This window comes from Brienomyrus brachyistius, chromosome 6 (assembly GCF_023856365.1).
Source record: "Brienomyrus brachyistius isolate T26 chromosome 6, BBRACH_0.4, whole genome shotgun sequence".
In the NCBI taxonomy this organism is placed as follows: domain Eukaryota; kingdom Metazoa; phylum Chordata; class Actinopteri; order Osteoglossiformes; family Mormyridae; genus Brienomyrus; species Brienomyrus brachyistius.
This window is the reverse complement of record NC_064538.1, coordinates 6,112,461-6,249,434: the sequence shown is the minus strand read 5'-3', so window position 1 is coordinate 6,249,434 and position 136,974 is coordinate 6,112,461. Positions and strand designations below refer to the sequence as shown.

The 136,974-nt window shown below is 45.2% G+C and overlaps 5 protein-coding genes and 1 long non-coding RNA gene across 13 annotated transcripts; 4 read left to right on the top strand and 2 right to left on the bottom strand.

Annotated features, from left to right (window-relative positions):
- The first annotated feature begins 15,670 nt into the window (after positions 1–15,670).
- Positions 15,671–51,662, top strand: LOC125745404 (membrane-associated guanylate kinase, WW and PDZ domain-containing protein 3-like). Of its 2 annotated transcripts, XM_049018244.1 has the most exons (20): positions 15,671–15,691; positions 19,769–19,888; positions 26,733–26,939; positions 28,699–28,870; positions 30,321–30,400; positions 30,945–31,002; positions 32,534–32,640; positions 35,879–36,067; positions 37,367–37,897; positions 39,648–39,679; positions 40,272–40,446; positions 40,646–40,740; positions 40,974–41,166; positions 42,665–42,859; positions 43,403–43,588; positions 44,232–44,328; positions 44,931–45,036; positions 45,167–45,304; positions 45,919–46,057; positions 48,248–51,662. In XM_049018244.1, the coding sequence occupies exons 3-20, from the start codon at positions 26,864–26,866 to the stop codon at positions 49,294–49,296; spliced, it is 3,618 nt and encodes a 1,205-aa protein (XP_048874201.1). In that variant the 5' UTR covers positions 15,671–15,691; positions 19,769–19,888; positions 26,733–26,863; the 3' UTR covers positions 49,297–51,662. The 2 variants fall into 2 exon arrangements, with proteins under 2 accessions (XP_048874201.1, XP_048874202.1); XM_049018245.1 differs by lacking the exons at positions 15,671–15,691; positions 19,769–19,888 and adding an exon at positions 46,370–46,463 and having other exon boundaries at positions 26,738–26,939; positions 48,248–48,384.
- Positions 51,663–55,053: 3,391 nt separating this feature from the next.
- Positions 55,054–69,551, top strand: LOC125745407 (lysine-specific demethylase 9). The gene is made up of 7 exons (XM_049018248.1): positions 55,054–55,806; positions 56,549–57,189; positions 60,836–60,973; positions 62,842–62,984; positions 63,788–63,955; positions 64,051–64,159; positions 64,903–69,551. Exons 1-7 carry the CDS (start codon positions 55,227–55,229, stop codon positions 65,371–65,373), a joined length of 2,250 nt encoding a protein of 749 aa, XP_048874205.1. The 5' UTR covers positions 55,054–55,226; the 3' UTR covers positions 65,374–69,551.
- A 1,037-nt stretch (positions 69,552–70,588) lies between these two features.
- Positions 70,589–90,230, bottom strand: ptpn22 (protein tyrosine phosphatase non-receptor type 22). 2 transcript variants are annotated; one of them, XM_049018246.1, is made up of 27 exons: positions 89,776–90,230; positions 85,726–85,834; positions 85,330–85,406; positions 84,632–84,727; positions 84,456–84,494; positions 83,792–83,860; positions 82,474–82,533; positions 81,502–81,644; positions 80,487–80,553; positions 80,310–80,387; positions 78,900–78,986; positions 78,279–78,451; positions 77,489–77,997; positions 76,972–77,079; positions 76,715–76,786; positions 76,551–76,622; positions 76,109–76,242; positions 75,429–75,456; positions 75,018–75,122; positions 74,730–74,801; positions 74,189–74,313; positions 73,769–73,796; positions 73,138–73,188; positions 72,715–72,830; positions 72,494–72,524; positions 71,552–71,629; positions 70,589–71,129 (listed from the first exon to the last, which is right to left on the bottom strand). In XM_049018246.1, exons 1-27 carry the CDS (start codon positions 89,872–89,874, stop codon positions 71,068–71,070), a joined length of 2,688 nt encoding a protein of 895 aa, XP_048874203.1. In that variant the 5' UTR covers positions 89,875–90,230; the 3' UTR covers positions 70,589–71,067. The 2 variants fall into 2 exon arrangements, with proteins under 2 accessions (XP_048874203.1, XP_048874204.1); XM_049018247.1 differs by having other exon boundaries at positions 77,489–77,991.
- A 3,537-nt stretch (positions 90,231–93,767) lies between these two features.
- Positions 93,768–97,073, top strand: LOC125745516 (uncharacterized). 4 transcript variants are annotated; one of them, XM_049018462.1, is made up of 4 exons: positions 93,768–93,852; positions 94,321–95,082; positions 95,452–95,572; positions 96,239–97,073. In XM_049018462.1, the coding sequence occupies exons 1-4, from the start codon at positions 93,816–93,818 to the stop codon at positions 96,411–96,413; spliced, it is 1,095 nt and encodes a 364-aa protein (XP_048874419.1). In that variant the 5' UTR covers positions 93,768–93,815; the 3' UTR covers positions 96,414–97,073. The 4 variants fall into 4 exon arrangements, with proteins under 4 accessions (XP_048874419.1, XP_048874422.1, XP_048874420.1 ...); XM_049018465.1 differs by lacking the exon at positions 93,768–93,852 and having other exon boundaries at positions 94,194–94,653; positions 94,774–95,082; XM_049018463.1 differs by lacking the exon at positions 93,768–93,852 and having other exon boundaries at positions 94,194–94,653; positions 94,771–95,082.
- A 4,023-nt stretch (positions 97,074–101,096) lies between these two features.
- On the top strand, positions 101,097–113,694 carry LOC125744476 (membrane cofactor protein-like). Of its 3 annotated transcripts, XM_049016325.1 has the most exons (11): positions 101,097–101,245; positions 106,096–106,248; positions 106,744–106,929; positions 107,104–107,203; positions 107,689–107,765; positions 107,945–108,121; positions 109,993–110,169; positions 110,620–110,685; positions 111,498–111,569; positions 112,149–112,184; positions 113,196–113,694. In XM_049016325.1, exons 2-11 carry the CDS (start codon positions 106,182–106,184, stop codon positions 113,249–113,251), a joined length of 1,014 nt encoding a protein of 337 aa, XP_048872282.1. In that variant the 5' UTR covers positions 101,097–101,245; positions 106,096–106,181; the 3' UTR covers positions 113,252–113,694. The 3 variants fall into 3 exon arrangements, with proteins under 3 accessions (XP_048872282.1, XP_048872283.1, XP_048872284.1); XM_049016326.1 differs by lacking the exon at positions 111,498–111,569; XM_049016327.1 differs by lacking the exon at positions 106,096–106,248 and having other exon boundaries at positions 101,147–101,245.
- A 473-nt stretch (positions 113,695–114,167) lies between these two features.
- LOC125744477 (uncharacterized) lies at positions 114,168–122,970 on the bottom strand. Its single transcript, XR_007398396.1, has 2 exons — positions 122,340–122,970; positions 114,168–120,037 (listed from the first exon to the last, which is right to left on the bottom strand). It is a non-coding gene; the product is annotated as an uncharacterized LOC125744477 (long non-coding RNA).
- Between the last annotated feature and the right edge of the window lie 14,004 nt (positions 122,971–136,974).

Genomic DNA, 136,974 nt, shown 5'->3' with positions numbered 1-136,974 from the left:
GGATGACGCTCTAGCGGCACTTAATCACAGGAATGTTTGTCCCATCAACCAGGGAAAGGGACTTTGCCAGCACTGTCAATCCCTGCTGGGGCGTAGACAGAGCATTGCAGCATCCTGATTGGCAGCCACTGCTTAGCTTGCCGATTTTTTGCCTGTGCATGTGAGCAGTGACGAGTGAGATCATGGAGAGTGGCAGTCCTGGGATGAAGCTGGATTCTCAAAGCTTCATTACACAAACCAGTGCCCTTGTGAGGCTGATTGGTTTTAAAGGAACCTTGTGAAGAGGTAAATACTACATAAACAGTATTTGTCAATGGAGGAAGAGAGTTTCTTGTTGATTTCCCTGGTAAACTGTTAGCTAATTGCATGCCAGATAAGTTGGTTTAAGGCTACTTGGTGAACTTACTATATCTAAAATCGAAGAGGTTGTTTGGTTGATCTGTGTAACTGCTATTAGCTCTTGGGTGGATTTTGTGTCTCCTTTATATGCCACTGGGCGTTCTTGTTGAAAGTTTGTATTCTGTTGATTATATGGTTTGTGGGACACCGATGTGGGCAACCTTGTTACATGGGCATTCTGGGGGAGCTCTTCCCAGCGACAAAACAAACGGCACATTTCCACATTACTCTGCACATTACTCTGTCAGTCTGCGTACTCTTTTTAATTGAGCTATGCTGAACCATCTGCCTTTTTTTTTTATTTGGTATCCATCCACCGTTGTAATTTGAAATGAATCACTCTGCGCTTTTTGCAAATGATAATTGCTGTGTTCACTGTCACTGTAACCATATGACCCAGGCTGCCTGTAGACGGATACAATACAATAGCTTCCACAATAGTTTCCTTGGCGCTTTTCACACCAGTCACCCAGCGGCAGTGAGATTCGGGTATAAATTACGTCGTGGTTTGCGCTGCGGTGGTGGGGGCCTTGCGTGGGGGGGGATGCAGGGGTGGGTGGCCAAGACCCTTTGCGTGTATGAACGGCGTGTCTCTGTAGAGAACCCAAATCCCTCCTGAAAGCCTCCTTAAAGGCTGAAGGGCTTCAAAGCCCAGGTCCCCATATTGGCTGACCTTGCGGAGCTAAGCGTTTTCGATGGCGCGGCACCTCTTCTCCCAGGGGGATTAATAAGGCTCTACTGCAAAGGTGCTCAGGATATCGTACATCCTCACGCTCCTGCTCTCTGCCTGCGCATCGCATTTTTCCCTTGCCAAGCAGGTGCACTTATTCAGAGAGATGTGGATTTACCTTTTTGCTCAGCTGCCTGTTTACCAACAAAAGGGAAAGTTAGAAAACAAAACCAGGTTAAGCAGCTCACTGCAGTATTCAGGAGGATTGCCTTTTGATCTGAAGCTAAGCTGATGAAACAAGTGCGGTACGCTATCCGGCCTATTTAGAGGTCAGAGCAAGAGCCAAAAATCTGGGTACCAACTTCGCCATCCTGTACAGTGGATTGATCTCTATGATCTGACCCTATAATACCAGTGATCCAGCAATATTTTTATATTAATATCTATAAATCACTGAGCAGTGACACTTGCAGGTGATGAGCTGATTTCAGAGTCATGATCGGCTAACACATTTAGCCACTTGCAGGTAGAAACCTAGGATGTGAAATTGGTGCTTGTGGTGTTTGCATGTTTCCCCTTCGTGTGTCTGACTGAAAACATAAGGTTCAGCAAGTGCTCCTACTCCCCAGCCAGAGTGTGTTTCAGAGAGACCTTCTCTGTCTCTCTCTCTTCCCCCCAAAACCACAGAGACCTCTAGCTCACTACCAGCACTAATCCTGTTTTGAAACATTTCAGGAAAGAGGATTATCGCACGGAGCCGTATGAATTCCGGAACCGTACACTCACACTTAATTAAATTTATAATTGTCTTCCGAATCCTCGCGTTTTTCCCCCTCGGATATTTCCTCCCATAAATAAAAATCTGGGTTGCGTAATTAAGCTTAATTGATTTTCCTCACCTGGATATTTTCCTTTTCCTTCATCACCTTCGCAGACTGGGGAGTCTTTGTGCTTTGAAATGCGTGTCATTAATTCCCACGTGTACATCTGCGTTCCTAGAATAGTCATGGAAAAACTCATTATGGAATTTGACTTGTGAGTAAAAAATTGGCCCAGAGTCTTCCAGCAAATATCAGTATAAAGAGGCAATAATCTTTTAATTAAAACGTCTGCCAAAGAAGTAAATAATAGCACCTATCGCCCTCTGCAGGATGTACTTTGCCAGGGAAGGTAAGTTTTAAGGGTGCATTGGCAGGGATGGGACGGTGCGGTTTGCTGCTATGTTGGGGGAAATGTGGGAGTGGGATGGTCTCATCTACTGGTTATTTGTGGCTGTGAAGACCAGGCTGTGCGATACAAGCCTGCTGAGGGTATTTACACAGCATTGGCACGATGGGGCCTGTGGCTTAAGGCCCCCTCTCAGCACAACTGTTTGTTTATTATGCAGATATGCTCGTCGTCACACATGAGGCTCACTAAGTCTCGCCAATCATTTCGATAATTCCTCAGGAATATCAGCCAGACGTCGGGTGCTGTCTTCTCCGAGTGCCTCTACTGGACTTTTGTGAGGTCTGTAGACCCATGGACCGTGGAATCAGTGGAGGCCACCAGAACCTGTGACTTTGGGAGCGTCTTTAGGAACGCAGGGAACAATCATGGAAAAAAAATACCTACACATAACAATGCAAACCTACAAATCTTGTACTAACCTGAATTATATGTGTAATAGCATAAGTGGCAAATATCTGAGTTTTGTATATGCAAACAGACAAGTGGACATGATTTTAGCTCCCCTCATCCCCCCCCCCCCTTTGTTCAAATGCGTTATGTGGTCCAAAAAAAGACCACTTTACCACTCTGGCTATGGAGGTTTCCAGGAGATCAGCAAGCTGTGTGTCCAGTACACTAAAACAATCGAGGGAACCTTTTTGGATCGGCGTGCAGGTCCTGCGTAATGCATCTTTAATGTGAAGCTCAATTCCACCGCTCACTGCGCTCTGTCTTATAGTCTTTACCGCCTTTTCCTTACCTGCCGCATGGATGCGGTTATCTAGGGCAGGCTGCACTGTTTACAACATCGCATCTGCTCTTTCTCTTACTCATGCGGCTGCTCTGGCCCCATTGCCCTTTCTGTCTGTGGCAGTGTGTTGCAGACCTCCTTGCTACAGTGCAGTGTTGAACGCTGTGGGTTTTGCTTGACGTCTTGCCAGTCCTGTGCGGGTGAGGCCTGCAGTTTCCTCTGATCGCCCTGTGCCTGATGTGACGCTACAAATTGCCTCTAAGGACATCAAGCATCTCATGGGCGCTGTGCCAGGGCTGAACCTACCTACTTGCTTCTGTTCAAACTCTAAAGACATCCAGTCCCCAATTCGTCACCTGTCGCCTTTTCCGCTGCAAGCCACATGTTGCTGGGTTGTGATTTTATTTTATTTTTTTAATGTTTATGGGAGCTAGATGTGTGGATTAACAGTGTCGTTGTTTGAACACAAGGCTTAGCTCCTACACGAACATCTGCTTGTAAGCACACATCGACATTCACCGCTAAACAGCTGATAAAGCATTCAGCGGCTCATGCAGGGTATTATTTTAAATGGAGGAGGCGATTCTAGTGGCTTGAAAAGATCCATTATTCGTCATCAGTGATTGTCTCACTGTGCTTCCCAGATTCTGTGTTTGTCTGCATATCGCCCGTTATTGCGTCTGTGTACGAATGTGTTCATTGCCAGAAGCAGTTCTCATTCATGTCTGCGCAGGACATGTGTCTACTAGTGAAAGATGTTCCATTCCTGTCTAGCAGGGTGCCGATGGTAGAACAGTTGAAGATTGGTGTGGGTGGGACTCGCAAACATACATTATTGCCAGGTCCCAGTCGTCTGTGGCGGGGATGGAGAATCGATTGCATCTCGTTGCACCCTGGCACCTTGTACCCTTGTTGACATTCCCGGGATTCGCTGACTTTGGGCTCACAGGGGGTGCATGGATCTGCAGAACAGTCCTTTAAAGATGCATTACGTGTAGCTGCTGAATTAATGGGGGAGGATGTTTTAGTTACAGGAAAGCAGCAGATTCCCGTGTATGTTAATCCTGCCCCCCCCCCTCCCCCCAGTAAGGTATTACCTTTCAGCGTTGCCTTTTATGCGGAGCTTGAACCAGCTCTGTAAGCGTCTGAGACCTGATTTAGCTCACATACGTGCTTAGTTGGTGGTGTCGTCCCCCCCCTTCCCCTGCCGGACACAAAGCGATTCACAGTGGCAGCATCCCGCATCTGTTCATCGGGACGTGTAAATCAGGCTTGTATTTAAATTCTGGGGGAGAGTCACAGATGGAGAGTCTCAGCATGTCTCATGTAAATCAAGCCTGGCACGCTGGGCTGTGGATTGGAGGGGCGGGGCCTGAGGGACTGATGTGGAGGTGTGGCGAGATGGCCAATCCCGTGTGTGTGTAAGTTTAAAGATGACCCCTGATTGGCTAAATGATGCACAGCAAGGGCATAATGGTTCATAAACATGGGGTGGGGCGAGTCGGTGTCTCTAAATGGCCCATAGTGTGAGATTAGGTGCCTTGCAATGGACTGGCGTCCCAGTTTTCTGGGATAGGCTCCAGCCTCGGCACGACTCCGTAATGCATAAGCGATTATGGAAGATGGATGGAAGTTTTTATTCCTGAGCAAATCTTGTTTAGTGTTCTAACTTTAATAGAAGAAAGTCCATTGTTCTCATGTTTAGTTCACAAATACTATAGTCTCTTGTGCAGCGGGTCCCATACTGGGAAACTTTCCAGGCTCCTGTTTGTGGGTTTACCTCATCGCTGACAGTTCTGCTTCAGGAGGAGACTGCAACTACACTAAAGAAATCGGGCCCTCGGTTCACGATTCCCGTTCGACCAACCATACAGGTGATACCATGCAGATATCCCGTTTCAAAGCTATTGTTGATACGCTCCCGAGATCACCTAACACTTTCTCAACCTTTGTCTCTGACGGTCCAGATGTGGTGTAGGATGTCCGTAAGGAAACATCACTGCAACCTTTTCCATTACCCCATTCACAAGAGATTGAGGTTCCCATTTTAGCTTTTATATTGTGATTACAATGATGTGTTGAACACTGTTGCATTCATTCTCCTCACTGAAATGGTGAATTTAAAAAAAAATAAAAAATTTAACCTATTTCCTGAGGTCAGATATTTAGTTGCCAGTCAGAACAAGAGGGGGAAAAAAACTATTACCAGAATGTTCTTATTGTTGCACTTTCTCGTTATGGAACAGTAGTCTTAAGAGGTTCTAGCTTTGTTTGGAAAGATCTGCAGCTCTTACTCCAATACTGCTTACTCCTGTACCTGGCCATGCATTGGAAGCTCAGCCTAGCTGCACTTATGCCTATAGCATGTATATGTGTAATGGAATTTGTTGATTTGGACAAAAGTATCTATGAAAAATATGTAAATGTAAAATGAACGGCAAACTAAATGTGAAAGCACTGTCTGCTAGACCTTTCCGTTCCTGCATGTTAGACTACACTGTGCTGAAAGCTTCTCATACACCTTAAGCAAGCAGTTTATCCATGGGAGCCAGTGTGGTGGTGACTGTCCTGCTAACTTGTGGCTTCATGTGGTTGTGGCCACAGCCACGATGGATGATCAGGAGGTCTAACATGCCAGGGGTGAAATGCGGGGCCTCCGATTATTCCTGAGGAGATGACGGGAGGAGGAGAAAACATTTCAGTGTATATGGGGTACAGATTGGTAGCTGTGGTGGCTGGAAACTACTGTAACCGTAATATTTTTGTTTGTTTTTTTGTTAATCGAGCAACAGAACGTGGTCTGTTAGGTCAGTGGGATCAGGTCAACACCTCAGTCTTGCCTGAGGATGGTGGCTTTTAATACGCTGTGTACCTAAATCCACAGTGGACTGCGAAATGCTGTTATGCTGTATAACTTTCTCATTGGCTTTAGAAAAATCTAGGATTTGCAATATTGAGAAATATTGAGTTTTAGGTTGAAAGTAATTACCTCTGGGCTTCTTGCATTCCATCAATCCATTTTCCAACCGCTAATCCTGGACAGGGTTATGAAGGTAATATATATGAGGTTAATGTATTGCACTGAGATCAGGCAGCATACATCATGATGTAATTTGGGAGTTTTTTTTTTTTTTTTGTTTTCTTGACTTTTAAATTTACACACGCACACAAACAGACACACACGCATACAGACATATACGCAGATACACACAGCCAGCCATTCATTTCGATGGACCAAACCCTAATCCCATCAATGACAACCTTAACCCCTACCCAACTCCAAAAGTTACCAAACAAAAGACTGACATCTTTAGTCTTTTGGTTGCATTCACTGATTTTCATAAAATTAACTTTCCCCTTGTGAGGACCAAGAAATGGTCCCCACAATGTCAAAATGACGTGGGGACATTTGATCCTCACAATGTAAGTAAAATATACAATTAATATATATATATATATATATATATATATATATATATATATATACACACACACACACACAACACGCATGAGCACACGCATGAGCACACACACACACACACACACACACACACACACACACACACATTCTGTTCATAGTTTTTATGGACAGAATTTCTAGGCGCAGCCAGGGCGTTGAGGATGTCCGGTTTGGTGACCTCAGGATTAGGTCTCCGCTTTTTGCAGATGATGTGGTTCTGTTGGCCTCATCGGACCGTGACCTTCGGCTCTCACTGGAGCAGTTCGCAGCCGAGTGTGAAGCGGCTGGGATGAGAATCAGCACTTCCAAATCCGAGACCATGGTTCTCAGCTGGAAAAGGCTCTCTCCGGGTTGGGGATGGGGTCCTCTCCCAAGTCTTACTGAGGGGAGGCCCCGGGGAAGACCCAGGACACGCTGGAGGGACTATGTCTTACGGCTGGCCTGGGAACACCTCGGGATCCCCCCAGAGGAGCTGGTTGAAGTGGCCAGGGAGAGGGAAGTCTGGGCCTTCCTGCTGAGACTGATGTCCCCGCGACCTGATCTTGGATTAAGGCGGGAGATGATGGATGGTTGGATGGATATATACACATGCACACCCCCCACTAAATGTTCAGCCTGTCCATCCATCCATCCATCCATCCATCCATCACACCATTCTTCCATCTTCCATAGCCACTTAACCAGTACTGTGTCATAGCGAGTTTGAAGCCTATCCTAGGAAATGTAGGGCGCAAATTAAAGCTATACCCTGGCCGGGATGCCTGTCCATCACAAGGCACATACACATGCATGCTCATACAAGTAGTTTTCATTGCGAAGACAAGGTACGCACAATCTCACAACAAAACACAGCAGTAAATGTTGGCCTTATGTATTATTTACCCCATTGCTGTGGTTTACATGAGCACACTGTTTAGTACCAAATTTATTTCACAACTGCAATGAGTGCGAACCGCAACAGCTTCATGAATCTTAAGCACAGTTTAATTGAATTTTGTACTCTGTATATCCGTATGGGTTAATCTGTGTTAGGGGTTCACTGGAAAGGAATACTGCAGGTATGAAATAGCAGACTGCCTGGAAAGGGCAGTTAGTTCTGCTTGAGGAGGCAGGGTGGGGAAGTAGTACCCTAGGGAAGGGGCAAGGTATAGGAATTTTACCCTTGAGATATATTGGGTGTCAATAGCACCCTAGGGTTTGGGCAGGATGAGGAAGTAGTACCCTTGAGAGAGGGGCAGGTAGAGATGAAGCACAATTGAGGGGGATGGTTAGGGATGTAGCACCCTAGGATGGGGGCACGGTATGGGAGGTCTTGGTGGGGAAGTAGTACCCTTAGGATGGGCAGGGTAGGCAAGTAGAACCCTTGACTTATTGGTTAAGCTCTGCTGTGTTATGAGTAATAGGGATTTATTGATCATTTTCTACTCTGTATGATTCAGTTTATGAGAGTTCTTCTGTGGGGCACTAATCTGTAAGACTCCTCACAGTAATGTTTATATGATTCCCTAAGGCCTGTATATTTACATTTATTTATTTAGCAGCGCATTGTTCCAAAGCAACATATAAGTGAAGAAGGCGTGGGGTGAAATCCCACTCGGCACAGGGTTAGCTAGTTTCCAACACCCCTGGAGCAGCGGGAGTTGCTTAAAACGCTCAAATTATTCCGGCTTACCAATCTCGGGATAATGATTATGTCTTGCATTATACATTATACCTTTTATTTTTAATTTGGCTGGACTGCCATTCTGTAATGTTACGAGGTAATGGTTGTCACACTTGTTATGCTCGATATGATAGATTAATTCCCAGATAAATGATACCGTCGATGACGTAAACATTGACGTAAGTAATGAAGTAAGCAGTCCTCGCCACCCCTTTTGTAGTGTACATCCTATTTGATGGCACCCCTGCCCCCCCCAACAGCGAGCATGATGTAAAAATAGATGAGCTTGTTTAGCATCAGGGACTCATCCCAGATAATGGCAAGGGAGTAATTGGCTGTTCCTATCTGAGGTGCTTCGGAAGTGGTAAAGGCTCCACTTTCAAAGCCCAGCTGGGTGGCCAGGCTTTTCATGAAATAGAGGATGGTGTGGGGAATGGCTGCTGCCTCATGTGAGAGACAATGAGGTTGAATGAGACAGAAGCCGCATCGTAGGACCCAAAAAGTCCCCCCCGGTCACCGTTGTGGGCACCATAAATTATAGAATGGAAACCTGAGGAAGGTACAGGGAGTAGCGTTCTCTCACATGGCTCTTCTCCTTGTGGGGTGGCCCCGCCTCCCTTCCTCAGTGCTGTCGTGATGTCGGCGGGACCTCGCGTTGGCGCCATACCGCAACATACCCAGTGTGGTCTGCCGTTGACCTGATTTCTAAAGGAAATGCCACATCCCACTGCCCTTTGGGTGTTAATGTTGTTCTTGTTCAGCTTGCTTATTCTCCTTTGTTTTGATCTGCACGGTAGGCACACCCTTCCCCCAAGTGACTCTTGATCTTTGTCCCATTTCTCTGGAGCTACTGTGGGCCTATGTGATATGAAGCTTGGATCAGAAGCGATGCTTCTCTCTCTGCTCCTGTATGTTCTGTTGAGTCACTGGTCTAACCTCCCGTCGTTACGGAACTACCTATTGAAAAACACCTGTAATTAACTGCAGTCATTGAAACTTGGCAGACTAGAAGCCCTCCAGTGCAGGGCAGGGCAGAGGTGGCTAGCGGATGTGGGTTTAAGTACAGTGGTTCCTTGGGGAGGTCAGTGTAGATGGGGAGGGATTCCCACTGGAAGTAACTACAAAGAAATGAAGAAGCAGATGCTTTGAAATTGAGCTCCCAGGGTTGTTTCTAAGATTTGACCATTTAATGATGAGACGATGATCTCAAGATGCAAGTCAGTAGGTTCCACCATGATTAAGGAACTGATCTTGAGAACAAAGGGTTCCAGTCCCTCTGTTATTGTCCTTCTGTCCTTGAGCAAGGTACTGAAATGAATTAATTCTGCGAATATTTAACCACTAAAACTGCACTGAAGCTTTTTCTTTTTTCAAGGGCATGCTCCGTTTATCACATGGACTGATGGTGGTGTCAGAGTAGCTTGTGTTGGTGTGTTTGGTCTCCATTTTCATTGGTTGCATACACCAGGAAGGGTTTGCATGAAAACCACATTCAATACGCATGTGTTCCCCAGGGGAACCAACAGAGATACATGATCTGGTCTTCGTGCCGAGGAAGCCATTTATCCTGCCTGCTGATTGCCCCTGTCGTTCATCCCATGATCTGTGGGTAGCCCCAAGTCTGCAGGAAAGAGCTGTCCTTTATGATTATGGAATCTATGATTGCTTAATGGATCCAGAGTGAGAGTGGGATCCATCTCTTGGCCTTCCAGCGTCGAGCCATCTGTGATGATCTCTATCGACCCTTTGCATCTCAGTACGGCGTGACTGGCTTCCTGCAGGCAGCCTGAGCATAATGAGCTTTTCTCGGATTACAATGTGCTGTAAATTCAGGTGCTGGGGGATTTCTTCCACACTCGTGTCCAGTTCTGGTGATTTCAGGTGTAGCACAGTGGATTAGAAATCTGTGCCTGTTTTTGGAAGGTTGTGAGTTCCAGTCGGAGTAATCATTTTACCATTGGGCCGTTAACCCCAGATTCTTCCGGGGTGCTGGGGAATGATTAAATGATACGAGTCCAGGTACATTGGAATGCTTATCTTTGCCTACCCTACCGTGCTATCCATAGCTTGCGGGTTACAGCACAGGGTCAACCAACATCCCGTGCCCATGGAGCTGTGGGTTAAGGACCTTGCTCAAGGGTCCATAGACATGTGATTGTTCTGCCAAGGCCAGGGCTTGAACTGGTGACCTTCTGATCACAGGCAGAGAGACTGAGCCACTCACCGAGATTGGGTATGTGAAAACTACCCAGTTTCCCCACAGGCATGAATAAAGTACATCTATTATAGTCTATTCCATTAAGTGCCCTGTGTTGGGGGCATGTAATATATTTGATTCAATCCAACGTGAGGGGGGCTTTCTTAAAAAAAAAAAAAAAAGGGATGAGACGGGCCCCACCCGAGGGCATTGAAGCACCCCTGCAATCGGTTAATGAGCTCTCCAGATATCCTGCAGGAGAAGCAAGCGCCTGCTCTCATTGACTCGCCTCATTACAGCCCTGTTACCGGCTCCGTGGTGACATTTCTGCGTTTTTCCCTTCTGGCTGCCGAGAGAACAAACGGTGCCGGTGACAGTGACCAGCTCGTGGCGAGCTGGAGTGATGGAGGCCGGTGGCCGGCGGAGCTCAGCGGTCAGCCTTTCAGTATGTGACAGGATGGTAAGAAGTGTATGGAGGGGAGAGCTGAAGGTGCACTGTAGGGACTTACTGACCCTTCCATAAGTCAGTCATGTCGCATAAGTCTGGAAGGTCTCCGTTCACTTCAGAGAAGTTTTCAGGAGGAGCTCCACTGTATGGGGCGATACAATTCAGATCATGTAAAGTGTAGAGGGAATGCAGGGGTAAAATGTCCTGTAGTTTTGTACTCAACTATTCCTTGTGTTGCTGTCTCAGCTCGCAGACAGCATGTGGTAATGGTGTCTACACCAATGATGATGGTGTCTCTTATCAGCTTGCCACGTCTTGCAGTTTAGGGTAGAAGCACATGGTAATTACTGTAAATGCCGGTGCACTGCAGAAGGTTGTGCTTCAGTGAATGGGGCTGGACAGCTACTTCTTGATACCAGGAAGGCATTGGCTGTGCCCCTCCAGCTCCTTGATGGAATGAGAGCTTCAGTCAGAAACACATGTTGGTGTTCATAGTCAGAGCCCACTGGACCCCAGGCAGTGCTTTTTTGCTCCTCTGGGAGAATGAGGGGGGGTCGTGAAGGAGGTTTGTCCAATAGCTATAGATGGAAGGGTTAGCAGTAGAGTCCAGAGAAGGTTTTGCTTAGAGAAGGCCTGGGGAGCAGATAGCATAGCAAAAATACATTACAAAATCTTTTGAAATATGGCTCTCTAGGCCCCAGCCAGCCGGAGCCGAATGAAGTATGATGAAAGGATGTACCTCATATTTCACTTGTCTTTTTCCTGCAGTCTAGCTGACTGAAACATTTCAGCGATGACGAATTTCTTAGTCATGGACACGCATCTCATTAATATAGTAATATAATATAGATGTACACCCAAAAGAGTAGCTAAGTGCAAAATTCCAGCTCTTGCCTTCCTTGAATCTTGCCATTATATCTGGCTCTTAGTAAGATCATTGCGGAAGCCATGACAGTCTTTAACTGTTTTCTTTTAGGTTGCGCTGGCGGATCGTATTGCATTTCCAGAAACTTCTGAATGTTTCTTGATTTGAAGTCGGCAGGTGGACTCATGGCTAAGAACACGCAACGCTAGGGTGAATGTCCTTAAAAGTTTTTCTTCACCAAAAGTGGATCATTAGTGGCGCTCAGCAGCACGCCGTTCATGGTGAAACTTATAACACTAGTATGGATATAGGCGTCCACTGTGTGCCTAAATGAAAATGTTGAGATGCTATTTATGAGGAGCTGTGATTCTGTGATAACAGCTTAAGATAATCCTCCTCAGCACTGAGACCTGGCTGCTGTTTGCTATGCTCAATTAATGTTGGATTTATGCCCTGACAAGTGTATTGTACGTGAAGCTTAAAATCTGAATTTCACTTTATCCTTTTACTAATGATGTGTGCAAATTACATAATGTCATGTACTATAGATGTACATTTACATAGAGTGCACCGACGGAGAGAAATAATTCATTGGTCATGAATGATTTAACTGTCTTGCAACCGTGTCGTCATCGCAACCTTGTATGTTCTGTAGGATGGTTTCTGAGAAACTCGAGCTCTTTGTGAGTTCTGGGATTTCCACGTCTTTCCTCTGGAGCAGTTACATGCAGGAATTCTGGGAAACTGAACTTGCCAACAGATGGCGCCCATACTCCCCCGTGCGGTCTGCTGGCTTCAGCCAGCTGGGTTCCATGTTTCTGTTGGAGGGGGAGACAAACATCCTGGTCATTTCTCCAAAAAAACGGAAAAAATCCCCAGCTGGGACACATAATCTGTCCGATCTTAGGGCCAGATGGCACTGCTGCTTCTACTGGGGATAGTGGCTGGTGCTGAGAGCCTCTTTGTAAACGTGTTGGCTCAGTGAAGGGGTGCGCTCCTCTCCTGCCGAGTTTGCCGCAGAAGCCATTGGTATGCATCTCAGGCGTCCCGGTGGAGGGAGGCCAATCTCGCGTCGCAGTGGGCAGCCTGTTTAATTTCCCGGGAAGACAAATCAGAGCTGTCAAACGCGTCCCGTCCCGACCACATTACCGGCCGTCCAGGTGGGCGAGAGCTGCCGTTGGTGTTTGCCCTTTTAGAGCAGCACCCTAATTTCTCAAGGGCTTTTGCTAAAAACGGATGCTCAACTCGAAACGAAAATCAGTGTTCGGTTACGCTGCCCTTTACAGTCCTTGTTATAGAACATTAAGAAAATGTTCTATGATGTTCTTAAGAAAATACATAAATATTAACAGAGTAGGTAGCTAATGGTTTACTGTGTCAGTCCTCGTGGTGCCATCCCTCTGTATCCCAGATGACCTGTCTGATAGGAGATACTCCATATTATTATTATCTATCACGGAACATTGATGCGTTTAGATGAAACGAACCTAAAGACGTCAGGCCAATGAGTCGAAGCGGCTTTTGGCGCTAACCTTGCATGTAGCGTCTTTTACAAAGCACGCTCTCTATGGAAATGGGGTGTCATCTCGGGCAATGTTAGCAGCTGGAGATGGAGGAGGGTCATGTTACGAGTTACGATGTAAGTTTTTAATGCGCTCATTCACCTGTTTCCCCTCCCCCCCCCCCCGTGTGCAAACTCCTGCTACTTTTGGGCTCCTTTTAAGTCCAAGTTTGAGGTGAGAGGCTGCCACCTTCTATTAAGCCTCCAGATGAAAGTTTGTGTTGCCCGTCAGCTTCCTGTCACTGCTGCATGTGAAGCGAGTGGAATGGAAGGAGAATGTGGGACCCCCACTAGATTTAAGAGTCTGGGATGAGGCCATGTGCTCCCAGCTGTCTGTTGGAGAGAGAAGGTCTGCTATTAGGACAGTCGTGTTTGTCAGCCAGACTGGAAGAAGTAAAGGGATAAAGGAAACATTCATGAGATGTGGCAGCGGTCAGATCTTTATCCATCGGTCTGATTTGTTTCACCATGGTGCTGGAACTTGATCAGTGGTTGCCAAGGGAACAGGACAGTAAAATGTTTTGGGTGGTTTGAGAGGAACCAAAGCTTCAGTAACTTTGTAGTGATGGCTGTGTGCTTGTTTCTGTCTGATTTCAGGCAAAGTGCTCAATACGGACCTTCGCCATTACCTCAGCCTGCAGTTCCAGAAGGGCTCTCTGGACCATAAACTCCAGCAGATCATCCGGGATAACCTCTACCTGCGTACTATACCATGTAAGTAGTAAATTCTGTTCACCCCAATGTCATCCATTTATGGGGGAGGGGGGGGGTGGCTCAGTGGGTTAGGATGCTGTACCTGTGAGTAGAAGTTTGCCGGTTCATTGGCAGTCGTTGAGCCTTTGAGTAAGACCCTGAACCCCCTAGTTGCTCCAGGACGAATCCTACTTTCTCAAACATGAGGCGCTTTGGGTAACAGCATCTTTGGGTGTCACACTCTGCCCTGAAACAAGTACATGGATTCCTGTGAGTGTGCTGCTGGTTAGGGATCAGTGCCCCCATCAAGAAGGTCATGGATTCAAATCCTACTGCTGGCAGAGCAATCAAATCGCCGTCGGGCTCTCGAGCAAGGTCCTCGATCCCGCTTGCTTCAGGGACGCTGGCTGACCCTGTGTTCTGACCTCTAGCTATCCTCACTTGTACATCACTATGTACATCACGTGTCGGCTAAATAAATGCAATAATGTAATCTCCAATGCCTCCTTGTTCTTGGAGCTAATTACCCTCTTCGCCTGCCCTAATTCAAGCTCTGCACTCCACCCATTCATAATGGGTAACAAAAGTGACACATGACTATGAATCATACCTCCAGATACCGCACCTACCTCTGAATGCCACGGAACATCATTAGCTTTCATTGAATGGGCCTGAGACACACCAAAAATGCTCCGCGCTGTCGCTATGTCCGGGGGGCACTCAGTGGATGCATTTTTCAACAGACGTGTTATGATGCCAAGATTCGTAACATGTCTGCTGTTGTCTTCTTTTATGAACAAACGAACCTGTTGACTTGAACGAGTCATATGATTCAAATAACACTGAAGCGGACGGAGTGCTTTGAAACTGTTATTTCTTTGAGGTGGCATGCAGGACACCCTACCCCAGGTCAGAGGGTCACCTGTTCCAATCCTAGCATCGGCAGACTGATGCCGCCGTTAGACCCTTAAACAAGACCCTTATCCCTTAATTGTTCAGTTTCTGCCGGCTGACTGAACCTTTGCTGTGACACCCAAGCCTGCTCTCACCTGTCTGTGTGTGTCTCATGGAGAGCGACATGGGATATGCCAGAAGAGAATGTCCTCATGGGGATGTATATCACTGTTGTGTTCTGTAACTGGCAAATCTCACACTCTGTGTGTGGTTGTTTCCTGAATGCTTTGGCCAGTTCCTGTCCTGTAATTTCGGACACTATAACTACCCCTCACAGCACTCAAAGCTCATTTCCGGCTATCTCTGCAAAAGGCAGAACAGTAGCAAAAAGCTTGTGTGCAAGACGGCTTTCAAATGCTGGTCATTATCTGCTGGCTTCAAAGCAAGGCGTGTGCCTGTTCTGCCATTGTGTTAGGGCGAAACTGTGCTTCATCACCTCAGTGCTGTTGTTTTTCTTATTATTTGGTAAAATACTGAATAACTGGCGTTGAAAACAAATTAATCATAAGGCTCACGTTTGATTTACCACTCTGTGTATCAGCAGAAAAAAGTAATATGGCTTAATTACTGCACACATGAGTCATGTTGTTAATTGTGCCATATTTTCTGTTTCTGCAGCTTGACATGCTTGCAGCCAAACTTTTTTTTTTTTCTCTGCAGCATATTTATACCACCTGAATATTTATAACTTCTTTCTCCCTGAGATTTCCCAGCAGTACGCTGGTGAGAGCGCAGTGTGCTAGATGGTTGCACGACTGGCTGCTTCTTCCTGTTCGTGGCTCTTTGGTGATGTCTGCCATTGGCTTGGTATCCACAGGGCTGTGAGTACGATCGAGCCGGTCTCGCTCTCCTTTATGTACGATTCCTTGCGTGACAAAACCCGCAGACTGAAGAGATACAGGGTGCTGTGTTAGTCTTCATCTCTCCCCAGTGTGCTTGGGCATCATGCTCGAGGGGAAGAATTATGGTGACATTAAGTGGCTGCTGCAGACAGGGAGGAAATTATTTTCTTCATATACTCATATTTGTTTTCTTGATTTTGGTGCTTGTATGTTCTATGCACAGGGATCTCAATGATTTTTTTTCCCCCCACTGTATGACAATTACTGGTTTCATTAATCAATAACAATTCTTGTGTATAGTATTTTTTAATTGTATAATAATTCAGCATTAACTAATAAACTATTTATTTTACTGTTTAGATTTTTGAAATTTTAAATATTTTTTTTGCGGATAATTCTGTCCTCTGGGGTGTGGGGGTGTTATTTTGTTGCTCCCACCTATGTGGACGTCTTCAGAAAGCCTCTCACAGCAGTCTATAGGGGGCGCCACGGCCAAACTTGAATGATCCTCGAGTGACCGCATCTACCTAATTCCGTACCGTTGACCAAGAAGCACAGGAGTGCGTCGTTCTGTTTCATTGCTGGCGGTCTGGAGGCTGATTGATAGGGGCGGCTGCCTGAACGCTGCCTCACCATGAGCCCAGGGCGTTCCTGTTCCTCGTGGGAGTGTCCATCACGCTAGGGGTCCGTGGTGTGGTTATCCGTCCTTCATCCGGCCATCGCAGTCATTATGGAAATTCCATTTTCTCACACGTCTGATGTGCACAGGAGTGAAACCCCTTTCCTAGGAAATGTCTGTGTGTGATGAAGCCGGCCTGCGCCGTGGCTGTATATTCCTGCCCCCCCAGCAGGGGGCACCGCGGCTGTATATTCCTGCCCCCCCCCAGCAGGGGGCAACGCGGCTGTATATTCCTGCCCCCCCCAGCAGGGGGCAACGCGGCTGTATATTCCTGCCCCCCCAGCAGGGTGCAATGCGGCTGTATATTCCTGCCCCCCCAGCAGGGGGCACTGCGGCACTGTGTGCTGCACCGTAAGAAGATTAAGCAGCTGCTGGCGTCTCGCATGACGATGGTGTAAACTGCTCTGCTAATTGTTTTTTTTTCCCCCCTAATTTCTTTTGTAATATTTTTCTATATAACCCCCCCCCATGAAAAACCACCCAGATTTGTACCTTAAACCTCCTAGCCTGCTACTGCCCTCCTTCCATGTGAGAAAGTCACGCTGGACTGACGATGCAGGGGAAGGTTCTCATGAGCTGCTGAGATCTAATCACTGAGGACGAGGTTTAACGACCTGGGGAGGCTTTTCCCTTTTGCCAAGGTCTAATTTGCGGCGTTGCGGCGCGGACTGGTATGTGACTGGGGGGGGGGGGGGCATTGGAGGTCAGCTGTGCTTTGGGTTTCATGTCCCTTTGGGGACTGGGATTGTCATCGACTTTTTGCCGCTGTGGCCTTCTGTGGGTTTTGTCCTTGGCGTGCTGCTGTTTATCTAGAGAAGGCCCTTGGTCACCAGGGTGGGGGGGTTAGAGGGAGCAGACATGCAGACAGGCACCTGGACATGATGTTATTGCCAGCTGGACCCACCCGCCCTCCAACTGGTAGCGATTCAGATTTATTGCATGTTGTGGTGGCAGCGCACACCAACGCATGGAGCCCACAGAGCCGCCTGCATGCGCCCCGCGAGTCCTGCAGCGGGTGACTCGGTCGGCTGCCGAGGGACTCCGGTTGTAACAGCTCAGCTGTTAAAAGCAGGGGCTGCTCATTCACACACACATGGCCTGAGCGCTGCCCTCCATCTTCAAGGCAATCCTCATTATAGCCGTTCCTGCTGTAGTTTTATATGACAGGCTTATTGCAAACACTGCATTCATGCCAGATTGGAAAACCGGCTTTTATAACCATTTTGTAGGAAAAGTTATTGCAGCCAACCTGTATATATAAACTAGAAGGCTTTGAGAAGGAATGGTTGGTGACTTGTGCACTGAGCCCCAGTGCCTGTAATTTGCTTTCATGGCTGCCGGGTCCCCTAGGAATTTCGGTAACCTCACCGCCTGTCTCTTGCATCCCATGAAGGAGAGGCTAGCTGTGGATGGTTGGGTTTCAGGTGGAGTTGCCTCAGATTGATGTGCTAATGCCGGGGACTAGAAGTGATGTTTTGCTTTATCCCATTGTTAATATTAATCTGGAATTTGTGCATTTAAATATCAGGTTCAGTTGTCTTACAAAATAAGTGACTAGCGTTTTGGCTAGTACTTCGGTTTTCCGTTAGATCGGCTTTATCCCTTGTTATACTGATCCTAGTTCACTTTTCTCCTGCTCGCTCACAGCAGAAGACGTGATTAATATCCACTTGTGCATGAATGAAGACACAGCGGAGCAGTGCGAATATCTTCCCACCAATTTGCAGGTTCTGCTCTGCAGTTAACGAACCTACTCCAAACAAAAGCAAATCGAACAGTTTGTTATAAAAACCAATTAAAGATCCTTATTATTGAAACGTCGCTGTCTGTTATTTTTTAAAAATTTCATGAGCAGGCTCTCTGACGAGATCGTACAGGATATTTTTACTGAAGCTTGTCTAGGTTTATCAACAAAAGCCAATGTAAAGCACATGATTTATAATCTTATAACGGTTAGGTAATCTCTTTATTGCTGTATGTTTTTTTTACATGGGCAGTGGTGGCTTAATGGTCAGGGAAGCGCATTTGTAATTGAAAGATTGCAGGTTCAAATCCCTGACCAGCAAGGTACCGCCCCCAAGCTATGCTCCCCAGGTGCTGAATTAGCTGCCCCCCTACTATGTAATGATTACACATATGGGTTAAATGCACAGAACGCGTTTCGTTGTTGAGCGCTGTGTGCTGTGGTGTGTCAACAATGACCACTGATCACCAAATTCTATGTTGTCAGGTTGTGTATCCATCCAGTAATTATTAACCTTTGTATATATAACCTAGCTTTTCCATGAATAGAGCCCAATCTATGAAATAACCTAGACTGAGAATGAAACGGCATCTTTAGATGAAGAGAGTCTGATGCAGAGTGTTATGTTAGCTTGCCTGAAACCGCGTCAGTGACATGGTCTTCACATGGGTAACCTATTAGTAAGCTCCCTCTAACCAAAGCATACAAATTAAATTTCCCAGATTTTTTTTTTTTTTCTGGGTCCGTTTAGAGACAACAGGTTAAAAGGTGGAGTTAATAGTTTGGTGTTGATTTATAGCACTGCTAATGAATACATTGGTTGAATTTGCTTGAAGGCATGAAGAGGCAGAGAGGCAGAGAGAGAGAGAGAGAGAGAACAAGGGAGGGATGAAGGCGGTGGAATGTACAAGGATGAGTTGAACTGCGGCCAGAAGTTCAGTGTAGCTGAAAAACAAACCATGAAGAGATTGGACCTTGAACCCAGACACACCCGTATCCCAAGCCAATCACTGGGCACTGACGTACTGCCTCCCTGCTGCTAGAGTGCTGCAGAAACACTGCAGAAATTCCACACTTTGCATCTTTGAAATGGAGAGACTTTTATTTTCGAAGGTACATCAGGGTTCTTCTTCCATGTATCCCATCATGTTCTCCTACGAGAGAGATGGGTCAGAGCACAGGGTCAGCCAGTTACTCAGCACCCCTGGAATAGTTCTTGGGGTGAAAGGGCCTTGCTCCAGGGCCTTACAACAACATGACTGCTCTGCTAACCGCAGGATTTCAGTGTCCGGTTGCTGGTTCCTAACCCACACAGCCACACATGAAGGTAAACGATTCACCCTGCTGACTCAAATACTGGCACGCAAATGCAGGTCAATAGTGAGATCTCCTCCCACGATGTGTGGTTACTCAGGAATTAATGACTGCTCTCGTGCCGTGGGACGGCTTCCGTTCCTTTGCATAGAGTGAAGCTCTTGCCCCTTTAGGCTCTGCTCTGGTGCATGCAGATTGGAGGATTCACAGTTTCTCCCCCCGGAGACCTGGAGGGCTGCTCCTTAAGGCATTTCCTGTCTTTGTTAGGCTTAAGTTTTACTTGCATGTTACTAAGTCAGTATTGTTTTTTTTTGGTCAGGCACCACGAGACAACCCCGGGAGGGGGAGGTTCCTGGGGTGGACTACAACTTCATCAGCGTGGCGGACTTTCGCGTCCTGGAGGACAGCGGCCTTCTGCTGGAGAGTGGAACCTATGACGGTACGTGGAGCGGCCTGGAAGATTCAGGGCCCCGTGTGAGCCCAGGCAATTGGCTCAGTAGCAGATTTTCACAACCGTTACAAAATTTGGGGAGAATTACCAGTCTTGTTACATGACAATACGGTGTGACATTTTGTTCATGCATACATATTGGGAAAATATGCTTTTAAGTTATGTGCTCTGTGTAGAGATACGAGTCCTTTGACAAAATATAGCTCTGGGCTATCGCGCACTTAAAGAAACTGGGAGCAGTGTTTTTTAAAAAAATAGCTCATAGGAGTTTAACTTGGAAAAATGTGTTCTGAGGGTAGAACAGAAATGATCGGTTATCTTTCTGAACCAATCAGATCTTGATCAGATGTCAGACCAACCAATAAGATGTCGTGGTCCCATCTCCTCTAGTTGCTCGACCTGCCCCCTCTACAGTCTGATTGGATACCTCTCTGAACCATTCATTTCTTTTATTCTGCCCTTAGCACATTTTTGTGTGAGTAAAACTCCCACGAGCCATTTGCATATAAACAAGGCACACCTTGAGTCAATACTGTTAAAATTAAATTAACCCTGTGACCTTTCTTCTGGAATTAGCGGCCTTGTGACGACATTGCCGGAGTCCTCGGTCTCATCTGAGTCTGCATCCTGTATCCCAAGTGAATTATTCACTCTCAGCATCCATCTGCTGGGCACGAAGACAGGATGCCTTTAGTTCGGGCCCTGAGTTAATTGCTGATGGAGGCGCAATCACATATACCATCTACGACCAGTTTTCCTACCTTTGGCCTGCAGCCAATGACACGCTGCATTAAATAATGCATCAGCACGCCCCCCACACTACCCTTGCCATAGCACAGAGCGGCTTGATACGCTGTTGACCCATCAGTGTACAACACACAGTTCACCTCTTAAAGTAGCGCACTTCTGACCTCTCACATAGTTAGTCCCAAAGCCAAATCCTCGAAAGCACAGTGGGGCTTGTTGGACCCACTTCTGAAACGTGAACTTCTCAGATGTGGCGGTCTCACTCTGTAATGATCTCCATCTCGACTTATCGGGTGAGTTGATGGTGGTTTTTGGTCGCTGGAACGGAGGCCAAATTCAATCTGGTTGAAAGCGATTTCACAGCTTCTGACTTTTATGGACTGACGCGTCACCATGACTAACGATCGTCAATTCCTGGACAAGTGGGAGGCGGGGGATTTTTATTTATTAACTTTTTTTTTGGATGACGGGAGGAGTAAACGACTCGGCCCGTTATGATGACCATAATGGCTGGACGGAATTGCTCTGAGGCACTGACAGCCCGCTAATGACCTTTGGTGACTATTAGGGTTTTCCGATCCAGATGTGTCTGTTCCAGAGTGGCTGACAGGGTGTGGGATTAGCATATGCTGTGAAAAGCTGCTCTACCAAACCAAGTGAGATTCTATTCGGAACCAGGAAGAAAAAATAGGATAGTCATACTTCATTCCTCCCCGTGGGGAAATATCTCCTGGGGGGGAAACAAAGGACAATATTAGTATCAGGCACGGAGGATATTTAGTACATTCCCCCTGGAATTTTGTGATATAACAATATGACCCAAAGCATCTGGCTAAATATCTCCTATCCAACAGCTCGCTGGAGGAAATGACTCGTTAGTTCAGCTCTGAGTCCGTTGCAGCAATTCGCCCCAGACTGGATCATGGTCCTTCAAGGGTCCTGGGCTCGTGAAATTTGGAGACCCCGCTATTAGATGCACGAAGGGGCGTGCACTATAGGCATTAGGGGTGGGATGATGACAACATCATTTTATCAGTTTTATCGGTATGATATTGATATTCCGATGGCTAGTACTGATATTTCCAGTGCTGTTTTACCTCTAGCACAAACGCCGGAGTCAGACGCAAGTTCCTTTAACACCTTTAAACATGTTGCTTTACTTGTAATGAAAATGACATGTACATTGTGTTTTTATACAGAGATGCAAATCAGCATCGTCGGACATGAATCTACTAATGCAGCAGCTATGTCCCAAATCACATTTTCAATTCTTTAGTATTTTCTTCTCACACAACTAACTGGAAGTGCCTGCATCTTTTCATTGTGCCTGATGGACAGCGAAGTGTGCTGAGTACGACTTTAATCTACATCCGGCCCTATAAGGAGATCCTTCAACTTACAGGGAATGACTTGGGGGTTGTTGTCAGGATTGGCAGGATTTTAGTCACTGGAAAAAAACCTCACACTGGTCCATTTGGACTGGTGTGGTGCTGAGGGGTCACCCGCCACATGACTGTACTCAGATAAGTAAACGGTATCGTACAATGAAATGCAGTTTGACATCTAATCCGAAAAGTGCAAAGTCCATCATGTAAGTGAAGCACATAAAGTCCAGTATGGATGAAATAATTTAATGATAAATTGTAGGTTAGTAAATGGATGATGATGCTCCCTGTACTTTTGATGTCTTACTGCAATAAAATTAACGTTAGGTAGCTAGGTGGTTTTTTAGCTACTGTGCACCTTGGTGAAAGCTGTGCTGAGCATCGCTTAAACTTTTTTTTTCTGATCTAGGTTACTATCTACGCATTTGTTTTACCTCCTTAAAACATGAGCTACTAAATCATCTGATTCAAATATGTCACATCTGCTCAATATGATATGCAGATGTATATGAAAATATCTGTAAAATTAACAAAATACATTGTATTATTCTTTCATTGGTTTAAATGTAATTATTTTTCTGTCCGTCTGTGGGATGTAGCCTTTGGCCTCAGGGTGGGGGCATAGATCAGGTTTTTGAAAGCATGGAAAACTGGTGGCTTGCTGTAGCACCATTTTTGGGAGAGCGTAGAGGTATGTACCATCAGGGGAGTGCAAGAACAGGCGGAGTGGTTACTGACTGGCTGTTCAGTTGAGTTAGCTGCCACCGTTACATTTTTACAGTATGAAAACCCAGCCCATAAAATCTTGTACACAACCGAATTACTATTTAACATATAACACCACAACAGAAAAAATAAAGAGCTGAAGAGGTGCAGTCACTTTAAAAGTATTTGGCCTGTGGGAAAAATACCAGATGATTTGGAAGTGCAGCTGAGGAACAAAGGTGTTTCAGCACACATCAGCTAAATTGGCAGGCTTGCATCAAACTGTGCTGATTTGTGTCATCGTAGGACAAATAACCGTATATATTAAGGTAGTCAACTCGCGCTGTATATGCTGGGAGCCCTGGTGGTCAGATGTGCTGTATATACTGGGGGCCCCAGGGGGCTCTCAACTCTCTCTGCATATGCAGAAGGAATCGGGGGCCCTGGGGGCCATATCGCTGAATATGAAATCGGCACTCATGTTTGTTTGTGGCTTGTGGTGCGTCGATGTGCTGAAATTGTGCTCAGGGTGAACCTGAGGGGGTCCCAGCGGCTGGGGGTGCCAAGCAACGCCACAGGCGAGAGTCACCATTGTGGTGTCCCCCCGGCCCTACACCCTACTGTGCCAGACTGCCGAGCCCAGACGGGCGACCCCGGGGCAGACAGGCTCGAGTCATGGTGGTAAGGGAGACGAAGTAACGGTCGGATGCTAACGAGCCTGTTAGCGATCAGGGTTACAGTGCTGACTGTCATTGGTGATGAATATGGCCGCCTGCTGGAATATGAAGCTACGTGGGTGACACTGTCCCCTAAGGCGGTCGCTGTGCACGTTGGTGACGCCCCCACCCCCACACAGGCAGCCCACCTCTGTTGCGTTTCTTCCATTCATCGCTTGCTGACAGGGAAGATCCAAGCATTATTTAATGCAAGCTGATAAAGCCCAATTCAAAGAAAAAAGTAAAAAAAAAAAAAAAAAATTCTTCTGTTGTCATACATCCATAATATGTGCCTTTCAAAGCACATGACCCCCAACCTCCCAATCCCAATTCAAATGTGTTCCATGACCCAGACCCAAATTCCACATGCTCCATGGTTGCTGGTTTTGCTCAGTAATGAAGCAACACATCTCAGAACCGAACCCAAACGTGCAACGCGGTAACATTAGTGATTCAGTGGAGCAGAGCAGTGGCACAGGACCCCTGTTCTGTTTTTAGAGACCCGTGACCCGGTTTGGGCCACAGATGGCTCTTTGCACACATTAGTTGATGATGCGTGACTGGACCGGATTCGCCTCTGGGGGAGCTGAGCACCCGCTGGATCCGCAGGGACACTGCGGCCCCTTGCTGCAGGGTATGCGGCGAGCGGCCTATTAAGAAGAGGAGGCTTTTAAATCTTGTGCTAATGGCACCTCTGTGTTTTAATGAAAGTCTGATGGTGGATAAAATAGTATCCCTTGCCCTTTGCCGAGGGCCAGTCAATTTGCCGTACAGTTAATTTTGCCCTTGGATTCCATCCAGCGCCTCCCTTTTCTACTAAACACAAAAGAAACTACTTGTGGCAGAGGGGATGGATTGTGGAAGGAGTGTGGACCAACCTGTGCGGTGAGGCCGGAGAGGATGGTTTTAACTCTGGGCAGAGTTTTTATTGTCCATTCCTCTGAGCCCAGAAAGACATGTGCATGAGAATTTACCCACTTGCCCTCCAGCTCGCGTTTAAATATATTCCGAAAACGTTAAATCTGCTTTGGGGTTTTGTTTTATCACCATTTGGATCTCCTGAATGACGCCTGATGCGACAAATGTGCCCGTGCGCGCTCCGTACGTCATTAATCAAGGGCTGCGAGACTGGCTGCTCGCGAGCAATTAATCGGGCGGCCAAGACTCATGACGAATGACTCCTGCGGCCGGAGACTGGCGTCGACGGGGGGAGAAGCTCCTGTCTGTTATCTTTATCGCTGCGCCATGCAGCTTAATGAAGCCCTTCTTGAAAGGGAGAGTGAGAGAGAAAGAGAAAAGAGAGGAAGAAAAACAAATATAGCTGGTGTGGCTCACCGGGGATGCTGGGTCTGCACTGCTGTGGTGAAGCTTTGATCGCGGACGGCGGCCTCCCTCTACGTGAGATATCAGTACGCATACGTTAGGCCGCTTTTCCCGATCACTGGCAACTGGGGACCAGTCGGCCTCTCAGACACTCCTGCTCACAGTCAGAGAGACTCGCTAAGCTGTGAGTCGCATGCAGGGGCTCCCCATTTACTCTACATCAGTGTTTCTCAACCCCCAGACTCCCCAGACACAGTGCACGTTTTTGCTCCCTCCCTGCTCCCAACACAACTGTACAAGGTATTTCGCTTTTGTGATTGGCTGGGACCTGGGAGGGAGTAAAAATGTGGACTGGCTGGAATTCCCCAAGGACCGGGTTGAAAAACACTGGCCTTCATTACGCCAGTGGTCCTATAAGATTAGCTGCTGCAAAATACTGAAGCATCCATGCCCTCACTCAGCCTTTGTTCAGTTGATGGAAATTGAGCTAAACTCCAACTGATCTTTAAATTGCAAGTTGTGGATCCTTAGGTGACATTTACCCTGAGAAAAAAGATGCAAGGACATTCAGTCACTCAGCTCTCCTACCCTCTTCTTTTTTTTGTTTTCCTGTTATGTTCATTAAATTCTGAAACCTTTGCAGCGCTGATTGGTGACATTTACCGTACAGACAGGATTTTTTATTCTGTATACAATTCATTTGAACAAAATAAAATTATCCTGCCCTTTATTGTTAAATGTACGCACAATGTTTTTAAAAAATGCGTGTAGACTGGGTCTCGCATGATTAATTTTAAATCATACGTCATTATGATTTAAAACTGCATTACGTATTTACAACATTAACATAGGTACACGCTGTGCATAAGGATCAAAACAAATTACTCTCCTCTTTGCCACGTACAATCGACACAGTGGGCCCACTTTAAATCTTCAGTCTGTTTTGGGGATTTATCTGTTTGTTTATTGTCTCTGAACAATGAATCAAGCTGCACTCCAAAGCAGAAAACCGCTGCAATTAAACTATAAATATACATTTAATGGAGTCTGCAGCCCCCCCATGGAAATATATATTAAAACAAAGGTAGGGTTTAGAGGGTAATTAATTGGTTTAAAAAGATGAATCCCCTTTTGGCATCTTTTCCCATTCTTCAATTAAGCTCTATATAAATTATCTACTTAATGAAGGGTGTAATTAATTCAAATTAATAGTTTTCAGTATGAATAAATTTAATGTGTATTCTGTAGCGTCAGTTTAAGAACAACGTTGATGTTTTTGTTCATCAACCACTGACTGCTGCATCCAGGAACAAATGAGTAAATAAATAATTTTACATAATTAAGTCTTTTTAATGTGGCATTTTAATGTTTTAAATGTTTTAAAGTTGCTGAGATGTTGCACACCGAAGGTAATTTTCATTAATTATTTAGAAATTAGTTAAAGTTGAATCTATGCTCTACAGTTTCTAATGGAGACCCATCGTATGCAAATCAATGTTCATGTTGTCAGCTTGTGTGACTTTTTTTTTTTTTTTTTTTTTTTTTTATTGAGAAATGACAAAATGGGTCATTTGTGATTGGAGGGTTAAGTATATATACATAATATAGATAAAAAGAATATAGACATGCAGCTTGAGCCACTTTATGAAGATGTGCGGTTATTGCTTTGGGTGCTTCTGGGACACAGAACAATAAAGCGATGTTGATAGATCTCTTAAAGGCACGCACACACACTCACCGAGACCATTGCCTGCAAACATGAAGCTCATTCCCCAATGCGCGGCTGCCCTGTTCCCAAGGCAGGTCTGCAGATTGGCCAATTCAAGGTCCAAATTATGAACTCCTGGTGATTGATGGGAATTCATCAAAAAAAAAAAAAAAGCCTGTCAGCATCACCCCCTAGCTGTGGTTCTCCTGCAGGTGACGGACTGGCATGTTGTCCTCTCGCCGTTCCAGGTAACTACTACGGAACCCCCAAGCCACCCTCGGAGCCCAGCCCCGTGCAACCTGACCTCGTGGATCAGGTTCTGTTCGACGAGGAGTTCGACAATGAGCTGCAGCGAAAGCGGACCCCGTCTGTCAGCAAGATGGAGAGGAAGGACAGCGCCGCCCCTGAGGAGGAGGAAGATGAGGAGAGGACCCCACCTATCAATGGGCTGACAGGTCAGGTGAACCTCTAGCATTCCATGGTGGTGGGATTTATTCATGCTGTACATTTTACTGCTTGATCTTTTCTAAACCCCTCTGAAGAGAGCTGTTAATCTAAAATCTGAGTCTGTTTAATAATTGTCACCTGTTGTGTCTTGTCCGTAAAGTCTTTAATATGGATATAATATTTAGCCAAGCTACCGCTCTTCACGGCATCATGCGTCCCCTCCAAACAGTCTGCATCAAGGGCACTTTGAATCAAAATTATCCAAAGACACATTATGTCAGGGATCAATTAGGAGAGAAATGCGATCACTCGGGGCAAAGAATTTGCCCTTGCTTTGCTGATGGATATCCCAGCATTGCCGGCAAGCGGTGGAAAATTCCGGAATGTCGGCTTAATTAATCACAACTGCGGATGCTCGTTTTCGAAAGTCGCTTGATTGAAGTGCGGAAACGGGGCTTTAGAGTGTCACGGAGCCGCATTCTGTTCTAAGAATGCGGGGGTGCATTCCGTGATCAGGCGGCCTTCAGCGACGTGAGCAAGGAAGGCCTGGCTCAACTGCGCTTCGCCTGCCGTGCATCTCACCGTCGTGCCTGTCTGGCTATTTCAATGGACAGGCCAGCTCTCACTTGCTCGACCAGCGGCTCACCACATTAACGGACCTTGTGCATTCAAGGAACAGGGACAGAGAGCCCATGGCATGCTAGCCTGAAGGTACATAAAGTCACCTGCAGTCACGGTCTTGATGGTCTTTGAGGGCCATTGAGACTTGTTTGTAGGTAATCTTGCTCCCCATTTTCTGGTACATCCTGTAATATAATAGATGGTTGGTGATGTAACCTCCAAGCATTACTGCTTGACGATGCTGTGATTAAATCCCTCTGAAGTACAGTAATACTACAATTTATTATATGCTTTTATCCAAAGCAATGTGCAGTTCAAAGAACGGCAGTATCTGGAGTAAATGGGGATTAAAGGCCTTGCTCAGGGGCCCTAAGGTGAAACCGCTCTGCTGACCACAGGATTTGAACTGTAGACCTTCTGATGATGTGCACAGCGTCCTAACCTGCACAGCCGCATCCTGCCCCAGTATTAAAGTCGGAAAGGTTGAGTCAGTTTGCCGGCTTTGTCTGGAAGCTTTGTGAAAATGGATGCTTTTGATGAGCAAAGGGTTGTGGTTGGAGTTTTGTCTGCATGTCATCTTTCATGCCATATTGTTGACACACAGAGCATCTAAAATACAGTGACATGACTCGCGTCACTCCCGGCTCGCATTACGGTCATATGATTCGCCACAGACTCGTGGGTGGGGCATTCTCAGCCCACACGCCTTTTCCTTTTGTTGTTGTTGTTGTAATCAGTGTCTAACCTTGATTCTGCTGACCTTTTATGCTGGTGAAAGGACAGAATGCATATCATACGCGAGTCAGAAATCCAGGTTCTGCGCCATGCGGCTCGTCCTGTTCGGTCTTCAGGACGGGACGTTAGGAATGTTCTGCAAGGAGAGCTCACAGAAGCCGAGCCCATGGCTGTGAGTGAGGCTGCAGCTGTCGGAGCGGCGACTGTTCAGGGCCTGCAAATAAGCATGCAAATTAGCATGCACCCATGCAAGCTGCGCCGCTCCCCCTAAAGCGGAAGGATGAGCTGGTCTAGTCCAGTTTTGCCTCATGCCGCCCCCTCCGTCACGTCACAACTGGTAAATCCTGTGGCCGTGGGACATGGGGAGGGTCTGTAGCCACTCATCTACGCCCTCTCCCTCCCGGATCACAGAACATCAGGATGAAGGCTCACAGTGGAGGAAGAGTGTGCCCAGCTACAGCCAGTCCAACAATACCATGGACTTCCGCACGTGGGGCTCTCTGCCCCGGGACGAAGGCCAGGAGCCGCTTCCCAAGAACTGGGAGATGGCCTACACGGAAACCGGCATGGTCTACTTCATCGAGTGAGTACCCCTGCTGAGAGACACCATCGGCCACACGTGCCTATGGGGAGTACAGCTAACTGCAAGGTGTTTGGGGGAGGGGGGCTGTTTATCCATGGTTATGCCTCTTCATTTTCTGGTGTACTGGAGTCTAAGACCTGTCAGATCTAGTGATGAAATGTCACTTGCGGTTGTCCGATCAGAAAAGCAAGCGATGTATAATTGCAGCTGGTCTTTGTTAAGCGCAAACAGATACTCATCAGCTTCTGTACGTATATGTCTGGGTATGCATTCAGAAATAAATGTATACATATTATGTATTACATTACACACACCCGGGGTTTAGCTGTATGACCTGATTCCACAGACATTGTTCTATAGTTTAACACATAGATTACCTTTGTTTACTGGGTGTCTTACATAGGAAAAAGACATGCAACTGTATAGCTCAGCGATATGTGTTCTCACACACACACACACACACACACACACACACACACACACACACACACACACACACACACACACGCAGACAACCCGCAATAAATAATGATGTAAGCCTTGTTATCTGTGACGTCAACACCAACCCAGTGGCGTCTCTGAAAGGAGAGAGAGTGAGAAAAGGGGAGGGAAGAGGAAGGAAAAATCAATATTTCTCTTGCAGAGGTTGAAGGACAATTGAGTAAATAGCTTTTCCCGGAGGCCTGCTTGTTTTATAAAGATATCTGCCTTAGACTGGCAAATATTTGTGTCTGAGGCTCTTCAGCATTTCAAGGCAGCCAGGAGGCCTCCTCCTAATCAGGCCGTTAATCTGAGGAGGCACGGCTCTTTATGTTGCTGGTTTGTTAAAGCTGCTCGGTTCAGCTCCTCAGGTATGATAATCACCTTGTATTTTAACCATGTTCTTTGTCTTATTTTGTGTCTATTTAGCCTTCAGGTGTTAGCTTGGGTGATGGCAGGAAAGGATAGGAATGGCATGATGCTGGTGCTGCTGTCTGACTTTCAACGTTTCACTCATTGATGGACTCTGGCTTTGTCCATGGCCACAGCTTACCCCTTGCTTTTATTAAAGGGGGCTAATTTTTCCCATTTTCTATAATGTTATCATGCTTGGGGGGTTGGACCCCCAAGTTTTTTCTTCCTCCTTGTTGGGAGTTTTTGATTCCCCTGTGCCATTGGCTTCTGACTTTAATTCTTTCTATCTTACCTTTTTCGGTCTTTCGTGTATTATCACTATGACAACTTACTTTCCCTCTGGGGATTGATAAAGTTGTCTGTCTGTATGTATAAATGATGTAGTAAAATAATGCTATTTATATATTACTGCACGTCAATTTCAAACACCCTGTCTTGTGAAAGGCGCTATATAAACCGAATTGCAGCATTGTGTTGTTGGTGTGTTCGGCACGGAGAGTGACGGTTATTCTGGACTATGAATGACTGATGGGCCCCGTGACTCTCTGCTCGCCAGTCACAACACCAAGACCACCACCTGGCTGGACCCCCGACTTGCTAAGAAGGCCAAACCCCCCGAGAAGTGCGAGGATGGAGGTGAGACCGCAAGCTGGCTCTTAGCTGTTTCCCTGCCCTTGGCGCACACAGAGAGCTGCCAGCCTTCATCCTGCGTGCCCCAGTATCACTTGTGGGTGCTGAGATGTCTGCGGAGCTAAGCAAACAGCCAAGTGCAGCCAGGGGGGCGAGTGGTGGGGGGGTGGACTGTTTGATGCCAGTTTCTAATACATTCTAAAAGGCGTGCAGAGAGCTCATCAGTGCACTACCTCAGGAAGGCAATTTCGGAGCCTCCTCTTGCATGAAGGGCTCTCTCCACCCTGCTTGCTCATCACACAATGATAGTCAGAATGGGGGGGTAGTGGGGCCTCCGGCAAAGCCGTCCACCCGGCCCCCTCCCCGACAGTGCAGCCCCCTTGGACACTTAAAGGGCATTCATCTATGAGGACGAGCACTATTCAAACGGCAGTGACTTGAGCGTGTCTTGGCCCTGACAGCTGTCGGGACCGGCCGGGGGGTTGTAGGCGGGTCAGTGCATTGCCTCCCGTCTCACCCGAGTGTTAATCTCTGAATTGTTTATCCGCAGAGCTGCCTTATGGCTGGGAGAAGATCGAGGACCCCCAGTACGGAACCTATTATGTGGAGTGAGTGCACCCCACTTGTTTATTTTCTTCATTTTCCTGTGCGTGTCTGCCTGGAGGCGCGGGCCTGTCTGCAGGTGATCCTGGCGGCGTCCGCCAGCGCAGCGGGTTAGCATGGTAATCGTGGCGTTCGGCTGACGGGTCACAAAGCCGCGACCGCTGGGAGCGGCGCCGTGGATCTAGCAGAGCGCCGCCAGGGTGTTGTTGCCGCGAGCGACCTGAATGCTGCCCCCTGTGGGAATTCCGGAGCCCAAGGTGGTCTGAGGTCATTCTTAATGTGGCTCCTGCTGAAAAGTGGCACTGTGGTTGCGGTGGGGTATGGCGTGCCTGATGGGGGTAGGCGGGTAACTTTTCTCGTCCCTTTAGAAGAAAGTTTATTCTCCTTAAACCAGTGGGATGGAAGACAAGGGAAGGATTCTTTCCCCAAAGAATGAGGAGATGGCTTCTGGAGTGGGCCCTCCACCGCTGGGGAAATAATCAGGCCTGTTTATGCAAAGGGGTCGCTGAGACGAGCGCGGGATCCTTCAGAGGGTAGCGCTTTGTTTTGCGTGAATACAGCACGACACAATAAGTCATTATGCCCCAACGACGGGCTGTTTACATCACAATGAGTCGGCCGTGGCTATCAAGGGAGACCGTGAGGCGGAATCCGTCCCTGCGTATTGCTCTCCCATAATACCTCCCCTTTTCATTGGCAGGACCCTCGCATGTTTAAGTGGCTCCTGAGTCATCGTCATTCAGTCCCCAGACAGCCAGCATGCCAAGATGACGTCACGCAGATGTCATTTTCATTACTTAGTAACACACAATCCGGCGTTATTAATCTCTGGGAATGGCATGGCTGCAAATGAGTGTGCACTCTGTGGAAGTCTTCCTGCATCCTGATAAATATTATCGCACCATTAACTGACAGGATGAGCATCAGGTGTGACTGAACGGCGCATATCATCCCTGCCCCCCCTTCATACGCCTCATGTGACAGAACAGTGCTGTGGATTCTACTGTGTCAATATTATGACAGCGCGGTGTTCCTGGTCCTGCGGTTTCGACAAACGCAGGCCTGACCTTGCGTCGCACTGCAGGCTGCGCATGCAAAGCAGAGGCGTTTGTATGAGTGGAAAGCGAGGAGGGTTTCGGCCTCCAGGAGCCTGCATGGGCCCTGCGGGTGGCACCAACACACCCCGTCAGATACAGGCACTTCACCACAAACACCTGAGCTATTATGGTCTTGCACTGTGTAATGTGCTCTCAGATGGGGATGTCAGTGTGGACGAGGCTCCTGAAAACATTGAGCCATTTTTTTTTTTTAGGTTAAATTCCATTTTATTGTGACATCTCTGGAATCCATGGTGATATCAGATGGGAACGGAAGGATGATGCACTTGGGGTGTCAGGGTGTCCGCTAATAAGGATAAGCTATGGAAAAAGAGACAGTAATTAGACTTCCTCCCAAGCAGGTTGTGTGTGTGTGTGTGTGTGTGTGTGTGTTTGTTTGTCCTGATACTCCAAAGTCAGTTTTACTGTTGTTTTGCAGCCATATCAACCAGAAGACCCAGTTTGAAAACCCAGTACTGGAAGCCAAGAAGAAGCTGAACCAGGAGGCATCCACTGTCAGCCAGCAGGGGGGCGCTCTTCCCACAGGTAACCTGATCCCCCTGCCTAAGTATTACTTACCACCGTGGGTTCATTATGTATGAACAAAGGGGTGCAGTCTGAGTTGAATTTCTTCAGTACAGGGGTGGGGCTAAAGGGGCTTTGACTCCAGCTGAAGGCTGACTGGCCGACAGAGTGTCCACGCCCCTTCTCACTCACCCAATTAAAACATTTCATTGGCTCAAGAGAAGGTTGGCTCCACTGTGTTAATAATCGCCCCTCTTATACCCTCCACCTATAAAAGAAATCCTGGAGCCATCCATGCTTTAATAAATATTATGATTCATAAGAGGAGAAAAGGCTGGCTTCCGAGTATTTTAAGTCTAGCAAAGTGGATTTACTAGGAAATGCATAGCAGGTAGTGATTCACAGGCACTGGTCAGAGCTGTAGCTCGGCATCGTCTCTTTGATGCCCCCGTTGCCATAGCAGCTGATGGCAGACAGCCTGGACTGCACCGAGCCTAGGCTGCAGTACTGATGCTTAAATGTGCACGCCTGCCTCTCGCGTCAGTGTTATTCACACAGGGACTGGAATCCCCATAACTTACTGCTGAATACGTTTTTATGAGCCCGGCATGCATGAGGGTTATCTGGCCACTGTTTCAAAGGTCTTCACCCGTTCACCTTCACCTTCGTCAAATGGCTTAATTGGGTAGCTGTCAGCTCTGCTTTCCCCTCTTTTTTTATATGCCCCACTCCCCCACCTTCCTGTCCAATCATCTCTTTGCTTTAATAGCCAGTTTGGTTGGGAAAGCACCAATCAGATGTCAGTTTCCTTTAGATGTCAGCGATTTGGACAGTTCGCCTGTAAAGACGTGTCCAGTTATTGCCCTTTCTGAGAGTGCGGACGTATTAGGCCAAATTTTTATGCCAGAGGTGGGGCAGTGTCACGTCTCTATCCAGTCAGGAGTAAACAGAGCAATTCTCAAACTGGAGTTTGCAGCCCCCAGTTTAACCGGGACCCGTCCCTCTGGAGGGCCGGCATGACTGCTCTCTAAAGTCTGTTTCGCTCTGGCAGCTCGCTGAGGTGAGAAGCAGAGGCCCAGCCTGTCGGGCTGCTCTGCCGTTCTCTCTGCTCTTGACACATGCCTCCACGGAAAGCCTGCTGCTTTCTTCCCAGGCCATTCTGACGTCTTCCAACGCAGTGGGGCTCAGAATTGCCCTCGGGAACCGAGCTTCATAAAATGCAGCCGTCGTGGCTCATAATGCACTCGGTACGAGGGCCATGCACGAGCACGGCAGGCATCCATTAAGGCAATGTCATACTCCTGCACTGCACGTTGTGTAAGGGAAGGTGTCTGCGTAACGTACCTAACGGCATTAAGCACTGATTAATCGTCATGCACCGACTGATCGGAACAGAGGGGTCTCCCAGGGCGAGGCGCGTTTCATACTTCATGCTGTCGCATTTTACGGTCACGCCTTGGGAACGAGCTGTAACTCGTAGTGACAGCTGGACGCGGAGACGGAGCCTGTTTACCGCTCGTGTCACGGCCGTTGGCGCTCGGCGAGTGAAACCCGTTTGTCCGGGAGAGTGTTTCGATGGTGGGGGGTGGATGTGATGCGATACAAGCTCCTGAGCAGCTCTTTGATTCTGTCATGTCTGTGAAATCAGAAGAATTCTCCTAGGGGTGGGGGTTAGGGTTAGGGTCGCTTTCCAGACAGCCTTCTTTAGTAGTCTGGTGAGATGTGTCCGTGTTTCTCAACTGGGGGGGAAGCAATCCAAATGTCGGTCACAGAACCATTTTCAGTGGATCACGGACTGTGTGGTTAAATAGAAAAGAAAAAAAAAGTTGCCGTCTTGACTTAATGACCAAGGAAAAATGTGGCTTTTGAGGCTAAACCAGTTGAGAACCACTGCTCTAAATGACCTTCTCATATGAAGACTTTGATTTGGCAAAAACCTTTAGCACCCCCGCCCCCCCCCCCCCCTTTACCATGAAGGACAGAGTGATCCAGAAAGCAATAATCATGACGTAGGGGGATACATTCAGACCTCAAGTGCTACAGTGACGGCTTCCAGTGAAATCAGGATGAGGGTCCCTTCATTAGCCGTGCAGGTGTGAGCTCAGATTTTGTCTCCTGGCCAGAGTTATTAATTAAACTCTTGGTGGTTAACTGCAGCAGGGAGGCAGCGCTAAGCTCTCCCATAAACAATCCACCCGGGCATCTCATAGCAGCACTTCACCTGGACAATGGTCCCAGCGAGCTAATCAGGCTGCTACAGAGACACCACTGCCATTGGCATGGCCTCCCTCATCTGCCCTGCGAAGAAACGGTGGTCACTTCCAGAGGATCGCTCTGAGACGGGAGAACCAGCAAAGGCCCTGGTCGTTGGTGGTGGTGAGAATCAATGGTCAAGTCCATCAACCAGTCCAATGCGATTATGTAAATCCTGCTGCCATGTTACTTCTAAGGAGGCTTGTGGCCACATTGTTGTCATGCTTTGCTGTTGGCTTGACAGCAGTCGACCCCACCGATGCCATAATAACCCAGCTCAGGGTCATGTGCGTTCTTGCCCTTTTTATTACTCAATAATCACAGCCTAATAAATGTCAGTCATGCCCACTTCTTCCTGATTTAGGCTGCTCTGCATTGTCACATTGTTTTTCCGCAGCAGAAGTATGAGAAGAGAAACGTAAGCGACACACACACTCGCACACAAACGGCAGCCCCCCCATTTCAGCCCTGTATGGCCCGTCCATGCAGACATTCACCCTTTGCACCATGATTGAACGAGCTTTCCTGCATCCTTTTAAAATTGCGGTCCTGATGATGGGGGGGGGCACATCCCACTCTGGAGTCACGCGTACCTGCTGTCTGTCTGCAAGCGTCAGGATCGTATGTCTGTCACTGGCCAGATACTCCACACTGTGGCTTGTGTGATTAGCGCCTACATTTTGCTGAGTTTATTTTTTTCCAGCAGCTTTTATTGAGTCTGGGATATAATAGCATGATATTCTTCCATTTTTTTTTGTACTCCTGCCAGCATCGGGCCTGTTAGACTCAACTGACAACTGTGCTTTCTTTTCGTGATATGAAATTGGCAGACTCTAAATTGAATGCTGACTGTGGGTCGGGGCTCTGGCATCTTGAAGAGCGACAGCCCCCATCCATGTGGCCACGGGACAGTGGATTTTACGTTTTGATCACAGCTTTACGTTCAATCACACGTCTTCCCCCCCCCCCCCCCAATTTCTCTGTACCTCCTCTCTTTGACCTGAAGAAGGCGGTGTTCGGGGCTTCACGCGGGACCCCTCCCAGCTGCAGGGGGCGATCATCCACACCGCCCTCAGGAAGAGCTCCCAGGGATTCGGTTTCACCATCATCGGGGGAGACCGGCCCGACGAGTTCCTGCAGGTGAAGAACGTGCTGCGGGACGGCCCGGCAGCCCATGACAACAAGATTGCATCTGGTGAGCGTGCTGCCCCCCCGCCCCCCCCCCCATACGCACTGTGCCAGGTCACGCAGCTCGCTTCTGAAATTCCAGCGTAAGGCTGACTAAAGCTGTTTTGCTTATTAAGACAATATTAACAAAACAAACATAATTTATTTTACATTTGCACCAGTACTTCAGAATGCTGCTTTTTGCCGCCCCCATCTTGCTCTCCATGGTTTGGGGAGTCACAGTATGGGATCCACTAACATGCAGTGCCCCTGGAGCTGGGGGTTAAGGGCCCTGATCAAGGACCCACGGACATGAAACTCTTCTGCCAAAGCCGGGGCTCGAACCGGCGACCATCTGGTCACAGGCGAAGAGACATAACCCACTGAGCCCCTCACCACCCAGGACTGAACCTTCTGTGATTATACTTAAAGAAGCATTCTCGGTTTTATTGAGAAAGCCATTGCGGTGTGTACTTGTTCACAGTTGGTGCCTGTAATTGGCCCTGTGGACCCAAAGCAAATGCTTCCCTCAAGCCATGTAGTTCTTGGGACTCTGCATGACCTGTAGTTAAAGAATCTGGCTTGGGGGGGGAGGGTGGGCATCCTTGTAGCAGATTCTGCTGATCTGCAGGCAAAGTGGGGAAGTCAAGGGAGGAAATGGATGAGAGCACTCTTCCCATATTCCATTGCACTCTTTGGCCCTCATTAGCTCTCATCACTCATTTGCTGAGCTGGCAGCAGCCTCCATCTGATCCTGTCCAAAGCACTGGCGTCTGATTAGAGCATCGCAGTCCCATTCCTCTGAGGAAGCCTGTAAACCCACCACTCTGATGCTCTATAATTGAATCCCTCGACCGCCGTACCCGACTAGTAGTCTGACTGCGGCCTGACCGCCCCATTCGCATCGCGCGGCACGGTGACCGAGGGAGCCGTCGGCTGCTGTATCGCATTTGTAAGGACGGCGGCCGGGCCGGACAGGCAGGTGCATTTGTACAGCTGATGAAGGACGGAACCTAAACGTGTCTTGCTGCCTAAATATTAATACGTGTAGATTTGCATCTTTCTTAAAAACTGATTACATTTATGTTACTTTTTTTTTTAGCTTTTATCAAAAGCAAAATATATTTTTGAGACAGTCCCTGGAGCAACTGTGGTTTAAGGGACTTGAAACAGTGACCTTCCAATCACAGGCGTCCCCACCCTCTGAGCCAGACACCCCCTCATTAGATGCAACGAGCCCTTTCGTTCACAGGATGGTTGTACAGTTTGTACTTGGCGGCAGCCATGTTGATCTTTGCTGGCCTTCACGGGCGTCCTTCTCCCCCAGGAGACGTGATCGTGGACATTAATGGGACGTGCGTCCTGGGTAAGACCCACGCCGAGGTGGTGCAGATGTTCCAGTCCGTCCCGGTGAACCAGTATGTGGACATGGTTCTGTGCCGGGGATACCCACTGCCCGAGGACACCAACGGCAGCGACGAGGCGGGCAGCGAGGTGGCGGGCATGTCCCACGTGAATGGCTCCCAGGATGTGCCCTACGTGACGACGGGCCCGGGGGGCCTGGGGGGTGGTGGCCGACAGCCAGAGGTGACCGACGCGACTCTGCTGCAGCCGGAGCTGGTGAGCGTTCCCCTGGTGAAGGGCCCAGGCGGATTTGGCTTCGCCATCGCCGACTGCCCACTGGGTCAGAAGGTAAAGATGATCCTGGACGCGCAGTGGTGCCGCGGCCTGCTGAAGGGCGACGTCATCAAGGAGATCAACCGGCAGAACGTGCAGACGCTGAGCCACGCACAGGTGGTGGACATCCTGAAGGACCTGCCGGTGGGCAGCGAGGTCAATGTGCTGGTGCTGCGAGGAGGTGAGAACGAGTCTGTTGCACCACCAATGGAAACACAAACCTGCAGTGGGTTGGCTGAGAGGTGGGGGAGGGGCAGTATGAGGTGCTAGAGCTTATGGGGAAAGAGGATTAATAAGGGACTTTTCAGGCAGTACCTTCAGAGCAGTATTTCTGGGGGTGGACACTGTCAAACTCCTGGTAAATCAATTAGCTTAGGGAATGTCTTCAAAGTGATAAATGCTGGCTGATATTTTTAGGGAGGACAGATGTCCTGCTCCCTGTGTTACATGCAATGGGGTCAACAAACCAAATGGGATCATTCCACACTGCACTGTACACAATGTCAACTTTTATCACCTACTTCTGCAGTTCTTCCAAGATCAGGGAAAAAAAACACATGTTGGCTATGGGCTACCATGAATGACTTAAGGTGGAGACAGCAGGGAATATCTGGGCCTTCATCCTGCCTGGAATGTTCTCCCCTTGGAGAACAGCACCAGGAAGGTCTCCTCAGACTAAGGGCCCTACCTCTGTGAAGGCGTTACTTTTCAGTGTTTGCTTGCCATGTGGTTCATTCTCATATTTGCCACGTTGTGATAAAGGCCAGCAGGGATTTCCAAATTCCAGGAATCACTCCCTCTACAGCCCACTTCCAATGTTATTGGTGGTGTCCCTTTGTCACAGGCTGTACAGACACCTCCCACAGATGTTTCAGAATTCCCTCGCACTCTCCCAGTCATTGTTTACCACAGTCTCTAGTGAGTCTTATAAGGAATGGTATATCATGTCCTTGTGCACTCTGCATGCCCGTGCATTTTCCAGCTAGATATTAGAGGTGAAAGTTCATCTCACCTTTGATTCCTGGGATTACAGTGTAGCCTATTTGAGAACAGCAAGAGGGGGGGGTCTCATCTTCACATTTACTGAGCTGATGCACCATGCGGTCAGTATCACTGTTGATTGTTTGTATATAATCTGGGTTTCTTCTGCTGCACACATGCCTTACCTCTCTTTTAGAGCGATGGATCAGTAAGCGTGGTTACTTTTCAGTCATGTGTCATTTTCTCCATGAGGAGAGAGAGCTTATTCCTGGAGCTTTCTACAGAATGGGTCGGTGACCTTAGGGGGTTCCACACTGTGAGGGCAAAGGTGGATTTGTGTTTTTGTTTTTGTTTAAATGTGCACTCCCAAAAGACAGACACTCTTCTCCCTTCCGTAAGTGTGTACATCAGGACTGCCAGGTGAAGCACAAATTACAAACCCCTGTGCTGGATGCCATTAGCCCCTCATCCATTCTCTTCATTCCAGTCAGGTGCACAAACACAAACCTCCTCATAAAAGTGTAACCCCTTTACTGGCTTTCTGCAAATCATATTACTCTGCGGTGGCACGGCGTATGCTGCGCTGAATGTGATATCCCGGCCAACACATTTCCCATAGTCTGTTTGGCATGTAGTGCCACCTAGTGGTCAGTCCCGCAACTGAGGCTCAGGCGCTTTGGACGTGATTGCAATAACTTAGAGACCCTCCTGTCCAGCATTTAAAGCATGTGGAGTAAGCATAGAGAAAAATTGATTTGAACCTACTGGTTATTGACTTGCTCTGTCCCTGACTAAGCATTTCATAATATGCTAGTTTCTGTGTGCACAGCCTGGGACAAGAAGCAGCCTATTCAAATTACTTCAGTGCTGTTTTAGTAAATTGCCCTTCCTGACTGTTTCTCCCCCCCCCCCCCCTCTGCCCCCCTCCCCCACTCTTCACCTGCCCGTAGGTCAAACGTCTCCTGTGAAGTCTCTCAAACCTGTAAGTTTAAAAAAAAAAAAAAAGTTTTAAGTTTTTAGTCGAACAAAAGGAACGTCTCGGGTGGTGGGGGTGGGGGGAGGGGGGGGGGGGGGGTGGGGGGGTGTTCCAATGCTGGGAACGCCAAGCTTTCAAGACGAGACATGAGGTTAATAATTGAAGGCTGAATCGCTCTCATTTCCAGAAACGCAGGCGTGTTAGTGACCTGCATTATTCAGGCAGGGATGTTAGATGCTGCCGTTCTGCTTGAAGGGAAGCTGGTTTATCGGGTCCTGGCACATAGTTACTTTGCTGCTTTCCATCCCCAGCATGTCAGATAACCTTCGTCCCGCACTCTCCTAAGTCAGCAGTTCCCTGCGAACTGTCATGAACCCCCTGAAATGGGAAGTGTGGTGAATTTGGAATTGGGTGATTTTTTTTTTGAGGTCATTGGGCCAACAACCCCCCAGACATTGTGACCAGACTGATTAAACCAGCTCCCGCTTACACTGACATACACCTTAGAGTCCTACATCCAGAAAGAGAATCTGCTTAGCTTAATTGATTTATTGACTTTACTCTCTCCACTTTGGCTGTTATTTTTGGCTTGTTGCAGGGGACTGTCCCCGCTGCACCAAAAACAGATGTGACCACCAGCACAGAGACGCTGGCACCTACAGAGGCCCCTCCCCAACCCTTGCCCTTCCCCCCTAACATCCTCCGCTCCAACTCACCCAAGCTGGACCCCTCTGAGGTCTACCTGAAGTCCAAGGCCATACTGGAGAGCAAACGTGAGTAAAATAAACCTCATTTGGGAAAAACCAATCTATCGAAGAGATTAACGGAACATAAAGTCCACTGGGAAGATTATGGGTTTCACTTCATCTAATAGCTGCTGATAACTATCATTAAATGATTATTAGATATTTTAGCATTTAGCAGAGCTGTCGCTTTTTCATTTGTCTGACCTTCCAAATATCTCTGCCAAAGCTCCCAACACGAGGGACCTGGACGTTTTCATCAAGAGGAATCAAGAATCGGGCTTCGGGTTTCGAGTTCTGGGTGGGGAAGGTCCTGACCAACCTGTAAGTGTCCTCTGGTTCTGATGAATGTAGACCTCACTGCCCATTGAATCATTGTATGAATAAGCACCACAATTCTCCAGTTGAGTTGTTAGTTGGCAGAACTTTTGCGGGATACTTTATAGTCCGTATATGTTAGTTAGTTGTCTGAATTCCAGTTGCGACGGGAGTAGCACCTGCACTCTGTGCTAAGCGGTGATTGGCTATTTCTTGAACCTTGCGCCTTGTTCCTGCAGGTGTACATCGGTGCCATCGTGCCCCTGGGCGCTGCTGAGAAGGACGGCCGCCTGAGGGCAGGCGACGAGCTACTGTGCATTGATGGTGTGCCAGTGAAGGGCAAGTCCCACAAGCAGGTGCTGGAGCTTATGACCAATGCCGCACGCAATGGACAAGTCATGTTGACTGTCCGCCGAAAGGTGGTCTACACAGGTCAGTAGACAGGTTCAAAGACTTATGCATGTGTGGGAAAGTGGATGGGGGAGTCCGTATAAGACTCTTAAAGGAGACCTTTGGAATCTGTGTAGGGACCTCAAAGGAGGCCCTTGGAATGTGGTTATGGATCTCAATGGATGCCTTCGGAATATGGTTAGGAATCTCAATGGATGCCTTTGGAATCTGGTTAGGAATCTCAATGGATGCCTTTGGAATCTGGTTAGGAATCTCAATGGATGCCTTTGGAATCTGGTTAGGAATCTGAATGGATGCCTTTGAAATCTGTGTAGGGACCTCAAAGGAGGCCCTTGGAATCTGGTGAGGGATCTCAATGGATGCCTTTGGAATTTGGTTAGGAATCTCAATGGATGCCTTTGGAATCTGGTTAGGAATCTCAATGGATGCCTTTGGAATCTGGTTAGGAATCTCAATGGATGCCTTTGGAATCTGGTTAGGAATCTCAATGGATGCCTTTGGAATCTGTGTAGGGACCTCAAAGAAGGCCCTTGGAATGTGGTTATGGATCTCAATGGATGCCTTTGGAATCTGGTTAGGAATCTCAATGGATGCCTTTGGAATATGGTTAGGAATCTCAATGGATGCCTTTGGAATCTGTGTAGGGACCTCAAAGGAGGCCCTTGGAATGTGGTTAAGGGTCTCAATGGATGCCTTCGGAATCTGGGTAGGGACCTCAGAGGGTGGCTTTAGAATCTAAGTATGGGCCACAGATATTGCTTCTGAATTTTTACGACACACCAAAGGGCTGTAAATTAAACTTGCCCACTTGCTTGAAATGAGTCATTTTGAATACAAAAAATCGAGCACTAGCTTGCTGGTTAAAAAAAAAAAAAATACAAAAAATGCATGCTGGACTACATTTGTTACTGAACTAGCCAAGTTTACTAGCAGCAAAAATTCTTAGGTTCCACCTCTGCACACCCACTGACAGCATCTCCGAAAACTGAATCCAGTTAAAAATGCTCAGTATATAGCAGATGTTTGTGGTGCATACAGAAAAAAAGAAAAACGTATATATTGCTTCCTAAATTGTGTTAGGTGGGACACAACAGTTTTAACATCACTGCCAGGCCAATTTTTGGTCCCTGCTGTGGGACCATTGTTTCATATCTGCAGTGGGAAAGCGGTGGTTTCATGAACGAGTCACCTTTGCAGTTCAAACCCAGCTGCAGGGTAGAGTGAGACTCCAAGTGTTACAGAAGTGGATCAGCGCTGGATGATGTTGGCTAAATTTAGTACTGAGCTAAAGCATAAAAAAAATAACCTGCTGAAATAAATCCCACATTAGTCCTCTTGATTTCAGTATTTTCTATATGTGTTGAAGACTCAAAGCATTGTGTCTCTTTTACCAGTACATGAGAACAAAAAATATCGATATTTCAAAGCAATTCTGGAATTGGTTATTTTTAATGTGATTTAAGTGTTTTAGCAGCATGTCTTGAAAATGGTTTATTCCATCTCTGCTGATCTCTGGCAGACGGCCCAGGAGGGAAGGAGGGCAGTAGCCAGCAGCAGCCGATCCCCATGCTGGTGGAGGGGTCTCCCAAGCAGACCCGCGTCGAAATGCCCAGCCCCGGGTCGCATGAGTCCTACGACATCACACTGCAGCGGAAGGACAACGAAGGCTTCGGCTTTGTCATCCTTACCTCCAAGAACAAGCCACCTCCAGGAGGTGGGTGGGCACCTGCTTCTAGTGATGCCCCCCCACCAACCCTGTAACTGTTCTGCCCTGTGTAGGATTATCTGTGCCTCACTGTGTTAAATGCCTCTTCTGATCCCAGCCGCACAGTGTTGGCTGTGTGCCCCGCTCCTAGCATGCCGAGGCTCTTGGTAGCAACAAGGCTACTGCAGATCTCTCTGGCCTGGGTTCATAGATGAGTCAGCACCTTCTCCAGCGAGGAAGCTAGCCAGTCAGGCACTATACACATTGTAGGACAAGAGGCATGCTTACAGTCCAGTAGACCACAGACGCATACCGACCAACTCTTCACTGATTCAAGGAGGTGGTTAACTCACAAATGTGACAAAGATGCTCCCAGTGTGGACTGTTATGAAGAAAATGCTGATATATCAGGTAGACATAGGGTGTAAAGCCATGGAACTGGAATTTCAATGACTATTTTCAGAAAGGCTTCATCCAGATCATGGGTGGTACACAGCAGGCTGGCATCAGAGCAGTTTTCATCCTCCTCCCCTTGTCTCCTTTCCCGTGCAGTGATACCTCACAAGATCGGCCGAATCATCCAGGGGAGCCCTACCGACCGCTGCGGCCAGCTTAAGGTGGGCGACCGGATCTCTGCAGTCAACGGTCAGTCCATCGTGGAGCTGGCACATAATGACATTGTGCAGCTCATCAAGGATGCTGGCAATACCGTCACACTCACTGTGGTGCCAGAAGATGGTAAGTCGCAGCAGAGGTTACAACATGTCTGCTTTCAAAGGATTGGTGGGCGGACAGGTCATGGGGGGAGGCATGGGGTTTAGAGTTAGGAAATGCATACGTAATTGTAAGAGCCCAAGGAGCATGTCAGAGGGTTGTCTTATTTCAGAATAAGCAAGAGGTTCCCATAACATTCGTTAATTTAAATGATGCTCTCGGAAAATGCCAAGTTTCGCTGGTAAAGCTGCTGTAATACTTACTCGAGGCTGGACAGTGAACAGAGCAGTGTGACACGGGGGTTTGGGAGGAGGAACCCGGGGACTATGTTTGGAATTAACAGAACACCAAGGAGGAACGAAAGCTGAAGACCGCTGTTTCCACGTCAGCAGGGGGAAGGAGATGTTGAAAAACCAAGAGGGCGTGGAATAGACACAGTGGGAGGCTGGGTTGGGTATTAGGGTCTGGGGGCATGTAAACATATTCTGATTCTTAATTGGAATATGGAAAATGAACTATATTAACTGCAAAACCTGAGTCACCTCCTTGGATAGACTGAAAATGGCTCTGTTCCCCCACCCCCCCCGGAAGCCTGTGTTCCTGCTTATCAGCATGCTGGATGATCAGTTATTTTCCAGACGTTTTCTAATATTCTCTGCCATTCCAGAACACAGTGGACCCCCTTCGGGAACCAGCTCAGCCAAGCAGAGCCCAGCGCTGCAGCATCGAGCCACAGGGCAGCTGCCCACCGGTCTGGACGACAGGTACCGCAGGGAAGCCGGCGGCTCGGACTGTGATGTGATGAGTCTGTGGCACCCCCACGCCACTGCTGGCCAAGTGCCCGCATAATCGCGTCGTTAGACGCTTTGTAAGCTGCTCACATGGCACTCCGTTGGCGGCGGCGGGGGGGGGGGGGGGGGCTGGGCAGTGTCGAAGGCCTGCGGGTTATGATTAATGGAGGGTGGTGAGATTGTGAGTTTTCCACTTCGGCATTAAATGAGATTACCTGTGTCAGCTTTTTAATCCATTACAGCAAGAATGATTCCCCTCCATTATCCCGTCTTGGAGGCGGGTGTCAGGATGGACTTTAAACACTTTGTCTGCTCTTCTTGAGAAGTCAGCCCCCCCTTTTTTAAACTCCATGCACACAAAAGCATGGCGCAGGTTACCAGTCTCCCTAAATCAGCAGTAAGCTGGATTGTAGTCCAGCTTGAACGTTCCTTGTGGTGGCATGAGCTTAGCTGAAGCTAAATCTGTAAAATGAGCCCTCGGTGTTATAGAGCAGTTAAGTCTGTTCTTCGTAACATCCTGGATTGAAGAGGCGCATCATCCTGATCGCTATGTCCACGTGCTGCTCACGGTTTAGGTTTGGCATGGACGCCGACGAGAAAAAGGAGGGAGCTGCCCGCGCCGAGTACAAGACGCTTCCTCTCGGCGAGCAGGGCACCATGACAACCGCATCCCTCAAGCAGGTGACGTACCATTCATTGCAGAAGCCTCCAGCCCCTGGACTCTCTTGTTGGGGTAAAGCCATCCACCTGACCTCAGAGAAGGAGCTGATCTGCCCCCCCCCCCAATGCCTTGCCTCCATGTATGGTACAGGGATGCTGTCAGGTAGAGCTGGAGAGGGGAATGCGTGGATTTGGCTTCAGTCTGCGTGGAGGGAAGGAGTACAACATGGGGCTGTTCATCCTACGGCTGGCGGAGGATGGCCCGGCGCTGAAGGACGGCAGGATTCATGTGAGTCTCAAGACGCATTATGCCGTAGCGTATTAGAGTAGTCAGATCTAAGTAGTGGTACTGCTCCCCACACAATACGTGGTACTGCTCCCCACACAATACGTGGTACTGCTCCCCACACAATACGTGGTACTGCTCCCCACACAAGCCAGTTCAGCAGCAGTTTCTTCCCAAGGCCCATCTCACACCAGTAAAACCAAAGAAGGATACATCTCATGTAAATAGTACAATAATGGAGCAGAAATCACTATTCATTGTGCAAATGAAGATGTGAGTAATAACCTGCAATAATGGTCATTCGTCACTCCTGCACTTTGTTGTTACACAGTCTGTCTTCTTACAGTTTCTCTCTCTTATGGTTTGACTACCTCAGTATTTTATTTTGTGTGTATGTTGCATACATCTTTTATATTTTAATTACTACATATTTCCGTTGTTGGCTTTGGAATCCAGTATAATCTTGAGTCTAACACAATTGCAATAAAACCTTTGAATCCTATATCCTTACAAGCATGATGATTGACTTTTTTTTAGAGACTTGCGACACGCTTCTCATTCACCGAGCCGTTCTGCGGCTTCACTTGAACTCGTCCTAATTTTCTGTGCTCTGGCAGGTGGGGGACCAGATAGTGGAGATCAATGGGGAGCCTACGCAGGGCATCACCCACACGCGGGCCATCGAACTCATCCAGGCCGGGGGGAACAAAGTACAGCTGCTCCTGAGGCCAGGCCTGGGCCTCATTCCAGACCACAGTGAGTAACCCGGACACTCCAACTATGGAGTATGAATGTGGGGAATGTTCGGCAGTAGTTAAGTGGAGGTTATTTGGGAGTGGGAAGTTTGGGTCTGGTTTTCTGCTGACAGACCCGTACGGCGCTCACAGTGTGAATTTTCACATATAGAAAGAACTGTGACACAGGGCGCGCAGCTGGGCAGTGTTCGGCTGGCTTCCCGTCTCTAGATGTATGTCTCTTTTTAGTTCTCGTGTAGCAGGCAGTATCGGTATGGGAGTCTGTCATCCACTCTCTCTCCATGCTTCCTTCACCCTCTGCTTCTCCCCCCAGGTCTGAACTCTTCCACCCTGTCCTTCTACATGAAACCAGAACACCACTAAAGAGCTTCTCTTCATTTCTCGGTCTGTTCTTATTAACCACCTTGGTAAATGTCTTCCTCCTCCTCCTCCTCCTCCTCCTCCTCCTCTTCTGCTGTGGTGCACCGCCATGTTCTCAGTTGTGCTTCTCTCCAGTATTTTCCTCATTTTTAAATGCTCTCACTTCCCAAAAAGTAGTAAATATGGATAAAGCATTACAGGTGCAATTTAGTCGGATTCGTTCCGTCGACTTGTGGAATCTGTATCTTACCATGAATGTCTGGGTTTGAGGCTCTCGTTGGCGGCTGGAATTATAAAGAGCAGATCTCCTCACGCTAACATGTCTGCGTATATACACTCAGTGGCCACCTAATTGGATTTCCCTGTGTAGTACTGCAGCGTTTCCCAACCTTTTTTGAATTGTGTACCCCCTGAGAGATTTTCTCATACCACAAGTACCCCCTTTGTCAAATGTGTTGATGATTCAATAGTTTATGTCTTTTTTTGCTCTTTTCATTGATAAAAGCTGGGTTTGTTATTCATTAAGCAACACATCCCAGATAGATTTTCTTTCTATACCAGGGCACAGCTAATGGAATGGCTGATAATATTTACCCATCATCAGGGAAATTAAATATAAAAATTTTTTCCACGTACCCCCTGTAATGTGCTCGCGTACCACTAGGGGTACGCGTACCCCCGGTTGGGAATCACTGTAGTACTGTACCAGTTTGGACCCTTGATTGTCTTCAGAACCACTGCTGACAAGTTAGGTTTCTCCAAAAGCACTTCTGCACACCGCTACTGTACTAAGCTGTTACGTTTGCATTTTTGGTCTCCTTGTTAACTTTAATGAGTCTGGCAGTCTCCTCTGATCTCTCTCATTAACAAGACATTTTCGCCCACAGAGCTGCCTCTGACTAGATGGGGCATGTTTATTATAGCACTCTTTGTAAACTCTTTGTACACTTTAGTTCAGGAAGGGTGGATGCTTCTACGACATGGGAACCGTCAAGTGTGACACCAAAAATCACACTTCAATTAAAAACTGACCCAGTGACTTGTCATTTTGTCGCTGTCTACATGCTTCATATATTCACTTGCAGTCACGTGATCTGCTGTTTTTAAGAGCAGGCTGTTTGCGATGCAGACAGGTATACCTAATAAAGTGACCTCTGAGTGTAGGTGTATGCGATTTCGTCAGTTAGCCACGCTGACAGTAGCCAAAGCTGACTGATTAGGCATTGGTTCAGACAGCGGCGCTCTGGTTGAGAAATGCGTTTAGCTTCCAGAAATAAGTCGGAATTGTATTTCCATGGCGGATATCCCCAAAAATGAGAGAACCTGGAGCCCACATTCAATTTCACACTCCAGCATTGTGTGGCGTCTTTGCTCAGCTATGGTCGGATGCCTGACATTTCTCAGGCCTGGGGGATCCTGCGCATTTCATCACCGGGGACGGGCTACACTAATGCGTCTTTCACAGCAGTATCCGCCACCATTATTGCACGCCGCATATTATTTAAATCTTATCTGAAAGCGGCCGGATGAAAAAAGCACCGGGGTTAACCGACTGCTTATGAAACAGATTTATTTTGTACCGAGTCCAATATTTTTGCTCATTAAATCTCTTCAATGAGACGTGTCACGGCCAAGATGCTGAAACAGCTTAAATATTCCTAAATTAAGAATTTCCCATTCAAAAGTCACGGCATAATTAGAGGGTGGGTGATTGCTTTCTGTATTAGAATTTCACTTGATACACAAGTACTTCTGTAGGCTTTATCTTCTCAACAATGAGACATAAATCATGCTGTTACACCTGTTCTTTTCTGCTTTTATTTTGCTGCAGGTACAAGGGATAAAATGAATGTTGCATCCAGCGGTTTTCTGAGGAGATCAGCCTCAGATGAACTCCCATTTTCCACTTCCCCATTCTCAAACTCCTTCTCCGCTCCTGAAGGCTCTTTCAGTGTCCCCACGTCCATCACATCCAAAGAAGGGGAGAGCCCCGGATTGGACACCGCCGCCTCCCGTTTTGGGGGCCCCGAACCGCGGCCCACCTGGGCTCACGGCTTTGACAGCAGCAGACACATCACTGACCCTTTCAGAGATCAGGCTGGCGTGGCACAAGGACAGCAGCCCCAGAAGACCAAGCCAACCACCAGTCCTGAGATCCAAGAGCTAAAATCCTTCCACAGGAAGATGGATTCCAACGGCTCCTCAAAAGACAGACCCGTGAAGAAAAGTGACGGAGTGCAGCCGGAACGAACCCACAGCACACGGAAATCTGAGAGGACTCCATATGCCCTCACTGAAAGCAAGGTCAACCCCTCCGTGTCCCTCAGCCGAAGGGACACCGAGCCCAACCTGGAAGGAAGAACACGCACGCAGAGAGAGCCCCGCCCCTCCAGCCCCAAGAAATTGGCTAGGAAGGAGCAAGAGGGTGTTGCCAAGCAACCGTCAAAAACCCATGATGAGCAGCCGAGGAGGGCAGGGGGGCAACAGCCCAGTAATGCTGTCGGGGAGAGCAGAGAGAAGAAAGTCAAGGAGGACGAGTCTACACGCAGACAGGAGAGGGATTCAAACTGGGGAGAAGGGGCCGGACCCACAGTCGAGCCGCGTAGAAAGGAAAAGGAGGCAGAGCAAAGAGAAAAGGTAGGGGTGGGAGAAGAGAGCGCACCGAGTCGTAGAGGGCACAGGGAGAAGGACAGAGAGAGAGACAGGGATCGAGAGGGCAGGGAGGCCAGGAGGAAGGGGCCAGTGGAGCAGAAGGAATCCACCATTCTGGCACTGGAGCCTCAATACAATGAATCTGCCAGTGGCAAGAAAGGATCCATTACCCCTGGCCCATGGAAAGTACCCAGCTCAGGAAAGGTTCCATCCCACTCTGAAATGTGATTGGCTGCATGGCATTATGGGATATGTGTTCACTGCATCATGCAGCTGGAGGGAAAGATGAAGCATGTGGCATGATGCAGTGCCCCCCCCCAGGCTTGTCCACCCACCTTTGTCTGTTCCTTAATGTTTGCAATCCCTTTGATGGAGGAAGGGGGGGTACCTCACTGTCGTTTCTCATATGCAGCACTGGAAGGTGTTTTCTTGCACTCGCCAGCATGAAGGGTATCAATCTCCCTCTGTTATTCCTGTCTGAAGACTTGCAGATAGGCATTCACATGGCAGATCTTTACACACATCTTGGTTACGTTACTTGTATTTACAGAGACTTGTCTCCTAGAACATTTGTTCTACACACAAAGGAAGTCCCATTTTTTTGTTTTTTCTTTTGTATTTGCTCTTATCTAAAGATCTTTTTGGGATGCTGACAGAACATGTACACATTGTGTGTAGAGTCCAGATTATGTAATCATAAGCTTTGCAGTGGATTTAGGATTATTTTTGAATCATAGCTTGATATGCATCTATTTTTAAAGAGACCAGACACTTGTGCTTAAGTATATTGTTTACTACTTGTATGTTTATAATAAAGCATATAACTTATTGAAATAAATATTGAAAAGAATATAGAAACCTATGTATCCATACTGAGCCATTCCATATTTAACGTAGTGTCCAGCAGTTTATTCCAAATTCATAAAACGTCCTCCCTACTTTTAATGTTACATATTGTTAGCATATATCTTAACTATATATTACAAGCAGATGAGTATGTGGTTTTAGAAAAACGACTGTAGCTTGACCTGTATTTTATTGTGTGTGTATCATTTAGCCACGTTTCCTGATGTACCTGTGGAGGGAAATTATGCCCAGCTTCTCTTCGCATGATAAACACTTGGCTATATGGTGCCCGAGTCACTCTTTCCAGCAATTGGTTTGAAATCAATTTCAGTTAAGGCAAGAAAGCGAAAGGATGTACTTTCTTGGCTTTGTGTTTAATTTACAAGCATCAGAACGCCAATGCCGATTTTCTTGGCAACAGTTAATATAGCGGTCACGTCTCCTTACACTACTATGGACCTTATTTGTCAATATTTATAAAATCCAATTACGCCGAAAACTGCTCACTGAACTTTTCTACGAGCAAGCAAACTGACGGAGTCCCCAACATCAACAGAAGTGTTGGACGTCGATTGCATCATCATTTTAGCTTGAGCGGGAAACTAGGTTGTTTTTTTTTTTTTTTTACACGGACTGTTGCGGTTGATGTTTGCTGAATACAGAAAGGGCAGCTGTACACAGCCACACGGCAGTCTCCTGTTAGTCTCGACTTTGGAGAAGCATCATTTTTCTATTCTCCTAGACGTAGAGAAATGTGACACTGCAATATGAATTTTTGAATACATACAGTCAGCAGTATGTAATGAGATGCATAGCAATATGGCTCTGAATCAAACATGCATAGCAAAGCTTTAAATATATGTAGGCATCGATTCACCAGTACATCCTACTGTAGCTCTCACTGGGAAAAGTGGTGGGAAACTGATGAGGATGATGAAGTGCATTCGAAAGATTTCTAAACAATACTTTGGATTCCTCAGATGACATCACACGGGTCACGTGATCTTTCAAAGGAAATATTCTGCAAACCACTACTATAGTGCTGGGGTCGTCAACCCTGCCAGTCTGCTGGTGGAGCACCATCAGTACCACCTGAGATGTCCTGGGACAAACTGAGATGTTCAGCAAATCTGTCTTCATTCCACTCATTGCCTAAGAGGTGTGACGTGTGACATTTCTATCTTGCTACAAGCTCTAGAGAATGTTGTCGAATTGTACGTAGGGCTAAACCTTAGTTTTTATATATATATATATATATATATATATCACACACACACACACACACATGGGGGGTCCACCAGTAAACAGCAGTAAAAGGTAAAATGGAGTAAACAGAATTTGCTTGTCACTACCATGAATATGTAGTTCTGTGCATTGTTTTGACACTGCAGATAGTAATTGGTTAGGGGGAGAGTTCACTTTTGGTAAATTCCAAGATATGCTATCTTTTATGCACTGATGTCTGAAGCTTTATCCCGTATCAGTGTCTGTATATAAAAATGTGGCCTTGCATTGCTATAACTGAAAAGCCTTTTGGTCTCTACATGATGTGGTAGTTGTAAATGTTTATAAATTGTACAGCACCTTTATAAATACTTGCAGAGTCCTCATTCAGATAAAAATCTGTAAATCGCTCCATTATTTTTTTAAGTAATCTGGGGGAAAATATTTAAAGTGAAACAATCGAAATTATGTGGGTCATGGCCTTCTGATCATGCACTGTAAAATAAAATTTTACTGAAAAACCATCAGTTATTTTTTTGTGAATGCCTGTTGCTTCTTTGCTTGCTTATGACAACTTGAAATATTTTACACAAGCCGACCGAAATCTTCTGTTCTTGCGTTCAACTGTAACAATTTTGAACTTGAAAAATCCCACCGCAACTCGACCGAAAACTCGGAATATGACCAAACAAAACGGAGATGCTAAAACTTGTACAGATGGAGCCTCATCTCTGATGAGCTGAAGGCGAAGACCTACTGGGATGCAGATGGCTATGAATCGCCGTCAGTGTCGCGGTTCCTCTCGACCGAGATCAACGTGCGAATGCTGTGTTCCGTGTCATTTTCTTGTGCTTTATCTACAGTACATTTAGTGATACAGCAATCATGGCCCCTAAGAAAGTGAGCAGTGCTAGTAGCAAACCAAACAGGAAAGTAGTGAGAGTAACTAAAACTTGATGGTGATACACGTTTGTCTGCTCCAGTTCATTTGTATATCAACAGTTTTAATTTCTATACTAATCAAAAAAATAATTACCATGTGCATTTATTGTAACTTTTTTTTTGCGTGGGTCACTATGTTAAAAGTGTTCCGTTGTTTCGAAAATCAAATGGCTACATGTAGGCACATACTTCACAGGGTGTGTAATGTTGGTCTGAAACAACCAGTTCCACTGGACTCCAGAGTGAAAAGGGAGCTGGGAAGTGTTAAGTCTCATAGTGGGAATAGACAATTACAGCCAGGGATGGGGGACAACTTTGTCTATCCTGAAAACTAAGGTTCAGCTAGGTTACTTTATTTGTACCCGTAGATAAATTTAGTTTACAGATGAGTCAGCATCCATATAGCCAGCAAACAAACACGCACACACATCCATACGTACAAGCAAATAAAAACACGTATTTGATAAAAAAAAAATACAGGAGAAAGTAAACACTATAATGCAGATATCAGACATGTTGATAAATTATATTATCTAATTCCCATAAATGCAATTTCTTGTGGAAATGCTGTCTTTGGTGGGGTAGGGGGCAGAAAAAAAGTGGCGACGCTCCCATAGGGGCCCATTATTTAAAAAAAAAATTAAAAAGCGGACAAATTTCCAGCCAACTTCCGGGTTATGGGGACGGTGAATAGTTCCAAATTTTGACATTCAAGGCATAGAATCATGCTCATTTTCATTGCTTACCAAGCACTTTAAGCGGAATTGTTGATAGCATAACAGACTTCTTTAAAATGCAATGCATTAGCTGTCATTAATATAGTAAATACTGTAATTTTGTTTTTATATGTGCTCAGCATTGCCTGTTAACGTTTATCTTAATAGTTTTGACCGAAGGTAGCTTAGCCAGCTATCGAGGGTAAGGTTCGCATTTCACGGAGTTTGTCAGCTATTTATGCAGGGTAACGTTACGTATATTAACATTATAATACACCCAATTAAGATACCAGTTTACAGTTCTTGGGTCAGGTGGTTCAATGTGAACACTACAATTGCTAAAATTTTTATTTTGTGGTAATTCATTTGCTAGAAAATACCGGATTGCGGTATCCGTGTCCGTATTTTATCTTCGCTTTTTAAGTGTTGCGTTTGTAAACATCGTTCGAACAAAATCGTGATTTTTCTTATTTCTTCTCCCTCACTTTGAGTTACTAGAATATCACTGAAATAAACTAAAAACGTTATTTTGTCCATACTGACCTACATCTGTTTTACCCATTACCCTCGCTCCCACTCTTTTTGTTCATAAAAGTACTAAGTGTGAATAGGATGTTATATAGTGATGGTTTTGCAATGTTTTCTGAATTTAGGTTATTTTGTTGATAAAGAATGACAATGGATTTTGATCACGGTACCTTTTTTGAGGTGTGTGTTTTCCATACAAGTAAATAAACAGGAAAAAATATTTTACCTGGCAGGATATATGAAGCATTATACAATATTATTATTTGTACGTTATTTCGGTCAGAAAATGTTTGAAATTGTTAGTTTAACATTTCTATAATGTTAATATTTCTATTTTTCTTCTTAAAAAAATAAGGAATTAAGTTTTAGCGTGTAGCATGCGAAAATAGCAACTTAATTCTGGCTTGCCGGAGGACCAGTGCTTGAGATGTAGAAAGTTAAATTTGTTTAGAAACTGTTCTTAATGTACAGGGAAGATGTATTCCATGAAGGTTTGCACAGCTACGGTTATTTGTGGCTTGATCATAAAAAATGCATATCCACAGGATATGTAATAGTGTTTCCTAAAGGTCCCACGCGCACAAGATTTAATATTAGAAATTCTCAAGAAAGTGAAGGGAGGTCGATTTACACAAAAAAAAAACAAATCCGACGACTCCAGGATCTTGCGTTATGTAGTGTATGCTAAGATGAACTCCCTACGAATAAAAACCGATAAACTGATTAAGATGTAATTTCGCAAACCAGATTGACATTTACCTATATGCAGTATATGTAAGGACAGTTTAGAAATGCACACATATGGTTTAATGTTTTAATATTCACCGTTTATTAACGTATTCGCTGCTAACTACCAATTAACAGCGCGGGGTTTGTTTGGCACCATTGTAAACTGCACAAACCCCAAGGTTGCTTGGCGGCGAGATCAATCAGTGTCGCAACTAACTAACTCTCTCTCTCTCTCACACACACACACACACACACACACACACACACACACACACACACACACACTCGCTCAAAGGCTGCCGGCTGCATATACTAATTCATAGTATGGTATGGTTCATCTGCCCCTGATCTCAGGGCACTATACGTCACTCAACCTGTAATATTTACTATCAGCAGTTCTCCAGAATATAACTGAATAAAAAATTTGACTGGTGTAAAAATAATTGCACCGTAAAAGAATTGTAAATGGACAATAGAAAAGTATTTATTTTATTTAAATTACAGCGATCACATGTAAATTACTTAGTCATGGCATTATTTGCATGTTAGTGGGGATTAAACTTGTCTATTTTCCTGATCCTTCAGTTACTGCGATTTATGGGTGTTAAACTGGGGCGTCATACAGTTTCAATGTTATAAAGTGCGAGCGTTCAGTATTGAGTACAAAGTTTTTTCGCGAGTGTGCTACGTGGAAAACTGTATAGACTACCTTTAATAAATATTCAGTTGCTTTATGTTTGAGTGGTAAATATTTAAGAAAACCACTCGGATGCTGAAATATTTGTCTAAATTTAAAATATATAAATGTGTTAAAACAGAAAGAAAACCGCTCCTTAACATCTTATAAGAGAATAAAACGTAATCGTACTTATTCACGTGTTCACCAAGCAGTCGTTGGGATAGCCATGCCCAGCACATAAACCATTACGTCAGCCCAGAAAAAGCTCCGTGCAGTCGCGCACGCATCCCTTTCTCAGAACTTCATCTCCCAGATACAGTAAGAGCATTAAAAACTACAACTCCCACAAAGAATACCATAAGCGCTTGCGCTTTACGAGAAATCCGAAGTGAAACTACAGATAAGCTCTCTCTGATTGGATGCGTTTTCTGAACTACAACTTCCAGTACAACTAAGCGCTAAGGTATCTAAAGCCATTTAAATCTACGTGCAAAATGGCTGCGCAGATTGGTTTGGTTCGAATAAAAGTAGAGGAAAAGGTGAGGGACAGTTTGGATAAATCGACCAAAGAGAAGAAAAAAAAGAAGAAAAGGGAATGCTCACCTCCTCCTGACAAGCGAGAGAAATGCGAGAAAGAGGCTAAAAAAGTTAAGCTTCATCACCATCACCACCAAGAACACGTTCAACAACGGACACCCCAGCCGCATCAACAACAACAGCAGCAGCAGAATTCACAACCGCGCACCTTCACTTCGGAAAATGCCCCCGTGCAGCATCCCCATAACCACCATCACCACCACCACCATCACCACCACAACCACCACCACGCCAAGAAGGACTCCCTGCTCGTCGGCCCCCATCGGAAGGTGGCCCCGCCGCATCTCGGGCAGAAGCCTCTGCCTCCGATCCTACCCACGGTACAGCAGGGGCTCTTCACCTTCGCTCCGCTCAAAGTGGCCAAGGCCAAAACCCATAATAGCAAGGACAAGCCGGCGGAGAAAGACCACAAGCTAAAGCCGAAGAAGGAGAACTCGGAGGCGAACGTCAAAGCGGTGCTGAGCAATAAAAAGAAAGGTAATTAAGGCAAGGCAGGCGGCAATCGGGGGCTCCAAGCCGCTGGCGCGGGTCCGCTGCCGGAGCTGCAGTTTCTCCTGTCATGCTGCAGCGACGCCCCCCTGAAAGTTTCAGCTGGGCCGCCCTGAAAATAAGCGGCACACGTGCGGCTCCCCGTTCGTTGGAGCTGCTGCTTTTATCTGACGCTTGTTAACCGGCTGGTTAGGCAAGTTATTTGTCGTGACTCGCGTGTTTTGGGCAGTTTTGTTGGACCCTTTTGAGGCTTGCAGGCTGTCCAACTAAATCGGTCTCCACTCTTTTGTACCACTTCATGCTTAAAGAAGTGCTAGTGGTATTTAAATGAAGTTAAGATTTACCTATTGTGGGTGTCACACTTTTGGTCGCTGTTCTTTCAGCATTATTTTATAACGGGTAAATAGAATCGCATTTTCTTTCATAGGAAGACAGTTTTAAAACGGCTTTATATTTCCTTTAATGTATAGGCCGCCTTGTTTTACATCGTGTCTGTATACAGAGGCTATAGGGTTTATTAATTATTAATAGCCTTGGCGGGTAAAATCGGTTATTCTATGAATCACTTAAATGCTAGGATTTGATATTTGCTTGCTTGGTTGTAATTGCCGGTGAAGGTGGGAGCTTTGAGTGTCAGCTTTTTTTTTTTTTGTGAAAAATTTTTGTCTTTTTTTTTGTTTTTTTAAATTTTCCTCTGGACGTCACACATCCTTTTTGTTTTTCCTGGCAGAACCCGGGGATGAGAATGGTAAAAGTCCGCTGGTGGATGAGTACCTGCTGAAGAAGAAGAAAAAGAAGAGGAGGCACCGCGAGGATGAGCGAGGCAAGCGGCTTAAGATGTACCACAAGGAGGTACAGACAGTGTGCGCCGGACTGACGGGGGACGGCCCCGGGACTCCGCCCCCAGGTGACCCCACGCTCACCTACCTGAAGGACGAGCAGCTCTGCCAGCCTGGCCCGGGCACTGAGGAGTACCGCACACCCCATGGGGTGCGCGCGCCTTTCCTGTCCCACCAGGACCACTTCATCCGCAGCTGCTGCTTGCAGACGGGCTCCCGCTACGGGAGGCTCCTCCACGAGGAGCGCCAGGCCAATGGCGGCGCTGCCGTCCTGCACGCCTACGCCGACGAGATCTCCTTCCTGACGCCCAGCGAGAAGGAATGCTTCGCCCAGGAGTTCCTGCAGCTGGCCTTCACAGAAAGCCCCCATAGCGCTGCCCGCTATGCCCTGTCAGTGGTGCACGGTGCCGCCGCCTACCTGCCCGATTTCCTCGACTACTTTGCCTTCAACTTCCCCAGCACGCCCGTCAAGATGGAGATCTTGGGCAAGAAAGATATCGAGACCACCACCATCGCCAACTTCCACTCTCAGGTAGGTTTGTGGGTCTGTACAGCCGCCGTGCTGCAGACCGGCCCATTTGGTCCCGCACAGATTGGCGCTGTCTGCAGTCTGTAAAGGGAGTAAAGGCTGGAGAGCTGCCCTGCGGGGTCCCTGTCGCTACCATTCAGCGGCGAGACGCTCACACAGTCGCTCTCAATGTCGGCACCCTTCAATGCTCCTTTCATCCCCTCTGGAGCTTCTGTCCCTGTGGCGTCTCATGCCAGGAACCATGAAAAGAGCCCCAGCAGATATCTGAATCACATTGATTCCAAAACATGGATGCTTCTTGTTCACCCTACAACTCGATAGCTGATTTTCTTCCTTTAAAATCTCTAAGCCACAGACATGTAACAGAAGATGAAACCACATATCCTCAGGTACTATCTCCCGATTGTTAATCTGGGTCAGGGTGACAGGTGGGTCCTGCAGGCTCTCGTGGGCATCACAGGGGGCATGAGGAAAGGGTGCCCCCTGGACACAATGCCACTCTGTAGTAAAGCAGTTAACTTTCACCAGAAGAAACCTGTTTTCCGTAATTGGCCTATCTGCCTCAGGTTCAAGTGAACGTTCTTTAAGTAATTTGAACTACAGGAACCCTTTGGCTGTACTTTGGCTTGTGTGACCTATTTTGTTTAAGAAGAAGGGTTTTTGTTTACCATTAATGACGGAAAACTTCCATCCCGAAAGCACATGGTAACTTTTGCATGTGGTCGGTACTTTGCATTACTTAGTCTCCTCTATTAAATAATTTTTTCAATTTGCATAGCTTATTTTAACAACATAACATTGTGTCAAAACGCTCAAGTGAGCAAAGCCCTCAGTGAGCAAGCCAGAGGTGACAGTGGCAAGGAAACCTCCCTAAAAGGAAGAAACCTTGGGAGGAACGAGACTGAAAAAGAGGAGCCGTCATCCAGGGGCCGACGGAAAACATCAGATAAACAAGATGGCGAAATCCTAATTTACGGATTAGGATCCTAATATACTAAACCAGTGGTTCTCAGAGTCGGTCCTCGGGCCCCACTGCCCTGCTTGTTTTCCTGCTATCCCTGCCCCACACACAAGTCCCAGCTGTCATTCAGCTTCTGATTACCTGGATCAGGTGTTTTCAGTCAATCAGCAGTGTGTAGGGCAGGGATAGCTGGAGAACAAGCAGGGCAGTGGGGCCCGAGGACCAACTTTGACAACCACTGCGCTAAATAATCACTGTTGGTTAACAGTGATTCTGAAACTGGTGCATGTGCTGCCAGTGGTGTGTGAGAAGACAGTGGTAACATGTGACTGTCATTCTGGGTGTGTTTTGTTTTTTTCTTTACTGGTTTGGTTTGATCTGTTTGTGGTACTTGGTCCAAAAAGGTTGAGTATCACTGGTTTAGCTGATATAAAAAGGCTGTATTACATTTGCCGAATATACACTACTGAGTAAAAGTCTCAAGGAGTTAAAGAAAATGCTGATTAATTGATGATTGTATTGGTATTAAATTGACATTATGTCTGTCTAAGGTGCTGGAAAACTCTCTGCTTATTCGTGATTCTCAGACACGTCGGCCTCCTAACAGAATCAGGAAATGTCATACTGGTCAAATGTATTAGTATCAAATGTGACTAACATAATTACAGTAACCTGTGTTTAAATTGGTATTTTAGAATAGATTTGTAACTCTCAAAGCGATCAAAAAATTGCCACAAAAGAATTATAATTTCTAACTGAATCTATCCTCATCCCTAGACTTAGCCATTTCAAACCTCTCCTAACGTCACCCCAGTGTTTGCAGAAACTATGCAATACACCCGTGTACATTTTTACTTCACCAGTACATCTCATACGGGTAATCTGTACTTCACTTTACCTTTTTGAATGATTTAAAGAATTAGTTAAGTGAGCTGGAAATGTAATACATACGAGAAATGGCTGAGGTGCCCCTGAGGATAGATTAGGGAACTAAAGTGGTGAAGAAATCCTGTCTGTGTTTTACTGGTTATTTTTATGTGTTCTAATACGATCTAATGTTTTTTTCTTACTTCCCATATAAATAGCCTTAAATATAAAGCCTTAAATAGGTCTTTTCTACAGTACTGTGTGTGGCTGGTTATGAGTATTTAATATGTCAATATAGAGTGATTTGTCACGTAAACAGTTCAGCAGATATTGATGATAAGTGTCTGTTAGCCTGGGAACAAATTAGTTTCGATGAAACAAATTTGTAAGTGTGTTTAAATCCCATGCATGGTTTATCCTGTGATCTACCCTCCGTCAGGCCACAGAATTCACATCGGGCCCGTCGGTGAGGCGTTTAATCGCGACGGTGCAAGGAAGCTTTGTGGTGTGTCCTGTCGCACGTCGGCCTCGTGTGGGACACGTTCTGCTGACAAGCAAGGAAAGGGTAGTACCTCCAAGCTAACGGCGTCTCGGTGCCGCATTAAACGGTGCGGTGCTGTGTTTTGTGGGAGGGGGCGTTAATGCGTCACTGCGGCCTGTGGAGCTCGCGGTCTGACAGCCCCTCTACTTAATGGCCTCTGACTCGCGTGTGAGTCTGAGTGTTTTATGTGGGAATAGAGTAGAAATGGAACATGTTCTTCCTTGGCGCTGTCCTTATAAAACAACCCGTATAATGTCCCTCAAATGCGACATAAAAATAAATAAAATCACAATATGCATGTGGAGTAAAAAGCTGAATATCTATACTATATATATCTTTTTTTTTTTTTTTTTTATTTCATATGATGTGTGTTGGTATTTGTGTTAGTGTCGATTAAACCTGCTCAGTTAGGCTATTTAAAATGATGTAAGTGACAATTGACAGTGTTCAATGGGAGGGGCTATACTTTTATTTGGGGGAGGCTAATGCCTTTAAATGGTCTAACCATAATTTTCTCAGGTTAGATTTCCTGCTGGTGTAATAAAACTGAAATGCCCTTGTGGGATTTACTAATTGCAGTTAGCAGCACTGGAATTAATTCAGTGATGGGGGGGGGGGGAGAATGTGGGGTGTTTGTGAAGGTGCGAATGTGCAAGGCTCTGTCAGGCTGGAGTCAGGCTGAGGTTGGCAGTGTGTGTTTTGCAGTAGACACGCCCACGTATATCGCTTCCTTCCCTGCCCCCCTGTGGGTGGAACGGTCCAAAGTACACACAAATGCGGCGCATGCACACCCGTCGGACCCGCGTCCAGCTGGGTCACACTGCCGCTTTCAGTGATGAGTGAATGTGATGTTCAGGAGGCCCGATTAGCGCAACGCAAACCGGTGTCACCCTGTGGTTCAGAGCAGTTGCAAATCGCATGACCTCATTCGTGAAAGATTTCAAGACTTGTTCCCAGCATCCGCATTCTGTGCCCCCCCCCCCCCCCCCCAAAAAAAAAAAATATAAGGTTTATTTGTACAGCCCTGATAAAATCATGTGGGTTTTAGGTTTCACTCAAGATGTTCCTTGGCAATAAATCTGTTAGTGTTTTTTGCAATACAAGGCTCAAACTGCTTTTAATTAAAGAAATTTTGCATTCATATTTGATTATTATGTAATTGTTTTTGTGCTTTTCCTGTTCAGTAATGTGCAGTCTTTGCATGACAGCTACAATGCAAAGTCACGCATTAGCATTGGTACGGTTGTCGATAATGACTTACTACCATTACATCCCTGTAGGTGAATCGGACCTACTGCTCCGGAACGTACCGGGCTGGTCCGATGAGACAGATCAGCCTGGTGGGGGCCGTGGATGAAGAGGTGGGGGATTATTTCCCAGAGTTTCTCGACATGTTGGAGGAGTCTCCCTTTCTCAAGGTTTGATGTCACCCTCCTGTAACCCAATACAGAGAAGGTCTTCTTTCTTTTCTTATTTCAAGCAAAATGCTATAATTAATTATTTGATTATTCTTCTAGTTAATATGGCTGAACAATAATGGAAAAAAATTCCCATTGCAGTATAAATATTTGTAGTAAATTCTGTGATATTTCTAATTTGCCAAAAATAATCTGTGCTGAAATAGAGGTCATCTACCAATAGTGTGTGTCACGTAAGTTGGTGGTGTTCCTGCCAGTTCTGCCAACAGACAGTGCGGATGAATCACTTGGTTTTCCTCAATATTGTCTCCATGAAATTCGAGCTGTTTCTATACAGCAGAAGGCGAATGTCTTTTGGTGAAAAAGTCCAACACTATGATTATGATTTTTTGGAGAGCGCATGCAGTGCGCTTGCAGAGCGCATGCAGTGCGCTTGCAGAGCTCATGCAGAAGCAGCAGTGTGAAACTTTTTTTTTTTTAGTTGCACCTCTGGTAGATAATCTTGAAAAGGAACCATCATTAAAATTGCAGAGCTTGCTGGGTTTTGTTTTAGTGCAACTCATTGTTAGTTTCCACCCAGCTGACTTGCTGTCTTTGCACTGCAACAACTGCATGTGCAAACTGGACAAACAATGTCTATATTACCATCGCACATAATGCAGGCCTAGTCACAGAAATGCGTCGTAACTGGGTGACATGCATGCACTTTTTGACGGGCAGGTGCTCCAGGTGGCCCCCTTGGTAAATTTTTGCACTTGAGGGGGGTCCCCTTCCGGAGAATGTACATGGTCTCCGGTTATGGAAAAAGGGCTCTTGTACCCCATAGTGTCTATATTTGTCTCTATTTGTACCATTTCCCTGCAGATGATATTTCTCCTGAAGTAAGATGTGCAGATGTCTAAGTGTTCAGTGCCAGCAGTAGTAATTTTTTTCTGCTGCTGTTTTAAACGTCGCAAACCAGTTAGCTGTCAGTAAGCATAATAATCAGATCCTGGCGCTTGTACTGAAACTATGCTTGCTGGCTGCTAGTAAGGTCTGGGTAATTTGGTGTTTTTTTCCCCCATTGATACAATCAGCTTGAATCCCCAGCCATCTTATTATAAGATCTGACACGAGTTGCTTAGTCTGGTTCCTGCTTGGTTGTCTGTGGGCTGCAGGAACACATGGCCAGGCTCCAGAAACAAATGGACCCCCCATCCTCCAAACCATCCATCCATCCATCCATTTTCCAAACCGCTTATCCTATTGGGTCGCGGGGGGTCCGGAGCCTATCCCGGAAGCAATGGGCACGAGGCAGGGAACAACCCAGGATGGGGGGCCAGCCCATCGCAGGGCACACTCACACACCATTCATTCACACATGCACACCTACGGGCAATTTAGCAACTCCAATTAGCCTCAGCATGTTTTTGGACTGTGAGGGGAAACCGGAGTACCTGGAGGAAACCCCACGACGACATGGGGAGAACATGCAAACTCCACACACATGTGACCCAGGCGGAGACTTGAACCCGGGTCCCAGAGGTGTGAGGCAACAGTGCTAACCACTGCACCGCCATGCCGCCCCATCCTCCAAACCAGAGATACCTAAATTCACACGCTCAAACTTATCAGTTCCCGCTACTGTCTGTGTCCCTGAACTGCCCCCCACCCTTGGTAAATTTTTTCAATGGAGAGGGATCTTTGGTCACTGAAAAATGGCTCTTGGAACATCGTGGTAGGGTGTGGGGTCACTTCTCCCACCCAGATGCTCAGTCACTGTTAGTTTGACCAGTTTCATTTTCTGCTGCTCTCCACCCACTTGCATTGTGGGTAAAGCCCCACTTGCCCCTGTCCTCGCCTCACCCCGGCTGCCTGTCGCCCTCCAGATGACCCTGCCGTGGGGCAGCCTGTCCAGCCTGAAGCTGGAGTGCCGCTCCCAGAGTGACGACGGGCCCATCATGTGGGTGCGGCCGGGTGAGCAGATGGTGCCCACGGCCGACGTGCCCAAGTCGCCCTTTAAGAGACGCAGGTACCTGCCACCAGACCCCAGCCGCCCCGTACCGCTCTCTGCTGGAGATTTAGTAAGGGGTGATGCACGACAAGCTGACTGTCAGACCACAGCTACAGAATGAACCACCTGATTCACTTAAAGGTGTTTTATTCCAGGTCCTACACACGCTAATACTTAAATGCATAATTTTCACATTTACAAGCCAAAAACATATTTATTAGTACCACTGCTTTCATTTGACCAATTATTATAATGCTGTTTGTACTAACAGACAGTTTCTCAGCATTTCAAACCGCAAGGCCCGCCTGTTCCTCATGTATCACGTCAGCGGCCCTGGGTGAGGTGCGTCCCCCGCTTGCCTGCCCCTGAGCCGTGGAGCAGTGTTTGGGAAACCCCGTCCTAACGTATGCAGATATAGAAAATGAATCGAAACCTTTCTGACCAATAAGGGTTTGAGAATCCAGCAGAGCCGTGGTTTAAGTTGATTAAAGGTGAGCGCAAGTGCCCCCCCCTTAGGCCGCCTGCTGGTTCCGATTGACGCTCTAAACCAGTGCTTCTCAACCCAGACCTTTCGGACCCCCAGGTGGTCCACATTATTGCTCCCTTTTAGCTGCCAGCCAATAAAGATCATTGAATTCCTGGTACAGGTGTGCTGGGAGCTGAGGGGAAGCAAAAATGTGGACTGTCTGGGGGTCGCCGAGGTCAGGGTTAAGAAACTCCGCTCTAAACCACTAACTTGGAGTTAATCCGTGCCATTGGCCTCCAGGAGACGGCAGCAGAACCAGGCTGCTGACCCCGCAGTGTCTGTCTCGATGCTCCAGGTCCATGAATGAGATCAAGAACCTGCATTATCTGCCACGCACCAGCGAGCCGCGAGAGGTTCTTTTCGAGGACCGGACCCGTGCCCACGCGGACCACGTGGGCCAGAGCTTCGACTGGCAGAGCACGGCGGCGGTGGGCGTGCTGAAGGCCGTGCAGTTCGGGGAGTGGTACGCGCCGCCGTTTTAGCTCCCGCTCTGCCTTTCTTATGGCGTGAGGGCTGCTCTGGGAAGCCGCCGATGACATCACTGTCTCCACATACCAGGAGCGACCGGCCCCGGATCACGAAAGACGTCATCTGCTTCCATGCAGAAGACTTCAACGATGTCGTCCAGAGGCTGCAGCTGGACCTTTACGAGCCCCCGGTCTCTCAGGTACCGCAGATTGGAGGCAGTGCGAGGTTACGGATACAAGATGTCACATGACAGCCTGAAGTTCAGTTATGGAAATGCCCCCCCCCCCCCCCCCAAATTCAGTAGAGCTTCACGCTCGCCTCACACCAGGCAAGCGAGCTTCACAGTCCCAACCTGGTCATTAGTGGGTAGTGTGTGGTTTTCATGCCCATATGGGGGGGGGGGGGGTGTCAGTTGGGATGTTGATGTTGACCAGTGGATCTCAACAGGTTTAGCCTCAGAATCCACATTAGTAGCCATAACCCAGTTTCCCAGTTTTTTAAATCTGAACCCGGATTTATTTCTGGGAGAAAATGGTGCAGTAATAGTAAATAGAACATCAGACATCCCACCTTAGGCATGCTGATTTCAGGGAGGGGGTGTGGGAGGATACCCCACCCACAAAATCAATGAAAGGGGGAGCAGAAATATGAGAGCGAGAGAAAACAGTGGGGGGGAGGAAGGCACTGGTAATGGAAGTTTTTCTTTTTTGACCACACACTCCGTGACCCACTTAGTTGTCTCGCAGCTTGTTAGGTTGCGACCCAGCAGTTTAGAAATAGTGCTTAGACCACAGTGATTTTGACATGTTTAGTCTCTGGTTTTAACCAGTCAAGTATTTTTTTTTTGTGTGAATGAAGGTTTTAAAATGAGTTGATCCCTGCAGTCCCTTGCAGGGCTGTTGAGTAAAGCTGTTCCCCTTTTGCTTCCCCCCCCCCGCACAGTGCGTCCAGTGGGTGGACGATGCCAAACTGAACCAGCTGCGCCGGGAAGGCATCCGTTACTGTCGGGTGCAGCTGTGCGATGACGACATCTACTTCATACCCCGCAACGTCATCCACCAGTTCAAGACGGTGTCTGCTGTCTGCAGCCTGGCCTGGCACATCCGCCTCAAGCAGTACCATTCGTCAGACGACCAGACGGCCCACGCCTCCGACTCCACCCACTCCAACACCAAAGTGCCCCCATCTCCCCAGTCGCGCGCCCCAGAGACTGCCCAGGATGTGAATGTCAAGCGGGAAGACCCCATGTTCCAGAGGCCCGCCACGCCCCCAAGGCAGCCCCCGAACGCAGTGTCTCCGTGCATAGAGCCCCCACCTGCGGCTGCATTTCCACAGGCCCCCACCCTACCTGGGCAGGACTGCTCCTTGTCCTTCTGTGACGAGCAGAAGAGACCCGTGCGTCCCCCCGAGTGATATCTCCTGGTTGTTTTATACCATCGGACTGGAGGGTAAGGGCCGGGGGGGGTTGGGGGGTATTTAAAAATAAGAGGTTGTCTGTAAGTGTTTGACATTCCATATTGTCAGAAACAAAATTGGGGGTCACCCCTGCAATTGGATACAGATTGTATGTTTTATTCTTTTTTTATGAAACAGTTTTTTTTGTCTTGTTTTTAGTAAGAAGTCCTGTTTCTTTTTAAATCAGGTGTCAATATTTGTGTTTTTTTTCCATTTTGTTTTTTGATCATTTTATTGTACAGTGGTAGTTTTATAAAGGAGCTGCAGTTCTTAGGAAGTTGTTTTATGTTACTTCATTAAATCGTTTTTCCAGAAAGTGCCTGCCAAAAATGGGGAAAAAACAGTCGCGTTTGAAGTGACGATTGTGAAATTAACTTATTGCCATTTCCCCATCCATGTTTGATCCTTCAGCAGAAGCAGGTACGAGGCAATTGACCCTGATATCTTTAGTTCCCAGTTAGAAAATATTCACTGGTGCCTCTTGGTGCATCTGAGATTCAGTCTTGGAGTCTAGCTGGTCTATTGGTCAGGAATTCTATACAGCCCAGTTTATAAGGCAGTTTAATTCGCAGCATAAGGCACATCTGTCAAAAACAGCTCTTCTGAAACCAGTTTGTTGCATGGCGGTCAGATTTTTGTCTGGGTCACGTGACGACTTTAATCTTGGCCCCCTAGAGGACACAGGCAGCAGCGAGCAGAAGCATAGTCATTAGACAGGCTTTCTTTCCACATCATCTTTCAGGGTCTATCTCTGCGATACTGTAAATCTCAGGAACTCCGTGCCGTCCGTTGCCATTTCGGAGGGAAGAGATGTGTCGTATGGAGGAGAAGGAAAACCTTTTTGTCTGTTTCATGTATATAAAAATGAATAATAAGGTCTGGCTCCCAGAAAACCGGGTACATGGGAGAAATTTTTAATACCCGCACGCCACTCATCTTTTACCCAAAAATTACCCAAATGCTTCCTGTTACCTGTAGCCAATAACAAAAGCTGCTGTTGAAAATCAAACTGTAAAATAATCCCCAAAAATTGTAATGTATCTCTAATCATGTGATTGTTTGGTAACAGTCATTTGTTTGCCATACAGTCTTGTCGGTAGACTCTGGAAACACATGTTGCCATTTTTCCTCTCCATACATTCTGCTCACCGGGCAGTTGGCTTCAGTAATGTAGTGATATCATCAGTGGGGTCATTCTTGTTTGTTCTTTATTTGTTGTGGTGTGAGGGGGGGGGGGTTTTAAACGTTAAATTGCAGCCCGTGTCATCAGATCTGATGGAAGCTCCTCCTCATGCCATCTGAGCTTTCTGCAAAGCTCGCAGAGTTCGCCAGATTTGAGCATGGGAGGAAATATTACAAACGTTTTAATTAAAGCCTCTTTAGTCGCAGTTCATTAACTGAAGGCTAGCTTTGATTATTTGTTTTCCCCCGTTGTGCTAAAACCAAATTGTTAAAAACAGTTTGGGGTGGGCATGGTGGTAGTGACTAAATGTTTCAAACTGTCTTATGTTTTTCTTCTGAAAAATAACAAGTGTTATTTTCAGTGCAATAATTATGCAAATCGGTCATTAATTATGTATATTTGACCCCTATACGATTAGCACAAGCTGATTAAATAACGCGAATGAGTAAATATCATATCGTGAGTTGCACAGATTTGAATTTGAACAAATTATTTGATGAATTACCCTGACTGGTTAGACGCTCATCCTGGCTTGGGAAGCGGAAATCGTGGTGTTCCGCTGCCGCGATGGCAGTGGGAGGAGTCTTTTCCTCCTCACCTTCAGCGTGGCAGCCTGTCATCGCAAGGCATGGAGCCTTAAAGCACTTAATGTAAGATTTTTTTTTTTTTTTTTTTTTTAGCAGACATACATTTTGAGAGCATGAGGGGGTTTAGGACCCAGCAGTGAAATTAGTCTGTCAAACCTGGGGTTTGAACCGATCATCTTATGATCACAGGCACAGAGTCCTAACCTGCTTAGCCACACGCTACTCCTGAATCATGGTTTTCATAGATAAAAGCTGCCCCCTCTCCACATTCTTTGCTATGTGTCTCCTGTACAAAGTTTTAATGGCTGCCAGGCATTCTGTGCTGTGCTCTCATCACCTATCATTTTTACCTTAGACATGGGAGGTAGGTGGGTGTGTGTCGGGCTGGGGGGTCTTGTGGAGGCAGAATGCTTTATATTGGGTTATATCAAAGTTGCTAATAGTTAAATCTGACTGAAATCCTCGGTGGGTATACTGCCTTCCAAAGGCAAAACACAAGAACTGCATATTTTATCAAATACCGAAATCAGGTGTATTACAATCGTTTAAATTGTAAACTTTTAAGCATAAACTGTTTTATCTCATGGCCAAATGTCTTCGTTCAGGTTGGTTTTGAAGAACAGCGTGAAAATGACTGCAAATACAAAATGTGACCTAAAATGTGTCTGTGTAGTTGCTGTGTTTCGCCTTTGGAGGGCAGTGTACTGGCTCCAAGTTCAGTGATATTTATTTTTTTTACATGGAGTTTAAAAGGCCTTCCTCCTTCAAGACGGTTCTGCAAATGTTGTGAAAAAACTGCTGTAATTATATATGGGTATAATAGGTGTCTGGCTGATAATCATTAACTCCAATACTGTTTACCATTAACCAACTTGTGAAACTGTAATATATTTATCTACGTATTGGCAATATGTGCTTTTTTTCCCAGTGCATTTAAATCATGCTTTTTCCCCTCAGTGTTGATTTTAAAATAAATATCCATAGTAAGTTGTATCAATGGCTATAGCAATTTGTATACTGTTATAGGATGAGTGATACAGGGTGCAGTGTGGTAGCCGCTGTCTTCGGCGTAGAGATGTGCTTGATGTGTTTTTTCCCTCCGTCCCTTTGAAGGCAGCGGTGCTTTGAAAAGGATGAAATCGCGTGAACGGCGGGTTCCGACGCAGGAAACGTTTTTCGTTTGGTCTCCGTGTTCTCTTTGAGATGCAGGTGTCGCCGCGTCTGTTGCTGGTCAAGTGACGTACTTGTTGGTGCGTCAGCTTTTCACGGCAGTCCCGTGTCTTTTGCTCCATGCCTCCTAGAGAGACGAACCCCCCGCTAGTGTCCGAACCAGGGCTTGCAGTTCAACACCAGCAACACTGGCGATTTTACGGAGGCCCCAGTCCCCTACCAGTACCGTAAATGTTTTTTTTTTTGCGTGCAGTTGGGTTAAATTAATGGTGTCTTTGTGCCGTTAGACTGAGTGCATCCTTCAGTGCCTTTAAGCCAGTCCAGTTACTCCCCTCTGCCCTCTTCTTCCTGAGGCGAGACGCGCCGGTCGGTGGTAGAAGCCCAGCTTGCACTTCAGACGTGGCACATGATCATGGTAAATCTGTCACTCTGCATCCTCCAGCCCTCTAGACAGTTTTACTGTGTCATGCTCTTTACCTGAAGGACCTCGTCAAGCAAATACTTTTGTAGGCATGGCTCAGCTTGGCTGTGCCGGTTTTACTATGGGCATTGGCTTAGGACCCAGTCCTAAGCCCACATTTCCCTTCTGTTCCACCAGACTGGGTCGAGAACCGCTAAAATACTGGTTTGCCTGAGGCCATGGTCATGAACCTTGTACATTGTGAATCAGGCTTTAATCAGTAAAGAGGATTCATGTGTTGTTTAGGTTATGTTCTAAAACTTTTATTATTATTATTATTATTAAGTGTAGGACTGGCTTTGTGACCTGTTTTCTAGCATATGAAATAAATATTTTAACAGTTTTGGTCCGATGGATAGCATTTAGTGAGTGTATTTCTGGATCTAGTGTAGGATTAAAAAGCAAAGAAAATGGCAGCTAATTTTTGTTCTGTTTTTGGTTGTTCTGTACATCTTAAAGTTTGCCTGGGGATCATGGCATGATTCGTGTAACGACATCAATAGTTGCTCTTGTTAATGTCTGTACTGAAGATTTTCTTTATCTTGACTTCAAGAATTGTTAGTATGAAAATATTATATAGATTAACCTTTTTGGGGAAAAACATAATCCTTTACATTTAATAGAGCTCTGTAAAATGTGTGGATCTTTTCAATTGTATGATTGTGTACGATAATACACACACAATGGAATGCATAGACTTTCTTGTATTTTTTTAAATAAATCGTTTTAAAATGGTTATGCTTTGCATGCATGAGTTTTTCCACAGTCTCACAATACCACCGCTGAGTTGTCTATGGCATGATAAAAAAAAAAAAAAACATATTAAAACCGTGATTTAAAAATGGAACTACGGGGTTAAGACATCAGTATTCATAATGTGTCGTCAGAGCGATCTGGTTTCTTCCTGTAATAAGTTACCTCTGTTGTTTATGAATATTTCATGAGGTAACAGCTTTTAAAGTGGAGCTCTTGTAATTCAGCAAGCGTCGTCTCATAAGCCTGTGATGTGAACTCTCTGAGATGATCTGCAGCATCTCGGCTACTCGGTCAGTGCTTCGGCTCTGCTGTCGATAACCGTCGTTACTTGCTATCGTGATGCATATCTTCACTCATCTTTCAGCACCCAGCTTGGCTTTACATTCCTGATTTTACAGATTGTCATCACCAAGCATGCAAGCACGTTGCCAGGTAGGAAAATCCAAACCCCCCCCCCCCCCCCCAATATAGTTGGATTGGCAAAATCTACCAAAGGGAACCCGTTCCTAGATGGCAAAATATGCAGAGGGGACGTCCAAGATCCTCCTCTTCCCTTGCTGATAAGGGCACCGGACACCCAATGAAATTGTCACGTGCTCTGTGGCCATTGGATGCTGAGGCCACAGGCTGCACTGTATAACTACAACTGTTTAGCAGTAACTCCCTGTATGAGACACATATTCTATACCAGGGGTCTACAACTCCGGTCCTGGAGAGCTAGTATCCAGTAGGTTTTCTGTCCCTCTTGGCTTCTGATGAGCCACACCTGTTCCTAGTATTTACCTGCGAACAGGCGTGGCTCATCCGAAGCCGGGTAGGATAGAAAACCTATTGGACGGTAGCTCTCCAGGGCTGGAGTTGGAGACCCCTGTCCTATACTGAATGCAAAGTGTAGGTGCTACCCAAGCTAGGTATCAAAGTTTAGCGCTGGCTAGCAGAAAAACACAACATTTGCCAAGAGCAAATCGTAGAATTTTGCGAAGTGTATAACACTACAAAAGTACCATTCCAATTCAGTAGAGAAGAGAACTAACTTTATGACATCATCATCATTTGTTCTTCAATAACCAGTACAAGAAATACAAATTTGTTGGGATACATTATAAGACAGGGCATACAAAAGCTGGTATTTTAGAAAGTAACACAAAAAAGTTATCCTGTTTTTAAATAATACAAAGCAATATATTTTCTCCATGTTTTGCGTGGATGACTGCAATTACGCCTACGTCTGAGCATGTTTTCCGTCTGATGTTGATCTACCGTGAGGTTTGAAGTGTTACACTTACGCCCTAGTGAAGTATCATAAATGTACCATGTGACTGTAAGACAGCAGCATCGGTTATTGGCTAATTGCGGAAGTGTGAGGTATGCAGTGCGGGGTTGACTATGCTAAGTCACATGACCCCCATCTCCATGGGAGACTTGGCTCTACTCTAAGCCATTTTGTCATAAATAAACCAAACAAAAAAAACTGTTGGGTCGCCTGAGCCTCTCCCTCATACCCATGTTTCTGGTTGATTTCTTGGGCCTTTGGGTTTTCCAAATCGGTGTCCAAATCCTGGAGCAAAGGCAAAAAAGAAAACGGCGATACGATGGTTATGGTTAACGGACCTGTGAGGTAAAGGTCGTGTTGAAATCCGGCACTCGAATCAAATCGCTTACTTGAGTGACCACTTGCTAAACAAATGCATCAGTGAATAACGCGGCGATTCAGATGATTAGCCTGTTGCTAGAAACTACTGCCGCCGTGCAACTAGTGAGTGACAACCGAAGGAAAATGTGAGATGCCAAGGTCAGCCTTGTTGATTAAAGCAGGCCGTCAGGCCGAAAGTGCCAAGGTTTGCAGAAACGAGCGGAGGAGATTAAAGCCCACAGGTGTGACGATTTGGTGTGAATCAAGTCAGCAGTAACTTGAGCTTTCTGGTGGAATGAGTGTGTCAGGGAAGGGCGGAGCAAGGTGTCGGCGTGCTGTAGGCGTACCAAGTTTGACCATCAGGCTGGAACTGTGGGAAGGAGATTCCCGTGAAGGAGCAGAGGCTGCAGGTGAGTTTTCTTTAGCTAAAAGACACATCAAGGAGATTGTTGCAGATTTACTGATAAAAACAAAACAGTTCATTTTTGACTGGCTTTTCCACAAACAACGGATGACATAGTGGATCGATAGTGAGCCATCATGTGTTAGAGATCCACTGGACTTCACTGCACCGTGAAAAGGGTTTCACATGGAAACTTCGCTGAGACGGATTCGATGTTAAGCTTTGGGAACATCGCAGTTATAAAGAATTGATTGTTTTGACATAAGAATCCATTTCCACACGTTCATTGAAGGTCAGTAGACATATTTCATTTAAATCACTTTACCTGTAATATGATCTTTTTGTTAAACATTTTCACCAGTTGGCAAGTTAATAAGTAAAGCTTGGTATAATACCGCAGTGGTATTCTTGAGGAAAGCATTGCTGATGGACTTAAAAAAAAAACCCTTTCATTCCCTAGCTGAGGTCCATACCCTTTTACTGTGAGTGAGTATTAAATCCTGAATCCAGATGGGGCTCCCAGGTAACTTGGGCAGTAAAGGTTGAGCGCAATAGCTCAGTGCTCTGTACAAGAGCTCTGTCACCCCCAGCATCCCAACAAAGCCGCATTTAATTGTGTTGGGAGGATGTATCCTGACTGGTCATTTGTAATCACAGCCAAAGCACTTCTGCATGGCAGGGTATTGTGTACGACGTACGGTGTACCCATTGGCAGGAAGACACATGGGGGACAGGCGTGGGGCACGTTATAGATGAAAAGGTCTGATATACAGCTACGTCAATACGGACCGTAAATGAATGACTAATGGTGGGCTCTTTGAAGTGAAATGTTAAGGGTTACAAGGACACGGGCGATGACGCCAAGCTCTGCATGAGAACTACTTACGCTTACGCATGTTCTTCAGGAACTTGAGGCTCTGCAGTGGGACAGGAAGGTGATCCGCAATTATTGCATGATCAGCATTGTGTAAGAGTTACAGCACATTAACGACAATGACGGGGAGATAGTCTAGGGCATATTTATGAGGCCTGAAGCATTGCCTCTCATGTCGAACCACACACTTGCAAACACAAAGTCGTGGGGGGGGGGGGAGGGTGCTATCATACCTTGGTCCTTGGCTTGCTGGACAAAGGCGTCCTTTCCGGGGCCTGGTTTGGTCTCACCTCTGATGAGACCTCTGATTCCGTTGGAGCCACTGTCTTTTTGCTTGCAGACCCCCCCTCTACCACATATGAGAGAAACAAATACGTAACAGTTAGGGGGCTCCACTCTTAGATTGGGCAATGATGATAAATTCCATTGTTCCTTAAACGCTTATTTAAATTTGTGTTTCTGTGTGAGGGAACGGTTCGATCGTGGGTGGGGCTAAGGGAGACACTTCCTTTCCATATTTTCCTTGCGTCCCTTTTTGAACTGTTCAGCCAATCAAAACTTTATTGCTTTCTCATATGTCAAAGCCGATTGGTCAGTTTGCTCATATGACCTGCATGCTGTAATTGTGATCTGGAAATGCACTCGGTGCCACTCACCGACTTCAGGAATGGTGCTGACCGCTTCTGGAATGATTGTGGAAAGGTGGCCTGCAAGATGGTGGCACAAATGAACACAGGTCTGTTCTGTCGCATCGGATTTAAGAAAGTAAGATGTTAAATTTCCCCTCCTTCTTCTTGTGAATTAAAACTCCTCAGCCAGACACACCCCAGCATGTGACAATAAGAAAACATTTATACCAAAAGAAACTCTGGGGAAAAAAACCTTCTCTAATTAGGTCTTTTCCTAAGAGGAAGGCACCAAGTCGCCCTCTAGTGACAGGAGATGATATCAATTTTGAGGCCATCTTGAAAGTGACCGTCCATGTTAAGGTCGATAGGGTCTTTACATAGCTATAATATCCTTTTACATAGATTTTTGGTCATTGTATGAGGCAGGTTTCTTGTGTAATAAGGTGTTTTCTCTTTCTGAAAGGGGATCTGCTAACATGAAGAGCGAATCGACCTTTATCCAGCACTTACAAAGACCACAGAAAGTGAAGCCTGGCACAGGTGGGGAATTTGAAGGAGACTTTCACTGCTGCTGTTTAATGAGACCATAGATTTAAAAAAAAAAAAAACTACTTACGAGCCATGACCGAAAGAAAGAAAAGATCAGTGAACAGATTACCTTGCTTTGAACTTTTTGTTCGAACGCTCTGGAAGGGAAAGATTGAGATGCATATGAGTGTGCATTTCTTAATAAGGCATGACTGAGAGACACACTCAAATGTGGGCTTAGGGCTTATTTAACCTAATGCGAGCGGAAAATCATTTCCGTAGTCATTCAACCACCAACCCCGAGCCTAACTGTGAGCCAGTGTGATTAAATTGAATTAACAGTAATTTGTTCACTGTCTGCTATTTAATGTGCATCATCTAAATTATTTCGATGAGGTTATTACTGTCCAACATATGGCTCTAATAACCACACCACGCTGGTGCTAGAGACACATGTGACGTGAATCGGCTCAGCGATGCGCAGATAACAGGCTGTGAAAGAGGCACGGAGGACATGGCGGCTTCACAGTCGCTTTTGTCTGTGACTCGCCTTGCTCCGAAGCATGCAGTCCAGAAACCTTTTGGGCTGACTGTTTCCCGCCCATTCGGAGGAAGTTCCGATCCGCTGAGGGTGCCCGATGCTGGTGGGCAGGTCCAAATCCTGGTGCACATCTCCTGGAGTAGATAAGAACAGCATTCTGGTCACACTTTCCAGGGCAAAAAATATACTCGTCCTACTGAGGAAATATTTGTGGTTAATACTTCATGCACAGAATGCCGCGCATAAAATGTTGCATTTTATTTATGTCAGAGATGCTTTAATCCAACATGATGTGCAATTGAGAAAGTATGGTTAGGTGTCTCTGGAGCGATCAGGGGTGGAGGGTCTTGCCCAGTGAGGCAATGATTCTGACGATGGTGGGGATCTGAACCAGTGACATTCTGATCACAGAAACTGGAGCGTAACCCACTGACCACACGCTACCCCCTTAGATGCTGCGATTAGATTTAGAAATAAATAGTTTAATGATTTAAAAAAATGCTTCAAAACTGTTTTCTTGAAAACATGAAAGAGAACATCGTTAGCTCACTGTCTGGAGAAGCCATGATGAATGACTCTGGAGTCCGTTCCGGAAGATGCGGAGTGAGGGTCGGTGAAATTTCTGGATTAAAAGCACATTAATGATGTTACTGAAAATGGGGAAGGAACCTAACTGATGTGAGTATGGTCATGTTACTGCGGTAAGAGAACAAAGGCTATATGTAGGCAATACATAGTTAATGATAAACTGAACCATCTGAGATCATTGTTATATTATTTTACTTGATAATTCCTTTCTGACCGAGTCATAGTTTGGGTCACATGGTGAGACACTCACCTGTGTCTGACTGAGAAGGTGGAGGAAAATCAGGAAGAAGAAGAAGAAGAGAGGCTCCATCTTTGGGGGGGGCGGGAACCGGAGGCGGAGGAAAGGAAGGAGGCCCTGTAACAGATCAACTCGAGTCAGAAGCTGGGGTCTCCCAAATCTCCAGCACACGACCCCCGTAGGGCCTCTCAAGCACACTTCTGGTTTTATGCTAAGCGAAGGCACTGCGTTGAGGCGGAGTCCCGTCAAGCGTGGCCAGACAGAAAAAAAAGAGGCGGAGACTGACGACAACGGACCGAGGCTACACTTGGAGAGACCCCGTGACAGTTCACATCCACACGAGAAATAAAAGCGTCATCCACTCAGCATCCCAGTTAAAGGCCATTAGAATGAAAACCACTCAGAAAGGTTTAATAGACTTACCCGGTAGCGACATTCTAACTTTTAAGCTCTGAAAGAAAGCGGATTGGGTGGTGAACTTAGGCAGTTGCTTTAGGTGGGTATAAAATGCAGATCTGACTGCCCGGGTAATGGTTAAATGGTCATAATGAAGCTCCTGAACGGTTGGGCAGATCGAGAAGGGGCCTCTGTGTGGAACATAGCAGGTTTCTTGACATGCGCCTGGCCTTAGTGTTCATGGCAGCACATGGAGATGTTAGTTTAGCCAGTGCCACTCGTAAAGTGTCTGCATTCTTCATTTAGCCGGAATTTTCCATTGTGGCTTGGGAGAACCCTCTCCCTCATTAAGGTAATTAAGCTGAGCTATTACTGTAAATACAAAGTACAAGCCTGCGATAAAAAAAAGCATTGTCTAACATTGCATATTCTGTTTTTATTATTTTTTGTGGGGGTGACATAACATTCAATACATTTGTTTTAAATGTTAAAAGGCCTTTCAAATTCAAAAATTCAGTGTTTAGAATTAGCTAAAAATATTCAAAAGCTTTGCTATGACAATCAATCATATGAGAATAGAATACACTTTGATTTCTAGCATCTGTAACTTTACCTGTAAGGTACGATAGAATCATGAATGTGCATGATGTACCATGGCGAGACTTGATAACATCCCTTTGTGTGGTGTTTTCCGAGGATGGTCTCACCTTGCTCCGCGTCCAGGCATTCCTAGGCTTCACCTGATCCGGGTTTGAGCTCCCAGCCCACTCCAGCGACGTTCCTACTCTGCTGGCACTACTCACGGCCAGAAGCCTGTCCAGATCCAACTTCTCCACCAGGTCTGTTGTAGCGACACATTTTTCATCAGTCAGGTAGAGTGGAATTATTAGGGAACAATTCCCAGTGGCATTAGAATCCCAGTGGCACAGAGTTAAACCCCTTCAGTTACGTGAATAAGAAACCAGTTGTATTCTGGGAATATAGCATGAGAATTTGGCCTTAGAGAAGTAGTTCCCAGTTAAACCTCCTGCATGACAAAGACTTAAATTTTGTACAATAATTAGACTGTATATTTCAATAACTGACCTCATCACAAATAACCAATCAGAAGAATGTTGTGTATGACAGTGAATTTCCACTCACACCTACCCTCATTGCTGGCCAGGATAAATGATTCTGGAGTTCTTTCTGGAAGGGGAGGTACAGGGGAAGGGGCACTCCCTGCACGGAAAAACAATTTATGGGGGTGAAAAACAGACCCCTGAAATCATCCATGCCTTCTTCCTCTGTGGACACCCCTACCTACAACTCACCGTCTCTGCTAAAGGCTTCTGCAGTGTCCAGTGAGGAGACCATGTCGAGCTTCTGCTCGACTTCAGTACTTTCTGAAAGAGAAGGAATGACATGCAAACGATCAAATGGAACATCTGAAGAGGACGACAGATGCTTCAGATAGTCAGGAGAAGAAGGAAGTACGGCTGAGATCCCTTTGATGTTAAGCAGAAGTTCTGCACCTTGGGTAAAGCAGTCAAGTATACTGTGTTTTCAGCTTGGGGGGAAGGGGGCTCACCTGCAATTTGTGATATTTCCTCCACACTTGTAGCCAGGATGAAAGACTCAGGGGTTCGTTTTGGCAAAGGAGGGGGGCTGTCTAATTCGACGGAGGCCTCAGTTGCGTCTATGACATGAGTGTGAGCCACAATAAATGGAAATCAACTGAAAACCAGAGGAAGCAGAGACCTAAAAACTTCCCTTTTTTTGTACAATGCAAACAAGTCTGATGCAGTTTAATAATCATGTCATTTTACTTCTTGTTTTCAGAATTTGTTAATTTTACTTTTTGCTTTTGCCTTTAAATTTACTCAGAAGTGTCGTTAAATTTTTTACACTAATCATAGATGGCTTTTTTTGTATAGGCTTCATTGGTGAGGAAAATGCATGTTCAACTGAACAAGTGTATTTTGATATATGCTTCAAGCCCACTTCAAGTCAAGACAATAATGTCCACTTGACTTGACTTGACTTGGGCTTCAAGTTGATAGCATGAGTAGTAACCATCTCTCAGGTTTAGCTGTAAGAGGCATCACCTATTCCCTCACTGCCGATTTGCGGGAGCACCAGAATCTTATCGTTGAGGGCCAGGATGGGGGCTTTGAAGGAGGCATTGATGGTCGACTGGCTGTCGGTGGGAAACACCTCATCCAACTCCATGGGGCTTTCTGGCTCCTGTGAAGAGAAGTATGGGTCCTCTACGAAACTGGTGAGTGTGTGGACATTTACTGCAGCCTCTGACATCATGTGCGGCTCCAGCTCTTCCTGCAAAGGGCAGTGCTCCTCCATCCTGGGCTTTGGGGAGAGCAAGTCCGTTCTGATGCCTAAATGCCTGGGCTTAGGTTCAGGCCTCTGCATTTCACACACAGTCTGTCCTTGCTCTTTGCTGCGTCTGGGCGGTGGCATCACAGGACCCAGCATGTTTGCTGGAGTGTGCCCAGTGGGCTCGGGTTCACAGGCACTGTGAGCATTCTCCTCCACCAGGGGGCGCCACATGGCTGGGGGGTCAGCCAGCGCAGCTGTGTGATTGGCTAGGCCCCTGTCCCTGGGAAGGAAGGATGTGACATTTAAGCCACGTGGCCACAAAATTGCAATAGTCAATCTTCAAATTTAAAATCACAAAAAAGTAGAAATTGCGTTCAGAATTTGCAGTGTAACCTGGAGAAAAGTAATAATTTAAACTGTGATAATGTACCATAGGATTATAACGGAGAATCATTTTGCCTCTAATAGTTTAGCGAATACATGTGTGGAGATTGATGTGTATGATATCTGTGTGTCAATGTGAGTATGCAGATCTGAAGGTCATCTGTGATGTTTCCTCACCACTGCTTCTCATCCACTTGGAGCTGGAACACAACCTCCATCTCTCTTTTATTCTCTGCGCTGACCTGCAGCTTCTCCAGCATTGTCTTCTCTGGTATCCCCAGTAATTCCTCGGAATTGTCACCAGTGTCGCTCATGTTTTCTACCTGAATGGGCAAGGAGGGCACTGGGACCTGGGAGACGGGAGGAAGAGAGGATAAGTTTACTGAGCCGGTAGGAGGGGCGGGGTTACATAGGCACTGACCCCAGCTGATTGTTGATTGGCCCCTAAAGTACCCTCTCCCCTGTCACTCACCAATTCAAAACATATCATTGGCTAATGAAAAGATTGCCCCCTCTATATGAATTTTTGTCATTTTTATGCCCCCTACCCTAGAATCACCCCTGCACAGTAGCATGTCTTTTGAGAACTAGAAAAAGGTCAAAACAGAATTTGAATGGATTTGCCTTTTTGGGCTACTTTCTTAAAGTAGCCCTTTTTGGTTCAGTCTTACAATGTCTGTACTGCTGGCATTTATTTTAACAAAATACAGAGAAACTGATGGCTGCTCCATCTTGGCAGGACACAGGAATATAGCCTACATCCCCCAATCTGACTTACCATCCAGCAAAAGTACTCACCTGTTGTCTGTTTGTGGAGCCATCCAGTGCCTTCAGGTAGTGCTCAAATAAGAAGACAATGGTCTGGTACACAAGTTCATACTGCTCCTATTACAAAAAATGCACCAAATGTGAATCAACTGTAGTTGAAGTACAGATAAAGTTTCATATCCATCCATCCATCCATCCATCCATCCATCCATCCATCCATCTTCAACCTGCTTATCCACTACGCCAGTGTTTCCCAATCCAGTCCTTGGGGACCCACAGACAGTCCACGTTTTTGTTCCCACCCAGTACATAAGATAAAGATTCTGGGAGGGAGCAAAAATGTGGACCGGCTGTAGGTCCCTGAGGACTAGATTGGAAAACATTGCACTATTCCACTTGGTCGTTATGGTGAACCTGTACAATATCCAGGGACATATACAGGGAGGGGCCACAGGAGCACCGGCCCCAGCTAAAAGCTGATTGGCTCTCAGAGTACCCATCCCCCCGTCACTTACTGATTCAAAACACATCATTGGCTCATGAAAAGGTTAGCTCCTCCTATGCCCCCCCACCTTAAAAAATCCTAGTATCATATCAGAAAGCACAAGACCATTTCCTAGGAAGCACAAGACGAGGAAACGTACAGGAAGGGATGTCTTTCGATCGCACGGCTACAGAGAACGGTTCATCTAACTGCACATTTCTGGACTGCGGGCAGAAAGCTGAACAGGATCTTCATTAGTTCTGCTTACTTCAGCTCCCCTTGTTGTCTAGTTATTCAGAGTTGCACCGCTAGTGTGTTATTAATGCATGGTTGCAATATGTAGATAATATCTGCTAGATAAACACACATATATATATATATATATAAGGAAATGGAAACCCGTGTGAAACTAGTGGGGTGATGACCCATGATGTCTCCACCTGTCTCGCTGACGTTACAGTGCCGGTTTGATCGCCTTATCGCCCCCTGGCATGCAGGAAGTGACACGCACAACCCCAGCCTCGCCAATCCAAAGGCACCGCCGATCAGGCTGTGTGAACAGCTTCCTGTTTCACTCAGTCTCAGCTGTTGGGTCATTCTTACTATGCAATTTCTTCTTCCTGTTTTTATAATAAATGCCTTAACATGCTGGTAAAATGTTTAGTTCATAATATTATTATTATTATTATTATTATTATTATTATTATTAATAAGAATATTATACATATCAATGCGTATTTGATGGAGTCAGGATCGTAGTAGTAATTCCCATATTCTTGTTTATTATAATATTTTAATATTTTTTTTTATTTCTGTTTTGAGCTGAAATCACATAAACTTGGTAGTACTGTAATGACCCCCCAGGCCAAAACAAGGTAAGTTGAAGGTATGTAATGAACTACAGTATAATAAATTAATGGTTGGGTTATAGTAGCTTTGAGGCAAAGGACTGATACCTTAGTTTGAACAACTGAGGGACGTTGAGTCCGCATGTCCTGCACCAGCTGGAAGATGCTGAAGGTGTTGGTGATCATCTGGGGGGGGGGATTATTGCATTAAATGCCTGAATGTGATTTCTCTCCCACCTACTGCTTCTGCTGACCCGTGTCCCATAAGGACAGCAGCAATCTCACCTCATTTTTCAGCAGATTCCAGGTGTAGTCGATGGCGCACAGCGCCCCCGTCCTGCCACAACCAGCACTGCAGGGGCACAGAGATGCCATAAGAGGGAGAATGGCAAAAGGAGTGGGGAGGCAGGACAGGGAGAGAAGGAGTGAGACAAGCCAACTCTGTGCTGAGTAAATGGGAGAAGTGTGCCTGCGATCGGAAGGTTGCCAGTTCAAATCCCAGCATGGGTGGAGTGATGTCACCATTGGGCCCTTGAGCGAGGCTCTTAGTCTCAGGTGCTGCACAGAGGCTGATCCTCCTGTCTCAATAAAACGCATGTTGGCTCTTGGATAAATTTAGTTTCCTGCTTTTCTAAAGCAACATACCACTGAGGCAGATAGTAAATAGTCAGAATACAGCTGTCAAGGAGCCAATTAGGAAGAGTGCAGCTCGGCTGAGCTTCCACTGAATGATCAATCACAGGTGCGCGGTAGCATCGGAGCGAGAGCTATGCAACAAGCCTAAAAAAAGAGCTATTCAAGTTAAAGACAAAGACAAGTATATAAATGGGCGAGCATCCAGAATACACGAAAGAGCAGCAAAAGGCTAGCAGCTGAAGGCAAAACAGGTCACTGATTGAATGAGCTATCAGATTTTCAGAAAACAAGGTCATCTTATCGGTGCTGTTGGTCTGTCAGCAGAGTGACAGCGTCTGGGAGGGAAAATGAGCTCGCTCGATTTTTTTTCTTCATCTAATGAGGGCAGTGGCCATCCTCCCACACCTTCCTGTGTGAGTTTGGACCATAGACTTGTAAATACCGGTGCCAGATGGTGAATTCATGTGCAGGTCATGTATCTTCAGGAGTAGGTTATCAGAGATGAGGTATGGCATAGTTTTTCAAGCCCTTTGTCTCCTCATTCAGAAAATTTCCCATTAGCTCCCACAGCTAATGGTTTTGAAACCGGTCATTTATTGATCGGTCCGGGGGAGATCATGTGACAGTGGCCAACGAATGAGGAGGTGCTGGGCGGGACTCTGACCTGCAGTGAATGCAGATGGGGATATTTTCATGGGGCTGATGACAGCGCATCTCCTGAATCATTTCCAGGATAGGAGGTATGGAGTCTGGTACCCCGTGGTCTGGCCAGTTCATATAGTGCAGCTGCTGCATGGTCCGAGTTTGCTGGTGGTGGGAACCGGAGTAGGATTCATACAGATTAAAAGTGAACTACTGTCAAGCAGATACTGCATCGCTGTAAAGTAAATGTCACATCTACACGCTGCTGGGGGTGTGGCTTTTACAATAAAGAAAAGCAGCAGCTAAATATAAGCACCTACTTACAGTAGGGAAACAGGAACATATGTTCATTATTATACAAAATAACACAAAGCACAGCTACTGGCAATATCTGATCTGGATCAGCTTCCCTTTAAAAATCAGGCCTATTGACACAGTATCTATTTTTAAACCTTGTTTAAAAAGACGTACTTTTAACGCATAACATTTCTTAATATACATAATTCAGAATTTTTGTTATAATGTATTTGTTTTCTTAAAGTATTCTGGCTTGAAAGGTTCTACAAAAATCTTCTTCTATTATTATTATTTATTATTATTATTATTATTATTATTATTATTATATGTTGATCGGGTGTTGCTATCTAGCTTGATACTTCCTAGGATCTATTTCAGTTTAGTGCTGCTCTTTGTTTTCTGATGTCTAATAATGTACGATCATTTCAACTCTTAATATAGTTCTAATGTGAAGTACAAAAATAGCAAGATACTGGAGACTCCAAATATATCGCATGTCGTCAAAGCTAAGAGGAAGCAACATCAGGCGCAAGCCGACCGATACGATATTCCACTTCAATGCTCTGTTAAAAAGAAAACAGAGTTGGGGGGCTGCCCATGGTGTGCTGCACCTTTGCGGACTGTCAGCAGTGTTTACGGCCTGCGCTCTTGGGAGGATGATACTGTGGAACAGATGCTAAAAATGACGGCTACCTACATTCATGAATGACAACGTGAGAGCCCTTGTGATGTAGTCACCTCTGTTCTTCTCGGATTCCTGAAACCAAAGCACACGTTTGCGGCGTGTTAGATTCTGTCATCATCCGAGCAAATCTGGTTCGCCCGGTGCACGAAAGACCAATAATACTACCCAAGGGGGGAACCTTTTTGAGTTCCTGCTAAAAACACATACTGTAGACAATGAGACACAGGGATTTCTGTTAATGGCCACTGCGGCTTCAGATTTTGTGGAAGAGATGTAGACTTTCTCTGCTTTATGCGTCACTGATTAGCGTGAGTTTTGGAAATAAATAGACGCACAAAAGTACCGATATGGTGAAGTGATACTGAGAGCGAACAGGCCGCCAAAAAAGCAACGGATTAGGCCTTGGCGCCTGCAAAGGGCCGCGGGTAAGTAGGAGGAAGTTCTCCTCTGCCCAACCCCAGAACAGGGCGTCATGGTACCTCTGTGGTCATCTTCAGCTGCATAATGCATGCCTCATGCGCGGGGATGAAATCATGGTCTTGCGCAAAAAATATGGTGATAAATTTATGCAAGTAACTATGATAAATATAATGTAAATGCAAATACATTTAAAAACTCACAATCTGAGATGTGGACATAACGCATAGAAAGAAAAATATACTTCAAAAAACTGTTAAAAATAGTTCTGCAAATGGACAGTGAGAATCAAGAGGACCGTGCAACAGATTACAATCGTTCTGCATACCCACACTTCCTTCTTTTGTTGGCTCAATGTGACGACAGATGCTGGACAAGGCAAAGGATTTTTAGATATGAAACCATCAAGAACCGCATCATGTACCTCACCGTTTAGCATTTAACCCAAATCATTACTTGGGTAGAACATGACCCAATCTTGCAATAGATTAGCTGAGGTCATACGTAAACATGAGACATAAATGTGCATAAACCTTCTACGTTAAGCTGAAATAGACTTTGAGTGTTCTGCTAAGAATTCAGCCAGTGTTCTGAAATGGAATAAAGGCGATAATTATTTTTCTGGACTGTTTCCTTTATGATTTGACTTTTTTAATCCCATAAATTATCTTGAAGTTATTTTATTATGCGTTATTATTCGTTTAATTCGATTTATACAGAGACTAAGCTACTTCAAACAAAAGGCTCTCATTGCATTTGTATGATTGCAGTGGTATGACTCCGGTAGCTGCAAATGAAATCCGTCGAGTTCAGCCTTTTGATTTGAGAGACCTTGAGGGTCACGTGTTCAGCTGTGTCGAGACGGCTGTCAGCAGAGGCAGGAAGTGGTCGGAACCTGGAAGGAAGTACTCACGCATAGAACGGTGAAAGGGCCGAAGGCTGCCAAACCCCCCTTCTCTGGCCAGTAGCGTTCACACTTTTTCTGTAAGGTGGGTCAGAAATTGGTACAGGAAGTGAGAAACGAGGGGTCTTTCACACCTGAAGCCTGAACCGTCTTCTCGAACGCCCATCGCTCTCGCAGTGCCCCTGTGCGTCACCCACTGTGTGTCATCTAGATGCCCCCCACCTACAAAAGCCACGTTCTGCTGAAGGCAGAGGTGTTTCCCAGCCATGACTCTATACCCACTCTCCCTCACAGAAAGATCCAACAGCTCACATCATAAATTTCTCTATTTACGGTTATTTTCATCAAGCACGTGCTTTTGTCCAAACCGACGTACAAGTGAAGCAAATAATGCAGTATAATCATAACCCTGTCTAGCAGTCGATTAGGCATCAGTGCAGCTATACTGAGTTGCCAATGAACGACCAGGTAAAAGCGTAAACAGTATCGTAGCAAGAGCTACACAACATCTTCCAAAGAAATAAAGAACCTAACGAGATCATTCTTTGGTCAGCAGAAAGCACGACATTAAGAATATTCACAGTCTAGAGCGATATCGTAGTTGAATATTTTTTTCCACTTCCTAAACACTGTAGTATGAAAACCGGCAGAAGTCGGGACCCAGGGAACTCACCTTGCCCATTTCGAACTCCCTGCAGGCCATCACCACAACCTGAGAGAAAAGGACACGCCATTACATTAAGGGAATCACCACACGCCAGGCTGCACCCAGATGGGCATGTCGACACCCACCCGAATGGCACGGGGTGGCCGGACAGAGTCCAGAGTACATCCCGGCGAACTGCTCACCTCCACCTTATACTCCCATAGCATCCTTAGGAAGTCCGGCACTGTGGAGGGCAGGGGCCCCTGGGTGGCGATGTAGGCCTGCTCCGCAAACACACCCTGGCAACAGAGATGTCACAGTTGCTGGTTACACCCTCCACATACTAATAGTAATGCTGGGTCATGAGAGCGGCTTCGGTAAGTGGAAGCTGGCACTTTAACCCTTCATCTGATTAACCTTTTAGAAGCCCACAGTGGAAGTATATCTGTATTAGACTTCCTTACCTACATATACATGTATACCAGTGTTTTCCAACCCGGTCTTTGGAGACCCACAGCTGGTCCATGTTTTTGCTCCCTCCGTGCTCCCTGCCAGACAGTTCACATTTATGCTCCCTCCCAGATCCCAAAAACGTGGACTGTCTGCAGGTCCCCAAAGAGCTGGTTGGAAAACACTGATGTAGATTATCATGCATGTTGGCTGTTCCTGTTCTTGTTTATTTACTTAGCAGATGCTTTTGTTTGTTTTTCTGAGAAAGCAGAGCCAGGTCCTGGAGAAACCCAGGGTGTTACACGCCTTTCTCACAGACTCAAGGGCGAAATCGTTCTGAACCAACGACCTTCCAGTCACACGTACTGCAGCCTCCTTACTGAGCCACACACCTGATCCCCGTCATTCCCTTATTGTCTCTTTTTGTAAGCTCTGCAAAATCTCTACCCACCTTGATGAAACTGGCGTTGATGTAGTCATTTTCGCTGTCTGAGGTGATAAGGGAGAGCTTCACTCGACTATGGTCAACTGGAGAGGGAAAAAGAGAAGAATCCAGGCCTTTTCAATACCCATAGCATGCAGACCAGCACATGCCTTTGGCCTAAAACTCTAATACATCACAGTCAGGCTTCCTGTTAAACTTTATTCAGTCGTTTTCTATACTGATCACTACGAACAGTGTAATCAGGGGCAATTTTTGACATGTTTCGAATTGGTGAGTGACAGGGGAGGGGCACTCCAGGGGCCAATCAGCTTTCAGCTGGGATCATATATATATATATGAGAGGAGAGGGTGTCCTCACTTAACATACAATTTTTCATCGGCTACCAGTGGGGTTTAACTCACAAGGGACGATGTCCTTGTATCTGTTTTTCTTCGCATTCACCTGCTTCTCTGCGACAGTCGTGGGGTAAGTCTTGTCCGCACGGAACTTGGTGGACTGTCTTTTCAGCCTCTGCAAATGACATCGTTCCAGAAAATGATGCGTGCCTTGACCATCTTGCACCAGCGGCCAATGGGAATGCCCTTTGGGCAGTTAGCCGTACGATCGTTAATAAAAGAAAGCCTTTCAGTGGCAGGAAATGAGCACTATTGCCTCACTTTTGTAGCTGGGCTGTTGGTTGGTTTAATTATTAATTTGCATATTAATCATGCTTTAAACATATACAGCTCCCTGCTTTGTTCCATGTTCTTTAGGGGGGGTGACCTTATTTGCATCACAGTTCCAGAAGGTGGGACGTGGAAAATGTGTGTGCTTTCCTGTTTCTCATTTACTTGCCCCAGGACCTAAGTCATTCGAGCCAGGAAAGAGATGTTGCCCCTGAGAGGAACTGAGAACTTGCTCATGACAGTTTCCATGACAGACCATCTGCCCACTGCACAACTGAAGGGTGTTTGTTTGTAATGTGACTCTACAAACCACCATGGCGGCACTGGAACACTGTGCTGACGGAGAGTGAACCATGGGCCGTATTTTGTGCTTGGTTCAGTACATCGTGGCAGTAGATTCGCATGAGGTCATTGTAATGTCACAGAGCTTTCCTGCCTTAACCTCAGACCACTCATGGCAATTCTGTCCTAGTCTACACTTTAAAATGCTTTGTAACACTCTTTGGCTCATATGGCAGTCGTTGTTTTGTAGGTGATGTCGGTGATTACGGCCATGTCACCTTTTACAGGACATCTGCGTCCGATGTCCCTCTCACGCCGAGGCCTACCTGACGAGTTATCTTATATCAGTGGCCCGCTACGCAAGCCCCCCCCCCCCCCCCCCCCCCCCACAAGGCTGAGAGACATATTGGCTCCCTCTGCCACTAACCTGAAGGAAACCAGAGCTGAAAAACCCCCCAGCTGCACATGTGCTGAAACACATACGAAAAATGACGGGCGTTCACACACACAAATACACACACACAAACACAAACACACACACACCTCAACACGCTTTGTGGTTTTGGTAGAACTCACTGCCCAGCTTTCTCACAACTATCTTCGTTTTCTATTTCTCAAAACTCACCAAAGCAAAATGCGAGGATACTGCCCCCTGTTTGGTGGGCTACAATGTTGTACAAAGATCGTTTAGCTATAAAATCAGGATTAACTCTTTACCACTGAACAACGCTGAACAACATAACTGACTCGCAGCACTGATGCACCTATCCACCATGTCATAATAATTTGAAAATTATTAAGGGAGCCCCTTCTTTAAAGCTCTTTCAAGTCAGGATGATGCCAAGAAGATATTTTTAGTATATGGTACGTGGAGAACCTGAATGTTCTTGTCTGGTGAATGAAGCACATTCTGTTCGTGTACGTCGTCAGCAGCGTGATGGTGGTCTGAATATGTTATTTATTATTTGCATTTATGAGTCTGCCATTTGTTGCGTTAATTTCCCCCCCGTTGTTTCTAAAGTACTTTGTTAGTATCCTCACACGACAATTGGACTCGACTTTCTCCATTTTGTGGAGTTTATCTGCCACAGGTTCAGACAGTACGAACGTCGCAGATTTCGTGTAGAAATGCCATGAGCCGGGTGGGTGAATAGGTGACCACGGAGATGCCTGGCAAACAATGTGGGAGGAAAGCCGCAACCTTGCCGAGCCTGTGAACACCGGGGTTGCCTGGACTTTACTAGGCTTGCGTAAGGACGCCTACCACAGGACAGCGCATGACTGCAAGCCCTGTGTTCCACCAAACAAATAGCATTACACAACGGGGCCTACCTCAGACATTTCTGTCTTGCCACTTCAGTAGGATGTTCCACTAAAGTGGAAGAGGCTGGCTGTTACCATATCCCTACCCGCCATGCCACTATTCCTCCCGAGCCCACAAATGCCTGGGATTGGACACTGAGAGCAAAGCTCAGACTCCAGAAACTCAAAACACAACCGGTTGAGTTCTTCAGGGTTCCTACACATAATGCTTATGGCTTCTTGACTCAACATTACTATTATAACCCCGCTATCAAATCCGCGTTCTAGGAACATTTACCAGACATTACGATTAAAGTATGGTTCAAAGTGTCCAGTTTTCCTGATGTTCCTAGGACATAATCTGACTATTACCGCTAAGAGTAATAACATAAAAACACACGGTAGGGCAGTGGGTAACATTGTTGCTTTATGCCTCAAAGTTTGTGGGTCCATAGCTGGACTGTGCTTTAACAGTATCTACATGTAGAACTTGCATAAAATAATGCTTCATAATAAAACAATATTTTTTTACATTAATTGCATTAAAAGAATGTTCAGGTGGTAATGTTGTCGTGCTGACATTGATAGAACCTTTGTTAAAATGTAAAACATAGAAAAGTAAGAACATTTTCTGCCAACTTGAGAGGACTTTCACATAACATTGGCTACAGTTCTGGGAACGTTCGCTGTTAGCTGGGAAGGTTAATTGACTCCTTTACACCCAGGACAAATTCATCTCGTTTTCCCACTTGTGTCGGCCACATAAATCTCAAAAGAGAGATTCTTCTCAAATAATATGCACGCTTTTCTCCTCTAAATGCTGTCGATGTCGTCCTGACTGGCCCTAACTTGGTCTGTGAGGCGTAAAAAACCTTGCAGTAGAGTGTTTGTTCTCTGTGGTGGCCTAGCCTGCTTAGTAGGAAGAGAAATGTGTTCATGGAATCCATAAACTACAACAGAGCACAACAGGAGTGTTTATTGCGCCAGTTTCACTATATTTTAAATGAAAACTGTCCGTCTGATACTCTCCTTGCTGCCATTTCTGTGCTGTGCAGGGCTGTCTGCTTGTATTTTTCAATTTTGGCCCATGTGCCAGGCGTCCTCAGAAAACCGCATCAGGAAATAAAACTGACCTACGAAGAAACAGAACTCACATGGGAAATCCCAAGTATGTCAGCCGTGAATTAAATATGAGGTGTTAAAAGGGTCCAGACATTCTCACAGGGGCAGGATGAAGGATACATGGCCACGAGAGAAGGACAAGGCTAAGCCTTCGACTTGCAGCGTATCGTTAGCGAATGACGTACATGAGAAAACGACGGTGCTGTGAAACATTTTGCTGACAGTCCCAGTTTGTCCCGTCAGTGTATCCTGACAGATACCAGCAGAGTCACAGTCACAGCTCACAGACTAAATAGAGGTGCAGGCAGTGTTACAAGAGTGTCCGTCTCTGACCGACAGCCACTACACCGATGTGTTTACTGCTAGCCTGAGTTCCTGTTTTTTTTAGTTTTCTGCAGTTGCTTTCAGAGTTGGGCAATGGAGCGGAAATTTCAGCTGACGCACAAACGGACTTAAAGGGAGCTAGGAAGAGTTTGCTCAGACGTCTCTGAGCGTGAGTGCATCACCCTAAGATGCCGATGAGAAATCTACCCCGACGTGTTGCTCGTAATTGAATACGGACCCAATTCACGCCATTCGCTAATAAGATCGCAGTTGGCACCGGAAAGCTCATGCAGTTGCTGTGTGTCCTGCCCAGAGCTCCCAGTTTCAAGCTTGATGGTTTTTGCAATAGGGTATTTCACTAAAGAGGAGATAGTTCCCTATATACCAGACCAAAAGACTAACTTTTCATATCTAGAAACGGACACATAGATCACTCATATCAAAAATACAGACAGGACAGTCATATAAAGGGCTACAATAGCTGCTAAATAGCTAAAGAAAAAAATCTTTAGGAATAATAGCTTACAAAGCGACTTTTTAAAGGGACTTCTTGCCCTCTCCTCCAAGATGTAGCCCAAATGCAATGTGCTTTTATCTTTGATCAGCAGCATTCTTTAATCCCCACTAAACCCTGACAAGCACAGTAGGCACACAGCAGTAAATCTGGAATATATGCTCTCAGGGTGCAAGCTTCACCTCGCTGAACCTGTTTCCTCGCCAGTCCCTGAGATCGCAAGTGACAGAGAGTAAACTCACGAGGAACTCCCCAGTCAAGCTTCCTTCGGCACTCTCCTTCGTCTCCTTGCTCTTCACAGAGGTGAGGAAGCCCCTCAGGGCCTTAACTTGTTGCTCCATCCTGGGGCCAGGCTGCTGGACATCTCAGGGCATGGGTGTTCCTCCTGGGGTCTGGCCCAGCTTCTGCAAATGGTCCTCGGAGCTGCGCGCCAGGCTGCCGTTCTGAAGGAGCTGCTGGCAGGTTCTGTGGTCAGGTTCAAAATATCACTCACCCAGTCACTATACGCCACAGGGTCCTAAAGACATCCTGTTTGCAGGAGGTGGCTTCTGCTGCGAAACTGAGCACAACCCACGGCTTGGAGAGGGTGGGGGAGAGGGTCGGCGCGCCTGCTTGTTTAGACGTTTTGCGTGCGCGTGTCTGCTGCAGCCACACTGGCTGCACTGCTGCTAGGAGCTCCACCGGCAGAACGTGTAAGGCAGCGTGGCCAGTTTGGTGACAATCAGGGGTTGGGGGCAGGGAGCAAAGAGGAAGGAGGCGGGGCCAGACGAGTTAGACTGGTTCCTCCCCTTGCTGGCATTCTTCAACCGAGTGCAGCTTGGAATAAATGCCTTCTTCAAATGAAGCCATTAAGTGTCATATTAAAGGATCACAATCCCCACCTACGTCTTCGGTGGCTGAATCACAGGGCTGGTATGTTCTTGTCAGGACCAATCGGCCCCTGAAAGGTGAAATACGTCAAACCTTTGAGGAGCTAATGAGGCTTCCATCCTTGGAGCAAATTTGACCTGCAAGATAACAGCATCAAATTTTACAAAATCCTGCCTTCCCTACATTGTCTTCCAGATTACCTTCATAATTACAAAATATACTTTTTTTTGGTGCTCATCAGCTTCCGGGCTTCACTGACTAAATATTTAAAGCTCAGTGATTCACTTCTCAGAAGAAGTAATATTTAAAATGGACTCGGCATATTTTGAGCTTGGTTTTTGTGTAAGTCCACCTCACAAAACTGGTCAGCTTTGTATGTGCTGTGTGTGACTCAGTGGGCTAAGCCTCTGTGTCTGTGATCACCGAGTGGCTGGTTTAAGCCCAGCCTTGGTGCGGTTTGGGGTCTTTGAGCCGGGCCCATAACCCCCCAGCTCCTACACAGAGTGGCTGGTTTAAGCCCAGCCTTGGTGCGGTTTGGGGTCTTTGAGCCGGGCCCTTAACCCCCCAGCTCCTACACAGAGTGGCTGGTTTAAGCCCAGCCTTGGTGCGGTTTGGGGTCTTTGAGCTGGGCCCTTAACCCCCCAGCTCCTACACCGAGTGGCTGCTGCTACAGGTGACTGCCCTACAAGGCCAGTTTACGTTTACCTACAGTGAGCAAGTTGGGGGTGGTGTAATGAACATTTGCAGATGGGGATCAATAAAGTATCTATTACTGCTAAGTGCTGGTTAGACAGAAGACACTTTACAATTTGTTTTTAATACAGACAGAGTAACAGTTTCTGTGCAGTGGTTGAGCCTGTGCTGACTACCAAGCTACTGTACAGAGGCAAAATCACACGACTGAGGAATTCTGCATTCCTGGAGGTCGATAAGCAAACTGGAGGTATGGCTGCCTGTTATACTAAGTAGCCAAACTAGTTTCTGGTCAAGTAATCCACTGAACCCGCCTAGTTTATCTTTTCCAGTTCATCGTCAACATCGCAGAATTGCAGCAGGGATGGGAGAACGGCAAACATAATAATGAAAAAGAGAGAAAGGAGAAGTGACTGCAGGTATAGATCAATATATTTACAGAGTAGCTTAAATTTCTATATACAAAAGTAAAAATTTCAGACTTGCTGCCAGACAGAAACAAAAGTTTATTCATATACTATACAAATTTCAGAATCCTGTGGCGTACCATATATCCGGAATTATAGTGTTTTCATTTTGCTATAATTTTAGTGGCCCTTGTAGCATCTTACATAATGCAACAAAAAGCGCAGTAATGGTGTCTTCTTGCCTATAGTCACAGTTAGCGGACTACCTCCGACTCGCTTCACCTTCCACCAGCCGGGCAGTCTCTCGGTGTCACGGGGTGCCATCTAGTGGTGCTCCTCTGAACGCACCGGAGATTTGCGTTGTGGAGTTGTTATATCTGTGAATACGGTTGCACTTTATAAATGAACACTTGCAACTATCACCCTGTGGAAACCAACCTCATTTGCATCACTTAAATACCAATAGACCCCATCTCTGCACACTTATCTGAGTCAATTTGAAAGGCATGTCAGTGCCACAAAAGCCAGCGTGGTTATTGTGGATCCAAACAAATAATCTGAAGTTTGAATATCCAGGCCAGGCACCTTTTGTACCACTAAACCACTGACCTAACCAAATAACTCTAGTCAAAGAACTACAGGAAATGCACAAATACACAGAAAGACTCCCATAGCTATTTAATTACTCTCGGAAAAAAAACCTTATTTACGGAAGCATGGGAACAGGACAGACAAGGCAGGCAATCGCAGGGGCCCCGTTGTGAGGGGGCCTCCGAGCTGTGAGGGGGCAACCAGAGCTGTGCTGATTGCATAGTACATTGCAACGACAAATCTGCTTTATTTTTGTATTCTGTTTTTCACAGTAAAATCAATATGAAGGAATCACATTTATTAAATTCTCTTTGCTGATATTATTAGTTTAGACTACACGCTAAAATGATGGTCATAGGTTTTACCAAACTGGGGGAGTCTGCGTTGGAGGGCTTCGTGGAGTCTTATGCCTAGGGTCCCCCAGCGTCCCTAGCATCACCTCTGCTTACACGAGTAAAATATATCAGTCAAGTCACGCTTTTCTGCCCTTTCACAATATGCCGGCACCCAGTGAAATGAAATAGTGAGATTACGCAATACAGAGAATTCTCATTTTGCCTATGGTCACCCTTCCGAAGGAAAAGGCTGCGTTTTGAAATGCCCTCAACATGCCACCTGAACATGACGCGCCCTTTCCAGTAGATAAAATGGGATGCGTTGCTGTAAAGGAGAGAAAACATGAATAGATGCTCAAATAGGTGCCTGTCCAGTGGGGAAAGTGTGATACCATATAAATTGCCATTAGAAATGGGTAAACTTGAGGGTCCCTCTGGAGTGCCCTTCCAAGTGAGCGAACATGATGCACTTGTGATGGAAAGGAAAATATCTCTGACGGCTGTGCTTCCAGCGAAGAAAATGAGACCCACTACGAGATGCAGTTTCCTGTACATGTGCGAGAAGTAGATGAAGTAATGTATCCTGTAGCTGTTCCTACAGTATGTGCAAGAAAATGTGATAACTTGGTTCCCTCTGTAGTTGACAAAACATTATGAATAATCTTAATCGGGGATGGAGCCTCCTTCACCACACATAGTGTACATTTCTACTAGTGGGGGGGGATGTCTGATGCATACGGCATTCAAAAGATGTCCTTTTATTTTTCTCATCCCTGCCCTGTAGATAGCCTGTGTCCACCGCTAGTAGGAGCGTGTTGAGGAGTCCCATGGCATGAGGAAGGAGCCTGTTACAGAATCTAGAGGAGCTGGTCTGAATGCTCCAAAGTGTCTTTCCAGATGGGAGGGGCTTGAAGAGCCCTTGGGAGGGGATGCTTGTGGCATAAGCACTCTACAGTATATCTACTTTCTACAAATGAACTGTGTGTATCTGTGCAAGAAAGAGAAACACATTAGAATAGAATAGAATAGAATAGAATAGAATAGAATAGAAATGAATAGTGATGCTTTATTAATTCCTATAGGCATATTCTCACTTTGCCTATGCCATCATGTACAGAGGTGATAAACATAGAGTCAGGCTGAAACTATGAAAATATATATGTAGAGATGATTTGGCCAGGATGATGTTTCAAATAAAAGGGCAGAAATTAGCAAAGACCTGCTCCTGCGTTCAGGCAGGGCTCTCTTACCTCTGAAGTCCATGTCTGAAAGCCCCTGCACACTTTGGCATTACATACATAGGCAGCACCTGAAAGCGTACAAGAAGCCACAGTCCATCTCAGCCAAACTTCCTGTTTCATTTCGACCCCAGTGCTGAAATGCAGCATGATGAATCGCCTCTGCTTGATGTTGATTTTTCAAGGTAAGTAACTTTCACAATTAATTTACACACCGCAGTAAATGATCAGTTTACTGAAAATAAATTTGACTCACTGAATTTACCTGAATTTACTTGATAATGTCTTCTATTAACACACATTCATTTCCACCTTTGTTTGCTTAAAGTGTTCATGCCATATTTTAAGTTACAATTTCTTTTTTTTACATTTTTGTAAAGAATGTTTTTAGTTCAGCTTATAATACCCTCAGGCAGAAACATCAGCGTAACGTTGAGGGAATGTGATGTGGGAGTCGTAATTATTATTTTTTTTAAGTATGGAGAGCAGTTTTACTGATGATTATCAAACGTTTCATTGCTGAATAATGATGTATTTAGAGTGCGAAATTGCTGTCGTACCCGACCAAGAGAGACATATTTTGGAAGTTTTTTCTCTTGCGCTCCATGTGTCATTATTGAGTGATGTTGGACTGGGTCATACCCTGTCTCCAGGAAGTCTTCAGCTACAGTGTGACAGAGACGAGGTGAATGGGATCATTGGGGGAGTTCTGGTGGTCATCTGTCAGTACCAGACGAGTCGGTTCCTGTTCAGCAAAAAGTACTGGTGTCTTGGGGAGTCCAGAAGCACGTGTGAGATTCTGATGGACACTAATGGCTACGTCAGAGCAGAGCTCAATAATCGCTTCAAGATTCAGGAAGCAAATCGAAGGGGTTTGCTCATCCAGATGGCAGACCTGCAGATATCAGACACCGGGGTGTATTGGGTTGGTATCGACAAGATATATTCCGACATTATGTATCGGATCAATATAAGGGTGACTGAAGGTATGAGGTCGGTCTCTTTCTTCACCCAAACATCGAAACTGCATACATACCAGAGCCCCGCCTTGTCTTTGTTTATTATGAAGTTTGGCCATGTTGAAGGTGAAATCTGTTTCTCAGTAGCGGTATCTGAGCCCAGAGTGTGGTCGCTGAGTCCTCCGGAGATGTCCTGTTGGGGGAAGCCGCTGACTCTCCACTGCGCCAGTGACAGAGGCACGCGGATTAAGTACGGCTGGTTCCGAGCCACGGGGTCCCACCCGGTAAGCATGCAGGACTCATCAAATCTGCAGCTCCAGTGTGGCTTTCTGACAGAGGACGGGAGGTACTTTTGCACAGCCAGCAACAGCCTTGGCAACCGGAACAGTCAAGATGTGACCGTGCAGCTCCTGCGTCCTGCCAAGGTGGACTGCATCTACATCCTGGGCATCCGCGGTGAGTGCAATGGCACCACACGTCTCTGAGTGTCCATGACCGACCTGGAACTGACTAAAATGTGCCGTGATGTAAAAAACAAACAAAAAAAAAACTATGCAATTTGATATATTAGTATGGTGTGAATATGTGACAGGTAAATAAAAAGGAAATGGGTTTTTTTTTTCTTTTCAGATAAAGCTAAATAAGGGTGACATGGTGGTTAAGTAGCTAACACTCTTGCCACACATTTCTGAAAACCAGCTTTTGATCCTTTGCCACATATGCGTCGCCATTTAGGAAACCTGATCCAGCACCCGTTGCAGTTCATACTGCAGTGTTGTGGGTTTGATTACTGCAGTCCAAAATGACTGTCTGTCCTGTGGTCAGGTGACAACCCGTACGACTGCAGTGAGAGACTGAGGACGACAACTGCTGCTCCTCTTGAGCCCACTGACACCACAGATGGCGACAAAAGTTCTCTTACCACCTCTGGCCTTAATGTCACCAGGTAGCCATCTCTTTGCCCTGTGCTCAGATCTCGCTCTGCCTTCAGGGGCCCTAGGAACAGTTCTTGTACCCATATTGTAGGTGCCACTCACACTAGTGAAGTAGCCATTGGTGTAAAGTGAGGGGAATTACTAGCTGAGATTGACAGATAATGTTATTATTATTGATCGATCTATAAACAGGTAGATCTACATAAGCACAGGACGTTCCACTTCTGGCAGACTGTGACGTACAGCTCGACTCAAATACAGGAAGTTGCATTTCTTATAAAGCATGACAGCTATGCTCCTAGACAGAAGTCACATGATTTAAAACATTTTCCATCCTCGCAGAGTAGAGCAGTGTGGGTCTGCGGTAGGTTGGGGAGGCTTGAGGTTTGTGAGACCCGGGGGCTGGGCCGTCCTTCCGGCTGCCAGGCAGCTCGACGGCGCGTTAGATCAACGATCTGTTGGACATTTCCGAGCAGAGTCTGCCCCCCAGCAGTAAGACAGACACACACCCCAATGGCTCCAGGGATTGTCTGGCCCTACCTTCTCAGCTGTATGTTACTTTGGGTCAAAGAGAGCACTAATGTAAATGTAGCCTTAGCAATGCTGCTAATGCTTTATGGTGGTTAGTAGGCATAAACAAGTTTTAATAGGCCGGCCTTCCGTGCTGTAACTTGCAGGACTGATCGAGAGCTGCCCTTGTGGTACCTGATTCTCCGGTGGCTGCTGTTTGCCGCCCTCCTGACGGCCCCATGCCTGGTTCCGTGGCTTTTCCAAGTCCTGAACAGGCCCACTCCAGCCAGAACCCCCATCTCAGTCCTGCCCAGATCCCGGAAACATACCGATGTTTATTAAATTCAATATTTTTTTGTAAATAGTTTTATAAATTACTGTACAGTGTTAGTATTAGAGAAACACGAAAATGCACCGTTAAAGAAAATCCTTTGCTTACTGTTTGTTTCTGGTTGATCTTGACATAAGGTCAAGCAAATTAATCATTCATTAGTTTATTTTGTATTCATGGCAACTGTTACAGCGTATTGTGGTCTAGCGCAGATTGTGGGTCTATTCTCAGTATTGTGGCAATGTTCCATGTGTTATATGTTATAAAAAGCCTGATATCGTGTGCTTGAGTAATAAATTACACATAAAATTAAATAACAGTTTAGATTTTCATGGTAATAATGACTTTGCATTAAAAGTCAGATGCGTCAAAACACATCTTATTAAACCTTCTGTTATATCCTCTGTCGTTGGAAAACATATTATACATTATGCTATGTATCATCCGATTATACGTGTTCCTGTTTATATTAAAACTTATATGTGCTTTTATTGAAAATCATTATGCAAATTATAGGTCTGTTTTGGAACTGTGTGCGCAGGAACTAATTACACGCATTAAAATTTCAATACAGAAAGTACCTTTCATCATCTGTTTATATGTTCAGAATAGCGATTCCCTCCTTCGTGACTTAATTTTACAAATGTTTGTTATTTTTGGTGCAAAATATATTTTGTCTTGCATTTTGGGGAATTTGAGTTCATTTTCCTGTGTCTTTTTTCCTAGCATGAATTTTTGATCGCTTTGCAAAGCTGTAGTCACAGCTGTGAATTTCAACTACAAGGAGAAGCCCTTGAAATCTGAGAAAAAGGGTGAATATGTGTACACAGTACGCAACAGCGATCTGTCAAGAGGCAAACTGGAGTTCCAACTTTAGCCACTAGATGGCACCTCTGCTTATACGATAAGATTGCGTATAGCTTTAAAACTGTACGTGGAGTTTTAATATGAAGGACATCGGTTAAAGTCTCAGAGAGGCTGGAGAGCTGGGAGTGCCCTCGAGCTACATGATCAGAATTATTCCCGAGTTTCTCTGCTGCCCAAATGGGTGGACGTTCATGCGTACATTGTACTATGAAATTCTTATTTAGGGGGCTTCCTGCAAAGCCTAGTCAAGTACAGGACTCAATGATAAATAACATCCATCCATCCGTCCATCCATTTTCAGTAACCACTTGTCCTCTTCAGTGTTGTGTGTGGGGGGGGGGGGGTCTGGAGTCTATGGGGAATAACTCAGGATGGGGTGCCGACCAATCGCAGTGATAAATAACAGTGCAAACAAAAACATTACTGACACACAGATACTTAGCATTTTGTCGAACAATTTAACCTTTAAACATACACACTTTACAGTTCTCTAGATATTTAAAGATGAAATGTACTGCTGTCACAAGTAATGGCTCACAGGGCTCGTATTTTCTTACAAGTGCTAGAGATTACTAATAAATATTGCAGAAGTGGCGTTGTCTTGCTTGCACCACCATGGAAACATTTCAACAATACATTCTGCATTTAACTGCCTTCTCCTACGTGGTAGTGAGACTGGGCTGAGCGGAAACAGGCTTCATATAGACTAGTGGCCACAGGAAGCTATTTAATCATCCAATGTATGATTTTACAAATGTCACGCATTGGACGTTTAAATAAGTAACCGGAGCAACAGTCGAATAAATTTCCGCAACTCCTAACAAAGTGTGTAAACTGCTTCTGTTGCCCATAAAAAGTGCATGTTGCAATAATGGTCTTACTACTACTGATCCTCACCCCCCCCCATACTGTACATGCACATGCCACAATGCAATAAGTGCATTATCAAAGCTGAGGTCTTTCTTTGTTGACAGAGCATTGCACCTCAGGCGTGGCATGTGAATCACACCTCGGCTAGACCTACCGCTATCTCAGCAACTGGTGACTAAATCTTAGCAATAACTTTTGCTTATCAATGGAGGCAGCTACTAATTGACACACTTTTGTACCCTAACCCTTTCTTTGGAAGAATGTTATTAGGAGAAACATCAATACCTCGTCATGCTTCTCTGCATCGTAAATGAAGTTAAGTACCATAAAAGGAGCAGGCTTGGGTGGCACCCTGGCATGGCTCTTACTCTGTGTTCTAATGGTGCTTCTATTCCTAGGGTTGTGTGTTCAGGCCTGCCACTAAATTAGGCTCTGTGGAATTTGTATGTACTCCATGGGTTAATTTGTGTTTTCTCCAGATTCTCCTGTTTCCTTTAAAATTGGCCTGGAGCCATAACTGTGGTGACCAGTAAATACCCATGTGTGTTTTTTGCAGGGTTTGGGTGATTATTCATGACACACAGACTGAGACACACGGGGCTACTGGACTCTCTAGCAGGCTGCTATTTGCGTAGCAGTTTAGCTTTGGTGGCTTTGCTTGGTTTGTGTTCTCAGTTGGTGTCTTTGTTTCCATGTCATTTAGAGGAACCGATTTCTGGCCAAGTGACTTCCTCATGTGTCATCTTAACTTGAAATAACCACAAAACCCTATATACTGGATGGATTATTCATGGGACATTAATCTGTCTCATGGGGAAGTGTGTGTGTGTTTGTGTGTGTGTTTGTGTATACATACACTACCGGTTAAAAGTTTGGTTAAAACACCCCAATTTTTCCCATTTTTCATTGACATTCAAGCTGTTCAGGTCCTATGAATAACTTGAAATGGTACAAAGGCAAGTGGCCAGAGGTAAAAGAAAAAGGTAAGGTTACCCAAATCTGGGAAATAATGTGCATTTCAGAATTATACAAAATGGCCTTTTTCAGGGAACAGGAAATGGGTTAACAACTTAATGCTGTTCTGCAGCAATAGAGGTTGATCAAGCCTTGAAAGCTGGTGCCACCAATCCTAACAGGTGTCCCAACTTGCCCAGATTACCCATAACCCCCTCTGTCCGCGTATAAGTAGTGCTGGATAGACCGTGGTACCCTATCCCCATGAGCACTATTTGAACAGTATTGTACAGCAGAACGTTGTGTGCTGCTATAAAAACGGCGAGAAAAAGGCAATTAACAATGGAAGAGAGACAGACCATCATAACACTCAACGCTAGGCCTGTCGTACAGAGAAACTGTGATGAAAGTCATGGTGAAAGTGAATACAATCTCTTTCACCATCGAAAGGCCTTGAGAAACTGGGGGACACTCTGACAGGAAGTGCCCTCGCAGACCCAAAAGCCACAACAGCATCAGAAGACAAGCTTCTTCACAGTCAACAGCTTTCATGATAAACGGCTCACAGGACCACAGCTTAATCGTGGTCGGAGTTAAGCAAGTCTCACTTTCAAATGCAAGTTGCAGGTTTGACACGTTGAGTTACATCAAGAAAGTCATTGCGCGGGTTGGATACGAGGGTTTAGTGAGACGAACAGGGCAGACGGTGATGAACATCAGTGACAGATCTGGGCAACAGAGGAAGACATGGACTGATATACACAAGACTAGCCGAAATAGCAGGAGACAGGTGATCAAGACCGGGACGGCACATGTGGTTAATGAGGGGGCGAGGCACACACGAGGGTCGGACGACACTATGCCTTCATTTCAGAGTACAGTGAGACTGTTTGAATTTCAATGAAGAACTGGAAAAATTGGGGCGTTCTAAAACTTCTGACCAGAAGTGTATGTATATATACGAGTAAAACCAAAAAATGACATCAGACAGCAGTTTTTGAAAGCATTAGCTGTTCCTCCTGCCTTCCCTTTGGCCTCCTGCTTGGCAGCATCCGAGTCTGAGTTCACAGAGCACCAGCAGAACTTAGGCATCCAGTGTTTAATAATATTATTAATATATATAAGCCGGCAAGGTGGTTAGCACTGTTGCCTCACACCTCTGAGACCCGGGTTCGAGTCTCTGCCTGGATCACGTGTGTGGAGTTTGCATGTTCTCCCCATGTCGTTGTGGGGTTTCCTCTGGGTACTCCGGTTTCCCCCCACATGCTGAGGCTAATTGAAATTACTAAATTGCCCCTAGTTGTGCATGCGTGAGTGAATGGTGTGTGAGTGTGCCCTGCGATGGGCTGGCCCCCCATCCTGGGTTGTTCCCTGCCTCGTGCCCATTGCTTCCGGGATAGGCTCCGGACCCCCCACGACCCAGTAGGATAAGCGGTTTGGAAAATGAATGGATGGATATAAAATAAAAATGCATACACTGGCACTGATCAGTCTTCCAAATGGCCAGTCTGCAGCCAGTGCTCTCAGGCACTCTGCCCTCAGATAACTTTCCCTCGCTACCAACGTTTATGCTTTTATAATAAAAGCATCTGGTACGATCCCTATTTGCAGACTATACTTCTCAAAATCTTAATACGCTTTATTACTATCAATCTTAAAAGGAATAATTCATACTTCTTCACTCCGGTATTTAAATTTTTTTTTTACACTATTTATTTATATTTATTTCCTTTATTTCGTCCACTGTTGTCTATTAAAGTTTTGTGTGAAAATGAGCTGTTACGATAGTGAAGATGATATGTTTGACTGTAGGTGTCAGACACTATTACTGTCGAGTTTCTGCCTTAATTAGTCGCAAATTACATACCATTTGTAAGTGCATTAACCTTACGTTTCCAAGTTGAATTACTAAATACTTCATTCAGATCAGTGTAGAGAAACTACTGTTTACGAAATTCAGTCCCACCAGAGAATTGCATTTATCGAAGTGCTGATAAATACCTGTACTGTACCTTTAAAGAGATCGGGCTCAGACGCCGTCATTACTCAGTTCGCCCTTATAAACAGAGAGATGGCGCTTTAGGTGAAACAAGGCGAAAGGTCTGACGTCTGAGCAGCTTCCGAAGTGTGATGCGTGGATTGGTACACTGAGGTAAAATATCATTGCCGTTGGTTATAGTGCATTTCACAGTTATTTCACAAACTGAACTGACGTTTTATTTATATAGCGCCTTTCATACACTCAGTGATACTTTACAATTCAACAAAAACACATTTAACGAGACAGCACGTGATACATACACGACGAATAATATTAATTGAAGAGATGTGTTTTCGACATGAGTTTAATTGGATGATAGATTTTTCCTTACGAAGACTTTGAAGAAGACAGCATGTAGCTATATATTGGTGTTTTTATGTTAATTAACCTTAAGCAGCGGGTGCATGGAGGACGATAACCTCCATGTTTTATTTTTTCCCGTTTATGGATTTACGCAGTTGCACTTAATTCGTCAACAATTAACTGCGTGATAAACCACGCAGATCTGAGTCCGTCCGTGAGAAAAAGATACGAAGAGTAAGAATTCGGATCAAATTGATGGATATGCGGGCTACCGACAGCAGGACGAGAAACACACTCGTCTCACTAACCCGTTACGAAATATGGCAACAGCAAAAGGCTGCAAATCATTTTTTTTGATGATCAGTTTTTATCTTTGGTCTGTGGTAACGTTATATATTTTGTCAGCGTTTCACCATTGTGCGGTGCATGTGACTTTTATGCCTAAATGTCATTTCATGATGTGGGAATAACATACGCTGATGTAGCTTGAGAAAATGAGTACGCAAATTGTTCCACATGCCTCTATGGTCACTGAATTTCAGCCCAGCTGGAAATGAATATGAGATTTTTGAAAACGCCAAACCAAGGAGATCCACGTCTGTAACTAAAAATTAACATGCTAAAAATGTCCTTGCATGCCCCACCACAATTTATGCCAGTGACATTTATTTCCCTCCTATTTCGGTTGTTACTTGTACAGACTTGATCGCAGCTAACAGTTCCAAGAACTTTAGCTATGTGAAGGTGTTCTCGAACTATCCGAGAACGTTCTTAATTACCGTAACGTTAGCGGAACGTTATTTCCAAGTTCTACATTGTAATAAATGTTTTCTCAATGTCAGCACGATAACATTAACTGAACATCTTTTTAAGTTAAGTATTATTCTATAGTATCATAAAATGGCACTTGTATATTGCCAGTTGGCCATCCAGCCTTGATTCCATGACCTTTGAGGTGTTAGTGTTACTTGCTACTATGGCAAACCAAACAGCAGGCCATTTTAACACAGCCCTGAAATTGTATTTTAGATATCCAGAATTCTGTTTCTTAAAGTAAGCATTATATTTTGACTAGTCATAATGAAAATTAGTGATATTCAAAACTCTATTCTTACTAGTAAACCTGTAATTGAAGATGTCTCTGACTTAGGTTCTCCTAGTTAAATTTCTATTCACAAGATAATTATCGGGGTGGCATGGTGGTGCAGTGGTTAGCACTGTTACCTCGCACCTCTGGGACCCGGGTTTGAGTCTCCGCCTGGGTCACATGTGTGTGGAGTTTGCATGTTCTCTCCATGTCGTCGTGGGGTTTCCTCCAGGTACTCCGGTTTCCCCCCACAGTCCAAAAACATGCTGAGGCTAATTGGAGCTACTAAATTGCCCGTAGAAGTGCATGTGTGAGTGAATGGTGTGTGAGTGAATGGTGTGTGAGTGTGCCCTGCAATGGGCTGGCCCCCCATCCTGGGTTGTTCCCTGCCTTGTGCCCATTGCTTCTGGGATAGGCTCCGTAACCCAGTAGAATGAGTGGTTTGGAAAATGGATGGAAGATAATTATCTTCAGATCTTTTAACAAATTTAAGTGACTGTTTTAACATCAAATAAGTAGGTGGAATAGTAATTTTTGATATTTGCATTGTAATTCTTGCTAGTACAAACTGGAATTTTAGATGTCTTTAATTCAATTTTCACCAGTACAAATGAGCATTCCAGGTCAATTCAGGTCTTACTAGTTAGAATTTTTTTTTTTTTTTTAATTTATTTGTATTGCAGTTCTAATTTGAGAGGGCAGCACTATTTTGAATATCTAAAATGCTAATCCTATATATCTGAAATTACATTCTTAGTAGTAACAATTTCCTTTTTAGATCTTCAGTTCAATTATCACAAGTCACAATGTCTATTTTACATATGCAAAATGGTTCATGATATCTGTAATATAATTAGATTTCTTCCAATAAGAATTACATTTCTGGATATCTAAAACTGAGTTCTTACTGGGAGAAATAGGCCTTTTTTACAACGTAATCGCCCACAGGAAGTTTTTGTTAAAGCAGTGTATCGAAACTTCCGGATTTCACATGATCAGTGCTCTTACTCGGGGCTTGAGGGTGAGTTAAAATGATTTCAAAGGCCCCTGAGTGAAAATTGAATCAGTCTGTGTTGGGGCCCACTATGATATGCTTTCAGGGGGCCTAAAATCTGTAGCCGCAGTCCCTGCTCTTACTGTATTTTACCATAGTAATGTGCATTCAAAATAATTTCAAATTTTCAATTCAAAAGTTACAGTGAGTACGAGTGGTTTATTTATGTAATATATCTTGCATGAATATAACTTGTTAGCAAGCTAGTATGAAGTGTTACAGCCCAAAAGAGCTTGTTGATTAGCAGCTTTTTCTTACTAAGCAATTTAGCACTTTTGTTGGTTAGATTTTCTGTGTGTAAATATCGTATTTCAAGTTATCAGATGTCATAACCCAAGCTTCAATTAACCTCAACATTTTTATTATAAACAATAGGGCTATAATAGTTCATGTATTCGTCGCGTACCGTTCAGTACATCGTTTTGGGTTTGGTATGCGCACTGAAATGAATGAATACCTCTATTGACACAGGGGGAACCTACATTCACAACTAGATGTTCAACATAGAAAACATTATGCTATTTGTGACTGTGTGTTGGTTGCTGCAGGTTACAGTCAGTCGCAATCACTGGTTTTAGAACATTTTGGTTTTTGAATTAAGTACCAGAGAGAGTGTGGTTGTTAACAGTGGTACTGTATAAGAGTTTGATGTGGGGGGGGCACAACTTTAATTTAAATGCAAAGATCTGTTTATTGGGGGAAAAAAACAAAGCCAAATAATGTATTGGAGGGACATGTCCTTCCTGGTTTTTACACCCCTGGTTGATAAGACTACAAGACTGTCGGCTCTGTTATGACAAATTTGGATATCCGACATAATAACTCATTTGATACGATCATCCAAGTGTGTTTACAACTAGAGTAACGCAGAAACAGCCTCTTCCTCTATAATAAAAAGATGATCTTTGTCCCTCTGTATCGGTCTCACCCAGGCATTCTGCAATTCTGTATTCTAGGGAAAATCATGAAAGCTCAGATAAGACTGTCTTTGTTTCAAAGTGGAGCAGGCACTCATAAGTATGGCTGCTACTAACGACTATTTTTCTATACATCTATCGACTTTTATCAATTGGTTGATTAATCAAAACGATTAATTTTCCTCCAGAAAATCAACTTCACCATTAAATTTAAGTCAATTTTATTTTGACGACAGCAACCTGTATGCCATTGCAGGGCTTTGGATAATGTATGCACTATTCAGCAGTATATAAACATTATTTTTGGCCACAATTTGAGAAGTAGATTAGTAGCATGCCTAATTCACGTCAATAACTACATCGACTAATCGCAGCGGCCCTACTCTATAGTAACGGTGACAAGATGATTCAACCATGATGAACCGGAAGTACGGGTATACTGTTTGCTGTTCCACCTTGTGGAAACAGAAAAGCTTATTGATTGCTGTACACCTAAATGCCATAGTTTACGTAATTTCTCCTACTATTTCTCCTGGCAGAAATGATGAAATTTGTCGCATTTGCTCTTGTTACTAGTAAAAATGACACAATTTACGTGAAATGACGAAATTTTACTTTAACAGCCGAGCCGATGGTTCTCTCTCTCTCTCGCTGTGGGATTGTGAGTAATAATTTCCCATGCTTGGTAAAGTGCAGGTTAATTTGTTTTATGTATTTTACTTAATATTTTGTATTAATAATTTTAAGTAAAATCTTTGGGTTGTGGAACGAATCATCTGAGTTTCCATTATTTCTAATAGGAAAATTCACTTTGATATACGAGTGGATTACGAGCACATTTCCGGAACGAATTATGCTCGCAATCCACGGTTTATTGTGCCAATAAAAAGTTTTTCAACATTAAGTATTGCATGAATTGCATTCAAGGCAAGTGTATCTTAATAGCACATTACAGAGGGTAAGTGTTGTACATTCTGTGACAAAGTAGACGGATATGCCGTCACATTGTACGATGTTTACAGTGCAGGTCATTGACGTGGCAATGAGGTGTGGCAATACTGTATGAGTGATTTAGTGCTGCTAAACCTGGTCTACACATGCGGAATGATATTATGCTGATGGGACGTCTGATGCAGATAGTATCTGATCATTATCCTAGTAATTATTTTGCAGATAGACCTAGTATCTCCCGCCCCCTAAGAAAGAGTAAAAGAGGAAAAAAATCAATTATGACCTACACGCCCCGAACTCATAGTACTTCCACAGTAGGTGGTAGGAACATGTCCCTACCATTCCATTCAAAACCAAAACTGCATCCTTGCTTGGAAATGACAAGTATACCTATAATCCCCTCATTTTTACTCCAAGTACGTAAAAGGAAAAAACTAGCAGACGACATTTGGCTACTGTCTGATTGCTGTTTCTGGTGGTTGGATACCAGGTTTAGTTGGTCTCTTTTATTATCATTGTCAAATTAGACTCCTTTATTTATATTAGAGAAAATAATTTGTCTAATTTGCCACAGTCTCCATTTGGGCAGTGTCAAACGAAGTGAAGTGTTGTAGAAATGTCATTTCCACCCAATTTGGTTTGGTTTTAGGTATCCGGAGTCGAGCAGGTGGAAATCAGGAACAAAAGCAGATTCAGGAGCTACAGTCTTGCAGAAATTAGCTGGACGGGATAAAGATGTTTGGCTTTAAGAGGCTCTGCTGTTTTGTGGTTGTGTGCGTCACTTTTGAAGTCAATGCAAATGGTAAGATTACACAGCACTTGTCATATTTTCTTAATATTGCAGATTTTTATGCAATGATTAGTTACTCTTCTGGCACTTTTACTTCTTAATCATCATCTGTATTGTACTACACTTTTTGAAGTTATTCCTTTATCTTATTCTGATGATTGTGTGTGTGAATGGTGTGTGAGTGTGCCCTGCGATGGGCTGGGACCCCATCCTGGATTATTTTCTGCCTTGTGGCCGTCGTTTCCAGGTTAGGGTCCGTGTCCCCATAACACTGCATAAGACAAGCAGGTATAGAACATGGACGGACAGACGGGTGGATGGATGGATGAATTTATCTTTGTAATGCAAAGAAGTTAACGTAAACAGAATAATAGGTTTAATAGCTAGACTTGATTTGTGTACCGCATGTCATGCATTTTAACATACCTTCAGTACATGTTTATAATAGGCCTGCTTAAGAATTCATCATGCCCGCTATTTACGCTTTCATTTTTGTTTCCATTTCAGCACAGTGTTCAAAACCAAACACCTACCCCAATGTTATCCTGGCACCTCAATACAGTCAAGAGAACAATTTTCCCACTGGTGCCATGGTTGCATATGAGTGTGTTACTGGCTATATACGGATGTCCGGAATGAAAAATTCTACCTGCCAAGACGGCAAATGGAGCAGTCTTACACTGAAATGTCAAAGTAATTCAGATGTTCCTGACTGGTCAATTCGATAAGTTGTTTCTAACTTTTTTATATGTAATGGCAGTGCTGGGTTTGGTTATAATTCAGAGTGGGAAGGATCAGTATATATTTGCTGCTGAAAGTAGTGATTCCAGTCTAGTAAAAATTGGTGTTTTTATATCTTCCTGTCAGAAAAGTCGTGTGGCTCCCCTCTGGATATAATTAATGGGAGGTATAACATATCCGAAGGAACAGACTTTGGGGCGATGATTTACGCGATCTGTAACGAAGGGTGAGTCGGTTCACAATAGATTTGTTTAGCATTTTCCTACCCTACTGCTATTATACGTTGTTTTTTCATTGCGTTAGTATTGCTGTCTGTCATCAATGTATTTGATGTTGTTCTTTGTTTGTTTAAGCTTTTTGTCAGTTACTGATGTGCTTTGGTAAATCGGCATGCCTGAATTATGTGTCACATTTGCTTCCATGTGTGTACAGTGCAATTGAATATTACCCAACCAGTTTCCTCCTAGTGCCCATATCTCACCTTGGGCTTTGTATACAGATTATCCACCATCCTGTACTGGATAAGTGACTGGAAGCTGGGTTGCTGGGACCCAGCTTATATACCTTATGGGTACAATAAAAATGCTGCTTCTAGAATACGACCAAGTTCTTGGTTATGTGTACGGCCTTAAATGTTATGTAACCCATTTCCCAGTTACCATTTCTTTTCCTTCGCTTTACGTTATATTTTTTTCGTTTTTTCAACTTCAGATACATACTTGCAAACCAGATTGAATATAGGACTTGTAAAGAGGATGGTTGGGATAACCACGATCCAGTTTGTGAAGGTAAACGTATGACTGCGGTTTATAGGCCCCCATAAGTCAGTGTTTCTCACCCTGGTCTTTGGGGACCTTTAGACAGTCCATGTCTTTTTTTTTTTTTTTTTGTTTGTTTTTTGAGAAACACTGCCATAAACGATGTGTCTGTCTCCCGTAATCACACTCTTGCTCCTTGTGTTTTACAGCTGTCAACTGTGGGGAGCCACCTACAGTTTTGAATGGCATGCCCAGTAGGATCTCTGACATTAGGTACCAGGAATCTGTGGAATATTCCTGCACTAAAAGCTACACGCTTATTGGATCATCATTGATTACGTGCTCTGCTAATGGCAGTTTTACGCCTGCACCTCCCAATTGTTCAGGTATGTGTCATATTTTAAACCGAGAGAATGTTTATGTGCATTTGCGCCCATATGACGAGAAATCATCATGCATTTTAACCTTTATATGCTGATTCATACTTTATTTGCGGTACAGAGGTTAAAATGCTTGGTATTTGTCATATGGGCACAAATGCACATACAATACATACGTATTTACACTGTTACATTAATCAATTGCTGCAGGTGTCGCGTCTGTATTGCCTAAATTTTTCATCAAAACTAAAGCTTAACTCTACTAGGTACGGGTTAATAGTGTATGACTGTATTTGACCCACGTAAATAACCCAATAATCCATATTGCTACTGTTTATAGATTTTACATAAGAACATAAGAAATTTACAAATGAGAGGAGGCCATTCGGCCCATCAAGCTCATTTGGGGAGAACTTAACTAATAGTTCAGAGTCGCTAAATCAGAGCTAGATAAGATTTTAAAGGAACCCAGGGTTTGAGCTTGCACTACACTGGCAGGAAGACTGTTCCATACTCTAATTACATGCTGTGCAAGGAAGTGTTTTCTCAAATTCAGTTTAAAATGTTCTCCTAATGTCCACCTGTGCCCATGAGTTCAAGTATTTAAACTAATATTAAAGTAGCCATTTGGCTGGACGGCATCGAGACCTGTTAGAATCTTGTATACCTGGATCATGTCCCCCTTCATTTCCTTTGCCCGGGGCTGAACAGATTCAGCCCAGCTAATCTCTCCTCATAAGACATTACTCTAAGACCAGGAATCATTCTTATAGCCCTACGTTGAACCTTTTCCAAGGCAACAATGTCCTCCTTAAGGTATAATGACCAAACCTGCACACAATATTCTAGGTGGGGTCTTACCAAGGAATTGTATAATCGTAGTATCACCACCCTTGACTTAAACTCCACACACCTATGTAACCCAGAGATGTAACCCAAAATCCTATTAGCCAATTTAATTGCATACCCATACTGGTGAGAGTGGGACATGGAAGCATCAACATACACACCAAGGTCTTTCTCATAATCAGCTACCTTTATTTCAGTGAAACCCATAAAATATCTGTACTGTATATTTCTGCTTCCTGCATGGATTACCTTACATTTATTTATGTTAAATTTCATCTACCAGGTATCAGGCCAGTTGCTAATTAAATCAAAATCCTGTTGTAGCCTCTGTGCTGCTAATTTATTATCTGCTACACCACCCACCTTTGTGTCACCTGCAAATTTATCCAGTTAACTGTACTGTATGTATATGTATCAATATTATTAATGTAAATTAGGAACAATAATGGTCCTAAAATTGAACCCTGCGGTACCCCACTATGAACGCAGGCACACTGCGACATTGTGCCTCTAATGACCTCCTGTCTGTTTAGCAGTTTGGATCGAAAACTGGTTCAGTTCCTAAAATCCCAGCAGCTTTGAGTTTAAGCAACAGCTATTTGTGGGGGACAATATCAAAGGCCTTCTGGAAATCTAAGTAGATCACGTTGTAGGCCTTTTTATGATCAATTTCTCAGGTATCTTCCTCAATGAACTCAAGTAGATTAGTTAAACAGGACTTACCTCTCCTAAATCCATGTTGGCTATCCTTCAGAATGTTATTTGAATCCAGGTAATCTACCATTTTCAGCTTTGTTATAGCTTCCATTACCTTTTCAGTTATGCAAGTTAAACTGATTGGCCTATAGTTTGCTGCATTACTTCTATCCCCTTTTCTTACTTTGTTGCTACTTTTATTTTCTTCAGTCACACCTCAGACATACAATTTTAAACCTTGAGTTTTGTTCTTCAAAGCATACCTGAGAAGGATTTGCTCATTTCTTCCCATGCTTACCTGACAAGCAGCTTTCTTTTTCTAACAATCGCAGTTGTCTGGTGCCATGAACCTTCTATCGCTAACAGCAGGCGCTTGCAAGGTTCACCACCCTACGGATATGAATCATTTGTCGTCTATGAGTGTATGAAAGGCTACAAAATGACCGGCGAGGGTCAGTTAATCTGTGACGTGAATGGCTGGACTCCTGGAATTCCAACCTGCAGTAAAGGTAAGACTGGGACAGTGCAGCCCTTGTTTTAAACCGGTTGACTTCCTGTGTCCTTCCTGTGGTCTTCTGTGACAGAATTCTTGAATGTCTCCATAATATCCAAGTTGTCCATCAAGTTGACCAGTGATTGCGTTTGATAACTTTTCAAAGCTAGTATCCTCTTTAGGTACCTGGGCTTAATTTGAAGCTTATGTTTGCTCCAGTTTAGTAAATTGTCATAGGATCCCATACTGAACAGTTTTAGAGCAAAACCATGCCACATTTTCGGCCCTTGAGATTTGTTTTAGTAACATTGTGGTCATAGACCTGGCAAAGTTGATGGTTTGTTCATGACTGATGTGTATGTCAGAATTTTCCTCTGTTAGCAGGAAGGCATGACACTCTCTCAGCTTTTCCACAGTTAATATCAAAAATCAAAATCTAATATTGGTTGGTAACATTTTTTTTTAGTTCAACCAACTACATGGAAAACACCTGCAACTTCTACAACCCCAACCCCCCGGTCCACAGTTCATGGTATGGTCCTGCTTAGCTTGCAGAATGCAATGTTATTATTTGAATCCTGACTCATTCACCTTCACTTTCACATTTATGTGAAATTCTAATTACATGGACTTGATGTCCTGATGAGCAGTTTTGTTCCAGCTTGAAGGGACATCATGGATTTACATATGTGGACAAATTTGTAGGTACCCTTCCACAAAAGAACACAACTATCTCTGAAATAACTTGAAACTGACAAAAGTTTAATGGCATCCCTTATTGTATATTCCATATTTAACACAAATCAGACTTTGCTTTTGAGTATTCATTCAGCTGGGTATTTTATATAATTAAACAAATAAAAATGGTATGAACAAAAAAAGATGGTACCCTTAATTTAATATTTTGTGGTATCACCTTAATTAAGATTAAGATCTGGGCTCATAGAGGGCCATTTAAAAATAGTTCGATGTTTTCTCTCAGCCATTTTTGAGTGCTTTTATCTGTATGCTTTGGGTCATTATCCTGTTGGAGGACCCATGACCTGCGACTGAGGCTGAGCTTCCTGACGCTGGGCAGCATGTTTCGCTCCAGGCTACCTTGGTAGTCTTGAGATTTCATTGTTTCAGTGAGCTATAAGAGTGCCAACAAATTTGTCTACGTCTGTAAATGTTTTCGAACGCTATAGACCCTGTTAGCTACATAGCCATTAGCTATACTGCCTGTTGGCTAAATTGGTTTTCATCACTTCCAAATGAAACTCGTGACAACATTGGGGTGAACTTCACAAGATAAAATCTTGCATCAGTTGGTGCACTCATGTTTAATCTTGTATTTTTTTTAAGTCTCTCAACCACCAACCACAAGAAAAGTTACAACCTCAAAAATAGCAGTGACCACTCGGGGCACAACGCATGGTAAAGTTGTGTCCATCAAACCCTGAGCCCTTGCATGATTTGTACGGTATGATCTGTAATATAGTCTAGGATGTGAAATTCTAACTACAAGGGTGCCAAGATTAGCCAACTTGATTATTATTCGTATTACTGGGTCTCCATGCAGTAAGCCACCGAGATCAGCTTTTAGCATTCCGACAAATCACTTGAAATTACTGTTCATTATTTATACTAGCTGCCTTTCTGTTGGCCATTTTCTGAATTTAATACTGAAGGTATGAGCTGTGAATGAGCTGGGTATCTATCTGCTTTACATGTGTGGAATTTGCATGTTCTCCCCATATTGCATAGCGTTCCTGCCACACTCCAAAGGCATGTAGTTAGGTTCATTGTCGTCTCTGATTTGGCCATGACATTTGCTTGTGTGGTCTGTGATAGACTGGCATCCTGCCCAGGGTGTGTCGCTTGCTGCCTGGGTTAGACTCTGGGCATGTCTGTGTCCCTGATCAGAAGTGGTTGGAAGGTGGATGGGTGATTGGATATGAGCAGGACCTTTTCTCTCAAATGTACTTTATCTGTTTTCTCACCCTTTGTCTCCAGGGTCCAGGGGAAAGGGTGCCAACATTACCCCTCATGGTAAGCAATACTATTGAAGTATGAACCACAATGTACTCTGGGATTTCTATAAAACACGTTATTTTTACATTACTCATTATTTATAATGGACGTTGTAGCCTGTGTGGCGAGTACAATCCCAGCCTTAAAACTGACTCCTGATTTGAAAGTCAGTCCTGTGTTCTGTTTACTGAAACATTTAATATTAAAAGATTCAGAGATTCTTATCTTTGCATCCCAATTTTACAATAATTTGAGTCTGAAATAACTTTATTGCCATCAGTCCTCTGTCCATGTGAAATGGGCAGGTCTTCATTAACAGAAAATTTCACACACTTAGAATAGTAATATGTGACCATCCATGTACAATTAAATCTATGTATATAGTTTAAACATGAAACTGGAATGTCATTTGATGTCTTCAGGGCTTAAACTAACTTCTGCAGAGTTCAAATTTTCTGAAATCATGCATAAAATAATTATGTGGGAACTGTTGTTGCTGTTCGGGGACTGGAACCAAGTCAAAAACTCTGGCAAGTATCCGGTGAATTCCAGGTCACCAAGAAAAGTGAATTTGATCACTAACAATCAGCCCATTGTTTGGGAGGTCGGGTTGGCACATTCTGAGCTGTGCTCTTTATGAGACACTGGTGTCAACAAACTAGTATATATGGGATGAACTGATAGGAAGCGATGAGTTGCATTCTCACAAAGTCCCAAAATAAGGTATCTTTTGTTCTGCAAACAGCAGCACCCTGTCTGTAGCCTGTTACAGGCTTATCATTTTGTAGCTGCCCTTATTTACATATTGCCAAATGCTGATGTTGGCCCTCGGTTTCTACAAAGCTGGTCAGGTATTTTTCTTGTTCAGTATGGATGATACTGTTCCAGTTCAATGCTAAGGTTCTGATTTCATAATAAAAAAAATGTAGACAAAAATAGGGTGGTTTCACGGTCAGGAACTTGACTGATGCTTTGTCTTGATAACCGGAACATGTGTGGCCCAGTGTCTCTTCCTCTTTCATGTTGTAGCTCTGAGTGTTGCTATTGGACTACTCTTCCCTGCTATTCTGGAGCTGTTCCTCTGAGCTGGAGGAGACCCCCCCCACCTCCACCCCCTGACTGGAAGCACCTTCAAACCAACGCAGCTTACTGCTAGCCTTTTCCTTTTACATGGAAATGGGTTTGTCCCACGGGGCCCTTTATGGAAAAGAATCTGAAACTTTAATTGCACTTTTTAAAAAAATTAGTTTTGTTAATTTTGCAAAGTATTATAAGTAGTATTTATTTCCAATTTCTATTGATGGTTATTATCAGTGTTTTTAAAACATTTATATGACCCGTTATGGTTTCCAATTCCAGATGTTAATTTGATTTGATTGCAAACGCAAATATTATTTTAAAATGTTTTTGACAAGATTGAAGATCGTTTTTCATTGAAATGCACAGCAGTATTCTGTCAAATACCCATCCAGTACATGAAGGATTTGTTCTGCAATGAGAAATAAAGCAATTTGCAATTTAAGTGGAAGAGATGTCCTCTTATTTGTGTGATGCATGCTCACAGCTATTTCTGTGTTTATATTATTGTTCTCGAACAGTACTGTTAACATATCAAAAAATGTACATACTTAGGATAAAAACGCTTACAGTAACACGTACTAAATAATGAGTGGTGAGTTTGTGCCACCTGGTGGCAAGCTTCTAGAACAGACGACTGCTTTTGATGTATTCTGAAAACTCACAGGACTAAAAAGGCACAGCTGTAAAAGTGTAAAATTCCACCATATGTAAAATAACTTTTGGATTAGAACTGAAAAGCAGTGTTCTAATGTCATATAAACCCCATATTAATGTCATAGTATAGAGACTATGGCTGAAAATATGTGGACACAGAAACACTAAAGACTAAACGGAGAATACCATGCACAGCTGCCTCAGCTTTCTTCAATCCCATAAACGTGCAGGAAAACAGATGTTTAAAAAAATCACAGCATTCAGAGGTACAGTGAACAGCATTTTATGTCAGTGCATTCAGGTTTCGAATAAATTATAAGTTCACATGTTCACATCATCTTGAATTTTGAGAACTGAGTCAACAAATGAAACAGACATAGATGCTTCAAAATCAAAGCCTAATACTGTTAATTAAATAAACAAAAATACAAATCACTTTAAATGCAGACATCACTGGGGACTGGAATTAGAAACCATTATTAACATGAGTACAAATTTAAATATTTAATGCCTTAATATTTATTAAATATTCATGCTGCCTGGTACAGGCTCATTGCAACCCTGTAGTAGATGGATGGAAGATTAAAAAAAAACAAGAGGTTAGGAAAAATAAATGATATGCCAATTCATGTTGGTATGTTTGATGAATTGATCTGTTTTCATAAACTTCAAAGCGTTGCTGTAATCTCTTGCAAAAGGGCACGGTGAGGACAGGGGCAGGATCTGTACAGGTGCTGGAACTCTGCTGACTTCCCTCCTACATTGTAACCGATTTCAAATGGTGCTAGAAACTAAAGGAGACTCTGAACACCAAAAGAAATCGGTCAGCCTTGGTGAGAGGACAGGTATCCAGGCTGCGGGCGTCTGTGCTCAGGCTGCTGCGAGAACAGTCACGAGATGCGAGAACGGTCACGAGATGCGAGAACGGTTACCAGATGCGAGAACGCTCACCACATGCGAGAACGGTCACCAGAACTTTGAACAGATCTCATCCCTACATCAACCCAGGAAGCTGTCTATGAAAAAGCCAGGTTCTATTGGATGGTGAACAGGTCCACAGCACATTTGGACTGGAGGGTGCGGCCCCCTTATGATGAAACGGCTTGGAAACCTTCTAAGGGACCACCTGGCTGTATGCTAATGAGCACGATGGACGCACAACCGAGCACAACCGTCGCTTATAGACACCCTGTATTCAGCAACATGGAGAAAAGTTGCTTTATACTCAATACAATGGCTTAGAGATGTGTCAAGAGGTTTGTCCACCCCTCCCACAAACATCTACTCCCTACTTTACTCGATGCATATGGCAGATGTCTGTCCTGCCCCAAGAACACTGATTTCAAATGGTGCTAGATGATTAGCATACAACACTCTAAGCCACCATCTGAAACCAGCTTCCAGAGGAAGACTTCCTGGGTCTGGTGGTCGCCAAGGTCAGAAACTCGCACTGAAACTCACACCCCAAGGTGTATTAATTATGCCCCATGTTGCGAGGCTGCCCTATGATCACAGGTGTTGACTATTCGCCCTCGGTGCCCAGACTTGCTCCAAATATTTGCTGCCATGTGACACCATGTTATTTCTGTTGATGTCTTCTTTCTGAAGGACTCTGATAAAAATACAAACTGCTTCAGAAACAAAAAACACAGCATTAATGTTCCAATATGTTATTAAATGGCACAACCCATCCATCCATTTTCCAAACCGCTTATGCTACTGGGTCGCGGGGGATCCGGAGCCTATCCCGGAAGCAATGGGCACGAGGCAGGGAACAACCTAGGATGGGGGGCCAGCCCATCGCAGGGCACACTCACATACCATTCACTCACACATGCACACCTACGGGCAATTTAGCAACTCCAATTAGCCTCAGCATGTTTTTGGACTGTGGGGGGGAAACCGGAGTACCCGGAGGAAACCCCACGACGACATGGGGAGAACATGCAAACTCCGCACACATGTGACCCAGGCGGAGACTCGAACCCGGGTCCCAGAGGTGTGAGGCAACAGTGCTAACCACTGCACCACCATGCCGCCCCTGGCACAACCCAATAAGGGCCTATATATCTGGCCAGTTGACTCAAAGCAGAGTGAAGACATTGTGTCATACTTATGACCTGTTACCCCTTCTGGCCCAAAATACCAAGCAGAGACTGGGAGAAGGTTTTAAATCAATGTCACGCTGTGTGACGAAGGGAGGAAAAAGAGAGTAAATACTCATGACATGGGGTATAAATTTCCAGTGGAGGGGCTAATTCATTTGGCTAATTTTGGCTTTCGTGTCAATTGGTTTTGTCAGCTACCAGTATCCAATAAAATCCTCAACTTGTAGGGAAAAACAAAAGACTGGCCTTTGTCACCCCTAGCAACAAAAAAAAAATCTAATCACTAACCACCCTTTTGTTACTTCTGAAGTATTGACTACTGGCTACTGGCAGGACTCCAACCAAAGCTGTTTTAGATGAAACAGTAGTAAACGAGATTTCAAGTAACCAAATGCAGCCCACCGTAAACAGCGATTCCCTCAACCCAAAACATCGGGGCCAATCCTAGTGGGATTACAAGTAGCAAATGAAGCCTAAGAAGAATTGACAGCAGAAGCTGGTCTGTGCAGACATTCAACACAGTAGACGTGGTCATGACTGTGGATAAGGCGTAAATTTGCAGGAAGACCGCGACCGTCTTCATTGGGCTGTTCGTGTGGAACATCTGCATGCAGAGCTGTTTGCACAGCCAAGCTCTCCTGTGGTCTCTGTAAAGAAATTAGGCTGAATTATTCACACTGTGCAGCACAGTAAAATATGAGCAAATCCTGGTTCTGACAGTCTGAGGCAAGTCGCGATTGCGTTATCTTTCACATTTAATAAGACCCACCAAAAAAGAAGAAGATCAATGTTATGGATAAAAATATAAAATACTTATGCACTCCAGAGCCCCATACAGCAAGCACAGGGCACATGAACATCCTAGATGGATGCCAGTCTGTTGCGGTACACACACACACACATATATCCATACATACATACCATAGACACAAACATACAGGTAGCCTAGACAGGTTCATTGTACAGTCCTAGTAGTGAGTACTGATGTACAGTGTAACACGGGTGTTGCTAGGTGTAACCTGGGGGCGTTTCTGATACTTTGACACTGATTTATAATTCTGACAGATTGTTTTGTTGTGGACTATCAATTCTCTAACATTACACAATCAGTGCATGTATGAACTTTCACATTACCTTAATTAGGACCTGATAATTAGTTCTGACAGTCTTGATGTAAACAGTGTCCCTGAACAGGAAGTGATGATTTTCACCTGAAATTCAACACAGGGCTCGCTACCAACCAAACACCAAAATTAGGAAAAAAGAACATACACCTATCCCCATTTCTCAGCAGTCCTGGAGGAATCCATAAGGCTCCCTGCTCCAGATATCAACACGCATCCATTTTCCAACCACTTATCCTGCACAGGCCCCTAGGAGGGGACCTAGAGCTCACTGCAGGCAGAGTAGGGCGCATAGGGAACACCAGTCCATTGCTGCATGCACACCCATATACACATGCACATTATGGACCATATAGAGAGACCTATTTACATCACCATGGAAACGCACACAATATAGGTTGAACATAGCAACTGCACAAACAGAGAGCGGAAGTGGGATTCAAACCCACAACCCAAAAGATGTGAACCGCCTAAGGAGTGAAACCATGGTATGAGACACTAACAACTAATAACAGCAAAAACTTACAAAATCCCCCACTTTCTTAAAGCAAATACTGACTGCTGTGCAGGGCGACACTTCAGGCCATTCATATAGCCTGACCCTTGTGTACAAACAAGAGAGTGAAGTACCAGTCATCGCTACAGACTAGATAATCCTTACCCTTCCCTGCACAGGTTATACATAAACACTAATTTCTGTAATGTTTCATATCTACACAGCTCAGACCTATGAAACACGGGGGAAATAAAGATTTAAAACAAACCATTTGCAAAATTTAGTAAAAATGTTGCCAAATTCCACTCAAACGGGTGTTCAACAGGGTTAAGGATCCTCCTACACCATAGTGGCTGGCTCACTTGCTGATTCCCTGACATCTTGCCTGCCTGTTCTCGCCCGTGCTTCAGTTTTGTTCCAGGAAATGCTACAGCTCATCTCACGCGGTGCTCAGTCAGCATATATCTCTTGCTAATTTGGTGATGCGTAACAATTTCCTGGACAGCATACTTCCCGGTCAGCATACTTCCCCGTCAGCATACTTTGCCCGTCAGCATACTTCTCCCGTCAGCATACTTCCCCGTCAGCATACTTCCCCGTCAGCATACTTCCCCCGTCAGCATACTTTCGAGTCAGCATACTTCCCGGACAGCATACTTCCCCCGTCAGCATACTTTCGAGTCAGCATACTTCCCGGACAGCATACTTCTCCCGTCAGCATACTTTCGAGTCAGCATACTTCCCCGTCAGCATACTTCCCCCGTTAGCATACTTCCCCCGTCAGCACACTTCCCGGACAGCATACTTCCCGGACAGCATACTTCTCCCGTCAGCATACTTTCGAGTCAGCATACTTCCCGGACAGCATACTTCCCCGTCAGCACACTTCCCCCGTCAGCACACTTCCCCCGTCAGCACACTTCCCGGACAGCATACTTTCCCCGTCAGCATACTTCCCCCATCAGCATACTTCCTCCGTCAGCATACTTCCTCCGTCAGCATACTTCCCGGACAGCATACTTCCTCCGTCAGCATACTTCCCGGACAGCATACTTCCCGGACAGCATACTTCCCGGACAGCATACTTCCCGGACAGCATACTTCCCGGACAGCATACTTCCCGGACAGCATACTTTCCCCGTCAGCATACTTCCCGGACAGCATACTTTCCCCGTCAGCATACTTCCCGTACAGCATACTTCCCAGACAGCATACTTCCCGTACAGCATACTTCCTGGACAGAATAATTTCTGGAAAGAATAATCCCCTGTACAATGGAAGATAACTCAGGGATATTGTAAAGGTGTCAGCCCTCATTTAATGCACAACGAGTTCGGATTTCCTTTTGTATTTTATGCCTGATAATTATTTATTACTTTTGTCCTTCCTCTCAATTTTCCAGTGGTTGGCTTCAGGAAAAACTTCCCTTTTTTTCCCTCCACAACTTCAGGTAAAAACTAAAAATGAAGCCCTTAGACACTGTAACATTACCTAAAGAGTGACACACAAGAGCAGACACAAGGATTATGGTGTTTTCAGACTGAGCTAAAACTCACACTCACTTCAGAAATCTCAATGGTACACAGGTGTGAATCCACTGAATTCATTGGTGTGATTTGCTGATGTAAAGGGGGTGCAGACTCGCATTGCTTCAAGACACGTGTTCGTGGTTAGCTAAGGGGTACCTTTTACCATAGAAGACTGGATTGCTACTTTAGTTCTCAATTGTACTTTCAGGCCAATTCATACTTCTTTCTTCCGCGTGCAGCTGTAGTCCGTGCAGAGGGTGAGTCTGGTACCTTCACAGGGTGCAGTACTCGCATATCTGATTTTTTATATTGTCCAGACATTATACTGCATATATGAGTTTTTTTCTTAATTCTGCCATTAGCCAGGGGTTCCTGCTAATTTTGTTGCCAATATTTCAGAATTCTGCGGTATGTTGTTACCGTTAAAGGACCCAAGCCTGTTAATCACTTTATCACTGTTCATAAAAGTTTACCCATTTCAGTACACTGATTATATTTGTCATGCAATACATCTGCCCTCTCAAGGTCTGGTGCAATATCATTACTGGACAATTGTAGTATGTACAAGAGTCCATGCATGGACCATATCAGCATGTAGAAAAGTGAAGTGTGAAATAGGCTTGAGGCTATTTAAGAGATACCTTCTGTGCTTTGGGGCTGACTGTCGCTTTGGCGTTTGAGGCTACCTAAGGGTTACCTTACCTGGTGGATAAGCAAATGGAGAACATTCAGCTCACCTGAAGTTTCGTCACTCGTGGCGGGTGGACCTTTCCCTCGGAAGAGTGCCAGGAAGGAACGCCCTTGCTTGCCAGGACCTTACTGGTCAGAAACCTTTGCAGCAGTTGCAGTGGCTGTCATTTTCCACTTGATGGCATGTTTTCTGTAAAAAAAAAAAAAAAACAAAAAAAAAAAGCCAGAAGGAAGTAATTCCGTTGAGATAGTTTGAAGACATTTTCTGTGACAGACCCTGCTTTTTAGAGCAAAACTAGCCCGGAGAGAGCTCTGTGGTTGGCGGAGTCACCAGAGAACAAATGAGGGATCGGCAAACTCCTTGCAGCAAACAGGATCCACTCCCGAAACTATGCGGCATGGTGCAGGCGGCTCGCCGCTTAACCCGTGACCAGGCCAGTCTGCCGCGCGGCGTTCTGAGTGCTGCTCTGATTCCTTACCACGCTGGCACCTCAACGTCTACGAGAGGCTGATCCCTGCTTTCGCTAGATGACTCGGGATGCTAAGGAAGCGACTAATCCCGCCTGGAAGAGCTGTGACGCTGACACGTCGCAGGGGTGTGGTGACAGGTGCTGGCCAGCTGAACGAGTGCCAAGAGATATGGCAAAACCTTGGCTGTCCATTCCCACTCCAAAACCTGCACTCGAGCGCTCTCTCACTTTCCCTCCCTCCCTCCACCCAAATGGCACTGGCTGAATTCCCTGCAGCCGCACCTCCACCCCCCACCCCACCTTAATCTGTTTTACTCTCTCCTTCAAGCGACTTTTCACTACGCAAACATGCATCTCAACACTTTACTCGGTGACGCGCAGAAATCGCCTGAGTATTTTTCCCTGTTTGTTTCATTTGCTCACAAAATACAAAATTTATTTGATTCCACAAAGGCTGCAAGAACAGACTTCAACAGTTCGGCAATTATCAAAGCTACACTTCCACATTATTTAGGCAGCATAGTTTGGAAGGGGGGGGGGCGGCTGTTTAGTATTAGAGCTTAGCCCTAGAGTTGTTTATAGCTGTCTGGCCTGTCTCTGGATTAACTTTCCTACGCATTTTTTTCGTGGTTGTTTGTTACTTTACTGCACTTGACCTGTTGTGTAATGTTTATAAAAGATTTAAAGGGCCAGATTCAATTTTTCATAAGATTTCAGAAAAGAGTGAAGTCACAAACTCCCAGCAGAGGGCACTGTTGTTTATTTCCGCATACAGGATAAACTGATCTGTAGCAAAGGCAGACTCTGTGAAGGCTGCAAAGTGTCTCAGAGCTGTTGCAAATGGAAAGATTACAGTCACAGCAGAGCTCGACGGGAGCAGGACAGGATACACGTATAAAACAGCGACTCTCACCGGTGCGGAGAGCAGCCGATTATGTCCCAGCTGCTTAACTCCTGGCAGCTGGCAAGGCAGGTCACGTCTGCCTCATTTCGGGGGCGGCGGTGGCTTGTTGTAACTGGCTATTAAGGCAGCGCGCCATTTCTGGATCCAGGAATCCTGTCTTCTGCCTCTTAACCCTCTGTTTGTCCTGCCTTATCTATGGGTGCTGCTGCGGATAACCCACATTTCGCCCAAAATGCAGTGCGGGGCCATGGTATCCTATTGGTTCCTCTGGCCAGGCCCATAATCATAAACAAATTTCACGGAGTGACCTGCAACCCTACCGATAGGTTCACCTCAGCAGATTCAGAAAACAAATAAATGTAGGGGGTGGGGTTCCGAACTAAATTTACTACATGTCTAAATGCCTGCCACTGGTGTCAATGCTGCTCCATAGAGGAGAGCACGATACAACCCCAGCCAAGTGAGGGTGTAGGAGGGATAGGTACCACCAACGCTAGTGTCACTTTTACAAATGGTTTTTCAGTTTCACTTTCTTTATTTAGCTGATGTTTTTATGCAAAGTGAAAGAGAACAGTTTTCAGAAAAGGTCAGCCAGTCGCTACAGCAATTGGGTTAGGCGCCTCGTTCAAGGGCCCAAGGGTGATATCACTTTGTCGACTCTGGGATTTGAACCAGTAACCTTCTGATCACAGGGACAGCATCTTAACCCGCTGAGTTTGCACACCTACCCCATGGTGTTTTCACCCTGGTAAATCATCTTGTGTTGGGCGCCCACGATCTCCTCGACTTCCAAAAGGACAGATTTTTAAGCAGACCGAGCTTTTAGAATTGCTGCTGATTGGTCAGTATTGACTGTGGTCACTCCAAGCGACACAGGAGTACGGCATGCAAAGTTCACGCTATCCAAAATTAAATAGGTTGTGTCATCGGGGCAACATTGAGAGAATCACAACTTAGGGGGAGGGGGGAGCTCCCAGCGACAACATTTAGACTTGCAAAGCCGGGGTTGTGACACCAATGACAACGGGACTCACTGCCAAGCACTGCTGCTTTCAAACACATACGAGAGATCGTGTTCTGACACGGACCTCTTAAGTTCTCTGCTATGTGGGACGTACCTTTTCGGTGGGGAGGTGGGGGAGGGTGGCTCCATTCATTTGTCACTCAGTGCGAGTCCCGCCCGTTCCTGGGTGCAGACGTCCCCTGTTTGTTTGTTCCTCCGGGTGGTCCTCCCGGTGGTCCTCGACATGCTGAGGGCGTTTGCCAGAGGCTCCCCGAAAAAGACGCAGTGGGAATGATGATGCTGGTGGGAGGCGTGGCGGGGGGGGGGGGTTTGGTGCCTTGTCCGTCTCCCCAGTACAGTGGCCCAAGTGCTGGTCTGGATGATGTCCGCGTAGCTGCTGTGCTCTTTTTTACCGTACCCTAGCAAAGTGTGGTTAACTGTGGTAAGCTGCATAACTTAACTTGCAAACGCCAGTGTGTCAGGCCGGATTTTAGCCTGGTGCTGATCCGATGTTGGCTGTGTTGCCCTTGTAGGCTTGTCTGCTCACCATAGTAAACATCACGACGAGCGATTGCTCCCCGGTACCAAGCCGAGATCCTGTCTATCCCTCCCACAAGCTGAAGTGATGTCCTCCCTGGGACTCAACCCCACTAGCTTCTGGTTACACGGTACGTCACAGACCCCTGTCATACTAGGGACGTTTCAGTTCCTCCCCTCTGCACAGGCACAGTGAGTCGAAGGGCAGCCCCCCCCCCCCACCCCCCGGCCCCCCCGCCGCCTCCTCCCCAAAGGCCGCTGTGCTCCAGCATCGGCCTGTGGCGTCGACTGCAGCAGATGCGAGACCCGTGGTGGCTGCACCCGTTCCCACGGCGCCCCCTAGAGTGTCATCGCGGCAATGATGAAATGGTTCGGGGGAAACGGGATGAAAATTAGACAAATGAGACCCGATAACCAATCGGGGAAAAAAAAAAACCTGGATAGAAACAGACCCATCAAGCTCGAAGGGGCACCAGGACAGATATGCAGCAGACAGACCCGCGGTGAGACAGTTGCCAGTACAATCGGGCGGCTCTGTAAACAGCTCAGCCGAGAGCCCCGCCAGCCTTCTTACGGTCCACACTTAGCGCCCCCCTCCCTTTCATTTTTCATCTTGCAGCAAATATCAAAAATAGATAATCTGTGTCAGCTCGCGAAAACTCGAGGGATCGCAACTCGCTAATCTATAGCAATATCGTAAAGGTATTTTAGTCACAGTGTATTAATTCCGCCCTGTACCGAAACAAATTATTAATAAAACCCCCCCCCCCCCTGAAAATAAGTCCACTCAGAGACACAGCAAAATACTTCTGTGTTCTGACACGCAGTCTCAACTCTCTACTCAAAACACACAACACTCATACATGTCAGCTCTACCTCTCGGCCAATCGGAAGAGAGCCTCCACCTGCTCGTCCGCGCCTGGCCACTGAGAGGACGCAGCCTCCACTCTCAAGGGACCGCCCCCAGCCCAATGGGAGCCCAGACCCGCTCCACGGACCAATGATGCGGCTGCTTTAGGAAGTCCATCACAAGCAAGCTGGAGGGCTGCCAACGAGAGTCACCGAGAGCGCAAGGTAAACAACTTTTTTTTTTCTTTCTCCCCCTGATCCGAAGCCATGACATTTAGACCCCTAGTACTGCTGTCAGGGGCAGTCCTCTTCTCAGAAGCGCACTCCACATCCCAACACTGACAGTAAGAGAGAAGAAGGGGGGAGAGAGACAGAGAGAGAGAGAGAGAGAGAGAGAGAGGGAGAGAAAAGGAGGGAGAGAGAGAGCGAGAACTGGGGAAAAGGGAACACTACGCATGTTACCTCAACAGGCAAAGTAAAGATCACTGCGTCATCACCTCACTCTTCCCGCTAACTACATCAACACGAATGTCTCACAGAGAGGCAGCCTTGGCCTGAAGTCACAGGAGAATTCCCCCTCACCACAGCCATGTCTGCAGGACCTGAACGTCTTCCTGATGGGACTCCAGCAGTCTCCCCAAAAACACACCCAGTGAGTCTCGCTGTGGCATCTGCTGGCACCCCGAACCACCCCGAATAACTCCCTCCCCCCTCCATCCAGAAAAACCCCAAGTTAATCACGGATGAGAACACCACAGACAAATAATGTTACAGTAAAGCACTGCTTCATAACTTACCAGGAGAACTGGTGCCGATGGACAGCAATGAGAGGTTACCGGGAAAAAAGGGGAACCTTAAATCGCCCCAAAAGCGTGACGAGTGCGTGTGCATCTGAGTGCGTGTGCGTCACATGTATGTGCGAAGATGCGGTACCTGCGCACATACGTGTCCCCATGCGTGTTCCTGTCTACATGCTTGCCCTGCTCAGTCTGTCCTGATAACAGTCAGTATAAGTAGTTTAGGTAACACTGAGTAACACAAACAGACAAAGTAACCTAGATTATTTGCATAACTCGGGATTATCTAGATGTGCTTCGTCTCGATAAATAGAACCTTCTAGAACAAGCTTTCTCGCGTTAACTCTTCGCCTCAACCTCGCTCCACCCCCCCCTCCCCATCTACCACTTTAAGCATTTGCCTCCATCCAGGACAAAAAAAATATATATATTTCAATACGTCAAAATGTTTTCAGCCGCCGGACTACCCACATTATCCTCGATACAGGTAACACCGTCGGCGATAGATGGCCATAATGGAGATAAACAATTAAAAGCGGACGACCGCGGAGGAAAAAGGATCGTTTAGAGTTGTGTCCACTCTCAGGTAGAAAATCTGAGATCTGGACTGCTGTTATCTTAGCTGCTGTTTTCCTTTTCGACGTGAAAAAGTGACGTAGTGACTAATACAAAATCTCTCCCCCCCTCCCTCTCTCTCTCTCTCTCTCTCTCTCTCTCTCTCTCTCTCTCTCCCTCTCTCACACACACTCTATTTTCATCGAGTTGCAGCAGCATTGGTTCTTCGGATATCAACAAAGCCAGTTCTCCCTGACACACACAGACACGCACACACACACACACGCACGCACGCACGCACGCACGCGGAGCGGCCACGCGCACCAGCACACAGACGCACACACGCGACCGCGTCCGCCAGCCCTCTCGCCCAGTGTGACGCAGCACTTAATTCTGCCAGCTTGCCCCCGATGCCGTAGCTAAACGACTGCGGCTCCTCCAGGATCTCGAGCCACGCTGCACCCAGCCACCCAGCCGGAGCTACTGTTAAAGGGCCACTGTCACCTCCCCGCTATGCCCCCCCCACCAACCCCAGCTCGCTCGCTCTACCAGCCTGCCATTCCCCCACATCCTTAAACGAGGTCTCGCTCAGCACCCCCCAACGCCCCACCTCTGTTGTCTCCCCTCCGCTCACAGTCGCACACTCTATTTCTCCCTATGAACTGAGACAACTGTCTCTCCTCAGTCACCTGACAGCCCACTGCTTTTAAAGGCACATTGTCCCTTTTAGGAGCAAAACAAAAAACAAGACTGGGGAAGGGGGGGGGGGGACAACGATAAGGGACATGACGCCCAGCTCTACCCCCAATGTCCGTCTTCCAGTGACCGGCCCCCAGAAAGAGCCTTGGGCCACGTTTCTGCCTGGAGTGAAACCACAGGGTACACGTCATGCACTTCACAAGGAAGTTGTTGTTTGTCTTTTCGAATGTTTGAGTCCGGCCTTTTGGGAATCCAGTTACGGTCGCCTGGTTTCGCAACCGAAAACAATCTCAGATTTCCAAATGATATTCTTATGCGTTCCGCCTTCATCGCTGCCGGGATCCTTGGCAGAACAATCGCACACGCAGGCAGTCGGCCCCGTCCTGCTCTGTGGTCCATCCTGCTGCATTTGTTACCCCGAATGTCTCATCACGTCCGTCTGTCCTTTAGACGCAAACCGCCGTCATTTGGAAACAGGAGCAGGTGCTTCTGGGAAAGTTCCACAGCTGACCTCAGGTGGCCGACGAAGAGCCATAGCCAGAATTAAGCGTGGGGGGGCCTTGCGCAATTAGGTCATGCCGCCCCACCCACGACCCCGAGCCTAACTTCACGGGTGAGATTAAGTCAGTTCTCCTCACAGCTGATAATGTACTGGTGATTCAGCGTAGTATCCTCAGTTCCATCTGACATGTATTTCTTAACAAATTATTGGATATGCTATAATCCAAACTGTACTTAATAACGAATTAAATCCAAAAATGCATTTCAGACCTCTTATGCAAACACACTGCATAAAAGATTTTAAAAAAATCACAATATTTATACGGTGAAAGTTTTCGCATGTTGCACCTTTGTGATCAAGGCACTACCGGATAGTTCAGTTTTCTGGATAGTTGCATGATTTATTCCTTTTATATACCTACATTAATCAATACTAAGTCACATATTTGACAACAACAAGAGATTGTGAATTAAACAATAGCGGAGGAACCAGAAGGGCTGTTAACACCTGCTGCTTTGCAGCCATACCTGGGAATGTTTAGTGCAGTACTTTTCTGTGTTATTCTTACATAGCTTAGTGTGATTTGTTTTAAACAATAAGGTTATTAATGCTGTCTATGAGAGCTTTGACTGTCATAAACATTTCCCTGACATGTAGCTCACAGGCCGTTTTGCATTTCTACAGTTAGTAGCAAGCATTTTTACCACCTTGCATTTTTTTTTTCCATCAATGGTTCACAGACGACTGAGAACCGCGTAACTGAAAAAATTAAGGACGCCCTCTCATTTATGGAAGTCCCAATACACTGGCATGATGCATTTTCAAGTACAAAACAGAGAATGATGAAACACAGGTATTAGCATTGCTCTGCCAATGAATTGCAAAAATTATGGCTTACAAATCCTACAAATTTAGCTCTCTGTAGACCATAAATCAGAAGCACAAATTAGAAAACAAATGCCACTGGAGAACATACGCAAGTTACATTGCTCAGAGGCAAACTGTTCAGGGAGTTTAACAGATTTTCATTTGCATGCATATGAAATAAGCGGGTTGTTTTTTATGCTTTAATGCACTTTCGCGTTGAATTCAAGTGATCAAAATTCATCCGTAGAAGATCTGGATGCACATGGAAGTTAATGACTGACAGCTGGCAATTTTAAAGAAAAAATTTTTAAGTCAATTTACTGCAAGTAGTACTTGGAAATCCTCTCCTTGCCGTCCCAAGGCGCGAGACGCCACAGATGGGAAGCTCTTTCTGCTTTTTAAAAAGTTGTGGTACCTTCTGTAATGTTGTGAAACGAGACCGGAAAATTTGCAGCCCGGAATCTGCGAGCCCTCTCGATGTTCTCCGATTTTATGACACCTAGAAGCCGTGAACCAAAGCCATCGCCCGCACGATTTGTCTTCTTGGCAGAAAAATAACCAGCTAGGGAGAACTCTTGGGAAAGAGCAGCTAATCTTTAAACATGTAAAGCGGAAAAGGCATTGTACCAAGCTGAGAGTTTTCCACGCCGTTTAGTAGAATACTTCCTTTCTTCTCCTGGGGGGGGGGTCCCTTTTCTGCCAGATCATTTTTAATTGTGGCCAAGGGGCCTAAGAAGCAGGGAGGGTGAATTTATGGGCCTTCAGTGTCGGTCTAAAAGACAACAGGGAAGAAACATGCCACCGATCTCCAAGAGTGAGCACCTCATCCTTTGAAGTCAACCATTTTCATCTCCTAACAGCACTCTTTTATGGAAGTCAGTTTATAGCTATAAGTAGCTGGGCTTAAAATTCTTAAAAGCCCTAACAATCAGCAGTAGCTATGGCCAGTTAATGCAGTTTATTTAGAATTTGCATTCACATTAAAATCCTGATCCATGAGTTGGAGTGCTTGACTTAGATGTTGGCATTCGTATCTGTCAAATTATTCCTGAAACTCCTACCACACTTCCGGTTATAATCTACAGCGAGAATGGTGCTACTTGTAGGCAAAGGCATAGAGACGTAACAGCACAAAGAACATGTCCTTGGAGAGTACCAATTCTGCAGCAGAACACTGCCAAAATGGCTTCATCGTCGCATCCCGTATTCATTTCTGACTCATCCAGCATTGATAACAACACGACACACCCAGCTGAGCTTATATGACATTAGGGTCACCACATGTGTTCACAGATGTGTCATCTGAATACAGAATACATTTCAATTAGGGACTTCGCCGTTATAGCTCACAGTGTTTCAGCTGGTTATTGTTTGGTGCACGATGCAAATATCAGCTGACGGAGCAGGAGTAGGGCAGACGGAAGGCCTGTTGAATTATGGGTATTAAATTAGTGTCAGCTTGCCCCTGTCTGCAGGGCTGTAGGCGTACAGTTATGGTTTGATCTGTGCGTAACCCGTGACAAATATCTCCCAGACTTCCAACTCTATGGCCAACACTGGGTGGGATCTGGGCAATTCGACTTCCCGTCCACAAGAGGATTCCGCAAATGTTGTATACCTCCTGCACAGCAAAAGCAGCCTTGGTACGTCTCTCGGGAACGCTGTCTCCTACTTTCCTGGTATTCCCACCAAAGGAAGCTTCAATGCCAGGAGCCAGAAGGCTATTCTATCACTACTCCACCCAAGCCGGTTTGAGAGGGAGGAACCACGGGTTGGGTACACGCCAGCCAAGGTCACACGAACATGAGGAAGGAGGTAACAGTTTGTTAAGACGCACGTAAGCCTCTTAAAGATAAGAGCTCCCAATTTAACCCAGCGGCCATGAGTACGCATTGAAATAATTACGATGAGCCAAAAACGTACTTTCAAGATCGGTCACTGGGTAGGAGAGTAAACAACCCTGAAAAACAGAAACAGTGAAAATGTTCCAACTATCACGGTTTGAATGCCTCACTGAAAATAAATATAGCTGCATGCTAAGTCTCGTTGCAGGCAGAATTCAAAGGTGTAGTTCTGCGTCAAAAAAGTTGTCCTGTGGTAACCGTGTGAGGACTCGGATACTGCCTGATTCTCCCCAGAGCTAAATCAAGTCTCTGATGGACAAGGGCAGCAGGAGCTTAAGGCCGCCTGACAATGTGGCGGCCTTCCGTGGGGATGCCGGACCGGACGCGCCGGCCTGCGTTGGAACCGGGAAACAGCTGCTTGCCCCGTCAATGGGCCCCCTGCCACCGGGTTGCGACGACAGTCACTGTCAACCAGGCCCCAAGCCACAAAGCCATGAGCAATACAGAGAGAAAGGCCCCTCTGTTCCAAGAGAGGAGCAAGTCCTTCATTGACTGGGATGTGGACATCGGTGACCACATCCCAGAAGATGGGGTCAACCCCCAGTCGCTCACCCCACAGGGCTAGGAGGGAGAAGCAGCCACCTTCTGTCCGAGATCCATGCGACTAACTGGCGCATGCAATTTAGAAACCATTCCTCGGGGGGAAGAAGTATGTCACTAGTGCACCACAGGCCATGCCAGCTCCGCCCCGCCTCTGACTCTTCCCAGGAAACGTGAGCAATCATGCCGCCCAGAACCTGCTTCCCATCAGGCACATGGAAGCCACTAAGGAGAATCCATGGAAAACTTAACCATTAAACGTCCACCGGTCTTCTCAAAAGCAACAGTTTAAAAAGTTTGTCATAGGTACAAAATATGAATATAATGCGTTTTACATCTATGCAAAATCATATCATAATATTCAATACTTGGTGTTTAATTGTGAATATGGAATAACTAAAATTTTGTATTTATGAAGCTGATGAATGAAGATGAGTCAAAAACCCAAACCGCTGGTCGCAAACAAGGGGCAGCTCCCAATACCTCTTCCTCAATTTACTCTAAAAAGATCCTATTACTCAGCATAAAGCCAAATGAGAGCGATGTGACGTCAGTCACGGTGACTCGGGGAAAAATTTTAATAAAATTTGTCTGCGGAGATACATCCGGGATTTTTTCCCCTGTCCCTTAGTCTTCAAAATGGCACATAACTGTTAATGATACCACAGAACACAGTTCCCTTCTGCTGCCTATTTATACCTCATCATTCACCAGGCAGGGGTTTAATTTTAGCAGTGTCATCCCTCGGCAGTATTCCACTTCCTAAACCTTAATCTCTCGCAGGAAAGGCAGCCGGCACCTCGCGACAAACCAGCGCTGTTTCTCACACGCGCCGTTACATGGCGTTACTGTAAACATGACGCACTTTTCCCCCGTTAACCATCTGACCTGACAAGAGTGGGTGTGCATGACGACAAACGCAGTCCTGGAAAAGGGGCATGGTGATGAATAAAGCATTAGAAAACGCATTTTCGCTTAAGAGACCTTTGTGGGCTTCAAAGGTCAGGGATTATCGCTAAAGTACCGCTCCTCTTGAACGCAGAAATGATGACGTAAAAACTGGTTTGTTGGAAAGACGTGAGGAGGAAGAAAAAAATAAAACAACCTATAAACTGAACACTTAGTTCACCGTAAAGCAGTTAGAGACACAAGGACAGAATGTACTTCATAAACAATTCTTTAAACTGCATAAAATTTAAACAGCATTTATTTCACGGCTTAAAAAGTCTGAGGGTCTTGTTGCAAGTTTCATGACCTCATTTATGGACCCACATCACAGTGCTGGTCGTAAATATATATTTCATATTGGATAAACACACACACACACATTATATATAATATATATATATATATATATATATATATATATATATATATATATATATATATATATATATATATATATATATCCATCCATCCATCCATTTTCCAAACCGCTTATCCTATTGGGTCGCGGGGGGTCCGGAGCCTATCCCGGAAGCAATGGGCACGAGGCTGGGAACAACCCAGGATGGGGGGCCAGCCCATCGCAGGGCACACTCACACACCATTCACTCACACATACACACCTATGGGCAATTTTGCAACTCCAATTAGCCTCAGCATGTTTTTGGACTGTGGGGGGAAACCGGAGCACCCGGAGAAAACCCCACGACGACATGGGGAGAACATGCAAACTCCACACACATGTGACCCAGGCGGAGATTCGAACCCAGGTACCAGAGGTGTGAGGCAACAGTGCTAACCACTGCACCACCATGCCACCCCCATATATATATATATAAATAAATAAATATAAATGTAGTGTGTGTCTTTATAACTACGAATAGTACAATCATGGCAACTAGGTTCTTGTTCCTTTTCCATTTCTCAGCTTTATGTTGCAAGAACTTTCACTTAGAACACTGGGAAACCTGCTGAGTGTAGCATTAGCTTTCATTAATATTAATAAGGAATCTTATGATGAAACCCATGATTCCTTCATGAAGAAAAGCTTACCTTCAGTGGATGCTTACCTTCACAATATCTTTCCTCCAGGTCCTAAATCTGGTTCCGTAGAATTGCAATCTGTGCATCCTGCCAGCCCCTTCATTGACGAAGGTGGAGACGTGGTGGTTTCTGGTAATTTCGCCCCCTCCCCCCCCCCCGCAGCACCCCCGCGCAGCACCATCGCGCGCCTGCTCCCTCACTCCTTGTACACTCCTGCATTTCTTTAAAACGACAGCCGGAGGCGCAGGTCTCCTCGCATCAGAAGCCCCGCAACAAACATCTCCATGAACTTCAAGCCCAAGAAATATCAGTTAACATTTACAAAACAATGCTCTGTGGGGAACAACCCTAAGCAAGCACAGACTCAATCAGATTTATTAATTCACAAATATTCACAATTTTATTTACAGTCCCCGCTTTTATTTTTGTAGCATTTTGATATCACTAGAGCTCAATAAAGTTTTCCAGAACGCAGACTGACAGTTGCTACGCATCAGTGTTTATAACAAGACTAATCTGTATCCCGATTTGATTTTATTCAATCCAGACAAACCCGGCATTGCAGCGACACCCAGCGTAGGATGTGACGCGCACCTTTAATGGTTTGTTTACATCTTTTAAAAAGTGCGTAGGGCATCACTGCTGCGCAAAATTAAACTATTCTAGTGATTTCCAACATTTCCTCAATAGCATCCCCTTTAAAAACTTCAACTGCGAAGAACTGAGTAGTTTGACATACGTGCGATGTTAACGTCGGTGCATCGCGTTTAAATTATTTCGCATTTTGCATATATCTTTCCTCTAAATTATATAAGCAAAACAAGAACACTAAATGATAAGGACTTCATATTTTTCATTCATATTAATAATTCAGAATGCGAGCGCCATGTGAATGCTGAACGTGCACGTTTGGCTGTCGGTGTCATTAATGCATCTGGATGTCCGTCTGCGGTATTAAAGGGCGGCGTTAAGACAGCCGGAGGTTAATGAGAGGCCCCTCTGAATTACAACTGCGTAACTGCGCTCAGCACACCTTCGCTCAGCATCTCGCCGCCCCTCCCATCTTACTCCGTTTGTTTATCCGTGCGCACTGAGCTCAGCTGCCCAAAGGACCTCATTTTCCGCAGTTAACGTCATCATACTGTAATAAAATCAAATAAAACACCCCAATCTTCACATATAGTTGAAGATCTACTCTATCGAGGCACCACAAAGTCAGCCGGTTGACGATCGCGCTTTGGCCGCCAGTCTGACGCAATATTGCTTTAGTCTGTCATTTAAGTTAAACGTGGTTATCATGAAAACCGATCAATTAAATGCTGCGACGTAACGCACCTTGTTTACAGCGGTGAACTGGAATCACTGCGTGAATGTACACCTAGGTATCAATATCTATACTTTTCTACAATCGTGTACGAATTACTTATAAAAAAAATAATAACTACATATTTTTGAGTTACAAGGTAAAAGCAGTAAAACGAGATTTGGCGATTTGCTTGGGTTGTGTATAAAAGCCAACTAACTAGCTTAAAGACTCGCGGAGACATCTTTATTGCATAAAATAATAACTTACCTGTACAAACACATTGGCTCTATGCCTTGGCTCTTCGCGCCCTACTTTTTATCTGCAATCTGTTCTAACACCTGTTAATTTCAACCAACCGATTTCCATAATTTTTTACTTTGAAACCTCCTCTCTTCACAATTGCAGCGCCACTACCGAATTTTCCTCAGAAGAGCACGCGAGCCCCGCCCCTCACACCCCCACTTTCTGATTGGCTCCTACGCCGCAACTTATTTTCTGACGTCACTATCACATGCGTTTGACGCGTGTTTACAAACATTTCTCTGGATCACGTGCTTAGGAGGCCAGTTTTACCGTAAGTATTCGAGAATCTACCCTCATCATTAAAAACAGGCAATTTCACTTTGAATGTAGTTTTCGGCGGAACTTAATGTTAAGTTATGGAAAATAAAAATAAAAAATTGAATAAGGCGTTTCAATAATATTAACTGTCAACGGAAATTATGGATTCATAATGTCTAAATTTACTAACTAGTAGCTGCTATTTTTGGATAGTTGTCACTACGTTTTGTCTTCCACATCTCACAGTCAACATCGTCTTATAGAGTTTAAAATTATATAATGTAAAAACAAATGCCGTAAAAAATACTGTAACCATAAAGCGTATTGATTTTCAGTGTGTGAGCCTTTATTTGGGGTTGCAGTGTTCTATAGCCCATTCCGTGAAGCACAGGGTTTAACATTGCACGCCTGGGATATCTCGAAAGGTTATGATAGGAACCTTCTCAATAAGGGCATTATAGGGTATTATGACTCAGGCTTAGTATCTGTTTGAATTAAACGTGTCTTTGGGGAATATCACCATGCCAGCTCGTCTTATGTTTCATTGAATTAATAAATGCAACCCAATATAATTTCAGAATCCAATACTGTTCTTGAGTTAAACTCATTATAATAAATTACAATATTTTACAAGCTATATAATCCGTTCATTTCTAGTTAACTTCTAGTTAATGTAGTATAGTTAGTTTTAATTAAAAAAGGAACGTATAATAATTTTCATTGGAAGATTGTAACTGCATTTAGAATACCAGAATTCATTATATTACTGTTGAAAGATATAATTTATTACTTATTTATTATGTTTATTTATTCATATATTGCACTGTCTTGTCTTGCATTGCAGTACTTTTTGTTCTATCGCCTATGGACCTGTCCCTTCCATTGCAACTGTGGCACAAGAATTTCACTGTGTTCCCTGAAAATAAATAAAACTTGAAACTTGAATAAATACCAGTAGTGGTAATCATAATAATATAGCGAATCCGGCTCAGTTTCTAGTTGCTAAAAATAAATAGCATTAAAATATGAGCGCGTATGGTCATTCGTGTTTTAATCAATCGTGAAGTCATCCTGATAGCTAAATTATGTTATTTTGTTTTACATCAATAGAGGGCAGTGTTCTCCTAAGAAATGTTGATCTTAACTTTTAAACATTCTTTACGAAAATGAGTACCAAGAGGGCAAACCACATCACATTTGATTTTATGATGTGAAATTAATGTATTCTACATTGAAAGCTGTTCTCTGTAAAAGCCCGTTCTCATGTGCATTCTCTTGTGCGTACAGGGCGTTTTTGCTATTGGGAACAAGGTGTTTCATGCGGTATAGAGCGCCACCTTGTGTTGGTTTTATATCGCGTTGTTACTGAAAATATGAAGCCCTTCTACGCAACGATGTATGGGTTATACATTTACATTATACATTTCCGCATCATTTTACACCAATGATTAATGTGAAATATTACTGTTTTCACCCCATTCTACAAAGCACGGAAATTTCCCTATCTCCACATTTTTTCCCCTGCACTGCTGATGAACGTGAGCTACATACCAAGCACAGTTTAAAGTGCGATTCAACGTATCTTCGCAGCCGTTCTGTGTTATACGGACGATAATTTTTTTAAATTATTCGGATGGGCTTCCCTGGATTTCCAAATTAAGTTGAGATGCATCGAGAGTGACTGACATCATTTTTGCCTTGCATGTGAAATTATATTGCTTAAAGTGCAACATTGCCTCACTGTGGAAAAAGAGATACAGTGTTTTTCGTATTACAGTGTTTCTCACGGCACGTACATATGCGTCCGCTGGCAGCTGGTCAACTTCGCTTTTCGTTACTGTAGAGCATGCGGTTTTTGGAACAGAGGCATTTCTTAGGGCACGTTCCACATTGGTCTTTTGGGCAATTTGGGACATGACCTAATAATCTAAACTGACCTTTAATGAATTCCAGACAGGGAATGTGACACTGCAAGCTGCACCTGACTGTCACATTCTACGTTGTGGGACCCTTGGCAATGTTGATAAATTCCCATAATTCCTGTTAAACCCTGCCCGAGACAGGTTTAACGCAGATGTAGTGCATCATTTACCTTGCTGTTGCAGCAATGCGCCCTTGACATCGGAGCAGTACCATGCGAACGCCGAGTGAAATTCCAATGCATGAGGTAGATGGATTGAGAGGCCTGTGTGTTATTAATAAAATACCCCATATCGTATTTTACACACTACGGATTAAATGCGACCACAGGGCTGCCATGTGTCCTGGGGCCAGAGATTGGGGGGGGGGGGCACATACAACTGGTTCATGTGGAGTGGGAGGAGCTTGAGTAGGGGTGGTGATCAACTCCATGTGCTGAGCTCATGTGCATGTCTGTCACCTGGTGATTGTCCCCTGCCACTTTCTCCTTTAAGGAGACCTGTATTCCCCTCCCAAACGGAGTGATGATTGGACAAATGTCACATGTCTGGAAGAATCCGTCAGGCCACTCCTGGTGTTTCATAATAATGTTAGCAAAGAAAGATCTAACATTACCACTGCAGAACTAGTTATGAATAAGCTAAGAACATCCAATAAAAATGACTACATATATCTATGTCTGCATAAACATGTATGCATTTGTGCCTTTGTCCCTGTTCTTAAGGAGGGAACACCCTGTCCCTCCAAGGGCATATGAAGACTGCCTCTTGTGGGATCAAATGTGTTAGCATAGCAACGGTCTCCACCCACCCAAGGCCCCATGGTCACAGACTTGGAACACGTCCTGTTCCTCAACCCAGATCCCCTTGCAGAAGTCATGGCCTCCAGCCGACCAGGTGGTCTCCCATTTATGGAGCGCTATATATCCGCAGAGCCCTTAAAGTGATCTGTGTGTGTGTGTGTGTGTGTGTGTGACTTTAATTAATCACGTTTACTTGCCTTGTGCCAATGACAAGCTATGAACTGGCCTTCATATTAATAAGCGCCTAACAGCGATGGGAGATAGACTGGACAGATGAATGCCTGGTAATGGTTCTCGTGTGTGGATGTGGTTTTCTAATATGCCCACATATGTGCACGTATTTACTCAAAGCTGAAGACCCGAAACCGCAGTCCAGCTTTGCTGCTGTCAGTCATCATTGGTAGACGACCCGAATTCTTGTCATGGTAACATTTCTGTCAGCAGCTCGGCCGTTCTGTGGATCGCAGGACGGTCCATCCTGTGTTCTAGAATTTCAAGGCCTTTCTGAATTTCATTGTACTCTATATCACCAGTCCCCGCTGCCAAAATTTCCTTCATGTGATTCCCCTCACAACTGGTCCGGTTCCATATGTATGAGTTTGTGGGCCATCAACAGAGTCAACGATAACTTTCCATATTCATTAAGTGACCACTCCGATCAAATTGTATTTAGCTTTGACAGAAAATAAAAATTTATTGAATTAAGCGTAGATATTAATGATTCAAAAAGAGAGCATGGTCCGTATCTAATTTATAGGAAAACCTACTGTGCCGAAATTACTGAGTTAAACATCTTGAAGCCTCAGCTTTTGTTTGAGTTGTATACCAGTTATACATATCTCTACCATTTTCCCAAATGATCGCAAACGCTTCACAACCTTCTATCTTTGACAGAGATGGAAGGTCCCTCTTAAATTCTCCA

What these genes read in the sequence shown, in the direction of transcription:
- LOC125745404 (XM_049018244.1), top strand. Translation starts at nt 26,864, where the DNA reads ATGGAGAGGAAGGACAGCGCCGCCCCTGAGGAGGAGGAAGATGAGGAG. An exon ending in GGCCATACTGGAGAGCAAAC is followed by an intron (nt 40,447 to 40,645) that starts GTGAGTAAAATA and finishes TCTCTGCCAAAG; the next exon opens with CTCCCAACACGAGGGACCTG. An exon ending in GGGCCTCATTCCAGACCACA is followed by an intron (nt 46,058 to 48,247) that starts GTGAGTAACCCG and finishes ATTTTGCTGCAG; the next exon opens with GTACAAGGGATAAAATGAAT.
- LOC125745407 (XM_049018248.1), top strand. Translation starts at nt 55,227, where the DNA reads ATGGCTGCGCAGATTGGTTTGGTTCGAATAAAAGTAGAGGAAAAGGTG. An exon ending in GCTGAGCAATAAAAAGAAAG is followed by an intron (nt 55,807 to 56,548) that starts GTAATTAAGGCA and finishes TTTTCCTGGCAG; the next exon opens with AACCCGGGGATGAGAATGGT. An exon ending in ACGAGCCCCCGGTCTCTCAG is followed by an intron (nt 64,160 to 64,902) that starts GTACCGCAGATT and finishes CCCCCCGCACAG; the next exon opens with TGCGTCCAGTGGGTGGACGA.
- ptpn22 (XM_049018246.1), bottom strand. Translation starts at nt 89,874, where the DNA reads ATGGAGCAACAAGTTAAGGCCCTGAGGGGCTTCCTCACCTCTGTGAAG. An exon ending in GGAATCTGCTGAAAAATGAG is followed by an intron (nt 80,388 to 80,486) that starts GTGAGATTGCTG and finishes CCCCCCCCCCAG; the next exon opens with ATGATCACCAACACCTTCAG. An exon ending in AACAAAAAGTTCAAAGCAAG is followed by an intron (nt 73,189 to 73,768) that starts GTAATCTGTTCA and finishes ACCATCTTGCAG; the next exon opens with GCCACCTTTCCACAATCATT.
- LOC125745516 (XM_049018461.1), top strand. Translation starts at nt 94,194, where the DNA reads ATGATGTATTTAGAGTGCGAAATTGCTGTCGTACCCGACCAAGAGAGA. An exon ending in CTACATCCTGGGCATCCGCG is followed by an intron (nt 95,083 to 95,451) that starts GTGAGTGCAATG and finishes TCCTGTGGTCAG; the next exon opens with GTGACAACCCGTACGACTGC. An exon ending in TCTGGCCTTAATGTCACCAG is followed by an intron (nt 95,573 to 96,238) that starts GTAGCCATCTCT and finishes TGTAACTTGCAG; the next exon opens with GACTGATCGAGAGCTGCCCT.
- LOC125744476 (XM_049016325.1), top strand. Translation starts at nt 106,182, where the DNA reads ATGTTTGGCTTTAAGAGGCTCTGCTGTTTTGTGGTTGTGTGCGTCACT. An exon ending in TTTTGAAGTCAATGCAAATG is followed by an intron (nt 106,249 to 106,743) that starts GTAAGATTACAC and finishes TTTCCATTTCAG; the next exon opens with CACAGTGTTCAAAACCAAAC. An exon ending in CCACGATCCAGTTTGTGAAG is followed by an intron (nt 107,766 to 107,944) that starts GTAAACGTATGA and finishes TGTGTTTTACAG; the next exon opens with CTGTCAACTGTGGGGAGCCA.